This window comes from Mustela lutreola, chromosome 2 (genome assembly GCF_030435805.1).
Source record: "Mustela lutreola isolate mMusLut2 chromosome 2, mMusLut2.pri, whole genome shotgun sequence".
Classification (NCBI taxonomy): domain Eukaryota; kingdom Metazoa; phylum Chordata; class Mammalia; order Carnivora; family Mustelidae; genus Mustela; species Mustela lutreola.
In genome coordinates, this window is record NC_081291.1 from 66,059,486 (window position 1) to 66,177,562 (window position 118,077).

Below are 118,077 nucleotides of genomic sequence, written 5' to 3' on the forward strand. Positions count from 1 at the left end.
TTACTGTGGATTATTGTAAACCTAATGAGGAGGTGGTTTTAATGGCAATTGCTGTTTCACATATAGTAGCTTTACAGCACTAAATCAACACGGCCCTTGGCCCCCATATGTAGTTACTAACCTTGCAAATACTTTGTCCTCCATATCAATTTGTAAAGATTGCCAAAAAGCAATTTGCTTTCACCTGGTATGGCTAACAATACTATTGCACAGTTTTGCCACAGGGCTGATAAATTTGCCTGTTCTCTGCAATGATACAGTTTGCAGAAATCTTCATCATATTGACATTCTACACAATAGCATACTTCAGTCTTTTTATAAATATTTTCTTTATTTATTTGACAGAGACAGAGAGCACAAGCAGGCAGAGTGACAGGCAGAGAGAGAGGGAGAAGCAGGCTCTCCACTGAGCAGGGAGCCCAATGTGGGGCTTGACCCCAGGACCCTGGGATCATGACCTGAGCTAAATAAAGGCAGACGTTTAACAGACTGAGCCACCCAGGCACCCCAACATATTTCATTCTTGATATTATGCTGATTAGATCTGATCAGCTGGAGTCACCTTAGCAAGACAGATGTGAACCAGAGGATGCAAGATAAACTCCATTAAAAGGAAAGGACATATAACCTCAGTAAAAATTTCCAAAGGATCTGAAGCTGTTGAGATATTTCCTTCAAGGTGAAATATAAATTGAAATTTTAAAATAATTTACAATAGCACCAACATCAAATACTTGGTATAAATATCACAAAATAATGTGTACAGGAGATGTAAATTAAAAACTAAAAACACAATGTAAGAAATCAAAGAAGAAATAAATAAATATTCATGAATTGAATTGTTCATGAATTAAAAGACTCGGTATTTCTAAGATGTTAATTCTCCCCCAGACTGATCTGTAGATTCAGCACATTCTCAATCAACCTCAGCATAATTTTTTGTGAGAACGAACAAGCTTGTTCCAAAATTTATATGAGGCAAAGAAACTAGAATAACCAAAATACTTTTCAAGAAAAAAAAAAGAGGGACGCCTGGGTGGCTCAGTTGGTTAAGCAGCTGCCTTCGGCTCAGGTCATGATCACAGCGTCCTGGGATCGAGTCCCACATCGGGCTCCTTGCTCGGCAGGGAGCCTGCTTCTCCCTCTACCTCTGCCTGCCATTCCGTCTGCCTGTGCTCTCTCTCTCCCTCTCTCTCTCTCTGATGAATAAATAAAATCTTAAAAAAAAAAAAAAGAAAGAAAGAAAAAAAAAAGAAAAAGTTGGAAAGTTCTCATTACCAATTCATTTACTATAAATCATTAGTAATTAAAAAGTATAGTACTGATAACAGGAGACACGTGTGGATTAATGGAACAGAATAGAGAGCCCAAAAATAGATCCATAGCAATTCAATGAAGAAAGAATGGTTTTTTAAACAAACAGTGCTGGAACAATTGGACATTCATATGCAAAGAAAAAGAACCTCAATCCGTACTTTGCATCATATATGAAGATTAAGTCTAAGTGAACTATAAGCCCTACAAAATTCCTAGAAGAAAATCTAGAGGAAATATTTTTCAACCTCAGACTAGGCAAAGATTTCTTAGATACAACACAAAAAAGCATACACACATACATATACATATAGAGAGAGAGAAAGAGAGAGAGAAAATAAATAAATTATACATCATTAAAATGTAAAGTTTCTATACTGAAAAAGACATTTAAGAAAATGAAAGGACAATCCACCAGGAAGAAAATGTCTGCAAAGTAGAAAACTAATAAAGGACTCGGATCCAGAACATATTTTTTTAAATCTCAACATTAAATAATAAACAAATAGCAAACTAATACAAAAAATTGGCAAAAGAATTGAACAGACACTTCACCAAAAAAAAGGTTTAAGGATAGCAAGTAAGCACACAAAAGGATGCTCCACATCATTAGTCATTAGGGAAATACAAATTAAAACTACAATGGTATACCATACATACAGAGTTGAAATTTTAAAAAAAACTAACCAGACCACATGTTGGGAAGTATGTGGAAGAAGTGGAACTATCATACAGTGCTGGTGGGAAAGTAAAATGTACAACCACTTTAGAAAACTGTTTGATAATTTGTTAAAAACTTAAGTATACATCTACCATATGATCCAGCCATTTTACTCCTAGATATTTTTACTTAAGAAAAAAGCATATATTTATACAAAGACTTGTACCAAATGTTCATAGCAACTTTATGAAAGCTAAAAACCAGAGACAAACCAAATTGTCCATCAACAGGATAAACAGACCATAATACCACCATACAGTGGAATACTACTCAGCAATAAAAAGGAATGAGATATTGATATATAAAACAACATGGGTGGATTTCAAAATAATTGTGCTTACAGGAGCCAGACCCCCCCCCCAAAAAAAATAGTATGGCATGGACCTCTTTTTTTGAATAAACCTCTAGAAAAATGCAAATTAATCTACAGTGACAACAACAGATCAGTAGTTACCTGGTGATAGAGGTTGGGTGTAGAAAGGATCAGCAAGAAAGGATGGCAAAGGGCCACAAAGAAACTTTTAAAGGTAACGGATATGTTCACTATTTAACTGTGGCAGTACTTTCATGTATACACATGTAAAAATTAATTAAATTGTGCACTTTAAATTTTATTCTATGTAAATTGCATTCCAGTTTAGAAAAGAGAACTCATTACAAAATGTGATCCAAGGATCAACGTTTGAGTTATCTACTGATATGTAACTCCCTTGCCCAAAACATCATGGGCTTAAAACAATGACCATTTAATTTGCTCATAAGTTTGAGGATCGGGAATCTGGACAGGGCTTAGCTAGGTGGTTTGCAACATGTGCCAAGGGCTGGGGTCATTCGCCCAGCTACATTCAGCTGGTGGTCAGAGGAACTGCAAGACCCAAGAAGGCTTTATCCACATCATGGCATCTTGGTCCTCCTTCATGCAGACTGTATCTTACCACCTGGCAATCTTGGGCTTCCTCACAGCATGATAGTCAGACTTTTTCCATAGTGCTGATGTCCAAGAGAGGGTTCCAAAAGGAAGAAAACAGAAGCTCAGACCTCTTCAGGTGCAGCCCCTTGAAGTTACAAAGCATCACTTCTGCTACATTCTATTGGTCAAAGCAAGTCACAGGACAACCCAGACTTCAGAGGAAGGAAAGCATACTTATCCCTTGATGGGGTTGTGCAAAGAATCTGCAGCCATTTTAATCCACTATGACCAGGGAGCCACAGTGACTGCTACATGTTGCCTCTTCCTACCCACAAATCAAGTCACATGTCACTGGAATAATGACAGAGAAAAGCCCAACATCTCCTTGACCATGTAGTAACAACCAAAGCATTAGGAAGATGGTTTCTGCTATTCAAATTTCCTAGAGCACGTCTAAATTCAAATCCAGAGTTCAATCTGCAAAAGACTCTAGGAAATCTAGTTTCTGGCTTGGGTAGAGAAAGGTACACCAGGAGGAGGCTAACAAGGAAGCCAAGTGCCTGACCCACTACATCCATCACAGCAGGGATCAGATGGCATCAGGAACCACCAAAAGAATCTTTTTTGCTCCTCATTGTGGACCAACAGGTATGGACTGGGCACGTGAGCCAGGAGGCAGATGGAAAGCAGCTCCCTGCTCTCTACCCCCAGAGGCCTGGATACAACCATAGAAGGCATGCCTACTAGATGCTTATCTGCTGGGGAAGGGCTTCCCAGCTGGCAGCTCGGGCCTGGGTTTATAAATTGAAGAGATTCCTGCTGAGGTCTGGACCCTGGGGACATGTGAGAGCCATTCAATATGAAATTCTGAAAAGACAAAAGCCAAGTCAGTGTTCACCCTTCTCTTCCCCTCTGAAGGTCTGCTGATAGATGAGAGTGTGGCCCCTGTGTCAGCCCAGCCTGAAGCCAAGCCCCCTGGGAAGTGTGACTGATCTGGTCCCCAGCATTGCTCTCCTAGAATGGGGTGGCCATAGGGATCCTGTCTTTACAACCCTCAGAAATTACAAGGCTGCCTCCATCAGCAGATGAGTCCAGAGGAAGGTCACGCTCCTGCAATGCACATCTGGGGTACCACGTCCCGAAGCCCTCCCCCAGGAACCCCAGCAGTGGCCACAGCCCTTTACAGTCCCTTGTCAGATCACTGCTCGTCCTGGGCCTGGCTCCCACCACGAAAGGTGAGGGGCTGGAGTGCTCGCTGTCTCAGCCCTGGTAGCCAGGATGCTCTGAGCCTGTAAGAGTGGGAGGCAGCTCTTCTGCTCTCCTGTCAGCGCTCACTCGAGAAGCTTGCACTCCAGCCCCTGCCTCTTGATACGCTTACAGACAAGAGGCAGCTTTTGTACGTTGCTGCCAGTTATGAGCATTTTCTGGCTTGAAGCACTGACTTCCAGTGAAAAAACCAATTCTCCTACAAAGTCTTCTGAATTCTCTTGTCAGGTCTGGCACCTTTGTACATCCACTTCTCTTGAGAGCGTGAGGACGATGTGAGGTAGGCCTTATGCTGGCAAGGGCCACCCTGGACCCACACCACCCAGGGCAGAAATGAGGACAGAAGTCCCAGGCAGAGTCCCTCCTCGGTGCCTGCGGACCTAGGGTCTTTCTTCCTTCCCCAGGCTTTTCTCTTAGAGATAGGGAAAGTGAGGCCCAGAGGAGTCTGGCTGTTGTTCTGCACAGCACTAGGGATTGAATCCATTGGAGTGGCTGACCCCCCTCCGCATCCTGTCCTCTTCCTGTTAACACAACATTTTGTATTTTTAGGATGTTGTGGATGCTGGGGTAGAGCAGGTGCTAGGGAGGCTCAGAGGTTCCCTAAGTGCACTGGGGACTCACCTGCAGCCTCCCCCACCTCTTCTCTACCACTACAGAGAGGAAATATCTGACTAGAAAAACACCACCACCATAAAATGAAACGTGACCAAAAATAGAACCAAAAATAAACAAACAAAACAACAACCACACACACACACAAAAAAAACACGGTATTTTGCTTCAAAGTCCACGACCCCTGTTTCTGGGCAACCAGAGCCTCTAGTTCAAGCTCATATACAGGAGCAGTAAAGGTAGAATTCCTGAAGTCCTGCGCCTGCTCCAGCAATCTGGGGCTCAGAACAGTGGCTCTGACCACCGTCTCTTCAAAAATCACACATACCTGTTTCTCCTCCACTCACACACACTCACTCACGCATTCCTGAAGGAAGTACCACTTCTGTTCAAAACGGTAAGGATGTCTTCATTTTTATTTTTAAATTTTTAGTTTATTTATATTTTCATTTACACGCAGGCAAATTCATGCTTTTTGGTGTACTGCTCTGAGTGTTGACAAATGCGGAGTCACACCACGGTCAAAAGACAGAACATTCCATCATCCTGAAACCTTCTCTCCCTCATGCTATCTCTTTGTATGCAAGCCCACACTCCCTCCACACCCAGCCACCTAGCAGTCACTGTTCCTTTCATTTTTCCTTCTCCAGAATATCATATAAATGGAATCATAGAGTATATGTAACCTTTTGATGCTGGCTTCCTTCACCTAATATCACACATCTGAGATTCATCCATATTATGTATATCAATAAAAATGCTTCTTCAGCATATAAAAATAAGGTGTGATAGAGAATCAGTGGCCAAGCACAGTGCCCATCTGGTGATCCTGTCCAGCTCTGAGCATAGTTCACCAGGTCCTCTCTAACCAGCATCATACCCTGGGGTATGATTCCATCCCTGCCCCTGACCTGCTTGCTCATCACAGCCCACAGCCTGCCCAAGCCCAGATTTCCCAGCCATCCCGTCACCATCTACCTACTGCTGACCCTAGTTCATGTGACCATCCTGGGTGCTCCAGAGTCCTTGTGGGGCTGCTTGGCCCTCCTCCAGGAAAGAAAGCCTCAAATGCCCGCAGAGCCATGCAGGGAATGTTAATAAACCTAATACAACAAGAAATGGTGGGAACCAAAAAGAACTGGAGAGTGTATGTCCCAGCGAAAGACATTCACAGCAGTATAAACTGTTTCACACACTGTACCTGCCCCTTGAAAAGAAACTACATCTGTGGGCTGCATTCAGGGGCCAGGATCCTGTCAGCCACCTCTGAATCTCTCCTATGTTCCTCCACTCCACCACTGCACTGATGGGAACCATGACAGCACACAGGACAAACATGTCGCCGTTCTGAAGGAGGCAGAACTCAGAGGGACCACCATGTTCCCCACAGAATGTGATGGGACATGGGGGATCAGGTTGCCTTATGTGGACTTGGAATACTTCTCTGGGATATGCTTCATGCAGGTAAGGCTGTCAGAAAGACCAGCTGAGTGAAAGGGAGAGTGCCAAGGAGACCGTGCCCCAGCCACAGGAGCCTGGGTGTGTACCCATTGTGCAAAATCCGTCGCATCCGTCGCTGGCTCTTTCCTTACTCCTGCCATGTCATAGCCACCAAGAACAACACACTCCTGGACATATACAACCCAGGGTAGGGGAATGTGGCGAGCTCCACACAACCCCTCTTGGGTAGAGCTCCCATTGTCCCTCCAGCTGCCAGCAATGTGACTACTGAAAGCTCACAGCTGTGTCCTTTCCTGATGTCGCCCTTGCCTCAAGGGAGCTGCTTCACCCAAGGTTACAGAGGCTCGGCGGGAGCAACCCAACACCATGACTGGGTAAAGTATAGGCAGTGAAGCTTGCTCCCTCTCCTCTGGTCTCAATTTTTGGGAAGACTCCAAGAGGGTTATCCAGCTCCAGGGTCTCCTGTTGGCTTAGCTGAGACCATTGCCGGTAACTCCTCCCTCTGCCCAACCCTGCTTCCCTCACACCCTACAGATGTGGTTTCCGAGAGCATCCCTATAAGCCCCTTGAATGCAAGTCTCCACCTCAGAGTCTGTTCCTAGGGAACCCAACCTAAGGCAAAGGGCAAAAGGGCTTTCGTTAATACAAGTATCAATTTCACCCACAAAGCATTCCATTTCTCAAACAGTTTTCCAGATGTTATTTCACTTGATCCTATCAAAAACTCAATGAGGTGGGTAGGTATACAGTTACTCCATTTATATATGAGTAAAGTAAGGTCCAGAAAGGTTTTGTGTCTCATCCAAGGTCACATGGACAGTAATAATCTGTTTAAAATAAACTTCAGGCCCTCCAAGCCCGGCTCTCAAGATCCCTATAATGGCCAGAACTGCTGATGGGAGAGGGGCATCATTTTGCAGGGAGAAGGTGGGACAGGCAGTGGTAGGAGCAGGCTGCCCCATACACTTGGGCTTCATACTATCCTAGGGCGCGATGCACCTTGCTAGACATCAGATTTTTATCTATTTTCTCTCAACTCTCCAGCAGATGGCAGTCGCGTGACTTGAGGAAGGGGCAGCTCTTCCTCATTTCTAGACCCAGCATCATTTGGGCTAATGGGGAGTCTACAGCAGCAAGGGGTGCATACATGCTTGTGTGTGTGTGTGTGTGTGTGTGTGTGTGTGTGTGTGAGAGAGAGAGAGAGAGAGAGAGAGAGAGAGAGACAGATTAGAGCAGAGTGTACATGTGGGAGACAGTATATCCCACCTGGCAACTGTCCTTCAGATGAAAAAGGTAGCCTGTTCATCATTTAGGAATAGGAGGGATCAGGTCACCATCCCCATGGAAACATGTCCTTGACAATGAATACATTTCTCTTTTTCTCTGCCCCTCCTAAGATAGAAGGTCTCAACTGCTCGAGCTCCAGAATAAAGCAAAATCTCTTCTGAGGGGAGCCCCAGCAACACACAGGGGTAACCTGATCACTCCTTACAATCATCTGGGGTGGGAACTGAAATGGAAGACTGCCTTCAAAATACAGTGGAGTGAAATACCTCTTGCACTGTCATGAAAATGGCAACGCAATCATTTAAAAAGGCATAAACATCACAAAAACAAAAAAACGTGGAAGAGGAAGAAACAGTGGTGTCAACCAGGACTTCGTGGAAGTTGGAGCAGCAAATGACTTGGCAGCACTGGAAGGCTGAGCTCAAAGTGCTCACAGAGGGAGAGGTGCCAAAGGAAAACAAAGGACACTCTCGTTCCCCCTTGAAGTTCTAGCAAGTTTCTGGGACTCTGGCACAGGCCCGGGCACTGGGGATACCTTTGGAAATGAGGAGGAGGGGTGCAGCTAAAAACAAGGAGGCTGGGCAACAGCCTGTATTGAGAGCACCTGGGCTTCCAGATCCCTCCCCAGCAGACACAATCTGGTTCCAACTTCAAAGAGGCAGTCTCATTCAGTCACACGTAGAGTGGAAGAGAAGCATGAAGGTGCTGGCTTACAGTTGACTGTCCTTGGCGGCCAACATCTGCAAATCTCCTGGCCTTACCTCCATGTTTGTGCAATGATTATGTCATCTCCCTGCATGATGGTCTCGTTCAAGGCAGGAAGAAGGGGAAGAAAGCTCTTCTAGCTGCTCCTGTCCTTTTATCAAGAAAGCACATGCTCTCCCAGAAACCATCCCACCCCAGGCAAACTGTGCTTAGGACTCGTGGCCAATGTCCAGTCATGTGGCTGGCACTGGGCACAGGGGATATGAGAAGGCAGGTACTTAGCCCGTACAGCCTCCCTGAGAGAACCAGGCAAGGAAAAAGTGTGGGGATGAATGTGGAGCAAGCGGCACTCCTTGATAGGGAGGCTTTAGAGGGAGGACAGTTGGGTGCCCAGGATCCAAGGTCTTTTCTCTCAGCTGGTCATTTTCTCAGTGTGGAATTCCCCCATCCTTTGCCAGAGGTCCAGCATCTAGCAGGGATAGGGAACCAGGGTCCCACTAGATCCCACTACTCTCGATAAAGCCCCTCACTCCTACAAGATGCCCCTTCCCAGAGTCAGAGATAGTTAGCCACTGATGGGGGAGGGGGACCAGCACCTGGCTGGGAGGACAGGGAGACACCTTTCTGGGTCTTCCTGGCTTCTGTGTAAGCATTCCACCAGGCCTCCTGCTTTCAGCCTCCAACCTGTACTTCCGCCTTCCAAGATGCCTAGTCCTGAGCGTCCAAGCAAGCTGACCCCAGATCAGCTTGCTTCTTTACCTCCTGGGACCCCAGGCACGAGCAGAGCGAAAACAAGAGAAACACGAGCTAGTTACCGCTCTTTCCACCAATTAACATCTCCTACCCTACCTGTCGTCCCTCTCTAGGGGAACTGATAAATAAAGCGTGGTGGGTGCCTAACAGAGAACACGCGGCAGCTGTCAGAAGCGAAGAACTGACTGCCCACACCGAAATGTGGCTAGAGCTCCAAAGCAGAGTGTTAGGGGAGAAACACAAGAAAAAGAATGGAAGTTAGAACAATAGCCATTTATATAAATGAAAAGCACATATACACAAATGGCCAATAAACCATGAAAAAGTGCCCAATTTCATTAGTCATCAGGGAAATGCCAATTAAAACCACAATGTAAAACCTCTGCACACCCACTCCAGTGGCTAAAATGAAAAAGATAAAAATATCAAATACTGGAGGATGCTGGAGGATAAACCAGAACTCTCATACAGTCACAGCTGATGAAGTATATATTGGTAGAACCACTTTGAAAAACTCTTTGGCAGTGTCTACTAAAAGCAAAAACACTCTCCCCCAGCAACTCTCTCTCAGAAATGCATACATACACTCCCCAAAATTCATACACTAGAATGCTCATAGCAGTGGGAACCCCACATTAGAAACTACCGGACACCCATCTGCACTCGAATGGGGAAATAAATTGTGGTATATTCACACGATGAAATTCCGAAAAGCAATGAGAACAAATAGCAATATGGATGGGTCTCACAAACTTAAAGTTGTTCGAAAGAAGCCAGATACAAGAGTTTCTACTCAAAGATTCCATTTTTGAAAGTATCAAATCTAGGCAAAACTCGGGTGCCAGGGTGGCTCAGTTATGCGTCTGCCTTTGACTCAGGTCATGAATCCAGGGTCCTGAGATTGAGTCCCACCTTGGGTTCCCTGCTCACCGGGGAGTCTGCTTCTCCCTCTCCCTCTGCCCCTCCCCTGGTTCGTGCTCCCACTCTCTTAAATTAAATTAACTAGGCAAAACTAGCATGGGGAATTCAATGTACGCCAGTATAGTAGTTAACCCTGGGGGAGAAGCAGTTGTGACAGTTAGAAGTCACAGAGGAGGCTTCTGGGATGCTGGTGGTGCTTGGTGTCTTGATCTGTGTGCTGGCTATAGAGAGGTTTTCAACTAGTGATAACCCTTGAGCTGAACGCCTAGGGTCTGTGCTCTTTTCCATGTGAAAGTTATGATTCAGCAGAGAAAGAAAAGCCCAGGGCAATAAAAACAGAAAACACATAAGCGCGAACAACAATATTATACAATTTACAAAGATGTGTACGTATTTAAAGACCTGCTTTTTCTCCTAGAGAGGGAGCCTGTGTGGGCCAGAGAATGACAGTGAAGTGATGATGGTGACCAAGGGAGTAAAGAAAAGGAAGTAATGCAAGAGAGGAATTGGGAATGGATGTGCAAACACAATGTTCTCAACCCAGCTTTGAACTGGAAGTTGGGGGGGGGGGGGCAGATAAAGAAAAACCCCTCACTTAAACTTTGATTGTTCTGGACTGCTGACTGCATGTTCTTGCTTCAATTAAATGGGGTCTGGGGCCCTTTCCAGCCTTTTCCTGCCCCCTGCAGCCTCTCTCAGACCAGCAGATGGGTTAGCTGAATCTCCACGTGGTCAGAACTCTGACATCTCCTTCTCATGGGCTTCCCTCCCCTCGTTTCCATCTGGGGTGCCTGTAGAGTCACGCCTTAGCCTACCTACCCCTCTGGCAACATCCAAGTGTCCAACGCTAAGGAAGACAATGAGAACTCCAACTCTGCTGAAGCGAGGGTGCTCTCTAAAGATCCCTGCCCCCATGCCATGGACCCAGCTGCCTCCGTCCTAGCTTGGTTTTCTGCTTGGCACGATGTCCATTTGTAAGTTTTAATCTTCATTCCGGGGTCTAGAATCTGGTCGTGGAAAACCTCGGGAGGACCCCCTTCTACAGCCCTTTCCTCGCACCAAGGAGGTGTGAGCTCAGGGAAGGCGGTCCCGCGCGCCCGGGGGCGGGGGGGGGGGGGTGGGGCAGGGGGGGAGGGGGGTGCTGCCAAGTTGACACTGCCTGCACTTCCCGCTCTGGCCGCTAGTGGGAGATGCTGGCCAACCTGAGGCCCGTCAAGGGGCTAGAGGCCAGCGTGCTGTTTTTATGATTCATCTGTCTGGCCAGGAGCCATCCCACCCAATCCAGGGCCCGAAAGCGTCCTGTGTCTTAAGACTCTCCTGTAGACCGACTTTCTCACCGATTCCCCTACCCTGGACTGGCTGTCCTGAAAGCACGGGTAGCTCCTCAGTGTATGTGTAAGGCCCCCAGTGACACCTGGAACCCCACACCCAGATCCCAAAGGGACAATGGACTCATCGTTACCTCTCCAGAGTTCCAGTGGAGGGGCAGGTCACAGTCTCTGAGATCTCAAATCCAGCACCTTGGAGCTTTCTGAGATACCAGCCCCCATTTTGCCCTCCAAGAGCAATTCTTGTATCTTGGGGCTTTGAAAGTGTCAGAAAAGTAAAGACGGCTGTGGGCAGTGGCCACTGTGCAGGGCAAAGCATACCGTCCCTTCCAACTATGTTACTGGCCTGTGGGGAAAATCTGGTAGCCCATTTTGTTTTAAAAACTTGTGTTCCTGGACATGTTTCCCTATGGGTCAGCCTGGGTATGAGCGATAATTTGCCACTGGTCTATGTGTCCCTATGTGAGAGGCAGTGTCTGTCTCAGTATCCACATGTTTGAGCGTCTCTCTGTGTGTAAAGGTGTTGGTTGTATGTGTCCCAACAAGGTGTATGTATGTGAGCATGTGTGTGAGTCCATTTCAGGGTGGGTGTCTCTGTGTTTGTTGGTTGTGCCCTTATTTCTGGTCTGTGTGAGTGCGAGTGTCTACTATTGTGCAGAATTGTGTACTATCCGTGTTTCTCCAGCAGAATGTGGTCCCATGTAACTGTGTGCCTCTGTGTCAAGGGATACGAGTCTCTGAGTCATGTATCACTGAGTTTGTCAGAGTGTGTCTGCCTCAGTGTGTGTGTCAATGATGTGTCTGCCTATGTCCGTGTGGGTGTCTGTGTGTCAGCGCAGGTGTGCGTGTGTCAGCCTCAGGGAATGTCAGCATAGGTGTCTGTGTGAGCCCGCATCAGGGTCTGTCCGTGTCCAGGGGGCTGGTTCCCCAATGTAGGGTCCCCAGGTCAGGGAGGATGCCTGCGTGTATTCTCCCGTGTGTGCCGGGATGCGTGCCTGTCCGTGTCCGCGTGGGTGGCTATCTGTGGCGAAGCGTCCCTGGGTCGGTGAGTGTGTACCCCAGCGTGTGCCCGCGTCTGCGTGTGTCTGTCTGTGCCCGCGTGGGCGGCTGTCTTTGGCGGGGCGCCCCCGGGTCAGCTTGGGGGTGTGCGCCCCGGCGGGTGCCCAGGGCTTCACCCTCTGAGCGGGCGGAGCGCCACGTGCAGAGTCCGGGGCGCGTCGCTCTGGGGCGGAGCCAGCCGGGGGCCCCAAGCCCCAGGCCGAGCCCAGGCGGGGCCCGCCCCCGACCCCGCCCCCAGCCCGAGCCCGCGCCCGCCCGCCGAGCCCCGGAGCCCGAGCGGAGCGGCGGAGCCGAGACGGCGGCGGCGCCCGTAGGATGCGCGGATCGCGCCCCCGGGGCCGCTGAGCCTGCGCCCAGTGCCCCGAGCCCCGCTCCGAGCCGAGTCCGCGCGGAACCTCAGCCGCCCATCCCGGGGCCAGGGCCGGGGGACCAGCAGGTGAGCGAGCGCCCCTGCGCCTGGGAGCACCGGCCGGGCCGGAGCCCCCTCCGCCTGCCGCCGCCCAACTTTCCTCCCCGAGGGTAGGAGCCTCCGGCCCCTATCCACCCCCTCCCCTGCCCCGGGTGCGCCCGGCAGTTCCCTCCCCCATCGCTGCCCCCGAGGCGGGAGGGAGAGAAGAAAGGGTGCAGATCCTCCGGGCTGGAAGGGATTCCCCCGGGGGTGTGGGGGGGCGTCTGTAATCGCCGTGCGCCCCCTCCCCATTCCTTTCCTTCCGGGTTTCCCGGTGCGCTGTCGAGGGCCCGGGGAGGAGGAGCTGCGGCCCCGGCTTCCCGGCCGACCCTGGCGCAGGCTCGGGGAGGGTCTGGGATTGGGACCCGGATTCCCGAGGCCGGAGACCCCAAGGTCAGAGCGGCGACTAGGCGCGCAGTGAGTGTGGTTCCAGAAAGCCGAGGAGCCGACCGAGCAGGGCTGGGAATGGGGGAGGGAGCCAATCACCCCCTTTCTCTGGGCCGCACTGATTGGTCCTCTAGGGGTGTCTTCTTTGGGACCGGAAAGATCTGGGAAAGATCTCTGCGCCCTGAGGGAGCAGAGATCTAAATACGTGTCCTATCTCTGCGAGCTTCGAGCCCGAAGAGATCTCTGTGCCCTTTGACGCCCTAACGGGGCCGTATCTGGTCTCTAAGCGCCTTGAAGGAGGAGAGACTTCCTTGTGCTCTCAGCAAGGGAGATCTCTGTGCGCTGGGATTGGAGAGAGTTCTCTGCCCTGCTTGCTCTCGCTCTTACCCGGGCAGATCCACTTGCCTTGACGGGAGGGAGGTGGCTTTCATCCTCTGTGTTATTTGATCGTCTTTGGTGGCATGGGAAGGAACGGGAGGAACGGTTGTACCTAGCCTTGTGGAGGCTGGAGGTGCAGAAAGCCGTAATGGGGGAAATGCTGGGGACGAGGCCCTGGCCATAGGCCTGCCTTGCAAACACCTGTTGGAGGCCAGGGCACAGATGAATCAGCCAGGAAGCCATGGCTGACGTTGGGGCAGGAGTCAATCTTCTCTCCTTAGAGCATTGAGACCAGTCCTAGGAGGGCAGGGTGAGCCGCCTCTTAGGCTTTTTGGCTGGCATTTCGTCCCCCCTCCCACTGAGACCCTAGTCACCTTCCTCAGTGAGCCTGAACAGCGGGGTGGAGACAGACACACCACATGACCCCCACCATGCGGCAGCACCTCAGCCTTCTCGCAGATTCCCACCAAGCCCCTCATGATCTAGAGGGACTCAGAGTAGCAGAGGCCCAGGCCACTGGGAGCTCAGGCCCTTGTGGCTGTCCTCAACTCCATCTCCTCACCCTCAACTCCTCCCAGCTGGAATTGGGCAGGTGCACGTGAGTGGGTGGTAATGGAGCTGGAAGGCGGAAGGAGGGTGGCACAGGATGATAGCTCATACCATGCTGCTGTCACAGGAGTATCAGGAGGGGAGAGTCAGGGGACAGCCAGACCGTGGAACACAGATTTGATGCTAGAATGTCCCACCCTGTGCTGAAATGAGACCCACTGAACTTTTAATCGAATTCTGTCATTAGTGCCACATTGGACAGGAGAAAACCAAGGCCGGGAGTGGGTCAAGGACTTATCCAAGGTCATCTAGAGAGAGTCAGTAGATTTGGTGCACCACTCAGGATGAAGATTCCTTGAGAACTACTTCCTGGGGACCAAAATGAGCTAGGACTGACCAAAGAGGATCTGGGCAGAAAGGAAACAGGCTCTGGGATGCCGGCAAAAAGCCTTCAGCCCTGTGTGGCCTGGGCAGCTGCTGTGCCTCTGCGGTGCTTGGCCCATCCCTGGTTGGTGATCAAAGCTCTTCTGGAAAAGTTCCAGGATTGACTCACTCAGCATGAAAACCAAGCTCACAGGAGTGGTGGGAAGCACCAGAGACAGCTGGGAGTTGTGGAGAAGAAGAGGCTAGTGCCCAAGCCATTCCAGAAGGGAGTCGTGCAAACATCCTGGAGCAGTGGTCAATGGCAGTCTCTGTTCTGTTCACAGGAGGGTAGTTCCCACTGACTTTTGGGAAAGTTATTGGAAGGGTATCACTATCAGAAGTGTGACCCCATTGCCCCCCTGAAAGAGGAATGATTACTTTTGGCCAGAGGAGTCAAGAGTATCTCTCTAACAAAAATAACCTTCCTCATGGGTTTTGAAGGATGAATAGGAGTTTTCGAGATGGAGAAGTTGCAGTCTAGCCATCAGGACCGGCATGAGCCATGCAGATTTGTGAAAAACATCCTTGTTAGTTCAGCGACCCGTTGGGTCTCATGGTGCGAGGGAGGGAAGAGCAGAAGCTAAAGCCAAGGTCACAGTCACGGGGGCCCTTGTGAGCTCTATACTCAGGAATTGGGAATTTATCCTCAGTAATGGTACTAAAAATAGCTAACATTCACTGAGTGCTTTCTGTCAGCCAGGCATGGCACTAATCACTTTATAAGGCTCATCTCAGGAATCCTTACATCAGCCCGGGGGGTGGGACCTTACTGATGACAATACTGCAGGTGTCGAAACTGAAGGCCCAACAAGGTGAACTAACTCGCTCACTGTCACACATCTACTAAGTAGCAGGCCTTGGGTTTGAGCCAATGTGTCAGGTCTGCCCATACAGACCACGAGTGCCCTCAGAAGTCCTTCGGTTGAAGGAAAGGAAGAGTCAGGTCACCACAGGTGGTGGAACCTGTGGCATCCCAGCTTTCTTCTCTGTTCAGAGACGTGCCACTTCTTCCCTCCCTGACTTTGATTTCTCATTAAATGAGATTCTCCACCACCACCCCACCACACTGCAAGAGTGAAGTTTAGGTTGGTAAGTTTGATAAAGAACAAAGGAGAAGTGACAGATATTTCGGGGTACTGAGTGGAACCGTTACTACTTCCAGAGACAGATCCAAACATGCAGTGGTTAGTTGGAGGGGAGGGTCCAGTGTTTGGCAGGAGACCGGGGCTGGAGGTGGAAACTAGGAATCATCTGCAGATGCTGGCCACGGGAGTCATGGCAGTAAATTAGATTGTCCAGCAAGATTGCAGACCAGTGGTCCTCAAGCCTGGCCACATTAGCATCACTTGGACAGCTTTTAAAAATTGAAAAACATGGAGCGCCTAGGTGGCTCAGTGGAATAAAGCCTCTGCCTTCGGCTCAGGCCATGATCTCAGGGTCCTGGGATCGAGGCTCGCATCGGGCTCTCTGCTCAGTGGGGAGCCTGCTTCCCCCTCTCTCTCTGCCTGCCTTTCTGCCTACTTGTGATCTGTCTCTCTGTCAAATAAATAAATAAAATCTTTAAAAAATAAAATAAAAATTGAAAAACAAAACAAAACAAAAAAACCTATGCCCAGGCTCTACTCCCTCCCCTCAAGGTTCTAATTCATTTGACTCCAGGGTGAGGCCTGGGCATCAGAAATTTTCAAAGCACCCAGGTGAGCCTGATGTGGAGGAGAGAGTGCAAGAGAACAGCTTTGGTCCAGATCCCTGAGACACTCCAACAATTGAGGCCGGAGAAGTCTGCAAAGGAGGCTGAGAAGGAGCAGTCGGAGAGGTGGGAGGCAAGCCAGGAGTGGGAGGTGTCACAGAAAGCAAGGAGAGAGCATGTCCCAGAGGAAGGGGAGTCTTCTGTTTCTTTTCTTTCTGCTGAGCGTAAAGAAGATGGTTCTGAGAAGTTCAGGCATAGTTCAAGAAGAATGCCTACTTTTAAAAGGAGTGTCCATTAGATTGAGGAACAGTGTGGATGCTGGTGACAGTGAGCACCAGAAACTTCCTTAACACCTACAGAATGTGGTGCCCAACACAGATGGTTAGTTGTTGAATGAATGAATGAGTGAATGAATTGGTGAGAATAGGAGCCAGTTTGGAGTGGGTTCAGAAGTGAGCAGGAGGTGAGGACGTGGAGACAGCACGTGTAGACAGCTCTTTGCAAGAGTTTGATGGTTTAAGAGGGAGAAAAGAGATAGAAGGGAGCTGGCCAGGGGTGGAGTCAAGGGGGTATGTAGGGAGAGCCCAGAGTGGACTCTAGGCATGTGTGTCCATGCAGTGCACCCACGGGTGGTACTTTTAGGGCAAATACTTTTCCTGACAGTGAGGGGCCAGAGGTCTGAGTTGAAGTTGTGACTCAGAGGGGGATTTTGATGGCAGGAACTGTGATTCCTCCTGGGGGTGGGGGACAGGAAGGGGAGGGAGATCTTGCTCTGAGATGAGAAGTGTTCCAGAAAGCAGTGTTTGGAGACACATTGAGGTCCTCAAGAGCAGATAACCAGGAGTAGAGGGATAGGGTGGAAATCTTGTGGCAAACTCTATGAAGGAGGCAGAGAGCGAAGGGATGAAGCCAGGGGGCAGGCTGTGGACAGAGACTGGATGCTGCAGAGAGTAGACCAGGCATGGGGGGGCTACAGAGTAAGCCAGGACTGGATTCCCACTGCCTTCTGCCTCCCCAGGCTGACCTGAAGTGTTGGTCTGAGGCAGAGTTCAGCTTGGAGTGGTGGGGGAGGGCCCAGATAAGACATTCAGCATCTACTCGGTGCCACAGAAGATTCTAGAAGGTGTACAACTCAGATTCAGTAACTGCTCTCATGAAGTTCACATACTATCGGGGAAAGACAGACCAGATACCACTAAGCAAATAGATACTGAAGGTAATTTTAAATCATGACCAGGGCTATGAAGGAAGTAAAACAGGATGATGTGGTGGACAGACAGGAGTGATCCTAGACTGGCTGGTCAGGAAAGACCTCTTGAAGGAAGAGATTGAATTGAGACCTAAATAACAAGAAAGAAGCAGGGATGCTGGGTGGCTAAGTTGGTTAAGTGGGTGACTCATGATTTCCCATCATAATCTCATGGGTCATGAGATCAAGCCTGGCTCTACACTAGGTGGTGAATCTGCTTGAGATTCTCTCCTTCTGTGCTGCTGCCCATTCGTGGGGTCTCTCTCTCTCTCAGATAAATCTAAAACAAACAAATAACAACAAAACAAAACAAACAAACAAACAAAAAGGGAAAACCTATCCAGAGGAAATCTGGAGAAAGAATGTCTTAGAAAGAGGGAACTGCAGGTGCAAAGGCCCTAAGGCAGAGAAAAGCTCCTGAGGCATGGTTGGCTTCTGTGACCAGAGCAGAGAAAATGAGGTGGAGATGGAGAGGTTTCATGCCTCAGTTTCCAACTGCCACCCTTTCTGTCATCTGCCTCCTTTAGACTGCCCCTTTGTTATGCACAGCTTATATGACAGCCTGGGGCTGGCAGTGGTTCCTGGGGATGAAACTATTTTTAGACATAACTCTTCTCTCCGTGGGCCTAGAACATTCCGTGTCTTTTTAAGATGATCAATATGGAATGGGTGCTATTTATAGAGACCCCACATCAATTATTGGGGCCAGGGACCCTCAAATGGGAGAGGGAGTCCAGGAGTAGACTTTTCCGGGGCAAGTGCCATAGATGGCACAGCTTTGGCACCATGTGACTCGTGGGCTCTTTGAAACCTGTGTCACCTCCCCTGCCAGATCACCCTCATCCCGTTCCCAAAGAGTCACAGCCATGGGCTGGGGAGCCGGGTACCCACAGCTTTCCTACCTCCAACTTCATTTCCTGGACAAGGTTCTGGCATGCCCCAAGCCCCGCAGAAACTTTAGTGGTTATTGAAACTGGGGTCCAGTGGGACAGTTCTGTGACTCTCTTTGTCTATTCTTCACTCTGTTTACTACTCTGGTTAGGCAGAAAAGGAACCAAAGACCCTTGGGGCCTAGTAGGTTTATCCCTGGGGCCAGAGCGAAGGCTGCTCAGGACAGAGGAGATGGCTGGCAGGAGTTGGGAGCTCAGCATGCTTGCGTGCATGCACACACACACACACACACACCAGTGGAGGTCCCTGTAGCCCAGAGATGCCAGGGGAGGGTATCTGGAGGAGGTGGGATTAGAGCCCAGCCGTGGCAGATGCCCAGAATTGGGAGAGGGGAAAGAGATCAGACTGTGTGCGCGGGCCTGTTGTGGGAAGAGAGCATTTATGCTCAGCGGCTGGAGTTCAGTTCTTTCTTTCTCTTCTTCAGTTTCTTCTTCTGACTGAATCTCCAGGGAGGCAGTGGGAAGTTGTGCCCCCACAAGTGTGTTAAGCAAGCGAAAGGACGGAGCCGCTCTCGTGGCAGCTGTGTGGGCGCGGGAAGGTCCCTCACCCACTAGGAGATCCCTCCGTTGTCATCGCCAGGGTGTGTGCTCCCCTCCTTACAGCCCTGGAGGCCGGGGACCAGTGCTGGTCAGCCTCTAGGCTCAAGGTCACTCGGGTACGCGGGTGGTGCGAAGCCCGGGACCCGCGGTGCCCAGGCCCCCACCTTCTGACCACTGTGCCCAGGCAGTCCCCGTGCTTTCTGGGAATGGATTTTGAGCAGCAGAAAGGCTCTTCCTGGCATCAAGAGGGTGGTAAATGCCTTTCTGGCGGGTATTGATTCCTCGAAGTCCTGGGCAAAGGAAGGGCCTGGCTCCAGAGGCAGTGTTCAAAGGGATGGAGGGCAGGGAGAGGTTTGCCTGGAGCTGCTGATTTCAGTCCTCAGGTTTCATTAGCCGTCCCTCCAGCTGGCCTGGCTGGGTCATCTAAGATGCGGGGGAACATCAGACCATGGGAGGGATCAGCCCAGCCCCATCAATACTTCCTGTGTGGCCATCAAAGCCCCAGCCTCATCGATCTGGGCCAGTAGCAGGGAAGGGGTACAAAGGTCGCCTCTGAGCCAAAGTGCCTGTTCCTGCTGCCCAGCACTGCTGCCTGCCTTGGGGCCCACCCCTGGGAAGAATCCCAGCCCCTGAGTCTGTTCCCCCTGCCCCAGCCAGAGGACACCCAGCTGCGCATGCGGGTGCAGGCAGGCAGAGGGGGCCCGCCACAGCCGGACTTGAGGGAAAAGAAGGCACAGGGCAGGGGCCAGCCATTTGCAGCGCCAACCCCGCCGCCACCACCTCCACCCCCGTGGTGGTTGGATGCGGCACAGACTGCCAGTTAAATAAAGCGACAGCTAGTTGCTAACAAAAGTGGAAACCCAGGGAAAGCCCCCACTCACTTGCTGAGCTGGGTGCCGGTTAGATGTATAATTGCTGAGTTTCTGTTTCAGGAAATGTCTGAGGGAAGGAGAGAAAAATATTCCCTAAGGATCCCCCGGGGGCGGCTGTCCCCAGAGATAGCTGGACTTCGAGTCCCTCCCAGTCCTCGCCTTTTATGATCAGGCGAAGGACTTGTCCCCAGCTGGGTCCCGCGTGGTCACAGTGCATTGCAAAGGGAAGTCGGCAAATGCGGTGTAAAAGCCTCAGAAGCACTATGTCAAGCAGGAACATTTGATGCAAACAGCCCATACAGTGTGCTTCTATATATGCGAAGTTCTAGAACAGGTCAGACTCATCTATGATGATGGAAATCAGAAAAGCTGACCAGAAGGGGACACTAGGGAACTTTCTGGGGCGGTGGGAATGTTCACTAGCTTAACTGAGGTGGTAGTTACACGAATGTATGTATACATTTGTTAAAACTCATTCAACTAGGGGCGCCTGGGTGGCTCAGTGGATTAAGCCGCTGCCTTCGGCTCAGGTCATGATCTCAGTGTCCTGGGATCGAGCCCCGCATCGGGCTCTTTGCTCAGCGGGAGCCTGCTTCCTCCTCTCTCTCTGCCTGACTCTCCGCCTACTTGTGATCTTTCTCTCTGTCAAATAAATTAATAAAATCTTTAAAAAAAAAAAAAAAAACTCATTCAACTATACACTGAAAATCAGTGCATTTTCATATAGATAGATGTGCCCATTCTGTCTCATAAACAATTTTGTGGCATAGATCTTGTGTGTGGATGGATTGGCTTATCTTTCTCTGGGGGTTAAGGGACCCTAAGCGCCCCCAGGCTTCCCTAGGGTACTCCTGTCTCCCTAATGCACACAGTAGGTACTCCATAAATGCTTTGGTTGCCATGACCTCAGTGTATAGTTCCCCTGTGAAACCATTTTTTTTAGCCCAGGTGTTGAGAAAAATGAGTTGGAAGAAACGGGGCTAGAGACTTAGGATGCTGATTTCCAGCCATCTCGCAGGCACCTGTGTGCTGGTCGGGTGCTTCCTGGGCCACCTTTCTGGCCCAGTTGTGTGTGGTGTGTGGCTATAGACGGTACACAGTCTGGGCCAGCAGTGCCCTGGTTGACCGAGCCAGCTGTCTGACTTCTGAGTTCTTTTGGTCACATAGTGGATCCTCCAAGCCCCCACCCTGGAGCCCCTGGACCCCTAGGCAGCTCTGGGCTGTGAGTAACATCTCAGTGCCTGACATAACGTTCCAGACCCCTGTGCATGGAGAAATAATTGGGCTTACAAGACAGACTCAGGCCTGGAAGGAAGCAGATGCCAGGCGCCCTGTGCAGGGGGCCCTGAATGACCTGGGCTGTGTGTGTAGTTCCCCTGACCTGGCACCAGCAATACCAGGGAACTTGAGACGAGCAAGCCCTTTCCAGGCTCCCAAAGGGCCCTATCCTTACTGTGGGGAAGGTGGAGTTTGAAAAAACAGGAACTCTGGCTGAATCCAGGGCTCAAGCCAAAGGTGCCCCCACCCCATTCCAGCTCTCCCCTCAGCTCCCACTCCAGAGGGAAGGGTCTGGTCCCAGGGACCCCTTTTTATTCCGCCTGGGGAATCACTTAAGCAGAGCAAACGGGTGGGGTTTTCTTGTCAGCTGAATTAGCCTCGGCTTCAGCCAGTGTTGGAACAAATGAGATGCAAATGTATGTAAATGAGGGCATCCCCGGCTTCTGGGGTGGGCGTGTTCGCCTCCAGAAGGGATGGGGGTGGGGATTCTGCAGGACTTCCCCAGATTGCTGGGGGCTGGGATCAGGACTGGAGAAGGAAAGCCCCCTGGGGATCATCCTCCCCCAAAGCTCGGGCTCTGGGCTAGACAGAGTTAATGTCTATGCAGCCTCAGAGGAGCGGAGCCTACAGGGAGCCGGTTCGCTGAGGCCCTGCACAAGGACGTGCCAATGTGCCTTTGATCTGGGAGCAAGGACCTGAATGCACAGGCCACGAGAACCAGCTGGCACCCCCACTGAGCCTTTGTCCAAGCCGTTACCCTGGGAGAGCCAGGACTGTGCAGATAATTGCCTGGGCTGGAGGGATGCCGTTGACCCCTCCCACTTCCCCCTCTCCCCCACCCCCATCCCCACCTGTGGGTCCAGTCAGTACAACCACCCACAAGCCACTGCCCCAAACCGGGTGGCCACTTTCTGGGCTGCTGAAGACAACTCTCCTTCAACCCATCCCCGACCTGTCCTCCCCCTCTGCTTCTCTCCCCTCCCCCACCCCCAGGGCTAGCCTGAGGCCCAGCCCAAAGGCAGTGGAACTCTAAGTGTTTAGGGCCCAACAGCAGGGAGGGAATGCCATCTGGTAGAGAGGAACATGAACTACCCATGAGAGTCACATATGCAACTTAAAATTTTCTAGTAGCCACATTTTAAAAAGTCAAAAAAAAAAAAAAAAAAAAAACAAGTGAGATTAATTGTATCATTTCATTTAACCCCATACATCCAAAATGTTAACCAGCATAAATTGTAATCAGTGTTTAAAAGTTAATAATGAAATTTGTGGGGACTGTACCACTCTGGATGGCCACTGGGATAGCCACATTCCAAGTGGTCAGTAGCCATGTGGGCTGGGTGGCTACCCTTTTGGACAGGGCCGTTCAACAGGGCCAGAGCTGGAGATAAAAACTGCTGGGGAATCATTTCCAGCGGGGAAACTGCTGAGTCCCTGGCCATTGGCAGAAATCGGCCAGGTCTCCCTGGGAGCAGCCGCCCACGCGTGGGCACAGGCAGGTCGGCCAGCCAGGCTGCTGAGAGGGAGGAAGGACCAGCCTTGGCTGGACTCCTCATTTTGTAGGTGGGGGGGCGGTTCACAGACATGCCCCGCCCCTGTCGCAGATTGACCTTACCCCTTCCTCCCAGCCCTCTGTGCCAGCAGAAGTAGGAGGGAATGTAAGTGCCTTGGTGAGACCTGGCTTTCACCAGACAGACTGGGGCCTGCTTACTTAACCTCGAAGCATCAGATTTCCCTTTGTGTAAAACATATACTAACCTACCCTCTCCCTAGAATTGTTGCAAGAATGAAATAAGGTGATCACAGCAGCACTTCCGGCAGTCCCAGACACATCATGAGCCTACAACCTTGCTGGATTGGCCCACCCAGTTTGTGGCTGAGAAAAACAAGGCCCAGGAAAAGGGGGCTTTGTGTTGTTCATCTCCAAGCTCACAGGCTGGGCAATAGGAAGGTTAATCTGGCATTCATTCATTCATTCATTCACTCATTCATTCACCAGGCCTTTAGAGGCACCTCTACTGGGCCAGACTATGGTTCGAAAATTCAGGACACAGCCGAAGGGAGAGGGAGATGTGAAAGGAAGTCAGTTAACTGCATCCTGTGGTGAAGTGGGTATGGGGATGCAAGTGTGCTGAGAACACAGAAGGGAAGGCCAGCCAGGCAGGGAGGACTGGGAGTGGGAAGCAGAGGAGGCAGCAAGACAGGTCTTTCGAAGAGGGATCCTCTGAGTTGGATCTAGTAGGAAAAAAGTAGTGACCACAGCAACCACAATAAGAGCAACTGGCATTCTTAAGATACTTCCTGTGTGCCGAGCCTGTACAAGTATTAATAATCTAAGCCTCAGAACAGCCCTGTGCAGCAGGTACGATTATGACCCCCCATTTTACAGATGGGAAAACTGAGGCAGAAACACATCAGTTAATTTGCCCAAGGACACGTGGAAATAAGTGGACAGGACCAGATCCCACAGGCACTTGAATCATGTCCCTATCCCATTTAGAAACAATATCCTGCAGAGAAGGAGTGGGAAGGCCAAAGGCGGAAGCAGAACCGGGCACAGGTCTGGGTTCTCTGGCCCAGGGCGTTTCCTCATGGCCCATCTTGGCAAGGCTGAGTGGAAATGTCCTCACAAGCCACCACAGAGTCTCTTTGCTGATGGCTCATCTTCATCTCCCCATCATCACCTGTTGATTTAAGATCCATTACCTTGGGAAGAAAAGTGTTCTATGAAGTCATTTGTAAGACCGTGTACACAGCGGGTGCTGATTACTGAATCATTCGATTAATAAAATGAGTCTATGAGTTGAGGTGTTAATTAGTTTTAACTCATTCTCCTCAAGGAAGAAATGAATTCACTCCTCCTGCCCTCACTGACACCTGTGGGGAGTGAGCCCTGGCCTCATGGGCACCCACATGCTCTCCCTGAACCTCTTGCTGAAGGACTGAGGAGCCGTGGAAGGCAGGGCCATGGGGCAAGGGCACAGGTGAGCTGAGTCTCCAGAGCGGGAGGGAGGAGGGAGGAGCCAAGGAAGCCAGCAGAGATTTTCTAGGAAGCCTGGGAACCACTTCCACAGAGTGCCTTGCATAAATTTACATAGCAAAGAATATTCTTTGCATGCTGTGTTCCAGAGGCTGTGATTCCAAGGCGACCAAAATGCTAGAGGTGACTCAGGATTCCAGAGCGTGCCTGCCTTGGGATATGGGAGGGGAATGGGAAGGAAGGCTCCACAAGGAGGGACTAGGCTGGAGTCAGGCCCCTCTTCACCCCTCAGGTGACCAACCTTTCTGGTTTGTTTCCGACCAAAGGGTATCGCCTCTCAGGATGCAGGAATCTTAGTGCTGAAGCCAGAGAAATCCGGAGCGTCACTCCCTGGCCCTGGACCATACCCACAGCTACACTCTTTTCGTGTTCCACAACCTGGCAAGGTGACCACCACAGATTGAGCCCCAGCTATGTGCCCCGTACATTCAGGAAAGTCTTCCTTCAGGAAGGCCAGCTGAAGAGACAACACGGAGACAGGTCTAGAGGGCTCCGGTGTCTGGTGCGGACAGTCACTGCTCTCCCTCATGGTATCTCCACCTTGTTGTAATACCCATGTGTACAGCCAGCGACTCAGAGGTTTTTGGGCTATTTGGTGAAATCAGACTGCCTGAGAGGCGATACCCTTTGGTCCCAAACAAACCCAGGGACTGACTATCAGGGAACCTTTGTGGCCAGGAAGCAGGCAAGGGCTGGATGCCCAGAGGAGGGAGATCAGCGTGGATGGGCAAACATAGAAGGTGTCCTAGAGAAGGGGGTCGTGAGGAGAGCCTGAGGTGGCCCTGCCATCGCACAGGGCAGGGGCTGTGTTTGGGAAGGGCTGGGCCAGGGAGTGGTGGAACTGCAGAGTGGAGGGAAAGAGAGAGGGGGCCAGTGGCCATGAGGTCAGCATTGTCCCAGCTGGGGGAACAAGGTCTGCCCCTGCGCAGTAGCATCCAGATTGGAGGGTGTAATGTTTGGTGGGGGGGGGGGAGGGGGCCTTGTAGCCAGTGTCGCAGGAAAGGATCAGATTGAAAAGGAAGCTTCACAGATTGCTTCCCTGGGCTCAGGAGCCAGCAGAACTTTGACAGAGAAGCCCCCGGTAACCAGAAACTGATAAACTTGGGACAGGATTGGGTTGAGGTCCCCTGTAGCTTGAGTCAGGCCGACAGAACAGGAGCAACCAGGTTGGGCAGGGTGGTCAGCTGGAAGAAGACGTTCCAGCCCAGGGAGCATCTACAGGACTGATGGGGACAAAGAAGCTAGCCTGGACGAGGGAAGGGAGCCATGGGGTGCTGCTTCTAGAGGAACAGTCTCAGAATCAAATCAGGCCAGGCCTCTCCACACATTGGATCTGTGTAAGACTGAGACGTGTTCTTTCCCCAGATTGCTGGGGGCCTGACCTCCTAGGCCTGCAGGAGATGGCTGGGTCTGAGCCTGGAGTGTCCTCGGGCCCTCCAACCCCAGCCCCCCAACTCGGGCATCACTAGAAACCTTGCAGCCAGGGCTCATCCAGTCTCAGCCTCAGGCAGGGCGTGGGCCCTGAGCTGCTAAAGGAAGAGCAAGGCCAAAACCAGGTGCAGGCAGGGGGAGAACAGGAAGAAAAAGGATCTGTCCTGCCTGCAGGCCCAGAGACAAAGGACACGCTTGACTGGTTTACTTTGGAACCTGAGGCTGCCTGGCTGCTGGGAACCTCACCTGGTTTCAGGAACCACAGAGTCCCAAGGATTCAGGTGCTCTACTGGAGGCCACGGGGAACAAGACGTTCCTCAGATCTAGGCCCCATTGTCAGTGCTTCTTTATTAACATGTGAAATAATGAGATTTGGCAGCAGGTCTGATAAGCCTTTTAATTGTGTTCATGATATCTGAGATCCTGGGGGCACTGGTCACAGAACAGGAGAATGTCAGCAGGTTCTGTGGGTCCCAGCACCGTTAACACGATCACTTTGCTGCCTGTATTCGTGATTGAGGGAAGTGCTCAGTTGCATTTAAAAGTTAGTAAGAACAAGGAACATTTCCTCCTACGCTGAAATCTTTCCCACCCGTCCAAGAGGCTTTTAGGAACCCCTAAACTCCACAGACAAGGAAAGCTGTCCCTGCCATTAGCAGTCGGGAGCGTGGTCTCCCTTGGCCAGGGAGGTAGCTGGTGACTGGAGGGGAATCCAAGTGTGAGGGACAGGGGACAATTTTTTCCTTGACCTGGGTGCTCTTTCCAGCTGTGTTTAGTTTGAGAAAATTCATCCACCTGCACACTTAGAATATGTGCGCCAATCTACGTGAATCAATTGATTTTAATACACATTTTTTAACACCTTTACTGGAACAGACGGCTACGTAGGTGTGAGCTTGTATGTGCACGCACATTCTCTGTCTCTGTCTCTCTCTCCCTTACACACACACACACACACACACACTCCCCAGTATATACCGGTGAACCTCTGCAAGTCCATGGGCATACACGTGTCCCCAGAACCCTTGCAGGCATGGGACACAGATGGATACAATGAGACAGAGAACACTATTTTTAGGAAAAAATTCCAAGCCAAAGAGGAGGCTTCCTGATTTACTTAAATAGTGATTGCTGATGGTGGAGAGGATTGTCCTGGAAAGGGCCATTGTCATCCTGGCTGGCTTTTTTTCTTTTTTTCTTTTCTCAGTAAGGACTAAGGCCCTTGTTTTTGTAAAAATAATACAAGATCATCCTAAGTAATTCAAGCACTAAAGAAAAGTACAAAAGGGAAAGTGTACCATGACCCACATTTTTACCAGCAAAGGAAAAAAATTACCATTCATGGGGCACTTGGGTGGCTCTGTGGGTCAGGCATCTGCCTTCGGCTCAGGTCATGATCTCAGGGTCCTGGGATGGAGCCCCATATCGCCTAGGGCTTCCTGCTTGGTGGGGAGTCTTCTTCTCCCTCTGCCACTCCCCTTGCTTGTGCTCTCTCTGTCTCTCTCTCTCTCTCAAATGAATAAATAAAAATCTTTAGGGAAAAAAAATCGCCATTCACGTTCGGCAATGAGTGTCACAGACACCTTTCTTGTTCACTCAAAGATGGAAGCTGAACAGGGACACGCTTTTATAACAGGGGAACCTACTCCCTCACCTGCTATTATTATCAAAGGTGTTCCTTTAACTTGTCTTGAATGAAACAGAGGAACAAGACCCCGAAGGATGGAGTGGTTTTTAGAGTGCTAGGTCCTAGGACCTCTCCTCTGACCTCCCTTCACACCGGCCTCATTGCCCTTCCCTGGGGACCAGAGGTGCCCTTTGGAGGCCTGGCTGTGTTATGCTTGCTCACCGTTTACCTGTCAGCTGACCAGGTGCCTGCCTCCCAGCCATCCTGGGCCCGGAGCCTGGGACCTTTGCTGGCTATGTGCAAGGATTGATGCAGCGGATCGCCGGGGTCATTGGTGACGTATTTCATGGGAGTGAGATCAAGGCAAAGCCTGCCTTTGGTTGACGGAAAGGGATTCTGTCCTGGCAGAGATCTCCAACAGGTGTCCGCCCTGCCCCCTTGAGCTGGTGCCCAGCCATTCCTGGGTTTGATGTGGTAATTAGCGACACTGCCTCCCCCTTCCCGGTGGAGTCCCGGTCGGAGCTTCTGTGCCTACCACATCCTGTTTTGCTGGGACAGTCAAGAGTACATTCTTTGGTCTCCATGTCATAGGCAGAGCATGTTCACACCAGGTCCCAGATCGGTTGAGGCCACGGGGGCCCACATTCTCGCAGTCTGGCATGAGTCCCATGCGTGTGCTTCTCGGACACCCCTGTGGAGGGTGGTCCCTGTTTTCTGGTTCGGCCAGCACCAGGGGCAGCCCTCATTTGTTCGGATTTGGGAGGAGGGGAGCACATGGAGAGGTGTGAAGAGCCCAAGATGCTCCATTGGAGCTTCCTATCTTGGGAAGAATGCTCGCCCTGGGCATTTGGGCAGGGGGCCCTCCAGCAGGACATTGCTGCAGTTGTGTACATGGGGTGCTGACATCTGGATGACAGCTCTGAAGCTGTGCCCCTGCTGTTTCAAACCCCCTGGCATTTGCCTGGGTCTGATTCGGCAGACACAGGTGGTCCTTCAGGTGCCAGATGTTGGCACCTCCATGCCCCAGGGAAAGTCTAGGCACCCTTTGCCTGCAGGCACATGGTGCTGTGGGGAGATAGACAGAGTACCCCCCTCCCACCCTTTGGCCCCACTGCCTGGGCTGCCTCTGCCCAGAAAAGAAGCCTGGGCATTGGCCCAGGACGCCTCTGATCACCTTCCACAGGGCTCCAGGGTTTCCCATAGAAGGGACAAGCTTGAGAGGAGGGACGGCACTGGGTACCTTTCCACACCCTTCCCTCACCTGCACATTCTTCATCATTCCTTCCATCATTCATTTGTTCAGGACCAGCCTTGCCAAGGCCCTGGGACAAAAAGATGACAGGTCCCAGCCCTGCCCCAGCAAGTGTCCCTTCTTGTCCAGAGAGAGTCATCACCTTTGTAGGAAGTGTTTCATTCGGCTCGGTTCAGGAACCCACAAGGGCAAGTGTTCCCTTTTGTGTTGAGTGGGGCAGAACAAAGGACTTCAGTGACACAGCCACTCTTGACTAATTGCCATCAAATGTGCTCGCTAGGACGGGAAAGGGACCCTCCTGTGCATCCCCACACAGAGCCCGCAGCCTTGAGGACACTGGGTTTGCCCAGGCCAGCACCAGCGAGGTGTGCCTCTGGAGATGTTGGGGACTGTGGCCGGGACCCTCTCTGCAAACTTTGCGTCCTTCCCTCCACCTGCACAGCCCGTGTTCTCTGGCTTCCCCACAGGCCACGCGAGGACTGCCTGGGCCCCAGAAGCAGGATGAGAAGATGGCAGACTTCCTGTTACCTCGGGGCACCAGCAGCTTCCGCAGGTTTACCCGGGAGTCCCTGGCGGCCATCGAGAAACGCATGGCGGAGAAGCAAGCCCGAGGCTCGGCCGCCTCACAGGAGAGCCGAGAAGGGCTGCCAGAGGAGGAGCCTCCCCGGCCCCAGCTGGACCTGCAGGCCTCCAAAAAGCTGCCAGATCTCTATGGCAACCCGCCCCGAGAGCTCATCGGGGAGCCCCTGGAGGACCTGGACCCCTTCTATAGCACCCAAAAGGTGACTGCCGCCCACCTCCCTGCCCACGCCTTCCTGCAGCTCCCCTCTCAGTGCAGTAGACAGGGAGAGGGCCTCACCTCCATATGGGGCTGCGTTTGGGGCGGGCTCCCTGGGTTTGGGGGAGTGAGTCACTGGGGATCTATATTCTAATCATTTTCATTTTATTCCCGAATAAAAGCCAGAATCACGCAGCCTGATAATGTTTGGTGTTAGAAGAGAAGGAGCAGGCAGCCACAGTTGAAATCTTGCCTCCTTGGGGAGTGCCAGCTATGGGGGTCATCTGTAGTTAGACTTTCCCCTTGGGCAGACTCCAGCCATCCTGCAGGGTGTATGATTTGGAGCTGGACCCCAGAGCACAGCATGTGGTCCCAGGTATAGCCCAGGGGGTTCACTGGGCCTGACTGTGCCTAGGTAGCTCAGGCCGGCGGCCGCAGCAGCAGCTCCTGGGCCTTGCAGGCTGGCAATGGGGCAGTGAAGGCGAAAGGGAAATCTCAGAAGGGTGGGAAGAGAGCTTGTTCTGCTGTTGTCCTTCTGAGTATAGGGAGACCAAGTTGCTTTTGTCCACGAGGCAGGGTGACTCGGGCTCCCTCCCAGCAGGGATTTCCACCCAGGAGTTGGATTCCCCCATCTGGGTGCCCTGCCCCGGCCTCACCGCTCAAACCACAGGCACACGACGCTCCCACAGAGGCCTGGTCCCCAGCTGGTTGCCCACTCTTCCAGGCCTCGCTGCTGGAGGAAGGCGGGTTTGCATTTGAGGATGGAGTCAAGGGTGGGCTGGGTCAGGGACACTGTTTTCTATCCCTGTGATCAAGAATACTTGAACCATGGCCCAGGGCAGGTACAGAGGAAGAAGGTGGTTGCTCTCATTATTGGGAAAAAGCCAGAGGGCAGACAGAGTCAGTGCTCCCAGGGCAAGTGTGAGTCCTGTGGGTCTGTATCACTAGGTGCCTGAGTGTGTGTGTGACCGTGCATTTCAGAGACCAAGAGCCTGGGGACAGGTGTGGTTGTCTCCTGTGTGATGGGAGTGGGTGTGAGTGTGTGGGTAAAGGGAAAGCCCACCCAGTCTATATGCAGAGGTGGGAGAAGAGACCTTGAACCTGGTTCAAGTGATGCAAGTCGGGGTGGGGTCAGAGTTAGTCTGGAAGCTGGGATCCATCAGGGTAGGTGGGTCTAGGTCATGGTTGGTCACAGCTGGAAGTAACAATTAGGATCGAGGTGAAGGCCAAAGCCTGTCATTTTGAAACTGAACTAAGTCCCACCCAACCTGACATTCCCCTAAACTTGACCTTATCCCACTACAGCCACAGGCACTACAGCCACAGGCAACACCGTAAGGGGCCACTGACCTGCCCTCTCCATGCCCTCTGCCTTTCTCTGTCCCTCTCTTCCTCCCACTCCACCCTTAGGAAGGGTTCTAGGGTTCTGAGTCAACCACTGCCCCCCAGAATCCTCCTTGTACAGGGGCCTAGGGGCCACCACCCCAACTTAAAGCCGCTCTCTGTCCACAGACCTTCATCGTGCTGAATAAAGGCAAGACCATCTTCCGGTTCAGTGCCACCAATGCCTTGTATGTCCTCAGTCCCTTCCACCCTGTCCGGAGAGCTGCCGTGAAGATTCTGGTTCATTCATATCCTTTGCAGTGAGTCCCTGCTGGGTGTCTCCTCCGGGCCCTACACGGAGTGGGCAGGGTGTTTGGGGCTAAGAATGGTGCAGGTCTCTGAAGACCCAAGCATCACGGTCATAGCCTAGTGGCGGGTCGGAAATGTAGAGCCCTTGGACCCCACACCGGACCTGCCAAATAAGCGTCTGCATTTCAGCAACATCCCAGGGGATTCTTGGGCACGTGAAAGTTTGGGAAACCCAGCTTCAGTAGAGAAGCACTCTGGCAGCCAGGTTATTGAGGATCCCAGAAGACAAGAGTTCTGCCAATGTCCCCTGGCTCTGCTTTGGCTCCCAAGTCCCCTGCCACTGCCTCCCCATCCCCACGCAGGGACCTCAAACAGGGCATCAGGGCTGGGCTGAGGAGAAACCACTTTCCAGTAAAGAGACCTCTGTTTTTTTCACACGTGGGCACCCTTCTAGGGAGGCAACACTTGCTTTTTGATTAAGTGTTGACGAAATGTTTGCAGTTTCAGAGTTCTATCAAAGAACTCTGGTTAGCATTAAATTATATAAACCACAGCCTAAAAAAGCTGCCGGCTGCGGAGGAACGCTCTGGGAGTGCTGCAGTGTGACAAGGGACAGACTGGCCTTTGGGCCCGAAGGGGGCCTCATTCAGGCCGCGTGGGATGTGGGACAGGACCCCAGCACCCAATCACTGCTGTTCCGTGGACTTCAGAAAGGGGGCCCCACAGATGGGGAGGCAGCGGTGGGGAGGGTGGGGAGGCCGGTGTCCGGATGCAGTCAGAGGCATCTGTGTCTCGTGGTGCCGGCCTGGGCAGCCTTCCTTTGGCTGGCAGCTGGCTGGGCCATTAATCGAATCAGTGCTGCTGGGCTCTGCAGAGTGATTAGCCGTGGGCGCAGCAGGCTAGCCTGATAGAGCTCCCCAAGGCCCTCCCCTCCATCCCCTCTCTGGATGGACGTTTTCCGAGGCTGAGTCAAAGACCCATTAACCTCTGAGCAGGGCTGGAGGCTTCAGGAAAACAGCTGCCCCATGAGGAGCTAAGTCACCGAGACAGATGCTGACAGCTCAGGGGCTTTTCCTGGCCAGGCGGGGGTGAGGGATGCCCGTTCCAGGCTCCACTCACCTGTGCCCCAGTGCCCAATCCTCACCCCAGGGGTTAATTGGAAGAGCTCAGTGCCAAATCTGTTCTCTGCATGCAGACCCTCTCTCCCCGCCTCCGGCTCACTCCTGCCTTTCCCCCAGGGCTCGCTAGATGTGTGTGTCCAGGCAAAGTCCCACGTACAGCCACAGCCGTGGCAGCCTCGGAGAGGTCTCTAGAGTGGACAGACACTGAGGGGCGCGGTTCCGTTCAGGGAGCAGCCTGCCCTTCCTAGCTGTGTCTTCCTTTGTGAGGCAAGGGTAGTTCTGGATTTAATTTTGGGCCATTCTGCAACTGTTTCTAAACTCCTTGGAGACACCCAGCACTTTGCAGGGCACCCTGGGTGCATGGAGCTGAACAAGACCCTGTTTTTGCCCTCTTGGGAATTGTACCATCCCCTCAGACTGATAAGACAGCTACGAGAATAGTTGTCATTTCTGCCAGCGGGTAGGCGCCGGCTGGTGAGGACAGCGCAGAGGGAGAAGGCAAGGCCGGCCTCCGTTCCAGCTCAGAGCTGGTCTCCCCCTCACTCCAAGGGCGTGGCCTCCCTGAAAGCATGCTCCGGCTCCCACCTGGGGCTTCTCCTCCAGGTATCTAACCAACCCAACACTGTTTGGCAGCTGGGCGCCTCCAGGGATACAGCGGCAGCCCCAGGATTCCTGCAGGGCCCTGGGCTGGGCCCTGGGTGGGGGTGGCCAGATGAGGCCAGGGAGGTGGTTGGGAAGCACTGGTGCCCACAGCCTGGCCAGAGGGTCCGTTGAGCAGTGACTGAGGCTGTGCGATGCTGCTGGTGTCCCCCCTGCTTCCCCATCCCCGCCACCACCCCCACCCCCATTCAGGGCACGACCGACCCTGAGGCCTCAGAGCTGGCCTGTGTCCCCCAGGGCAGCTGCCCCAGGGAGGTGGCTTGCCATGGTTGAGGCCCTGAAGTGGGCTCCCAGGGGCTGCCTGGATCCTCCAGCTGCCAGGGATTGGAAGCACTCTGATGGCCCTCAATAGCGCCCCTTAGTGGGCTCGGGGGCAGTGGGGAGAGGAAGGGTCTAGATATATGAGGTTTGAGAGCTGCCCCTCTGTGCCCTTGAGCCTTGCCATTCAGAGTGTGGCACACAGACAAGTAGCAACAGCAGCCTGAGGATCTCGTAAGAATTGCCGAGTCTCAGGCCCCACCCCAGGACCTGCATTTTCTCGAGGGCCCGGCGATCCTCGCACACAGCTCCCTGGACAGGTGTTTCCAGGTGTGGGTCTCTGAGGGTCATCTACGGCTCACCTGGTAGTTTATTCAAAATGCGGATTCCTGGCCCTTTCCAGACCAGAAGCTCCAGTGTGAAGCCTAGGAATCCACAAACTCTTCGTGTATTTCTTTTTTTCTTAGTTGAAATGTAATCCACATACCATACAACATATTGTTTTGAGACGTCCAGCTGAGTGGATTTTAGTATATTCCTACGGTGGTACAACCATCCCCACTATCCAATTCCAGAGCATGTCATCACCTCAAAAAGGAGCCTCGTGCCCATCAGCAGTCACTGTGAATCTGCATACAGATTTCGTGTTCTGAGTAGTGAACTTGCACTCTGCTTACATTCTTTTCTGTTGTAGTGAGGAAAAAAAAAAAAAAAACCACAGAACATAAAATTCACTGTTGTGACCACGTTTAAGTGTAGGGTGCAGTGGTGTTTATGTGGATTTTATGTGCATATTGCCCTGCAGCAGAGATCTAGCATTTCTGCCAAACTGAAACTCTGTTCCATGCTTGGCTTATGTTTTCATATCCACCCAGATACCTCTGAGCCACCCATGGGTGCCCTTTGGGGCTCGGCCCTTTGGAAAGGGTCAGGGGGCAGAGATGAACAAAGCAAGGGGCAGGAGGGTGGCCCCTGCTCTCAAGGAAGAAAACCCACTCACTAGGAATGAGGCAGGCATTCCCAGCAATCTGCTAGCAAGTGCCCCGTAATTCCGCTCAGCTTTGCTCTGAGTGCCACGCTTGTTCAGCATCCCTGGGAAGTGGCCTAAAAAGTAAATATGGGTATGTAGAATTATTTTTTTTCCAATGTATTTTTGTTATAATCCTGCAGAATGTGTTCCTGCCAGGATTAAATAAAAGAAACCAACTGAATTCCCAATTCTGCTGCAGTCACATTCAGAGAGGCATCACGTTCACGCCGAGAAGCTTTCTGCCTTCCTGGGTACACAGGGTCTGTTCACAAAATCCTCCCACGTTTCTCTAGCAGATTCAAATGGGCAATCAAACCACATGTTTGTGTGTGTTTGTGTGCGTGTGTGTGCATGTTCACTGCATGACACACATAGATGAAAATGCCCCCCACAGCATCCCTTCTTTTCTCGAGGTTTTGTTGTTGTTGTTGTTGACTTCTCGGGATCCAAAGACAAGCAGTCTAGGCAGGCCAAGTTTAAGGCATTCCCCACCACCCATGCAGGCAGTCCTTGCTGGCATTTTAATCATGAGGCTGGGAGTGGGTGTTTGGGGACAATGACATGACAGGATTGAAGATGTTCAGCAGAGCTCAGACCTAGAGAGCTGGCCTTTGCCTCTGCCCACACATGGGGCCAGCTCAGTCATTGGCCTGAAACTGCCAGGCAGTGCAAACAGGTGTGCCCGGGGATGGAGTGCACTTGACTCATCTCTCCGGTATTGGCTGCCTGCCGGGCTCCATGGGGGACCCAGGGATGCTCTGAGCAGAGTCACGTGGACTGGAGGCACCTGTAGGCAGGAAGAGAACACACACACATAGTGATGGAGAATAATGGAAAGGTGGTCCTCAGGTTCGGAAGAGCCAGGCAGGGTTTCCAGTGGTCAAGCAGCTCCCAGTCTAGGGTTTGCTGCACCTCCCCCTAAGCCATTGCCTTTGGTCAAACAGCCAGAACCCAGGCAGGCAGCTCCTGTCATTCCCCACCATGGGACGCAGACCGTGGCTGGCAGCATTCCAAAGAGCGAGCCGTCTTCTCTGGCTCTTCCCTAAGTCTTGATGCCAGAGTTCAACTCACCTGAGCTCCAGCCGCGTCTGTTGGTCCAAGGCAGCCTGTCCACTGCTGCCAGGGGCCTTTTCTTCGCTCTAGTGAGAGCTGTTGAGAGGGGTCTCCCCAGGCAGCCCAGCTTGCTTCACCGTGACCAGCAGGCTGATGGATTGCTAAAGGAACCCTGTCCAGCCTTGGGTGCCTGTCTAAACACCTCCTCCAGGAAGCCTCCTGCCCAGCCCTAGGCAGGCCCGTTTTCTCACAATGTCCCATCTTGGAACTGTTTCCTCCCTCCCTGTCTCCCACCCAGGGCCGAGCACACATGCTCTTTAGGTCTGTTCTTAAAAATGACAGTTTCAGGGGCGCCTGGGTGGCTCAGTGGGTTAAGCCTCTGCCTTCGGCTCAGGTCATGATCCCAGGGTCCTGGGATCGAGCCCCGCATCGGGCTCTCTGCTCAGTGGGGAGTCTGCTTCCTCCTCTCTCTCTCTGCCTGCCTCTCTGCCTACTTGTAATCTCTGCCTGTCAAATAAATAAATAAAATCTTAAAAAAAAAAAATGACAGTTTCATCCCCTAACCCCCACCTCGGCAGGGTGGCAGTGTGCACACACTTTACAAAGCCTTTCACTCATTGGTTTTACTGCCCTGTGGGTAACAGAGACCACGTATGAGGCAGCAATACCCATGAGGCAGTGTGACTTGCCCCAGACCTTCTGTCTGGAGGCAGGTGTTCTCATGCAGAGACAGGGCTCAGAGTAGGGGGGCCTGCGCTGAGAGGCGGGGGCTCGGAGCAGGGCCAGGCCATTGACCGGCTTTGTACTGACAGTCTGTGGCCCCTTCAACAAATCACCACAAATATAGTGGTTTAAAACCACAAAATGTAGCATCATACACTTGTGGAGGTCAAGAGTCCAGGAGGGTCTCACTTGAGGGCGTTTAGGCGGGGCTGCGTTCCTCCCTGGAGGCACCAGGGGAGACTCTGGGCCTAGTCTTTTCCAGTTTCTAGAGGCTGTGTGGACTCCTTGGCTTAGGATAGCCCCGTGTGTGAAGTCAGCAACCGCTTGTGGGATTCTTCCCACAGACAAGGCTCCACTGCCAACCGTCCTGCCTACCTCCTTTGCTTAGAAGGAGCCTGTGCTGACACGGGGCCTGCCCAGACAATTCAAGGTGATATCCCATCTCAAGACCCGTCATTTAATCACATCCACAAATCCCTTTTGTCATATAAATTAACACTTGTGCTTGTCCAGGATTCGAATGCGGTTGTCTGCGGGGTGAGGAGAGAGGGCTCTTATTCTACCGGCTGTAGGAATCTCCGGCCTGACCTTGTGCCTCAGTCTCCTCAGGTCCAAAATGGAGACAAAGTCCCTCCCCTCCACTGACCCCACATAGGGTTGTTGGGAGAATTGAATTAGTTAATGGTTACAGAGAGCAGAGCCTGGCACCTAGGAAGGGCTCAATAAATATTTACTCTTAGGGTCATTACTTTCATATTTCAGGAATCACCTGGGATCCCCAGTAGTGGATCAGGTGGGAGATTAGTGAATAAAGCTGGTTGAGGGGCAAGTTAACTGTCTGCCCAATAAGGACAGCCTTGGCACAGAGTCTGGGTGTGAGGAACATGGGCCATGTGTGAGGGAGAAGGGAGTAGGGTTAGCCAGGGAGACCTGCCCACAGGCAGAGGGATAGGCAGCTCTCCAGCGGAGGGACCCCCCCCCCCACAGGCTCCCTCCACCCCCCCACCCCCAGCCACACCCCATGCCTCGAGAGGTGTCCTCCCACCAGGAATCAGGGCTTCCTGGAGCCATCTGCTTTAACTGAGGGAGGTTCCCAAAGCCTGATCCTCTTTCATCTCAGGTGAGAAATTGGAGAATTCATTATAAACTGGGGGTGGGGCTTGGCAGGCTATTTCTTAATTCCCTCAGTTCCCTAGAAGGGGGACTAGAAGTGTGGAGGTCTCATGCCTGCATTCTTTGAGAGGCCTCACTCACCTCTCCTCCCTCCCCAGCCGGAGCAGCCCCACACTCTCCCAGAAGTCTGCACCCCGGCTTGGCTGACTGCACTCAGACCTGAGGCGGGGCCAGGCCTTAGAAATCGGAGGAGCTCTGCTAGGGAGGAAAGAGGCAGGCCCCTAGGGCTCAATTACTTCAGCTCCCTGGCAGCCAGAGGGAATCTCAGGTGGGCGGCCGCTTTGCACAGGTCTGGGGCCGGGGACCACGTCGCCATGAGCCTGGGGGCAGCCGCAAGGGGCAGGAAGCCCAGCTTCTCTTCTTGGGCTGGGGAGGGAATTTGAGAGAGCAGCCGAGTGTTTCCCGTTCTGACTCAGGCCCCTTAGGGGTCCCCTGCCCTAGTCCCTCCATGGCTCCAGGGTCTGCCCCCTTGCTCCCTGTAGGTCTTGTGGTGGTGAGAGAGGCCAGGAGGTCAGTCAGGGCTTCATTTGCAGCAGAGAAGGTAGCCAGAAAGTTAGGGATAAACCAAGGCCTGGGGCAGTTCAGTTCAAGGTCAGGGGCCCAGAAGGATGCCCAAGACCCAACATCTGAAGAGCTCCCCTTCTGATGGAGAACAGATGGGCATTACCGCTTAGGGGGCAAGGGCAGGTGCCCCTGCTCAGAGGCGGTGCACCTGCTAAGGAGTTTCTTGAAGGATGGGGAGGAGAGCACTAGGTGGGGCATGTGCAAAGGGCAGGTAGCAGTATGAGGAGCCGTCGCCTGCATCCTCAGGGTTGTTGGGACAGCAGAACCCTTCAGAGAGGTCCTAGATCAAAGGTAAGGAGCCTTCCGGGGGAAGTAGGGGAAAGAACTGGGAGCCCCACTGCCAGGGCTTTCCTCTCCCTGCAAGCAAGTGGCCCCTGAGGAGCAGTTTCCAAATCCCATCTCCCTCCCACGAGGTTGTGGGTCAAAACTGCTCTACTCTGGGGGTCTTCCTCCCTGCCCTCCAGGACGGACCCTACGTGGAACTCTGCAAATGGTGCCATGTCAGCTCTCTGGTCCCTGAAGGGACTTCAGAGCAGGGCAGGGCTCCTGCTGCAAGTGCCGAGGAGGGGAGAGGTGGGCAGGGCCTGGGCCCTGGAGCCCCCACCTCGTGGGGGGGGTCACCCAGTGACCACCATATGCCCATGTACATGAAGGCGGTGGCATGGCAGTGACAATCGCAAGGGCAGGACCCTCAGGCGCCAGTGGCCCGCCGGCCCACTGCACGCAGCTTTCCTTGACCTCTGCGCCACGTTGTTCAGTATGCTTATCATGTGTACCATCCTGACCAACTGCGTGTTCATGGCCCAGCACGACCCTCCACCCTGGACCAAGTACGTCGAGTGAGTATCTTCAGGGCCTCTGTGGCTGGCCTCTCCCTCCCTCCCTTTCCGTCCCATACCGTGGCCCCGAAAGTCACCCCAGAAGTCACCGGCAGGACTCACCCACCTGGAGGGTCCTTGGCTTGGCCCCTTCCCTCTCTGGCCACTCTTGGCCCCACCGGCTCCTTACCTTGAGCGATGTCCTCAAGGGAGGAAGCTCTCCAGGTTGGCCAAGTGGGAGATTCCTTCCTGACCCACCCTAAAGAGCACTGAGCTGGCTGAGGAAGGCTCTGACTTACCGAGCACTTAGTGTCTGCCGGGCGCTGCCGTGGAATAGTAAACCACATCTCCTCTGACCCTCCGGGCGGCACCATAGGATGGGGACAACCACTGTCCCCCTTTGGGGGACAACCACTGTCCCCCTTTGAGGGACAGGAAGCTGGAAATTGGAGGCATATCTTGTCCAGTAGGGCATGGTCCAGGGGTGTCCCCACTTCACTACTCCCTCTGCTGCCTCCTGGGACCATTTGCTCAATTTCAGAAAACAGCTTCCAGTCCATCCTTCTCAAATGAGAGTACGGTACCCTTAAGTTTCAAACAGACCCGATAGCCCCTTGGGGCGCTTGGTGCCTGTTTTCAGGGAACTGGCGGAATGTCAGGGACAGCCTCTCTTACCAAAGTGGCTTGCCTTGTGGGTCTCTGCGTTCGCCCAGGACTGCGGGGATGAAGGAAGCAGCTCAGGGTCCCGGCATCTAGGCATCACGATTCTTCACCCCACCCAGCCTCAGGCATTAGAACCTCAGCCCCCTTCCCCAGTGCACTGGAGACAGCTGTACCCACCCACCTGTAGGTAGTTGAGAATACACCATGCTCTTGTCACTAGTTGCTGAGGAACCACCAGCAAGGATGAGGGAGTGACATGATCTGAGCATCCTTACACGGTAGACCCAGTGACCACCATATGCCCATGTACATGGCCCCCAGGGCTGGAGTGAGGAGAGAAGTCGAGGGTCTTCTTACACCAAGACAAGAGGGAACATGGAAAGGTCAGAGGGGCACATGGTGGGCGCTCAGCAATGCTGAGTCATCATGTTACGGCATCGACTTACAGCAAAGGTGCTGTAATTAGTCCCACATTTGGACCAAGCCTCCAGCTAGGCCAGGGGGGATGGCCAAGGGTCTGGCCTGAGGGCTACTTAAGAGCAGAGCTATCTAGGGCTCAGGCACGCACATGAGGAACCTGGCCAACCTGGCCTGCGGGCTGCAGCCTCCCTGAAAAGCCCTGCGGGTCTCTCTTCCCAGGTACACCTTCACTGCCATTTACACCTTTGAGTCTCTTGTCAAGATTCTGGCCCGGGGCTTCTGCCTGCATGCTTTCACCTTCCTCCGGGACCCGTGGAACTGGCTAGACTTCAGTGTGATCGTCATGGCGTGAGTACCTTGCTCTCTGCGCCGTACTGTGTCTCGCCAGGCCGCAGTCAGGGACGTGGGCGTCCTCCCTGGCCCTGCGCCACCAGGCCTTCTCACCCCCTCACTGCGGGCTGCATATGGCTGGGGAGCAGCCGCCTCACTGCTATGGCAAGAGGAAGACAGGATGGAGGCCCCCAGCCCTCCTGGTGGGCCATGGCAGTCAAGCCCGCTCGCTCAGCGGTGGCCCAGTGCAGCCCTGGGCTCAGAATCCATTAAGATTCTGGCATAGCATCCTCTACCCCTTCCACGGTGGGAAACCAGTGTTACAGCCCCAGATCTCTGGAGCACTGTGATCAATGACCTAGATTCTAAGGTGATTAAGAATGAGTCAGCAGGAAAGACAAGGAGCCTGGAGAAGTGACTGGGCATCCCCAGGAGCCCACGCCGGGCACACCAGCACCTCTGCTCTCTCCACTCACGCACTCCATATTTTGGCACATTCTAAGGCACCTGGTCACTGGCATGATCCAGTGAGGTATCCTGGATGGAGAGCCCTTGTCCCCATTTTACAGATGACAAAACAGATGCCAAAGACCCACAAGGAGCCTGCCAGAGAGTGAATGGGAATATCCCCGGCCTGCTGCCATGCAGTGTCCTTGTCTGGAAAGAGATCCTCGCTGAGACTGGGTTGAGGCATTCCCCTCGGGATGTGTCCACAACAGAAGCTGCATTCTGGAGGCAACGACTGATCAGGGTGGGCCTCCCGAGTGGGAGCTGTGGCCTGGGCTCAGCCATCAAACCCTTTCTGGAAGCCTGATGTGTGTGCGGGCCTGGGCACCACACCCTGGCAGGGAGCGGAGCTGGTGGGCCCAGTACTTTGCCCAGTATCCTTCCCTGACTCATGGAAGGATAGTGCTGGCCTCGGTGGTGTTGGAGGTTCAGTTCAGCGCCTGCTTTGTAGGATTCTCGGATTCACTAAATGTACCTATTCATGCCGGACAAGGTCTGCCTCACCCAGGACATGAGCAGCCCTGGCTATGAGCTCAGCCATGCTGTGGGGAAGAGAAGGGAGAGCGGGCAGCCAGACCCTGCTGATGGGGTGCTTTCCGGTGAGAGGGAGAGTCCACTGGTTAGAAAATGCATCAGGACATCTGCTTCTCGGTACTCTGCTTGTGAGCTGACACCAACCCACCGGGAAAACTGAGGCTCCGAGAGACACTGCCACTTGCCCAAAGCCGTTGTAGACTTAGGCCTGGGCAGAGCCAAGTGAGCAAGGGAGAGTGTAGCCAGAGAGAAGGCAGGGTGGTGGGGGACAGCCCTATGGCCTTGAGGGCCATGAAGAGAGCCATCAGGGGTTGAAAGGCAGGGAGTGATGAGACCTGAGCTATGTATCATAAGTTTGCCCAGTAGCTGAGGGGCTATTTTCCTAGCCAGGAGAGAGATGGTGGTAGGGACTGGGGTTTAAGTAGAGAAGCTGAGGGACATGGTCAGATTCTGAATGTACTTTAAGGGTAGGGCTGACGGGAGACCCCAAGGTGGGTTTGGCTTAAGCAGTTGGGTGAACAGAGTTCCCGTTTGTTAACATGGAGGCTGACAGGAGGAGCTGGCCGAGGGAGGAAGGGACTCGAGCAACTAGATTGGAATGCATTAAGTCTGAAAGCATCCAGGGTGAGATGTGGAATAGGCAACTGGATATTCCAATCTGGAATTCAGGAAAGAGGTCCGAGGTAGGGATATATATTTAGAAACCATCAGGGTGCAGATGAGACTGGCAGCCAGGAGACCAGATGAATGAATCATCTAGAGTGAGCGTGGCCAGAGAAGGGACGGCGCCTGGGGACTGTACCTCGGATGCTCCAACATCTCGAGGTCGGAGAAGAAGGGGTGAGCCGAGAAGTCCGGAGGGCACCGCTATGGAAGGTGGAGAAAAGCCTGGACTGGGGACTGGTTGAGTGTGGCTACCCTTGAAAGATGCCCTGAAAAGGCTGAAGAAATCCAAGGCATAGACCATGGCAGTCCGAGACGTGACACCGCCTATGACCTTGATGCCACTGAGATGACCGTGACCCCGCTGATTGCCTTGACCCGACATGGGGGTACAGACACCTAATTAGACAGGGCTCAAGAGACTGGGGCAAGTATAGACATGCACTTTGTGGGGTTAGCTGTAAACAGGACTGAAACAAGGATGCCGGGGGTGGGGAAGACGGCAGAGCACCACTAGAGGGGTCTTTGTAAAGGAGATGCGGTGCAGGGGAGAGGAAGGCCTGATGGTGGAGGAGGGTGAGTAGCAGGAGCAAAGCCCTTGAGCTGGCCTGAGGGCCAGGAATCTAGGGCCCACATGGAACTCTGGCCGTCAGAGCAGGGAAGGCAGAATTTCAGGTGGGTTGGGAGAGTCGGTGATGAAAGAAGAGAATTTCTGTTCTGATCACTCGTATTTTCTTCATGGTAAGAAGTGGGTTCATCAGCTGAGAACACGGAGTAGGGAAGCTCCTACTCTTGAGGAGAGAAGGAAACCTCTCCACACAGAGGAAGGACATTGCACTGACTTTGGAAGGGGGCAGGAGTGTTACGCCAGGCCCAGGCTCTGGAGTGCCTACAGGAGGGGAGAAGTGCTCTTTGAGCCACTGGGGGCCTGGTGTCACAGGAAGGGGGCTATGGCAGAACAGGACACAGCATCTGCCTGTGTCTTTCCTACTTCCCATCCTGGAGCCCGAGCAGGACTGTGTCCACCGCAGGGATGCTCCCAGACCCTGGGTCCCTTACCTAACTGTAGGTCTTTGGAAGATGATCTGAATGACCTCAGGCCCTTAGTGAGTCCTGCTGTCTTATCCCATGAGAGAGTCTCTGTCTCAGTCCCCATGGGAATCCACAGGGAACTGCTTCTTCCGCTTGGAATCACAAAGCAGGTGTGCTTTCCTCACCAAGGCCTGCCTGCCTGCCTTTGCTCTGGACCAGAACCAGGTGTGACAAAGCAGAACAGAGCCTTAGAGGCCAGCAGACCATTTCCAAGTTCCTGAGCATCTCCGGGAAACGGCACTTGCTTCCCCTGGGGCGCAGGGACCCACTGGAATGTCAGGGATCTGCTGTGTGCTGGACTGGCCTGGCAGCTCTGATTTGAGGTGTCCCTGCCTTCGGAGAACAGTGGTGCCCTCGTAGTGCAGTGAAATGCATCCTCCTATGGTCAAATGACTCCTTAAGGTGTTGGGGCGGGGGCTTCTAAAATAATTGAGGGAGCCTTGGGTGGCAGAAGTGGTTGATTCAATGAAACTCCCCCTCCCCCATTTTACAGATGGGGAACTGAGGCTCCGAGAGAGCCTGCCTCTTGCCCAAATTTGTGCAATGAATCAGCAGCCCTGCTGAAACTAAAACAGGTCCCCTTGCTCAAGAGGCACGCCAGGTCTAAGGTTCCCACCTGATCCCCCCTCCCACTCAACATAGAGACTGTAGGAGGGTCTGGGTTGCCAGGAGGCCTGCCAGGCAACCCTCCAGCCAGAGTTCTTCCCAGGGCCCCTCCCTAGCTGGGCATTACCTGCCCATTAGCACAGCCTCCCACCTCTTGGGGTTGTTATGGAAACTGAACCTGGAGGGGAAAGGAGGGAGGGCAGAGAGGAGAGGGTGGGCTGTACCTCTATGCCCAGCAGCCTGGGAGGCTCCGGCTGCATTGAATAGGAGGGCTGCACAGGAAGATGGGGGTGGAGGAGGAGGGGGTCTGCCCTTCCTCCAGATTCCTCTGGCTTCCAGAAGGGCTTCCCCTGCCCTGGGGCTGGTGTGCAGAAGTACAATGGCCTGGAGGAACGTTTTGCCAGCCTCACAGGGGCAGAGCTCTCTCTACCCCCAACCCAGCCAGTCCCAAACCTGGCCCTTTGCCAAATACAGGGTCTCTCCGGCCACACATCCTGGAGCCCCAGGAGAGGCCTCACTGGGGTGTCTAGGGCCCCCATGTGGGAAGCAGCCAGGCCAAAGACTCCGAATCAGCTAAAAGGGCAGGAGCCTCCATGTCACAGACACGCCATGGTCACGGACACGCCAACCCTTCACCCAGCCCTGTATCTTACCTTTGAGACTTCCTTCTCCTCAACATTGCTCTCCCACATGTGTCCTGACTTCATGGGTGACCACCAGCCCTGCTCCTGTTCTCAGCCACTCAGCTGGCCTTGCAAGCCTGCTAGGAGCACACACCCTGGGATCTTGGCTCCTCTGTGCTCAGTACCAGCTGCTGAGGAGGCGGACCATGAATGGAGGGCAAGCCTGAGGATGTAGGAAGGCGAGTTCTGCCCTGGGACAGGCAGAGACAGGCAGAGTCCAAGCTTCAGACAGGCAGGGCTTCCCTGGAGATGCGAGGGGACAGACAGGGTCTGCAAGGGACAAGAAGGGAAAAGCAAGGACCGTTGGTTCCCTCTGATGTGCACAGTGCTCTACTCACTCCCTGGGACCAGAAGAGACACTCTTGGAACCAGTGTCCTGAGTAGAAAGACTGCTGTCCCAGGCCACACTTACTGGTCCATCAGCAGGAAATGGGGCCCAGGGACACTGCAGGCTGGACCCATGGCTTTGTGTCTCATGGCAACATGAGCAACGTTCGGAGATAAACCTGAAAGTCTTGTGGCAACCCCATATCCAGATGGAAAGTAAAGCCTGAAAGAAGAATGTGGGACAGACGTTTGAGAATCTGAGTCATCACAGAGGATGGAATAACCAACAAAAGCAGAGAGGGAGCTTGAACCAAATTAATAGTTGTATATGGGCCAGAATAAGGGAGGTGACATCTACTCCCCATCGGAAGTTTACAAGCTGAAGTGAGTCCAGGGGAAGGAACGGAAGCCACACCACAAAAAGGATCTGGTGTAGCCAGAAGAAAAGCTCTGAGAATGTGTCTGCTGACTTCTCATCTCTGCAGGTGTGTGGTGAGTAAGGAGGGAGCAGGCATGGTCCACAGGGCCCCATGAGGAGACACAGAGGAATCTGGTGTCAACCCAGTCAGAGAGCTGGACAAGGTAGGACCCGGCTGACTCCAGGATACTGAGTCCCTTGACATAGCCTACCAAGTCCTTCCCTGCAAATACCCACAGCTTGAAAGCAGATTCAGAAACTCTACGCGGAATGGAAGGTCCTGGAGGTCCAGACTGACTAGCAGTGAGTGCCCCCAGTGCACACTTGGCACTTGTCCAGCTTCATCGGTCTGCAATCCTGGGTCTGATGTCACTCAGATACCAGGTCCGACACACTTGGTTAAAAACCAGACATCCTGAGTCCACTGTCCTTTATTAAACATCAGACGCCTTCGCTTAAATGTCATGTACCCTGGATGTGAAATCTTTGGTTAAATATCACCAGTCACTTGCCACTGTCCCGATGGTCCTGGTCACACACTGTCCACCCAGCTCTTAGACATCCTGGTCATGTGGCCCATCCACACACACCCTCACACTTGCTTGGGCAGCTCCCTTCTCCCCAGGGACCAACTCCTTCCTCCCGTGCCTGTGAAGACTACAGATGGGTGACTGTCCCAGTTGTAGGTTGGAACGTCTCAACCACTTACTCTGCCAAGGGTCGCTTGAACCCAAGCAGACCTAGAGGGCTGCTCACTCTTGAGGTCCCTCCTCCTGTGAAGAACTAGGACCATCCTTGGAGGTCTCCGGAGGTCTTAGAATGAGACTGAGTTGGGGGACTCAGCCTTCAGAGACCTTACTACACCTGTGTGAGGCTCTCAACCAGATACTGGGGCAACCAGGCACGAGTTGATCACAGATGACAGAAGATGCAGAGCAAAGCTGGGACCAGAATGCCCCTTGGCTCCTCTGCCACCCGGCCATCAGGAGCACCTCACTGAGAGAGCCGCCTCCCGTGTGGGGGCTTCCTGTGTGGACATCCTTAGGTCATCTCACTGAGGGCCCGATGTCAGGAAGGTAGAGAGGAGGAAGAGAGCCGGAGGGAGCCCTGGGCTGTCGGCAGCCCTCCCTGTGGGAGGGGGAGAGGGACTGGGCGGGTCGGGGAGGGCAGGCTGAGGTGCTGCCTTGTAATTCCCAATAACTGTGGTTTAATTCTGCAGGTATGTATCAGAAAATATAAAACTAGGCAATTTGTCGGCTCTTCGAACTTTCAGAGTCCTGAGAGCTCTAAAAACTATTTCAGTTATCCCAGGTAAGATGCCCAGATTTGCCTCTCAGATCTCAGCTACAAGTGACTCTCTCTCTGTCTCCCCTCACCCCTTCCCCCATCGTGTGTCTTCTACTGGCGTGTTGTCACTGTCTCGTGTGTGACTTTCCCTTGTTACAGATACACAACTGAATTTGTGGACCTGGGCAATGTCTCAGCTTTACGTACCTTCCGAGTCCTCCGGGCCCTGAAAACTATATCAGTCATTTCAGGTGAAAAATCAGGTTAAACGCCAAGGCCGGAGGGACACGCTCAGGCCTTCCCAGCCAGCTGGGCCCAAGGCGGCCCTTGGGAAGGCACCTCCAAAGGTGCCTGTCACCAGAATACGTTTCCCAGAGCTCGGCTGTGGGGGCTGTCGGCGGCGGACATGGCTATCCCCTCAAAGCCTCACGAGGGGCTTCGGGCTGTCCTCCCCATCAAAGCCCACCCTCACAGATGCTGGGGGGCACACAGCTCCCACAGCATGTCCTGGATTGAACCCCAATTCTTCCCAAGATGGTGAAGTCCTTCCCAAACTGAACTCAGGGCTTTGAAGAGCTAAAAGCTTATATGTGAATTGCTTTGGCCAGAAGCATCACGCTCTGATAAGGAAACCAAAGAACTGAGTTTGAGGGAAATCACAGGCCCACGGGGCGGAGGGCCCAGTCCCTGCATTGGGCCCCCTGTGGTGACAAGGGCACAGCTGCCGCCACAGCCCCATTTTGTAAAACAGTGTACTCTGCGGACAGGCGTCATCAGGCCTTGGCGTCTACCAGCCCTCGCTGCATGGCGCGGTGGAGGTGTAGTGGACCGTGCATGGTAGCCTCGGGAAGCAATTCTCCTTGACAGATGTTGACAATTGCACCCGGGAAATCCAAGCTCGGGCAGCCTCTCTAGAAAACCGGCCTACCCCAGCCATCCAGGAACGCTCTCAAAAGGCTTATGATTTCACAGCCCACAGAGCAGTGCCCCGAGGTTCCTTCCAGAGCCTTTTCTGAATGCAGCCACACTCAGAACCGGAAAAGGCCCTTCTTTGAAGAAGGCAGCTGGAGACAGGTTGTATATACCACCGATCTGGGGAGGTGTCAGAGCCGAGGGAAGATTTAAATGAAGCTGATGGCTGCATCCACTCCTGATGTGGAAAGCCGTGGGCCCTGCTCTGGAGGAGTTCAGTCTCTCCCCTGATGGGGTTATTATCTTAGAAGAGGACCCCCATCCACTTATGCTGTGTTCAAACCGAGCCTCAGAACGTTCCTCCTAGCCTCTGAACCCCGTAGGATGTGCTCCCTGCCAGTGCCCCAGACCCCTCCTAAGAGTGAGTAGCAAGTGGGACAGTCTGCCCCCAGTGCACACAGTCACCTCCTTTGAGACAGGTTTTGTCATTGGCCTGGATGCACACAGACATGCTTAGAAGCTCTCAAGGTCTATCCTCTAAGGTCCCAGGGACAACCTCACATCATCTGCTCACAAGATTAGAGAAGCACACTGACCACAGCAGTTGAGAAAAGGCAAGTTTCAGTCTGTTTTATAAGAAAGGCTAGCAAAGGAAAATATTTCTTAGAGTGAAGGAGGAAGCCTGCCAGCCTCAACCCAGGCCTTCTTCAAAGCTGCCAGCAACCCAGTGAGGAAGCAGACAGCAGACCCTGAAAGTGGTCGTTAGAAAAATGTTGTGGTCAGCATTATGGAAGTCTCCCCAGAGGAAGTGTCCCTTGACCTGGGGCTTAAAGAGCCTTGGCCTTCTCCAGACCTCGGTCTTCTCTCCCACAAAATGGGAAGGAAATCAGAATGGTTGCTTCCCAAGGGCTCTTCACCCAGCCTGTTAGAATTTCAGTGGCTGGAGTGTTTCCCAGTTGATGCCCAGGAGCCTTCCCTTCTTGGGTCTTTCCTGAAAAAATCCTGTTACTTCATTGGACTCATTCTTGCCAGAAGTGAGCTCTCTCATCAGTATGAGAAATGTTTAAAGAACTGGATCTGTGCTCACCAACTGATTGTCCCTGTGGACACGATGTCCACAGGCCAGGAAGGGCTTCACAGGGGCCTAGAACTGGATGCTAGTTGAGGCAGAGCTGGCCGCCCACCACCTCTTGCCCTGTGCTCCCTGCCGCATACAGTACGGGCCAGGTCTCCAGGCCCGGTGAGCAGAACCAGAGTGTGCTCACTGATGGGGTCCTCGAACCTCTGCTAGAGATGGGGTATGCCGAGCTACAGAATAAGGATCCTACCGCCACCACCTCTCCAGGCCCAGACCCCTGCAGGGTTCACACCTGCCCAGGGCAGTTACCAACATCTGCCAGGACAATTTCTACCGAGTACACTGAGTGCCTCTGAGCTGTGGGCAGGCAGCAGTGCTGGGGCACAGTGGGAGGACTTCCTCCCCAATCCCGTGGTTGCCCATTGCTGCCTCCCTGTCTCGAGGTCATGGGCACAGCAGCTGTGGGCACGGCCACCACAGGTGCTCCTAACACATTAACCAGCTGAATGATGGATGGATGGATGGAGCTTAATCTGAGATCTGGCCGCTTGGTTGGGGGGTGGGGCGTGGGGGCAGGAGGCAGGCCTCTGCTGCTGGCAGAGAAGCCCTCTTCCTCCCAATGCTCTGCTCAGACTTGTCATAGGACAATAGCTCAGTGTCAGACCAAAGGCGTCTACACGTGCTTTTCTATCACTTCGCTGTGTGGTGCTGGCTTCTGCAGGGAGCTGGGCCATGCAACTAACACACCATGGCCTTGGCTTTTGGGAATGGGTTGGAAGGGGATGGGTCCCGGACAGACAGGGCAGGGGAGGAAAATGCAAAACAGGTCAACCCCTTCCCTGCCTTTGAAGCTTTTCCAAAAGGAGGCAAGAGCAGTCGCTTTAGAACATTACCCACCATACCCTTGCCAGATCTCCTGATTTCCACCCCCACTGTCCTCCAAGAACACACCACATTCCTCTACCAGGAATGGCTTGTCTCTCCCTGTTTCAAGGATCAAGGGAGATTCCATTGCCTGAGAATGGGCCTGGAACTCAGTGTCCCTCCCACAGATTACATTTAAAGGTCTACCTTGGGACCAGCCAGACGGGGACAGGCTTTGAGCATTTTCTTCCTCAGGAAAACAGTATTTCCCATTTCCTATGTGATTAGTGGAGAGCAAAGAGGCCTGGGCCCTTCTGACTGCCCCTGGGAGAATCAGGACGCAATCTCAGTGATAGAGGAAATGGGGGCTTTGGTCTGGAAAACCTGAGAGAGGCCTCCTTCACCTGCCCCCACCTCACGATTGCCCACCTCTCCCAACACCCCCTCAGGCCCGGCCCCCACCCAGTAGAGCAGGGAGCACGGGGCCTGTGGTTACCCCCCTGCTCATTCTTGCCTTCCCCAGGTCTGAAGACCATCGTGGGGGCCCTGATCCAGTCTGTGAAGAAGCTGGCCGATGTGATGGTCCTCACAGTCTTCTGCCTCAGTGTCTTCGCTCTCATCGGCCTGCAGCTCTTCATGGGCAACCTGAGGCACAAGTGTGTCCGCAACTTCACGACGCTCAACGACACCAATGGCTCTGTGGAGGCTGATGGCCTAGTCTGGGAGTCACTGGACCTCTACCTCAACAACCCAGGTGTAGGCTCACTCTGTGGCCTGGGCAGGGCTTTATAAGGCCACACGGGCCTCACTAGAGGTCAGACCTCCTCCCAGTGGCCATTCAAGCCCTATCTGAGCCCCTGGAGACCCAGAGGTTTGCTCAGGGATTCCAGCCCCTACCCTTTGGAGCTCTAAGAGAGGACAGAAGGGGAGCAGACTTTGGGCCTGCCCTCAAGAGTTCTGAGGCTAGATGGCTGGACACTTGAGGAGAAGGAAGGATGGAGTTAGCTGGAGAGGCAGACGAGGGATGGCAGCTGCCGTGGCTAGAGGCGGGGATGGACGCTAGAGAATCAGGCATGGGGAGAAGACCAGCTTACCTGCCTGGGAAGGAGTGCTGGCGGGCATGGGACATGGCGCTGGGGTAATCTGTGAGGCTGCAGAGAGCAGGTCCCACCTGTGGGGCACGGGATGGTGCATTCAGCTTCTGTGTTCCCTGCCAGAATGTTAATCCCATGCACATGCCCCCCAGAACCCCAAGAGAGAGTCAGAGCAAGCTCAGTGATTGTACAAAATCACATGAGCTGCTCCTGTCATTTCACTGATATGTGGTTTTCTGCTTTCCAGGCTGATGGCCAGCACCTCTCTTAAGTAATGCCATCAGTCTGATTCAAAGGTAGATAGTGGTGTAAGGCCAGATTCCAGGCCAGGGACATTCTGAAGTTAGGGCTTCTTCCCTACAACAGTAGTCCACGCTGGAAAAAGAAACAGACCACAACTCATGGATTCCATTTGCTTATGGTTCAACTGTGGCCAAAGAGCAGTGGTTCCAGAACTTCCGCATGTACCTGGAATGTACCACATGTCACCTGGAGGGCTCCAGAAAGCACTGCTGGGCTGCACCACCCGGGTTCCTGAGTCAGTAGCTTTGGGGCAGCATTCGGGAAGTTACTTTTCTCAGCAGGTCCCCATTGATTTCCTGCTGCCGCTGGGCTAGGGACCACAGTTTGAGAACTGTTGCCTTAAACTAAGGCCAGTAGTGGTGGGTGATGACCAGAGGGTAAGGGACAGGACTGGGTGCTCCATCTGTCACCGAGTCCAGCCCCAGCCCTGTCTGAGCAGGCCACAGTATCACCACGGTGACCATAGTTTGTACCTCTTGCAAGAAGAAGTGGACCCTGACAGAGCTGGGCAGTAGCCTGCCAAGACCATGCTAGGACTCAGTAGCCAAGATGCCTAGACCCTTGCCTCCCGGTTCAGAGCCTCTCTTGGCCCTGGGTGTCCTCCTGAGTGGCTCAGGGCAGGGTACAGAAGCTCCCTGTGGGGACTTCCTGAGTCTTGTGGGAGCTGGGGGGATGCTGGCAGCTGAATGTCTGAGGGGGAGCAGAAGGCAGGCCGGGGAAGCAGCTGGAATTGCATCAGGCCTGGCCAGGCAGTGGGTAGGGGTCAGGACAGGGGCAGAGAAGAGACCACCAGTGGCATCTCTGCCTCCCCAGAGGCCTGGGCACAGCGCGGAAACTCCGGGAGTCTGGGCCACACATGTCCTTCACCACCGGTTGTTCCTCTTTCAGGAAATTACTTGCTGAAGAATGGCACCTCTGACGTGTTACTGTGTGGGAACAGCTCTGATGCCGGGTATGTGGCACCCGCCCCCCAGGGCCACCTCACCCAGCAAGGGTGAGGTGAGGTGAGGGCGGCAGGCGAGGGCCCCCGCTCCTCGGTGCTTTCTCAGCTGACTGTGCTTTCGGTTTATGCCCTTGACCGCAGGCCTTCCCCTGCCTCTGTTCCCTGCTGGGGCCTGGCATCTTGTCACCCCACCCCCACCACAGGGGGGGCTCAGATCTGCAGGGAGGGGGACAGAGCCCAGGGCCTCCTGCCAGCCCAATCCTGGCTTTTTTCCCTCATGGAAGCCCCCCAGGGCTGCCCCCTTCCACTCCAGTCGTCTCTCCTTCCCTATGCATCTGTCCTCTGGGTCAGGAGTAAGTGTGGCTTTCCCCAGCAGCCTAAATTCTCCTCAAGGCCAGCAGAGCTCACACCTGCAGCCTTAGTGGGGTGCCCAGAGATGCCCCGTAATCATGGGCAGCTCCCAGGGCTCTGTACAGATGGGGTCTGAATCAGTGTGACTGTGACACTGTTTGGGGAAGGGCGGGACCCTCCCTCCCCAGACCCCAGGTGAGTCTGGGGAGGGAGGGGCTCTGTGGGGCTGCAGTCCCACATATCTCGGTAGGAAGTTTCAGCCCTTCTTGTAGCTGAAGAGATTGTCTGGAGGGTCTTAGGACATGAGCAAGGCACAGAGGCTGTTTCCTCCCGCTTGCCAAGTCCCCTTCCGCAAACCTTCTGTCTCTCACACTCGTGAGTCCAGCCCAGTGGTCCATCTTTGGGAGAGAGGCTGTCCCATCTGGCTCTGTGAAACATCAGTCCGCCTCACTCCGCCTGTGTGCACCGTCGTGCAAATGGGCACATTCTCCAGACATGGCCAGGCCCCAGCCCATCCACCCCTGCATCATCCTTCAAGCCCGTGGCCTGGCATTTGCCCTGGTCTCCATGCTCTTCAGCTCTGTACTGTTCCCCCAAGCCTCACCGTCCTATCTGCACCACATACCAGCTCTGTGTTCATCTCCCTGTGGGGTAAACAGCCAGAGGAAAAGACCATGAGCCAGGCCCTTGGCACTTCCTCCGTGAGGGAAGAGGTCATTCACATAAGCCGCAGGGATGGGTATCGTGTGGGCAGAAGGGAGATGGATTAAGGCCAAGATGAATACAGATGGGTAGAGAAAAGATGGAAATGGTGTCCCAAGGGGGAGGCACGGCAGGAAAAGTCATGGCAGCAGGACAAGCAGTATGGGACTAATTTTGTGGAACTCAGCCCAGGCATGTGCTGGGCTGCCCAGGGATAAGAGTCAGGCCCAGGGGGCATCTTGGTGGGGGGTGGGGCTCTCACAGCATGGAACAGAGTCTGTGTGTCTGACTACAGGACATGTCCTGAGGGTTACCGGTGCCTAAAGGCAGGGGACAACCCTGACCATGGTTACACCAGCTTTGACTCCTTCGCCTGGGCGTTCCTTGCACTCTTCCGCCTAATGACTCAGGACTGCTGGGAGCGCCTCTACCAACAGGTACATGGGTGCCCGGGCAGCAGAAACACCAGGAACAGGCTGGGGACCCACATCAGGGACCAGGATGCACAGGTGATTAGCCAGAAGTGGCCCCAGCAGCTTCTCCACTGGCAAGAGCTGGGGGAGACTAAAGGAGAAAGAGACAGGGACCTTGTGTCTAAGGGATGGGACACAGCAAAGAAACTTTGCTGGTAAACAAGTATTCATCCTTCTTTGTGGGACACTGTGCTCTGGGAGTGCAACATTTCACCCTATGTGATGGCATAGTCCCCTCTATGCATGCAACATTTCTTCTATTGATTGGAACACTCTGCCTCCCTCTGTGGGTGTGACACTATCCCCTGTGTGTAGGTCCTTCTGCTCTATAGGTTAGGACACTTACCTCTAGAGATAGGATATGCTCTACTCCCTCCCCAGGCTGTGGCCATTTGAACCCTTGGCACAGGCAGACTGAACAACTTGAAATTCCATGACCATGACCTAGAAGGGGTCCCAGTGAAAATAACCTTTATCGCCTTACTCCCCCAGACCCTGAGGTCTGCAGGGAAGATCTACATGATCTTCTTCATGCTTGTCATCTTCCTGGGCTCCTTCTACCTGGTGAACCTGATCCTGGCTGTGGTTGCCATGGCCTACGAGGAGCAAAACCAAGCCACCATCGCTGAGACCGAGGAGAAAGAAAAGCGCTTCCAGGAGGCCATGGAGATGCTCAAGAAAGAGCATGAGGTGGGTGAGCACCAGCCAAGGAGCCTCTAAGCCAAGCCCTTTCCTAACTGTGGGTGCCTATAAACCTGCTGGGCAAAACTGGTGCTTATAAACCTGGTGCATGCTGGGTAAAGCTGGTGCCTGCTGGGTAAAGCTGATACCTGTAAACGTGGCATCTGCTAGATAAAAGGCAGGTCCTGCTGGATAAAGCCAGTGCTTATAACCCTGCTGCCTACAGGGCAGAGCTGGTACCTGTAAGCATAGTGTGTGCTGGGTAAAGTTGGTGTCTGCGAGTGTGATGCATGCTGGGTAAAGCTGGTGTCTGTGGATGTGAGGCATGCTGGGTAAAGCTGGTACCTCTTTAAGTATGGCATCTGCTAGATGAAAGGCAGTTCCTGCTGGAAGCTGGCATCCGCTGGGTGAAGATATTTCATGTGACGATGGTGTCTTCCAGGTAAAAATTTGGTACCTGGGTAAAGACAGTGCCTGTTCATGAGGTGCCTGATAGGTGAAAATGGTCCACACTGGGTACAGGTGGGCACTGTGAGTGTGAGGCCTGCTGAGGGAAGGGTTCCCTCTGACCATGGTGTCTTCTGAGAGAAAATGGTGCCCTCTGGGTAGAGGTGGTAGCTCCTGCTAAAGGAGCCTAGTGCATGCTGAATAAAAGAGAACCACCTGTCCATGCCTGAGTTTATCCTAGTCAAGGGATGCCTTCTGGTAGCTTGATGAGGAAGGTCAAGTTTGGAGGCCTGAGCCATCTCAGAAAGTAAGCATGGCAGCACTGGTTACCCATAGCCCCACACACAGGTGCTGCAGGCTAACTACTGAGCCAGCTGTTAGACATCCACTTTCTTCTCACTGCCCCAGGCCACCACCCTCAGCACCAGTCTGGGCCAGCGGAAGCTTCTAGAAGATCTCCTGCCCTCCAGTTCTATCACTTCCTCTGCTTATCAACTCTCCCCCTTCAACTGTCCTTCACACTTCCCTCTTCCAAGAGCTACCCACCTCAGCCACTTATTTCCTCTTCCCTGGACTTTGATTTTTGTCAGAATATCCTGGGTCTGTTTGAGCTCATGTCTCCATGATACCCTTGTCGGCAGTTAAGTGTGCAAGTCTACTTCCTGATGGGGAAAGTGAGATACTGAGAGATGTCTGGCCTGCCGTAGCCTGAGGCTGCACAGAGTCTCAATGACCAAAGTCATCCCTCTTCCACCTTTTCCAGGCCCTCACCATCAGGGGTGTGGACACCGTGTCCCGCAGCTCCTTGGAGATGTCCCCTTTAGCCCCAGTAAGCACCCATGAGAGAAGAAGCAAGAGGAGAAAAAGACTGTCTTCAGGGACAGAGGAGTGTGGGGATGACAGGTTCCCCAAGTCCGACTCAGAAGATGGTCCCAAAGCAATGGTAATCCCCAGCGCTGGCTCTGGCCCTTTCGGGGGGGGGGGGGGGAGGTTGGCATCAAAAGCCCATTATGTTGGACCCCTGGTGCCATCAGCGGCCCCCATGGTTGCTCCTCAGGGAAAGTCTCCTTAAACCCACTCCAGACCATTCCTGTTTTCCATGACCGTTCTTGGAGTGGAGGAGGTCTAGGCAGAGAGACGAGCTAGGTTTGGGCGTTGTGAAGTCCCCAGCACTGGGACTGGGGTTGGGACTGGGGGACACCTTGTGGATTGGGTGTGGATTGGGTGCCCAAGGACATGGCCATATGAGTCAGGTGCATGGCTGATGGCCCCCAGTCCTGCTCAGGCCAGACCTGTTTGTACCACCAAGAGCTTTCCTGCCTCCTTCTCCCTCTGCCCAGCCATAGGCACATCTTCAGGCACAGGCAAGCTTGAGTCTCAAAGCCCAAGAGGCACAAGCTTTAAGGGAGCAGAAGTCCTAGATGAGGCAGGATTGTCTCTACCCCCTCCTCTGAACACAGCTTAACTCAGCAATTCCCCCACACACACCCCGCCGCCAACCCCAGTTCCTGAGTGGCCAACAAAAGCCCTCAATGCTTGGGGCACCTGGGTGGCTCAGTCAGTTAAGCATCTGACTCTTGATCACAGCTCAGGTCTAGATCTCAGACTCATGAGTTCAAGCCCTACTGGGCATGGAGCCTACTTCAAAAAAACAAAAAACAAAAAACCCAACTCTCATTGCTATGAGAGAACTTCTCGGTCTCGGTCTCAAAGAACACCACAGGGGAGAGGCTGCGAGCACGTGAAGAGCTGGCTTGGTCATGTGCCTTCTCCCTGTGCCCCCAGAATCGTCTGAGCAGCGCACATGGCCTCAGCAGGACATCCATGAAGCCGCGCTCCAGCCGCGGGAGCATTTTCACCTTTCGCAGGCGAGACCTGGGCTCAGAGACAGATTTTGCAGATGATGAAAACAGTACAGCGGGGGACAGCGAGAGCCACCGCACGTCACTGCTGGTGCCCTGGCCTCTGCGCCGGCCTAGTGCCCAGGGACAGCTCAGTCCGGGGACTTCGGCTCTCAGTCACGCCCTCAATGGTAAAAGGAACAGCACGGTGGACTGCAACGGGGTGGTCTCCTTGCTGGGGGCAGGTGACCCTGAGGCTACCTCCCCAGGGAGCCACCTCCTCCGCCCTGTGATCCTGGATCCCCCCCCAGACACGGTGAGCCAGCCCCACAATGCAGCCCCAGGCCAGATCTGGTCTCTGAAACTGGTCACCAGTGACAGGTCCAAAAGTCTCACCTAATATTTACTGAGCACCTATTGTATGCCGGGCTCTGGGGGTGAAGAGCGGAAAAAAAAAAAAAAAAAAAAAAAGGCCAAAAAAATTCTCTGCCCTCGTAGAACTTTCTTGATAATGGAGGCAGATGGGCAAACATCAAAGAAGAAAAATAGGTATATATATCTATACAGTGTATAATGTTGATAAACAGGGAAGAGAGTTAAATATTTAGCAACTGGTAAGGCCCAGGCACTGAGATGCCACCGTGGCACAGAACTGGTATCCTGAAGGCTGTGTGTGTGCCAGGGGTTAGCCCGTGGAGTTACTGGATCTTGAACAATGCGGAGGCTTCTAGGAAAGAGGCCAGAATGGCCAGGGGATACTTACGGCATTCTGGACAACAGTTATTTATCAAGCCTAAATATTTCAGTACTTTGCAAAATGGTAAACATTAGCACAAGTAATGAGTGCTGTGGGAGGGCACGAGTAAGGGTGGGGGAGCAGGAACCCTTACCCATTAGGAAGCATTTAAACAAAGACCTAAAGGAGGCAAGGGTGGGAGCCCAGGCTGCTTTCTGAAACTGGGCGTAGGGGGTGATACAGCACCCAGATTCTAGACACAAGCTGGGTTTTAATTCCAGCTCATAGTTTACCAGCTGGATGGCCGTAGGCAAGTTGCTTTCTTTCTCTGTGTGTCTGTCATCTGTAAAATGAATTAAAAACACCCATCTCAGATTGCTATCTCCTATGGGTACAGCAATCAGGACATCATGAGTATGTTGATGCTGTGATAATGTTATAATTATACACCATCATTGTATCATCTGAGGGAAGCATGTTCCAGGCCTCAAGAGCACCCAGTGCAAAGGCACTGAGGCCTTGAGAGTGCCCAGCCTATTGAAGGAAATTCCATGAGGTCAGAATGGCTGGAACCCACGGAACAAAGGCGAAAGCTGTTGGAGTTATCATCAAAAAGGCAGCAGAGCGACAGGGCAGAGCATGAAAGGCCAGCCAGAGCTCAGATCAGTCAGTCAGCCCTGGAGTGTCCTTGCTGACCCCTGCCCCCAACACAGTGCCCAGAGCAGCCCACCCAGGGAAAGGGCACATGTGTGGTTTATACCCAAGGCCTGCAGGAGACAGAGGAGAAGAGACTTCCTGAGGAAGCTAGAATAAGACAGGGAGCCTTGGTTGGGAAGGTGGGGCTGAAGAGAGAGGGCTCACAGCCAAATGGGCTGTTTTGCTCCAGCTCAGACGGACTCTGGCTGCGGGACTTGGCACAGGTTAATGAATCGCTCTGTGCCTCAATTTCTTCATTGGTTAAGTGGAAATGAAATTAATATCCACGTCAACAGTTTGTGGTGAGGACTAAAAGGGTTAAGACCTGTCTGGTGATTAGACTGGTACTTGCCTCATGTTCAAGTCATTGCTGTTATTATCTGTTACCCTTTATTACTGAGGAGGAAGGAGTAAAGACTCCTGGGCAGTCACAGTCCTCTAGAGCATGGAGTCAGAGAGAGGGTCCTGAGAGAGCACTGGAGGCAGACCACCCCTTCCAGGTGCGCCTGGAGGGCCCTGGCAGTCACCTGGAGGGTGGGACTTCTGGCCTGGCCTTTCAGGAACACTAAATCCCAGTGGCCTAGGCCCTCCTGCAGGTCTCAGCGCATGTGTGGAATCAGGTCAGCAGCCCAGAACACTAATAGAATTTCCTAATCTCATTAGGGAGAAAATCATCTCATTGTGCTGCACATGTCAGAAGGAATCCAAGTTCAAACACTTCATTACCGGACACTCTGACTTCACCCTTTCTCACTTCTGCAGGGCCCATTTGTAACCTCAAAGGGATTAGCGGACGAAGGGGCTTATTTGCAAAGTTAAAGGAATTATCAGACCAAGACGGAAACATTGTAAAGTTAAAGAGATTAGGGGGTTGTAGGCCAGGGGGAATGCCTTCTCTGCCTCCACCGGGTCCCCAGTGAGGCCTGTCTGCCCAGTTCTAAAACTGAAGACAGAGCATTGTGTGGGACACATAGTGGGCACTCAACCAAGATAAGAGGGGGGGGAAGAAGGGCCAGCCCACCAGACAGCTCATGTTTAATTTATCCCAGTCAAGGGGGTAGAGGGTGAAACTTTCCTTTGTCTACAGGAGAGCATGTGGCCCAGAAGGCCAGATAGGGGTGGGGAGCAACAGTCTTCTCCCTCCCCCCCACCCCGTACCCTCATCTAGCTAGTTAGAGGCAGGGCTAGAGCTTAATCTAAGCCTTCTGATTCTCAAGTAATTATCCATGCAGCCAACATTTGTCCAATGCCAGCCTGCCACATTGAATTGGAGGCTGCAGGGATATTGTGAACAGAACAGATGAGCGCCAACATCGTGGAGTTTACTTTGTAGTCAGGAAGACAGATGGCAAACCGGTCAGCATTTCCAGGTTAGCAGTAAGGGTCATGGGACAGACAGTTGCTGGGGGTGGGGGGTTGGGGATGGCTCTTAGAATCCTCGGGAAGTCCTTCCTGAGGAGGTGACATTAAAATTGGCAGGCAAATGATTTGAGAGAGCCAGCTACAAAGATGTGGAAGAACCATGTTGAAGGCAGAGGGAACAGCAAGTACGAAAGCCCTGAAGGAGAGGAGGCTTGGCGTGTTGGAGGCATGAGAGAGCCAGGCAGAGTCAGGTGTGATGGAAACAGCTAGGAGGGATACAGAAACACTTTTGGTGAGTTAGGATTTGGACTCTACAGTGCCTCGTAGGTAATAAAAGGTTTGAATTTACTCTGAGTTAGATGGAAAGCATGGGGAGAGGGGAGGCACGGATTATAGTGGCCTGATTTCCTTTTTAAGGGAATCCCTTTCTGCTGTGTCGGGAAAATGGAAGAGATGATAGCATGCACTAGTGCAGTGTAACAGCTAGCTCCTGCTCCATAATGCTGTGTAACGAACCACGCCCAAAGTCAGTGGCTAAACATAAGCCTTTATTCTCACACTGACTTACCTGCCACTTACCTGTGTTTTGGCTGGTCTAGGTCGGGCTTGGCTGGGCAGCTCTGCTTCTGGCTGCACATTGGCTTGGCTCCTCACCATGGGTCAGGCTGAGGGCTGCTCTAAATGCCTCAGTGCTGAGGTTCAGGTCAAACGTGTGGCAGCTACCTGGGGAAACTGTTTTCATAAATGATTACTGGAGCCAAAGCCAGTGTGTCATTAGTGAGACAGGGAAGGGTGCTTCCCCACAGTGGGAGAGCAATGAGGAAATATTTACTAAATAATAACTCAGACTATCACTGTCGAGGAGGAGGTAGAATGCTTGAATACTTCCATGACCAGAAGCTCACTCCCTCACTAGGCACATTTCAGGGCAGTCCCACCAATGGCAAAAATTGACTTTAACTGGAGTGCAGATCAATTTGGTGACCACCCCAAGTCCTGACTCTGCCTCCCGGGTAACCTAGGCCCCTCTTCCTTCTGACCTACAGAGATCATAGGGCCTCACACTTGCACACTGAACAGCCCCATGCCTTCTGCAGCCCCAGCTCAGGCTCTTGCACTGTGGTCATAGAGGGCCACGCTGATGGGAAGGCTTCATGCCCCGCCCTTCCCCCTGTACTGGGAGGCAGGGCTCTGAGTAAGCCTAGAGAGTTCCTGCCACCACCTCCTTCTATCAGACACACCACATCTGTCCGCAGATCTGGCTCTTTTGCTTACAGAAATGATGCCAGCACAAGGACAACGAATCCCACAGTGCAGAAGCGTATGAGCACAGGAAGACTTCTCCCTCTCCTTTGCTCCTCCACCCCGCCACAATCCCATTACCCAGATATCCTCACCTTGACAGTTCCGTGTGTATCTTTCAGGGCTTCTGCTTGTTTTTTCATCAAACTGTTTGTCTCAGAGGTGCTCCCATGGGAACACACATGGGACTGCCTCCTCTCTTTGTGTCTGTATCAGGGTCCAGAGTCAGACTGTATCCATAATTGATTTTAATATTCTTTCTATTGATTGGTTTTGTTTTTACGGGAGGAAGAACAATGCTGCAATGAACATCATTGCATATATATTTTGGGTGCACGTGTATAATTATTTATGAAGTTAGATGGCTAGATGAGGAATTGCCGAGCCAATTTAAAATTTTCTTGGTAGGTAGAGCCAAACTGCCTCCACAGCTGCTCCCACCAGCTATGTCTAAGCATTGTGCTTTATGCTTCTATTAATGTCACCTCAGAGCAGGGTTTTTTTTTTTTGTTTTGTTTTGTTTTCCCCTTTACGTTTCTTTATGCTCTTGACTCCAGAGAGCTTGTGGTCAATTAAGACTCCCAGACTGTTTTTGCATGTACTAATGTACAATGACAGCATCTGGTTAATAGAACTTGGTACATGTAGTTTCCTGTCCACACTCAAGAATTACCACTGATGAGAGACAGTGAAGAAAGGAGGATGGAGATGATGATTGGCAAGAGAGATGGGGGAAGTTATGAACAGGGAAGGAGTTGGGAGCAGAGAAACCCAGCATCCGTGTCCCATTAAGACCCCCATCCTGTCTCCCCATGACCCCCCCACCCCAATCCTGAGTCCGGGACCACTGTTCCAGGCCCAGCAGCTGCCCCAGGTTCAGGAGGACCCCCCCTTCCCGGGCTGATGCATATCTCCTGGTTGCTCCCAGACCACCCCGTCGGAGGAGCCGGGCCGGCCCCAGATGCTGAACCGCCAGGCTCCGTGCATGGATGGCTTCGAGGAGCCGGGAGAGCGGCAGCGGGCCCTCAGCGCAGTCAGTGTCCTCACCAGCGCCCTGGAAGGTCAGCTTCCCCTGATGTCATCCAAATGCTCCCACTCCTGCCCCCTCCCACTTAACCTGACCTGAGCCAAGCATCCCCCAGCTTCTAGGTTTGCCTCAGACATACCCACAGTGGGCCCAGACTTTCCAGTCTCTGTTGCCTGTTCATCCTCCCGAGCCATGTCTGTGTTTCTTCCAAACATTCCCACAGCTGTCCTGGACTGTCCTGGGTGCTTCCCAGTCTCACCCTGTCCTTTCCCAAGCATCCTCATGCCTTCCCGAAACAATCCTGGCCCAGGCATGCCAGCCCTAGCCTATTCCCACCCATTCCATGCCCACCCCAGGCTATTCCAGCTGGGATAGGAAGCTATCCCAGCTGGAATAGCCTATGCCCTATTGTAGCAGGCACCCCACATCTGTCCCAGCCAGTACCCCCCAGGAAGCCCCCAGGCATTCCAGTCTGAACTTGGCACCACCACCCCCATCTTGTTTCCTCTTGTCCCATATGTGTTCACATCTTCTCTGGCCTGTTCCAGGCACCTGCCATCTGTCCTAACATGTCCTAGATGCCAACGTCTGTTCTTCTTGTTTTGGGTGTCCTTAGATCCAAACTTGCCTGTCTCAGATGTTGTCTTGTCCTTTTCAGCTTGTCCTCCCCAGGTGTCCCCATGTCTGTGTGAGACTGTTGTCTCAAGAGAGCCCCTATCTGTCATAATCTGTCTTGCCCGAGTTGTCCTCACATCCATCCTGACCTCCTGCCCCTGTGGCCCTCCCCTATCCTATTTCCAGAGTAAGGGGCCAGGTCATAAGCCACATTTTCCCTTAGCCTTCCCTGTCCCTTTCACGGTCCCCCTGTCACGAAGGAGCCCTGCCATCTCCCCAGCTAAGTCATACATCTTTTCTGGGATACCAAATTATCTGTGAGTCAATCCACAAAAATCAAACCAGCTCATTGGCTGCCCCTGCCCCTAGAGCTGGAAGAGTCTCACCGCAAGTGTCCACCATGCTGGCATCGCTTTGCCCAGCGCTACCTGATCTGGGAGTGCTGCCCACTGTGGCTGTCCATCAAGCAGAAAGTGAAGTTCATGGTCATGGACCCATTTGCTGACCTCACCATCACCATGTGCATCGTGCTTAACACACTCTTCATGGCTCTGGAGCACTACAACATGACAACCGAATTCGAGGAGATGCTGCAGGTTGGAAACCTGGTAAGGGCTGCCAGCAGTTCACTCTCAGATGGGCATCCTGGTGTGAGGAACTCTCGGCTAGCTGGCACAGCCTTCATGGGTAGTGATGGGGGGTGATGCAGAGCACGAAAGGATCTTCTGAAGGTGGGAGTCACCGTGGAAGAATCTTGGAACAGGAAGGGTCAGGATCAGGTTTTAAAGAGATGAGAGCTATAGCTGGGAGTGAGTTGGGGATAAAGATGCCCCAGGGCTGGAAAACAAAAGTGAGTTGAGGGTAAACTTGAAATGTACAGGGATGTGAGATATGGCAATTAGTACTGGGAGAGGAGAGTGTATGCAATAAGAGGCAGTTCTCTCAGGGGAAGGATGGATGGACGAGAGAGGATGGATGGATGGACGGATAGTTGGGTGTAGTTGAGCCAATCAGGCAAAGCCAGATTTGAATTCTGAGTCAGCTCTTACTAACTATGTAACCTCAAGCAAATTAGTTACTCTCAGTCATTGGCACAATAAGTATTTGTTTAATTTAATAAATGTAAAATTAGTATGACAATTGCAAACTCATAGGAAGCTAATGAGAATTGAATAAGATAATGTGTATAATGGGCTTGGCTCAGAGTTTGATAAACAGTAAGCACTCAAGATAAATGATAGCTGTGGTCTGTGGCTATCATCACTGTTGCTGTTATTAAAGAGGCTGCCCCTGGAAGTCAGAACGTCTGGGTTCTGATTCTGATTTTTTTTTCCTTGAGATCAAATCAGGTCCTACCTCTTTATTCTAAAGATGGGAAACTGAGGCTCAAGAAGTGACATAGTGGTGACAGAGCTGGGCATGTGACTACTGTCTCCTGAGTCTAAGAGACAGGGCCCCACTGGCTCTGCCCAGTTAAACACAGACAGCCATTCTCTAGGGGATCCCGGGTCAAGCCTGGCAGAGAGCCTGGTGGCTTCTGAAAGGAGCTTCCGGCACCATCACTGAGGTTGGGTGGAAGAGAAGTCTATTGCTAAGAGAAGCAGAAGTCCAAGCTTCCTCTTACTGCAGAGCCAGCCCTATCTTGGTCCCTATGGCGCAGGTGACCCCCCCAGGCAGGCAGGTCTCCTATGCTGCAGAGTGTGAGGATTTTTTTCCTTTATTACTTTCCATATCTAGACCTCTAGATCGTTTTCTTGGGGTCTTCAATTCTTCAATTCTTTTTCACAAACCAGAGTCCATTTTGCTATAAATCTACTTTCTTTCCTTCTATATGCAAACAGAATGGAAAGCTCTATTACAGTCTACAGGTGTCTCATGGCGCAATTGTGCCAGCCTTGTGTGGGCTGGTCCTCAGGTGGCGGCTATGTAGGTTTGCAGTTAAATGTGGTTTTATAGGAATGTGACCATTGGGTGGCATTGAGCTCAAGTCAAAGTGATAAAGATCTCTGGTGGCTTCCCTGGATCACTGAGCTGTGACTGAATTGAAGTTGTATTAAACTTGGGGTTCTATTCCAAGGTCATGTCCTTGGAATATAGCTTTGTTTTATTTCATCTGGATAGCTTTATTGCTACTGTGTAAGGTTTTGATTGTCTTGAAGTTAATATATTCTCCATGGTTTAAATGTTACATGTAAAGAAACAAAACCACAACAATAAGCATGGGAAAATAATCTTGGTAGGGGAAAAAAACCTTTCTAAGCATGTCATTAAAGACCACTTCCATAAAAGAGAAGATCAGTAAATTTGAACTTTAGCCCATCATCTGAAGAACAAATGCAACTTCTATTCCTAACATTGTGGGCCAACTAAAAATACAGCAAATGTTCTTTGAAATGCATATCAAAGCTCATGAGAAAGTAACAAAAATCCCGTAGTGCCAGAAACAAAGAGGAACTTAAAAACCATAGCAGTAATCATGTGAAACGGTTCTGTAGTTGCCCTGGTGGGAGCCAAGAGCAGGTAATATTGCTGATTTGGGTAATCTGGGGACATGGATTTTAGTGTAACTATAGAGACAAGGCAGGTCTTTAGACAATGTGAGTAAGGGTTGGAACTGAGTAGCCCCATAAGAATATAACCCTATTTTCAGTAGAATGGTTAACCAGAAAAAAACTCCTGACACTGAAATTGGGAAATGATAAAGGAAGCTTGTCATTCTCAGCCAGGGCTGAAGAAGAGGGGAAAAGTAACCTCTGGAAGCTTGTGACTGTGAATTTGGCCTTATATAGATTTGGAGTTCAAATTTATAGCTCAGTGTTTCTGGGACCAGTGCCTAAAAATTTAACAGATAAAATGGATCCTATGATATCTTGGGGTCCCTGCAAGAAGTAATCACAAAACTTCTCTGGAAAGACATACTTTTAACCCAGGTCAAGCATATTCTCCAAATTACAAAACACACAAGGAAATAAACCACAATGAGGAAGAGTCAGCAGACAGATGGACATAGACACACACACACACACACACACACACACACACGCTTATCTTCTTAAGAACGTCACATAATATAACTGTCTAATACAGATTATAAAATAAGAATGTTCATAATAACTAAAGACATAGAAGAAGGAATTAAACATTAAAGAATAATATAGCTTTGGAAAAGAACCAAATCAAATTTCTAGAAATGGAAAATATAGCCACTGAGATTAAAATCTCAATGTATAAATCAAATAGCACATTCATATAGCTAGGGAGAGAATAAAATTAATATAATTTTAGATCTAAGGATGTTTCCCAGAATGTAGAGAGATGAAGAGAGAGAAAATATGAAATCAAGGTTCAGAGACATGGAGTCAGAATGAGGTCAAGCACACAGCTGATTGGGGTTCCAAAGGAAAAGGTAGGACAATGAGGGCAAAAGAGTGTTCAAGAAAAGAATAGGTGAGAACTGATCAAAGAAATGAACCCTTAGATTCAGGAATTACATCACATCCTCACAGGATAAATAAAATATCTAGACACCATGAATGTAAAAAGCAAAGACATCATACAGCAACCAAAACAAGAAAGATAGCTTACTAAGGAACAACAGTTAGATAGATGGCAAACTCTACAGTAGCTTCAACAAAATTCAGAAGACAGTGGAATAATCATTCCGAAGTTCTGGGAGAAAACAGTGGACACCTTGGAATTTTGTATCCATTGTCCTGCCATTTTCGAAAGACACTGATTACTGAGAGTCTACACACACACAAAGTACACAAAAATCTGTATGTCAGAAAGAAGTAAAATGATTGCAGAAACAGGATTTGAGAAGAACCTGAAAGGATTAGTAAGAATGTGGGTAAAGCTAAGCAAGCATTGACTGTAAACACAAGAATAAGAAGAGTGCTGATTGCAGGGTATAAAAAGTAGGAACTAAAACATTGGAACTAAAATGTCCCCCACTTCCTGGGAAGCCACCATCAGCACTGCTCAGTGGCCCTCCCTCCAGGAGTAGCATATAAAATAGGCATGGAGCAGGGATTGGAGGTAAGAGGGGCTGAAGTTCATGTACACTCTGAAATAGTACCTTAGACACTCTTAACTCAAGCCTGATTGTTAAAACTTTTAGAGTATTCTAAGAGGATAGGGATGGGAAGTCTTAATTGCCAAGCCAGAAGAAAGGAAAATGGAGAAATTTTACAACTTAATCTAATAGAAGAAAACAAAGAGGAAAAAAATACAAGATACAATAAAATAAAAACAGAAGTCCAAATATACCAGGAATCATAATAAATAAAGGTAGGGACCACAGACACCAGTTAAATGACAGATTGTTGGTTTGGTAAAGAAATCAAATGAAGTTATATGTTTTTTACAGAAGGTACCTGAGTATATTTTGGGATCCAGAGTCCTAAAAGGGATTAAATAAAAAGAGATGGGGAAAAAAATAGAACAGGCAAATACTTTAAAGAAAATTGATGGAGTTATATTAATATAAAACAAAATAAACTTTAAAGAAAAAGTATTATTAAAGGATAAAGAGATATAAAACATAAAGATGAAAAGAACAACTCACCAGGAACATATCATTCTACCTGAATGCGCTAAATTACATAGCTTCCAAATATATAAAGCAGACAGAAAGATCTATTTAACAAGACCACAATCTTAGTGGGAGACTACCCTTCATAACTCACGGGTCAAGCTTACAAAAGATCACCAAGGATCTAGAGGACTTAGATAACAGAAATGAAAAGCTTGACTTAATGAATGTACAGAGCACAACACCCAGTAGTTAAAGAAATCATACATGGAACGTTTACAAAATGACCACATTTTATGCCTCAAAGCAAGTCGCAGCAAAGATAGGCTATTGTGCAACCTTCAATCTCCAGGCATTGCCCAATTAAAATGTATGTGTCAGAATCTCTAAAAATGCTCATTGACTATGCAATTCCATTTCCAGAAATTTATCCTAAGAAAAGAATTGGGCAAGATGTTTTAAAACAAGTATGTGGAAGGATATTTATTATGGTAATGTTTCTAATAGAGACAAAAGGCCCATCACAGGGAAATACTATGGCACATCTGTGCAGTGGAATATTCCACAACTATTCAGGAAGGAAGGAAGGAAGGAGGGAGGGAAGGAGGGAGGAAGGGCAGAAGGAAGAAAGGAAGGAATGATGGATGGAAGGGAGGAAGGAAGGGAGGGTAGAAGGAAGGAGGGGAAGGAAGGAGAAAAGAGATGCTGTAGATCATTTTTCATTGACATTGAAGGATGTTCCCAGGAATTAAGTTGCGAAAGCAAGTTTACATAAAAGATATTAAAGAAATATGGTCAAGGAGAATTCAAAGTTTCCCAAAAGTACCCCCACTTCCTGGGAAGCTACCATCAGCGCTGCTCAGTGGCCCTCTTGCCCAGAGTCAGGGGAAGTGGGTCCCCACCCTCCAGTCTCTGACTGCCAGATCCCAGTGAGCCTATAAAACATGCAGAGTTGTTTGAAGGCAGCCCCTGCCTGGGCCTGGCACTCTTGGCTTCTCACATCAGTTATAATAAATAATGCCATGGTAACAATAATGGGCCTGTGGTGGGGAGCATCTGCTCTGCATCCATTAGCTCTAACTCTTAGTAACTTCCTATGGAGCTGTCCTTATCCCCATTTTACATATGAGGACACTCAAGGCTCTGGGAGATGAGGAAACTGGCCTGAGATCACACAGCAGCAGACCCAGCTTTGGAAACTGAGTCTGGCCGCCATTCTCTACATGTCTTTAAACCAACAGGCTTTGATCACATGGCCTTAGAAAGCCTGGGCTGGTCCTTTGGAAGGAGGAGTCTGGCACCAAAATTTATGCCCTTATAAATCAGTGGTTCTCAAGCTTAGCTGCATACTAGCATCACCTAGGAAATTAAGAACAAAAAACACTTAACTCCTGGGCTGTCCTCCAGTCCAATTTAACTAGAATTTCTGGGAGTGGGACCCAAGCATCTGTATTTTTAAAGCTCCCTAGGTGATTCCAAAGTGCCCCACATTTGAGAACCAGTGGCCTTTCTCAAACTTAGAATCTGGGTATCTAGTCAGAATACAGGTTCTGCTCGAGCAGGGTCAGGGGTCTTCAAGATTCAAGCATCCAGGTGATGTTGTTGGTTCCTTATCACTTCCCCCAAGAGGCATTCCCCAAGAGCTTCTGCTATCTTGCTCTTCTGACTTCCAATGCCAACTAATATGTGCTCTCTTACTGCCAAGACAGATTTGCACTTGGGCAAAGGGAGGCAGGATCTCTCCTGAGTACTCACACTCATTCCTGTCCCTGAAATGAATGTGAGCACTCTTGGGTCTGGTGAACTGGCCTTAAGAACACACCCACCCTGGGGTCCTCAGAAAGGTGATAAGGGAGACCAGAGGGCCGGCAGGGGTGAGGGGAAGGGGCTTCGCAGGCCCCACCCTTAGGGATTCTCAGGGAGACCCAGGGCAGGGAGTGTGGCTGACAGGACACAGGGCACGCAGGAGCTGAAGGTCGGAGGCCCAGCTATTTGTATGTTTATATTCAACAAATATTGGGTGGTTGCCTACTGGCTGGGCACCATTCTTGTAACGTAAGACAGAAAAGGTCCCTCCTGTGGAGCTTACAGTCTAGCCAAATCTGTAGCTACATATACAGTTTGTTACATGGTAGAAAGTGAGGGAAAGAAAAATAAAGCAGAGAAGAGGGAGGAGGAGTTTGGTGGGAGGGGGCCATGATTTCAAGCATCAGGAAGCCTCATCCATTAGGTGGCTTTTAAGCCCAAACTTGAAGGGAGTGAGCCCTGTGAATGGGGAGAGCAGAGGTGGTGCAAGGGAAAGGGAGCAGCAGGTACAAAGGCCCTGAGGAAGGAACAGTGAGGAGTCAGGCTGGAAGAGCAGTAGGAGATGGAGTCAGAGGGATGGAAAAATTATGGGTATAGAACCCCGAGACAGGCTGGGGTGCTGAGGAAATGGGAGAAGAACCCCAGCCTCCCCACACAGGAGGGAGCCCAGGCATTGAAGCTGAGGCCAAGAGATGTCACAGGCCCTCCTTTCCGTAAGACCCCAGCTGGTGGGAGAACAGTTCTCTCTGGGTACAAGCCCTGAGCGGATCCCTGAATTCACGAGGGCTGGCTGACCGGTGATGCCGTGGTAGCCCCCCGCCAGCCGTCCTGGTGCCCTGCCCCAAGGCCCATAGCAATCCCTGCCCCCTAGCCCACCGCCACAGGGCCTTATATGAGCAGAGGAGGAAAGGGCTAATGCAGGCATCCCTGCATTGCCTAGGAATTACCTTTGCCTCCCTTCAGCACAGAGCCCAGGACAGGGGTTGCCGAGGCCTGGGTGATCACCCCTGTTTGCCGACCCCAACAAGCTACTCAGTCTCGCTGTCTCTGACCTCTCCTCCCTCACAGGCCTGGTGCTATCTCTAGGGATGGTCTGGCCCTCCGACCTCAGCCCTCACCCACAGAAGACCTCAATGACTCCTCCCCACCCTCACAACAACCCCCTGAGATCCAAGAAGGCCTCGGAAGCAGGTCCAACTTCCTGCCAGCCACACCCTCCTAGGGCGTCCCCTCCTCCAGAAACCATGGGCCCCTCCAGGCTATTGGCCCACTGAGGAGCGGTTGGAAATGGTCACAGCTGCATAACCCACCACATGATGGGCTTCTTGACCACAGGACTCTGCTGGCCCAGGCTGAGGAGCTCCAAACTGTGTCTAACAAATGGAGGGAAACCCAGCCTTTGTCTACCTTAGGAATATTTCCAGAAGGAAAGAGGGGGTTGCTCTAAATCTTGAAGGACAACCCTAAGTTCATTTCCTGGTTCTCAGATGTACCGGCTACGTGACTTCAGGCAAATTATTAACCTCTCAGTGTCTCAGTTTCCTTCCCTGTAGAATGGGGATGATGATACTTTCTTTGTGGGTTGTTGGGCATATGCACTGCATTCTAGCCCAGGACTGGCATGTGGTCATGCCCTCAAGAAGAGTTGGGTGATTGTTATTACAGAGATAATAAAGCAGATAATAAACCACCCCAGTGTGTGGACAAGATGGAGCAGGAAGAGCATGGGCAGAGGCCCTGAGACACGGAAGCCGTGAGTGTTCATGGGAATGCGTGTATTTGGCACATGAGGAGTAAGAGTGCTTCCTGTGGAGACAGGGACTGGAGGGTGTCAGGCTGGGTTGTGATACCCCCCACCTCAGCCTCCCCTGCCCCCAGGTGCTTCCTAGAGCTATCATTCTCTTCAGGGCCTGAGATGGGCCTGGCTGTTTCTGAGGACCATGCTGGCAGATCATGGGTGGCGAGCTGAAGAGGGAGTGGGGACATCAGGCTGCATATGTCCCCGGGGGCCTGGTCCATGGCTGAGCAAGCACCCACTGGGAGCCAGGTGCAGTCAGAGCTGGCAGCCCAGGAGGGGGTTCCTGCAGGAGCAAGAGTCAAAAAGCGGGGCACCCCTCCTGGCCCGATGGTCTTTCCAGCCCAAACACTGGGAACCCCGGTCTCTCTGTTCCACCCCAGGTCTTCACGGGGATCTTCACCGCAGAGATGACCTTCAAGATCATCGCTCTGGACCCCTACTACTACTTCCAGCAGGGCTGGAACATCTTTGACAGCATCATTGTCATCCTGAGCCTCATGGAGCTGGGCCTGTCCCGCATGGGCAACCTGTCAGTGCTGCGTTCCTTCCGCCTGGTACCTAGCTGGGCCCTCTGCAGGAGGGAGGGGAGGGGGCCTAGGGCACTGAGGCAACGCCCTCTGAGGTCACCACTCAGTCACCCCTACTGTGATCCATCATGCCTTCTCCCAACAGCTATTTGCTGGGTACCCCAATGCTGGTGATGCGGGTGGTTGGGGGAGGGCAAGAAAGGAGATATCCTTCTGGGAAGCTATGGGGATGGCCATCCTGATGACTTGCAAAGCCCTTTATGGCTCACCATGCCCCCTTTAGCCCTCGTAGTATCCCAGGAGAGGAACTAGTATTACTACATACCCATTCCACAGATGAGGAGACTAAACGCCAGGTGAAATGAATTTCCCAAAAGCCACATGGCAAATAACAGGTGGAGCCAGGCCTGCCAATAGCTCTCCTGGGGTTCTGCCTGCTGGTTTCAGAGTCAGCACTTTGGAAACTCTAACGTGCCCGCAAATCATCTGGTGATCTTGTTAAACTGCAGTGCCTAATTTAGTAGGTCTCGAGTGAGGCCAAAGCTGCTGGTCTTTGGACCACTCTTGGAATGCAGAAAGCCTGAGAGGTCCACACATGGGGCTGGAGGTAGGTCAGGGAAGGCTTCCTGGAGGAAGTCTGGGCAGTGTTGTTAGGTTCACTGGAGGCTTGGAAGGCAGGATGGTAGAGGCAGTAGAGAAAGCCCAAGCTATAGGTTCTAACCCTGACTCCACTGCCATGAACTAATGGACTCAGATAAGTTACTCCACCAGAAGGGCTGGCTTCTTCATCTGCCAAAGGAGGCAATAACTGTGCCTACCCCATGTGGTTGTCGGAAGCTCTGAATGACGTGAGTATCCTAAGCACAGGCCTGGCACAGCAGGTATTCAATAAATGCTAAGCATCTGGCCCCCTTTTCTGTGATAACTGAGCAGAGAGAAGGTTGGAGGGAATGGGGCAAGTCAGAGATGGATTGACCTGATGAAGATGAGTCTGGAAGAAGAAGAACACTCCATGCTGGAGAAGTCTATGGGAAGTTCCTGGCAGTGAGCCTGGGGTGGGTAGGAAGCTGGTATGGGGATGAAGAGCAAGGCTGAGTTGGGGAGATGAAGCTGGAGATGTTGACCTGACTCAGAGCTGAGCTCAGCGGAGCTGCCCTCAGGCTGTAGAGAGAAAGAGCAGTGTGTGCTTCTGGAGAAACACGTGTCCAAGGGCCCCCTGGGGTTTCAGGTAGGAGCTAGCAGGGGGTGAGGGTATCCATGGGCGGCGGGAACTAGAGCCCCTCACAAGGACACCTCCCTCCCCAGCTACGGGTCTTCAAGCTGGCCAAATCATGGCCCACCCTGAACACCCTCATCAAGATCATCGGAAACTCGGTGGGGGCACTGGGGAACCTGACGCTGGTGCTGGCCATCATCGTGTTCATCTTCGCTGTGGTGGGCATGCAGCTCTTTGGCAAAAACTACTCTGAGAAGAGGTACCGCATCAGTGACTCAGGCCTGCTGCCCCGCTGGCACATGATGGACTTCTTCCACGCCTTTCTCATCATCTTCCGCATCCTCTGTGGGGAGTGGATCGAGACCATGTGGGACTGCATGGAGGTGTCTGGGCAGTCACTGTGCCTGCTCGTCTTCTTGCTTGTTATGGTCATTGGCAACCTCGTGGTAAGTTGGCCAGTGGCCCCATATACACCAGCCCACCGGTCATCCCTCTGCCCATTCCCTTAACTTCCTTCCATCCACCCACTCATTCACTCAGTGAGCTATCGAACTGTCCATTTATCCATCAATCTCATCATCCATCCATTTACCCATCTGTCCACCTATTCATCATCGATCCTTCCGTCTATCTACTCATCCATTCATTCGTCCACCCACTTATGCACCCATTTACTCATCCATCTGTGCACTTATCACCATTCCATCATCCACTGATTCTTCCATCTCTCTACTCATCCATGCATCTTCCTATCCAGCCATCGATCTACTCATCAGTCACCCACCCGCCAATTCACCCATCCTTCTGTCCACCTCTCCATCAATCTGTCTACTCAGTTACCAGTCCTCCTCTTTATTCACTCACTCACTCACCCAGCCATCCAATCATTAACTCCCCACTTACTCATTCTCATATCCATCCGCCCATTCATTCACCCATCATCTATCTGCCCATCAACCACCCATCCGTCAGCCGCTCTTCATTCATAAACACACACACACACACACACACACACACACACACACACATACACCCTACCTATTCATCCACCCATTCACTCATCCACCCAACCATCTATCCATTCATTCATCACCCATATTTTTATTCTCTTATCTTTCCCTCCACTCACTAATCCAGCCCCACATCCATCCGTCAACCCACAGTCCATTCACTCATTCACCAGTCTTCTTCATCTACCTATTCATCCATCCAGCTCTCTACTCACTCACTCATTGACCCATCCATCCATTTCCATCACTCCTCATTTACTCCTTCATTCATTCACCCACCTAGGTACCTGTTTTTTCATTATATACTCATTTAATATCCATTAACTTACTTATTTACTCATCTGCCAACTACTTCATTAGTCACTTGCTGTTCAATGATTTATCACACAGGTTTTCAGTTCAGCTTAACAAACACTTCCTGTGCCCCTGTTGCATGCAAAATATTATGGCAGGAACTGCTGGGAATACAGAATTGAATGTGGCCCTGCCGTGGCTTACCAACTGGAGAGTGGGGAGATGGAGAGCTCAAACAGGCCTGAAATAACTCTTAAGTTGGTCAGAATGATCAGAAGCATTAAGGAGTATCCCTTGGGTGCTGATCCCCACCATAGGGGAAATCAAGGAAGGCTTCCTACACGAAGGTTTGGGGTAGATGTGATTGGTGATACTAGAGTGGGAAGGAACAAAGGGAGCAAAGCACAGGTGCAGTAGATGTTGGTCCAGATAAGGCAGGATCCATGGGAACTTGTATGTCACCCTGGGTAGTCGTGGGGGAGTCCGAGCTACCCTGTCACAAGGGACCCAGCCTTGCTTCCCTGGCCATCTGTGCATCCTAGGACAGGTGCCTCTTGCCTTGTACCTTACAATGTGGGGAATTCTGCAGTTGAGAGAGATCAAAAACCCCAATGTCAGAGAAGGAGCTTTGGAAAGCTCCTTCTTTGGAAAGCTTCAGGTGGAGGCAAGTGAGTGATTCAGGAAGAAGTCAGTGTCCACTGTGGATGTGGAGCTACTTGTCTGGGTACACAGGTGGTCCACACATGCTCAGACCTCACATCTGCTTGATTTGACTCTTGCCAGTGTGGACAGCATAGACTCCCATCACCTCATAGAGGCCTCAAGTACCAGGGGCTGCAGTTTCCAGACAGATCCCTTCCCCAAACCTCCCTGGTTCTCCTCCAGATGTGCCCTAACCATGCAAGGGTGGGCCCAGGCCAAGTTGGTGGTCAGGCTGTCTCTAGCCCCACTTGTTGGGGCCCAGAGAGGTGGCAGGGCATCGGTGCACACTGCCAACAGAATCCAGCTCTTGGGCTGCACCCTCTTCCTCATCTTCAACTGGCTGCCCCTTGGGCTGGAGCCTCATTCAGCCCTGGCCCTGCTCCAGGGGCCAAGACTATGTATTCTAAGGAAGCTTATGAGTATGCCAGGCTCTCAGACCAGGGCCAGGCCCGCTGCCCTCATGCACACAGCCCTGCCATTTCCTAGCGGATCTGCCTGGGGATGAGAAGATTAGAGGCTGCTGGAGGAGGGAAGCTAACACAGCCCATGCTGCCCCCTCCCTGGTCGCCTCAGGAATTGGGCTGCTGTTGGGCGTGGGTGGAAGCAAGATTGCCATTGAAATGGGAAGTCATGATCAGGCAAAGGCTGGGGAGCAGCAGCCCGATTGAAGGGGAAAGCACTGGAAGAAGCCAAACCTGGGCACCAGGCCACAAGGGAGGAGCTGGTGTTCTTGTGGGGGCGGACAGGGCTGCCCCCGCACCACTCCCCTCCACCTTATCCCCTAGCCTGGGCTCCAGATACCTGGACGTGAGGCATAGGTGAGGGCGGAGGAAGCAAGGTGGGCAACTGGGAGCCGAAGCAGGCCAGGCCCAGGCCAGCGTGGCCGAGGCTGGGGACTCAGCCAGAGGTCAGTGTAGACAGCAACCCTGAATCATGTCACGTGCCCTGCCAACCAAAGATGACATTTTGACTTTTGACAGGTGTCAAAAGTGATCCTCTCCCCATACAGAATGCCAGATCCTGCCTCTTCCCCTTGCCATTCTGTCCTCCTGAATGTATATTGCTTCTTAAACCAAAGGCATGTTTCTGACTCCTGGAGCTCCAACCTTACCACTGCTTTCCTCAGAATTCTCATCCCTAGCTCTTTGAGAGGCAGGAGGTGTGTCTTCGGGGCTCCTGAGGAGCCAAAGAGGGGCCCATAGTGGGTTTCCAGTGAGAACCGCACACCTACTCTCACATATCTCCCTGCCATAGGGGTCCCCCTTCAAGGGAACTCTCTGCGGGGGCTGGCTGGGTGAAGGAGGCGCCAAGCCCAAGGTGGGGAGGGAGTGTCTCTGGCCTGTCAGCTCCAGAGCCCATCTGACCCATGTGAAGGAACAAGCCTACTGTCATTTTCATTTACCCTCCACGAGGCTGGGAAGTGGACCCACGGCCACCCTCTTGTCACTCCATGAAAGTGCTCTTTCTTTTTTTTTTTTTAATTTTTTTTAAAGATTTTATTTATTTATTTGACAGACAGAGATCACAAGTAGGCAGAGAGGCAGGCAGAGAGAGAGGAGGAGGCAGGCTCCCTGCTGAGCAGAGAGCCTGATGCAGGGCTAGATCCCAGGACCCTGGGATCATGACCTGAGCCGAAGGCAGAGGCTTTAACCCACTGAGCCACCCAGGCGCCCGAAAGTGCTCTTTCTTAACAAAAGCTAAAGCTTTGCCCTTCCAAGATGCTTTAACAATAGCAGTAGTCCAGAATTCTGCAGAGAGAGATGAATTTTGCACACCTCGCTTAAAGAGTCTCAGATCCCTAGCTCCTGATAAATAGCTTAAGTACTGCCCTTCTGGCACTTGGCAACCCCAGCCCCTCCCCTGACTCCTGGCAGCTCCGACACAGGTCCCTGCACCTCCTCCCCAGTTGTCTGGTCCTGTACCCAGCGCCCATCCCAGCATCCCTCACTGCCTAGACAGCCACCTCTCCATGTTCTGACCCCGCAATTAGTCCCAGAGGCCCGAGGATTGCCCTTGCCCCTTCTCTGCTCCATCCCTCACGTCCCTCACCTGGAAAGCAGAGTCAGACCTGGGGACACATGTAGAAGGTGCTAGATTTTCAAATGTTGAGACAGCTCAGAGGCCCATCACAATCCCTTCTTTCACCAATAGACATAGAGGCACCTTCCCAGGAAAGTCCTCAAGAGCTCTGCATTGCTTCTGGGTGGGATTCTGCCTTGTCCCTGGTGATCTCAGTTTGGAGCCCACTTCCCAGGGAGAAACTCCATGCTCATTCTAACCCCGCTGTCTGCCATTACTCCCAGGCAGCAAGACCCCATCTGCAGGCTTCATCCCTGGATGAACCCATGCTTCTCCCTTAGACCCCGGGCCAAGACCCGAGATCTGGGGCCGAATGCCCTCAACCCAGACTGCATTTGAGCAATTGGGAAAAGGGATGAGAATTGGTCTTTCATTTTATAGCCAAATTCACTATATTCAAGAGAACTGTGGGGTTAGGATGAGGGCCAGAGCTGCTGGCCATCAGCAATCCTTAAGGTCCCTGGGCCTCAATTTCCCCATAATGGCCCCGAGGCTAGCTGCCCCTATGGTGCCTGCCTTGATGAGCCTGATCCCTGGCCTCCACAGGTCCTGAACCTCTTCCTGGCTCTGCTGCTCAGCTCCTTCAGTGCAGACAACCTCACAGCCCCTGACGATGACGGGGAAATGAACAACCTCCAGTTAGCCCTGGCACGTATCCAGCGAGGCCTGCGCTTCCTCAAGCGGACCACCTGGGACTTCTGCTGCGGGATCCTCCAGCGGCGTCCCCAGAAGCCTGCAGCCCTCGCCAGCCACGGCCAGCTGCCCAGCTGCATGGCCACCTCCAGCACCCCACCACCCCCGGAGTCAGAGAAGGCGCCTCCGGCCCGCAAGGAGACGCGGTTTGAGGAAGACGAGCGGCCGAGCCAGGGACCCCCCGGGGATGCAGAACCTGTGTGTGTGCCCATTGCTGTGGCTGAGTCAGACACGGATGACCAAGAGGACGATGAGGAGAACAGCCTGGGCACGGAGGAGGAGTCCACTAAGCAGGTGACTGCCCCACCCCCCGCATATATGCAGCACCTACCTGTACAGGGCCCGGGTCTGTGCTTGCCAGGGCTCCCAGCCTTGCTTCACGCAGCTGACCCTGCCACCCTCAAGAGGCAGCGTCACAGTGGGGTGCTGAGGCCAGCTGTCAGCCCTCTCTTCCCAACCCAGCCCTGAGGGGACCTTGGAAGGGGCTATTGTCCATTGTTTGCCTGATACTAGCCAGGAGCAGCGAACTGTACAGAAAGGGGAACTGAGGCATGGCAAGAGAGAGACTTGCTAGGAGTGCCTCGCACACCTACGACAGAGTCAGCACTCCTGCCCACCCCTTTTCCCCCAACCATCGTCCCCCTCCAGTACTAATATGGCGGAATGTCTTAGGGAGGGAGGAGTGCAGTCTCCTGACCTCCTGACTGCCCTTTCCCCTCCTCCCAGGCCCAGGACTAACTTGGAGATTTAAAAATAAGCATCCCTAAGATGGCAGGTGTCAGAGACAGCACTATCTTATCTCCCAACCTGTTATTTTTAACACTTAGGACCAGAGTCTGGACAAAAGAGACAGTGCCCCCAATCCCCTCAGTTCTCCCGTGGCCTGAGCCAAGCACAGATGGCTTCTTCTTAGGTCTTTAGGTCAAGCAGTGAGTGGTTCTCTGTCTGACTGGGCCCGTCCTCACTGCTTGCTGTGGGCCTGCGCCGGTTGGGTCTGCTGTGAAAGGACACTGCTCCCCACGTGGGGAGTTGCTTCCACATCGTTCTGCCTCCCAGTGGTCCCAGAGGCCAGCTTCTACCCCTTCGGTCAGGCTGTGGGACAGGGACAGTGTAAGCTGGGGAAGGGCAGTGCTAGCAGTTCCCAGACCACGGCTACCAGTTATCTCCAGGATGCTCCCTTTCCTGCTCCTCTCCTTCTCTTGAGGCTGTTGGCTCTGGCTCCCCGGGGCCAGTGTGCGTGCATGTGTGTGTGTGCGTGCACACGTGTGTGGAAGGTGCCATGCAGAGTGCCGTGGGAACTCATGGGGGAGGTCTGTATGTCCCTCCTAAGTGGAGTTGCCAGCATTTGGGAACTGGGCAGTGCACCCCAGCCACACCCTTCCGGGGAGTGGGAGGAGGGGAGACTTAGGCCAGACTGACCAGGATCCTCCCAGAGGGAGAGACCTTCGGTGACCTGAGGCCCCATGAAGAGGGCAGGAGGCAGTGCTCCAGTTGCTTATGTGGGGCCCTGGGACACTCGGCCAGGGAGCTCATGGGCTGGGGGTCTCTTCGGCAGGAATCCCAGCCTGTTTCCGGCAGCCCAGAGGCCCTCCCAGAGCCCAGGGCCTGGAGCCAGGTGTCAGAGACCCCCTCCTCCGAGGCCAGTGTGGCTCAGGCAGACTGGCAGCAGCGGCGGAAAGTGGAGTCCCCGGCCCCAGGGTGCAGTGAGGTAACACACACCTTTGTCCCTGAAGCCAGCGGGGTGCCGCACTTGGATCGGAGCCAGTCTGAGGGGTTCTCGCACACACCTGCATTTCCTGGTGGGAGCCATAGCCACGGTCACAGGCAGTGTGGGAGACCTGTCCGCAGAGGGGGGCACGGGCAGCCCTGCCCTGACAGGGGAGGGGTGGCATGGGGCCCAGAGCTTCTGGAAGGTTCTGGAAGCTGCCAGCCTCCGTGTGCTCCGTGTGCTAACCCTACCCCCCCCCCCCGTGTGCTCATCCCTCCTCACTCAGTTCCCATGCTTTGGTCCTCTTTGGCAAATGTTTGTCCTGTGAATTACCCCATTCCAGGGGACTTTGGGGGCCCCTGAGAACAAGTTCTTGAAGCACTGGCCACCAGCAGCTTCTCTCCTGGACTAAGGCCGAGGCCGCAAACGGGAGGCCTAATCTAGGGTTTTGTTCTGGCTACAGAAGGATTTTAATTTGAATATGCTACGAACATTTAAAACTTGGTAGCTTTTATGTAAAAAAACAAAAAACAAGAAAACAAACAAAAATTCTGCATTGAAATGCAGAAAAAAAGTAGGAAAAATGAAAAAAAAAATTGGAAGAAGAACCACCCCGCCGGAGACAAGTGATGACCACCTCCATGACACTGACTAGAACTCCCTGGTTTGCCACATACCCACATGCTTAACTTCATTCCACAACTTGCAAGCATTCCACACCTGTAAGCATTTGAGTCTGCAGCCCCTGAGCTAAAGGACTGCGGCGTTGGTCATGCTCCCTGACCCCACACAGCCACCCCCCGTGCATGCCAAGCATGGTGGAAGGTAGAGGGCAGGTGTTCAGAGGCAGAGCAGCCTGACCCTAACCCTTGGTCCAGCAACTGTGACTTGCTTCAACGGAATGTTGTACCTTTTGTGCAATGGGTTTATAGGAGACTTTGTGATCATGATCAGCTCTGGAGCACGAGCACCTGCTGGAATCTTCATCCTGACAATACAGGTCACTCTTCTGCCCTGGAGGTTCTGACACAGAGGCATGTGGGAGCAGGAAGATGCAGGAGGGGTCCAAAGTCATGGAGAGGGAGGGTTTTCATACTGGAATGATGACACTTCTTCGTCTCCTCAAATCAGTTCATGGTAGGACCCATCAAAGGAAGAGAGAGGTGGGCTGGGTGTTCCTGGACAAGGACCCCTCATCCCACCTGCAGCGGGTTCCTGAGAACCTATCTCCCAGCCAATGCCCCCTGGTACTTTGTGCAGCTCCAGCGTCTGAAAAACAAAGTAGTGCGGAGATCTCCTCTGGCTTGTGCCTTTCCCAGTTCAACTGCGCAACGAAGTGGGGGGCAGAAGGATGAGCCCTCAAAGCCACGGGGACCCCAGAAGGGCCAAGGCTCCACCCTGCACCCAGAAGCCCTCTTGACTTTCCCATCAGCATCCAACCCTTCCCCATCACAAACGCCAAAACTGAAGAGGACTTTGAGAAAGCAGCAGAGGGAGTCACGGAAAGAAGGGAAAAGAAGACGGCTTTAGGAGCAGAGGCAGGCCAAGGACTCCAGCCAGCTCATCTCCAAGTGGAGCATAAGGCTGAGCTACCCAGGCATGCCCACTTGGCTGGCACCATAGACAGGATCCAAGGCCACCAAAGGCTTCCCTTCCCTCTCAGAAGCCTCTTGCCCCTGCCACGCCTTCTGTAGGGTAGGCTCCTAGGAGCAGAGCCTGAGACGGGCGTCCTGAGCCCCCAGAGGGAGTGCCCCCAGATAAGCTGATAGGGAAGAGCGAGAAGAAGGATGAAACCAATGAAAAAGCTCCGAAAGTCTCGGTCCTGGATTCAGGCCTCAGCCTGGTCCAGTGGGGAGTCCTGGGGCACACACTGCACATGGCATTGTCCCACTACCCCCTCCCCAGGCAAGGGGCTGGCCTCATGTCTTCCGACATCTGTGCAACAGTGGGTGTCAGCCACCTGTGGCTTGGGTTGAAACCCACAAGCTATTACGGGGCATGGCCACTCCCTGGCTATAGACCGTGTTCGGAAGAAGGGGCCAGCTCCACATCAGTGTTCATGGTGCAGTGGACCTACCAGAGGGAACTGGGCCGAGCACTGGCAGTGACCACTACTGCCTCCCCCAGTGACCGCATCCACATGGGACCGACGGACACTCGCAACGCCGCATGCCCACGGTTCTCTGTAATCAGATTATTCAAGGGCTGGCTGGCAGAGCCCTGTGTGGCCAGGCAGGGCAGTCTCCAGGCCCTTCTTGCTTTGACTCCGGGCTCTGCTCATCACCCCAGCACTCATGAACTGGCAAGAAGCGTCGGTTGGGTGGCTGGCCCGTGCTCTCTGTGTCTGACCCCATACCGGTGTGTGCCTTTGGCCTGGTTCGGACTCTGTTCTGGGTGTGGGGGGCATGCCTGTTTCCACTGCATGTGCCAAGCTGCCACTGTGTGTCCTTGTCCGAGTGTGTGCCCGTGTTGCCACCCATGTCTGTCTCTTCCCAGCTGGACACATTCCCCAACCCCAGTGCTTTCCAGTACCCCCTGCACCTGACCCTAGACCCCAGCAGACTAGAGCCACAGACTCAGGAGCCTCTGAAGTCCAACCTCAGTTCAACCTGGGGCAGGTTACCACCCACCCACCCTGGGCTCAGATTTCCAGGTTATGCAGTGGGAAGAAGTCTGGGCACCTCCCCTCAGGGAGCCCCTGGCTGCCCCAGACTCGGGGCTCAAGGCTGGAGCTTCTACGTGACCCTCATTCACCCCATCCCACACCCCTGTCCACAGACTCACGAGGACAGCTACTCAGAGGGAAGCACAGCAGACATGACCAACACTGCTGACCTCCTGGAGCAGATCCCTGACCTGGGTGAGGATGTCAAGGATCCGGAAGACTGTTTCACTGAAGGTACTGCCCTGAGTGGCCCTTTGCCAGAGCCTCAGCCCCACCGGGGCAGGGGGGGCGGTGTGTGGGCAGAACAGCTAGCAGCTCCTTGGGGCCCAGGGCCATGTTGCACCTCACCCTGACCCCAATGCTTGCTCTCCCTCCACATCCCTCATGACCTGGGGGGCCCCCTCCTTCTACCCAGGACCTGATGACACCCTTGCCCGTGGACTGCTGGGCTGGGCAGCTGTGGGTCAGCTGCACGGAAGACCCATGACTGCATTGGTAGAATGACAACACGAGTGTGTGACCCCCAGCAGCAGGGGCTCCATCCTCTTCCCCATGCCTCTAGCACACGGTGCCTGGCTCGTTGCAGGCCTTCTGTAAATACTCACCGGTGGTGACATGTGCCCGTCATCAGCATCTGTGGCTTTTATGAATTGGTGGTGAATATTCAGAAGGCAACTGGGGATAAAATGAGAGTTTCCCCTCCACATGGCATGTCCTCTGGGGCTATCAGTGAGGGCTTTGCCCTTGCCATGGCTCCAAAACTGCAAACGTGGAAAAGACCCAGGGACCGAGTACTCCAGGAGTTCTGGAATATCCCCCCAGGGGGAGAATTTCCCAGGTGAGCAGAGGAGAAACTGGTGCTCAGCCCAGCCCAGCCTTCCCTCTGCTCAGATCTGCCAGGCCCTTTACCCACTCACTGGATGCCTAGTCCATCCGGCCTTTCCACAGAGCTCTTGCTGAGCATGGGCCCCTGAGGACAGCACTGCAGTGCTCCCTGCTGTCCCATCACACCTGCCTATCACGTCACCCTGTTCACTACTCCACGTGATAACCTCGTTCTCTCAGTCACCCCTTCCGAGGGGTGGGCATCTGCAGGCCCCGGATTGGGCCTGACCCTTCCTTCCCTCCCCTCCACAGGCTGCGTCAGGCGCTGTCCTTGCTGCACCGTGGACACCACGCAGGGCCCCGGGAAGGTCTGGTGGCGACTGCGCAAGACCTGCTACCGCATCGTGGAGCACAGCTGGTTTGAGACGTTCATCATCTTCATGATCCTGCTCAGCAGCGGAGCCCTGGTACCCTCCTGGGGCTGCAGGGTTGTGCAGAGAGGGATGGTGGAGCGGGGAGGGCAGGACGGGTAGTCTGCCACTGGGAGCTAGGCCAGAAACTGGGGCAGAACCTCTGCTGTAGATGGGCTTCCCCCGGCCCCTGGCACGGGAGTCAGCTCACAAATTCCCATCGCCACAGCAGGAACGGAAGTCAGAGCCAGAAGGGCTCACGGAGGTCATCTGGCCAGAACCCTGGGTCCTGCCAGAGGGGAATGATTGGCCCCATTTCACAGCTGGCATAGGTCATAGGTCACAGGTCACCAGCCTCCCTCCGCCAAGTGCTGGGGACACACCCACCTGCACCTTGCACCGTTAGGCCATTTCAGTGCAGTTAACGATGCTGCCTGAGATTCCACTGGTAGCTCCCTTCATTCCAGCTGTTCCAGGGTTAGAGGCAGGGCTGTGTAGTTCACACATTGTCACATTTGATCCCAACAACAACCCTTTGCAGAAACATTACATAACCTGCCTAAGGTCCCACCACTTGCAAGCAGCGGATGTGGCAGTCAGATTCAGGAGTCCTTTGTCTTGACCTTCCACTTGTTCAATAGGTCTCTTCTAAGTTTTCCTTCTATCTAGTCCTTTGAGCCGTGGGGAGCAACAACAGGAGGAAGAGACACCAGCCCCGGCCTCACTGGCTGAGAGTCTAGCTGGGGAAACCAGATTCAGTAGGTTTGAGGTAGTCAGAGATCAGCTCATGAGAAAACATTGAAAAAGAATAAATGACTGGGAGGTCAGGGGAACTGGAGCAATCAGGAAGACTTTCTGGAGATAGCAGGTGAAGCTGGGCTATGCAGGACAAGGAGGTTTGCTGAGACCAAGAGTAGCAGGGAGGCCCTCCTGGAATGCCCTATGTGGTTCCCAAGCACCCTATTCTGATCTCTCAGAGTCCATTTAGGAGGAGATGGGATGGCACTGGAGAGGGTTCTAGAAGATGCTGGTGAACGGGGAGATGGGTAGTCAAGAAGACAGAGGAGATAATCACTTTCCTGACCCAGGGGAGCAAGCACTTGATATCGTTGGGGAGGTGAGAACCCCATGTTTGAGCAATTGACAGGAAATGCTTTGAACCCCAGAGCAAGAGCGAAGGGCACTTTGACCCAAGGCTATGTGCCTCCACTCTGTGCCACCTCCTGAGCTTAGGTCATGGGGAAGTGCCATGGCAGTCACCCCTGTATCTCTGGGCCTCTCGTCCCATCCTGTACTCCCCTCCCCTGTTCCAGAGTGGGCCTAGAGACCTGACTTACAGGCCGCATGTTTTACCATTGGCAGCTAGAGCCAAATCTCTGTAGGCTTCAGAGAAGGATGATTTGACAATATGTTAACGAGTTTTGTTTTTAAACAGCCACAAACAAGGGCAGCCAGAGCCATGTAGTCTGGGCTGTGGAGGAAAAACTCAGCCTGGCATAAGTGAGGAGGAGTTTTGGCAAGCAAATGGTGAATCTAATCAGGGTAGACAGCCAAGCACGGCTTTAAAAAAAAACACGTCGATGATATATTGAGAAAAAGAAGTCTGAGTGTGTTATTTAAAGTTATAAACTCGGTTAACAGAAAGCAAACTATATATCCCTTCCAAATTGTTGAAGGGAATTTTCTTTTAAAGAAAACAGAGCTCTTACAGCAGAAGATAGGAGAAAAAAGAAGGAACAAGGCGACATTAAACCAGGAAACAAAAAATATGGTGGCAGAGGGAAAAGCAAATACGTTTTAATAATAATGATAATTGGATAAAATTCATCTTTTAAAAAAGGAAAGGAATCTGAATGGATTTAAAAAACAAAAACAAAGACTTCACCTATGTACTCTTAAATGACAAACCAAAACACTGTCACTCAGAAATAGTAAAAGTAAAATAATAAGATTTATCAGGCAAATGCAATCATGACAAAAATCAGAGTGTTTGTGTCTGTTAATACTAAGCAAGGTTGAATTCAATGTAAAAAATGTGAGATAAAACAAAGCAGGTCACAGCTATAACAAAAATAAAACTACTGGGGCACCTACGTCGCTCAGCAGAGGAGTCTGCTTCTCCCTCTCCTTCTCCCTCTGTGCTCTTGCTCACTCTCTCAAATAAATAAATTTTTAAAAGTAAATAAACTATTATGAATATATTTTTGCTTGGGATTGCATAACACTTATATCAAACAAGAACTATTAGAAAAAAAAAGAAAAAGAAAAAAGTGGCAGTGATGCAATAATACAGGGAGATTTAACCACACTTTTACTAGTTCCTGACAAATCACATAAAAAGAACAAGACTATGAGAGAACTAAATTATGTATATATATGTAGTTAACAAGGTTGATCTAGGGGCGCCTGGGTGGCTCAGTGGGTTAAGCCGCTGCCTTCGGCTCGGGTCATGATCTCAGGGTCCTGGGATCGAGTCCCGCATCGGGCTCTCTGCTCAGCAGGGAGCCTGCTTCCTTCTCTCTCTCTCTGCCTGCCTCTCAGTGTACTTGTAATTTCTCTCTGTCAAATAAATAAATAAAATCTTTAAAAAAAAAAAAAAAAACAAGGTTGATCTAGCCTAATAATAAAAACAATAACATTTAAATAGCACCCACTATGTGCCAGACCCTGTCATAAGCATTTTACAAAGATTAATCCATTTGATTCTCATAATAACTCTAAGAAATGAGTCTGTTATTAAGTCTGTCTTACAGATAAGGAAACTGCTAGATGTAGCAAAAATAGAAAGACTAAAAAACAACAACAAAAACAATCCTTAGAATTGTAAAAGTCATTCTTAAACTGTGGATCAAACAGAAAATAGTTGGATGGTACATTCATGGGTGCTCGTTATATTAAAAAGTAAGCAAATAAATAAAATACAAAGGCTACTCATGGGCCAAAGATGACAGTGTTTGTAAGTCAAAGATTATGATTCAACCAATTCTGTCCACTTAAGATCTAGAAAAATAAGAAAGGAAAATTAGAAGTAGAGAAAAAAAAACTGGCTGGGGAATAAAAAACTAGAAAATAATAATATTGAAAGCACCGCTTGTAGAATGCAGCCAAAGCTGTAATAAGGGGAAAATACATAGGGGCGCCTGGGTGGCTCAGTCAGTTAAACATCCCATTCTTGATCTCAACTCAAGTCTTGATCTCAGGGTCATGAGTTCAGGTGCCATGTTGGGTTCCACACTGGATATGGAGCCTACCTGGGGGGGACAGGGGGAAGGAGGAGAATTCATAGACTTAAACACTTTTATTAATAAATAGAAAGAATGCAAATTAATTATTTAACTCAAGAAATTACAGATGTAGCAACAAAATATTCTTAAGGACAATAAGAAAATAATAAAATTTAAAAAACAAGTTAATCAATTAAAAATAAATAATAAAACTGATATGAAATTCCAAAGCTGATGCCTTGAAAAGTTAATAAAATAGATACACCAGTAGCTAATTCTGATCTCTCACATCTCCAAGGATGGGTTCTTTTGCATTCCCAAGGAAGAAAATAATTCCAGTCCTGTTTAAAATGTTGTAGTGTATGAGGAAAGATGGAAAGTCTGCACATCCTTTTTATACAAGCTAAATAATGCTGATTTTTAAAACCTCAGGTATAACAACGGGAAAACCATGGATTAGTTTTCATACACCATACTTATGAATAGTGTTGCAAATATCTGAAATACATGCAGATAAGAACCAGCAATATACTTTAAAAATTAAATAAGTCATACCAGGTATATTCTAAAATGGGAGAATAGTGCCATACTAGGATATCTATGTATATGAATAGGACAGAGATTTAAAAATATAATTATCTCAATGCATACCTGATTTTTAAAACTCCAGTAAGAGTAGAAATTAAATATATTTCCTTAGTGAAAAATTTGTTCAAATTAACTTCTATTATATCATTAGTAGTAAAGCACTTGAAACATTTTTATGAAAGTCATGAGTAAGAAAAGGTTGCTTTAACTACATTTTAGCTGTAGTTCCATTATTGAATAATAATCTTGAAGTACTAGCCAGTGCAATTGTAAGCACAAAATAACAAGGAATAAATATGACATGAGATGTTGTAAGAGGTACATGCAGAAAACTCTAAAACTTTGCTAAGCACTGTAAAAGAAGACAGACCAATAAGTATACTATAAATACACTCTGGTCTTGGGTATGGGAACTCCATATTAGGTCCTAATGCAGTTAATAATTTCAGTGCAATAACAATAAAATTGCAACATTTTTAAAGGGAATTTGACAAAACATTGCTAATTTTATCTTGAAAATTACTAAAAACGGCCAGGAGAATTCATACTAATTCAGGAACAGACAGAGAGCAATAAAAGCACACAGAGAGGTCCAGTGGGCTTAAGTAAGTATAAAAATGTATTTTATATGGTAAAGTTGACTTCTAATCCATTAATAAAGTGTTGTAATGGTGAAAGCTACTCTGAAAAAAAAATAAAATGGATATTTGCTATTCACCAAAATATATCGGATTTTTAAAACTGTGATATAAAATAATGAAAGTTCAAAAGGCTAAAAAGAAGAAAAGAAGCGTCATTTTTTCCCTCTAGCCTTAGACTAGGTAAGGGCTTTCTTAACATGACACTGAAAGTTTTACTAGGTGAAAATGATAATAAATGATGTAATTCTATTAAATGATATAATAACAAATGAAAATAAAGTGTGAACATCCAGTATGGTAAACAAAAGTAAACAAGATTTTTTTTAATAGGTTGAATTTATTTAATTTGTTTTCTTTTCCAATTTTTTATTTTATTTTAAGATTTTATTTATTTATTTGACAGAGAGAGATCACAAGTAGGCAGAGAGGCAGGCAGAGAGAGGGGGGAACCAGGCTCCCCACTGAGCAGAGAGCCTGATGTGGGGCTTTATTCCAGGACCCTGAGATCATGACCTGAGCCGAAGGCAGAGCTTAACCCACTGAGCCACCCAGGTGCCCCTCAAGTTTTTGTTTAAATTCCAGTTAGTTAATACACACTGTAATATTAGTTTCCAGAGTAGACGTTAGTGATTCATCGCTTACATACAACACCCAGTGCTTGACACACCCCCACCTTCATACCCATTCACCTATTAAGCCCATCCCCTGCCCACCTCCCTCCATCAACCCTCAGTTAGTTCTCTATCATAAAGAGCCCATTTCCTGGTTTACCTCTCCCCCCCCCCCATGTTTATCTGTTTTGTTTCTTAAATTCCACAAATGAGTGAAATTTTATGGTATTTATCTTTCTCTGACTGACATTTCACTTAGCATAATACTCTCTAGCTCTGTCCACATCGTGGCAAATGGCAAGATTTTGTTCTTTTTGATGACTGAGTAATACTCCATTGCACATACATCCCACATCTTCTTTGTCCATTCATCAATCGGTGGGAAAAGTAAACTAGATTTAAAGGCACACAACTGGGATGGAGTGTATAAAACTGTTAACATTTCTGATTAAACCAGATACTCATGTAAAAAAAAAAAATTAGATGAAGAGACACAGGCAGTTTGCAAAAGGGATACTGCAGATATCCAAAGCAATGATGTCAGCATTACTAGCAATAAAATAATTAAAATGTAAGAAAATACAACTTTCATTCTTTAGCCTGAGAAGAGTGACAAAGGAGAAACCCCACCACAGTCAGGGGAGTGGTGAGGAAAGAGCCAACTTGGTGCACTCTGGAGGGAGTGTCTGTCGGTGTCCCCAGCCGGAAATCCTATTCCCAATCTGTACCCAAACTACACCCTTGACCCAGCATCACAGTTCTAGAAATTTATCCTGAACAGATAATCAGACACACTGCTCACTGCAGTGTTGTTTCTTTCTTTTTTTTTTTTTTTTAATTTATTTATTTGTCAGAGAGCGAGCGAGCCAGGGCGAGCACAGGCAGATAGAGTGGAAGGCAGAGTCAGAGGGAGAAGCAGGCTCCCTGCGGAGCAAGGAGCCCGATGCGGGACTCGATCCCAGGACGCTGGGATCATGACCTGAGCCCAAGGCAGCTGCTTAACCAACTGAGCCACCCAGGCGTCCCTGCAGTGTTGTTTCTACTAGTGAGAAATCGGAAACAAATGAAATGTTCGTTAATAGGAGTTTGGGCTAAAAACCCAAGGGTATATGCAAATAAAATATTAGGCAGCCTTTTAAAAGAATACTACATATCACATGTGTTCACATTAGAGACTAAATAAACACTCAAAAGATTGTTTAATGGAAAAAAAGCTTTAAAGCAAAATAGTTTATCTTAGGAAACTGTGTCCTTGTATATACACATAGTGTCAGAAAGAGTTTTGCCCTAACTATTAGCAGTGGTTACTATAATGTCATGAAATCAGAGCTGCACTCTGTTCTTTTTTATAATGTCTATATTTAATTTTTTGTGCACTCATTTTTATAAGGAGGAAAAAAAAACCCACCTACTTTTTGTCTTGAACAACTCCCAGAGTCCATTTTAGGAATCTGAATTATCCTGCCATGCTGTCTACACTGACTGATTAGCCACACATATCCCTGGGTAGTGCACGTCAGGGCTGACGGCATGGACCACCTGGGCCACTGGCTCATGCGGGCCCTGCAGGCTGGCAGGGAGGCCCATAGTGACAAGCAGAGGTGACTCCCCTGGGCCCCTGGTGACGTGTTCAGTTACCTAGCCAGGGAGTCTCCAAGCACACTGTGTGGGGGGAGAGGTGGCTTGAGAGGCCCAGGTACAGATCAGGATAGGAGGTACCAGAGGGCACTTGGGAACCGGCAAAGTTCCTCCGTTGGCTCAGGAATTCAGGTTGAGGCAGAAACGAGGTGGAGAAAGACACCTGCCAGCATCTTAGAAACTCTTGACTCCTGGATTCTGAGGGTTGCAGGAGCTTTGGGCTCCCCAGGATACCTGGTCTTGTTCTTAGTAATGCTAGTAAGACAAACTGTCTTTGCTAGCATTTACTGGAGATTTTGCTTTCGATTAGCTCTCCCTGGTTTTTGTGTGTTTCCATAAACACATTGTAAAGGGGACTTTTAATGATTGTTATCACTGGACACCAATTTTGTGTCCTATGAAAAGTAGGTAGCTGCATCAAGCACATAGCAAAATGGCAACAAAAGGAGGGTTGGTGGGGTTTGCAGCAGGAAGCCCTGAGCTGCTCCTACACACAGCCTCCGTGTTAACCCAGGAGATCAGCACGTTTTCGAGAGATGCACTAGCTCAGAACTGAGCCTCACTCTCCAGCATGAAGCGTTCTCACCACACACTGTGCTTTGTTGTCCTCATACCGTGTGAGATCATTTCATGAGCCAGGAGAGCAATGCTGTTCTAGTCCAGTGTGACCTCTAAGGGGCCCCTCCACAAGGGGGTCTGCTCCTGCCCTCCTGGGCAGCACCTCCTGTTAGAGATGAAGTCTCTGAAGGGTGGGATGGGTGGTGGTTGGAACGTCATGTCCCCCTTGTCTGGCCTGATCTGTAGGCCTTTGAGGACATCTACCTGGAGGAGCGGAAGACCATCAAGGTTCTGCTCGAGTATGCCGACAAGATGTTCACCTACGTCTTTGTGCTGGAGATGCTGCTCAAGTGGGTGGCCTATGGCTTTAAGAAGTACTTCACCAACGCCTGGTGCTGGCTGGACTTCCTCATTGTGGATGTGAGTGCGGCCCAGAAACGGGGAGGGGTGGGGAGACCGGCTGCCAGGGCAGGAAGGAGCTGAAGCAGAGGGACGGGAGGACGGGAGGACGGAGGGACAGGGCAGGTGGGAGTCAGCAGGCTGACGTGAGGCACTCAGCTGGGCCACAGAGCATGCAGAGGGGAGGGAGGCTGCCATCTGAGGTCACAGGAGAGCCCCAGGACCTGCCCATAAGGTTCCCCGGCTGGGAGGGATAGGAACCTGGGTGTGGCCATCAGAACCCCAAATTGGAGAGACAGAGGAGCAGGGGGAGACCTAGGCTTCTGGGGAGACGTGACTCACTACAGGGGAAAGTGAGGAGCAGTCCAAGCAGGAGTGTTCCCCTCCCCCGCCACACACACCGCCCCCTCAGGATGGCCAGAAGTCAGGGAGCAGACTAGCCTGTATCCCAGCACTGCCCATGTGTGTCATGAAGTGTCTATCAGGCCCCCTAGACAGGTGGCCAGTTAAGAACCTCTGTGTCCCCACATGGTAGGAGACTGTCTGTGCAGAGGAGAGAGGGAGCCAAAGGCCAGAGGGGACAAGGCTGGTGAAGGGATTCTGGGCAGGGAGGGGCAGGATCTTCTGGGCTCAGGGAGAAGGTACCGCTGGGGGAAGGTGAGAGAAGGGTGTGGTCACCTGTGACTAAGGGGCTCTGGACTGCTGCCCTGGACAACTGGGTAGCTGGCACAGCTTTTCTGCCTGTCCAGGGAGGGTCTAGGACAGGAGGTGGCATTTCCTCTGAGCACCCAGTTGGCAGATAGAATGGGAGGCCTCTGCCCCACAGCCACCCAGGCCCCAGGACACTGCTGGGTACCAAGCAGGGTGAGCGCAGGGCCCCACGGGGCTCCTGAGCACAGGTGAGTGGGAGAATAACCGGAGGGGAAAATGAGACCCGAGTGTGGAGTGGCCTGAGGGCAGAGGGAACAGGCAGAGATGGAGGGCTCTGGTGAGGCTCACCGTCTGGTGGTGGAGGGTCCTGTGGAATGGAACGTGGGTCAGCATCTGCAGACCCAGAAGGCTTTCCAGAGGGCACACGGGCTTGGCCTCAGGCTCTGCCCACCAGCAGGGGCTGTCCTTCCCATGGTTGCACAAGAGGCCCAAGCGTCTGTTCAGCCCCCACATCCCACTCAGAGGCTAAAGGGAGGAGGGGTTCATCCCAGGTGGGAGGTCAGCCCATGGGTGGCCATAGCAGGAGAGGCTCCTTGGGCTAGTGTGTAGAGACACAGATCCAGATCCTTGGGCTTCTGGTTCAAGCCTCTTTCTATCACCCCAGTGACTGAGAGGATGTTAATGTTGGGGGGAGGGGTTCTAGGAGGACAGAGAGAGCAGGAGGGAAGTCTAGCTGCCCTTCTAGCCTGGGGTCCTCAGAGCCTCCCTGAGAGGAAGGAGAGGACCCAGAAGCCTCCTGCCCTGGGGCTGTAAGAGGGCCCGGGATCCTGGCAGCTCTGCCCTGAGGCTCCTCACCCAGCAGCTTCTTGGGAAGTGGGGCCTGCTGAACGACTCTCCTCAGGGAAGGCAGGGGACAGTTTGCAAGGACTCTGGGAAAGCCCCCCAAGACACCCCCTTGAGGAACTCAGGACTGAGGCTGGGCAAAAGGGATTGTCCAGTGCTTCCCGTCCAGTCCCAGAACTGGAGAGTGAGCTGTGGACAAGGAAACTGAAGCTCTCAGCAGAGAGGGGCCTTGCCCAAGGTCGAGGAGAAGGAAGTGGAGGCTGGAATCCAGCTTTCCTGATGAGGGCCGTGCTGCCCCCTCACTTCACGGGAAATGCCATCTTCAGGCCCCAGGGTCTGGAAAAGGCTATTTCCAGAATCAATCCCTGCTTTTTTTTTTTTTCAATAAATATTATTGGGTATCTACTATCGTAAGTGCTGGGGATCTCGGGGACCAAAATAGACTAAAACCTCTGCTTACATAGAGGAAGGCAACCACAAACAATAAACGTACCCAGTAAGCCAGCTTTACACTCAGAAGCTGACGTGTACCAGGGAGAAATAAGATGCGGAGAACGAAAGGGGATTAAGAGGGCCAGGACGCCAGCAAGGGGAGGGTATAGATGACAACTTTAAATAGGCTGACCAGGTTGGGTTCACTGAGATGACACTGGAGCAAATGTGAAGGAAGCTGGGGTTAGCCAGGCAGAACCTTCCACACAGAGATTGGAACAGCAGTGCAAAGGTCCTGTGGTGGGGCATGCCTGGCATACTTGAGGAACTGCAAGGAGGCCAAGTGGCTGGAGCAGAGTCAGTGGGGAAAGGAAGAGCAGCAGATGAGGTGGAATGGCAAGGGGCAGAGCAGGGCGCCACCATAGAAAACCATGGGCTTTTATTTAGAATGAAGTGGGAAGGCACTGCGACACTCCAAGCATGAGAGTGGCATGAAGTGACTCCTCTTACTGGAGGAGTCCAGGGGGTGGGGGTGGGGCACCCACAGTGGCAGGCATAAGAGTCAGGAGGCCGTGGCGGCTGTCCAGGGGAGAGAGGACAGTGGCCTGGCCAGGATGGTGGCAGTGGCAGTGCTGAGAAGTATTTGGACTTCTGATGTATTTTGAAGGCAGAGCCAACAGGAAATCCTGCCGGGGTGGGCGGAGGGTGTGAGAGACAGAGAGGAGGCAGGGATAACGCCAAGGCTTGTGGCCGGAGCAGCTGGAAGGATGGAGTGGCCCTCAGCTGAGACGGAAGGGCTCTGTGTGGGGCAGGTGCACAAGCTTCAGGGGCACAGACAATGGGGGCAAACTGCTGGGAACGAGGGGACAGACTGGCCAGAGCTGGTCGCTGGGCCGCAGAGTCCCTGCTCGCGTGTCCCACCTTCCAAGATGTCTGATGTTGCAAAGTCCGGCTTTGGGGGAGAGCCCCAGGATTGTCTGTCCACTCACAGTCAGCCGAGGCCCATCCTTCCTTACCAAGAAGAGACTTCTTTGGGGAAAGGCTGGGGAGGCCCAAGAATCTGACTCGAAGGAGGGTCGGTGGGGACCAAAAGCCCAGGCTTTGTGTGCCAGCTCCTCCGTGCAGTGGCTGGCTTGGGAATTCAGGTTTCTATCCATAGAACAGGAAGAATGCATCCCAAGTCCACGGGTTAGTGAGTGCACAGAGCAAGCTCGCTCTCAGCAAAGATCTGAAAGCTGGGACACACTAGTCTCACCCCCAGGCTCCTTGGCCCAGGAAGGCCAGCCCAGTGCGTGGCGGCCACAAAGATGATGCCACTGGAAATAGCACAGACTAGACATGGGGAAAGCCTGCTGGCTCTTCACACTGGCCTTGCTTTAGGTGGGCTGGGAGACCCACCACCCGTCTCTAGAGCTGTCCCCACGGCATTCATGCCCACCTTACCTCCCACAGGTCTCCCTGATCAGCCTGGTAGCCAACACCCTGGGCTTTGCCGAGATGGGCCCCATCAAATCGCTGCGGACCTTGCGTGCGCTCCGACCCCTGCGAGCCCTGTCACGGTTTGAGGGCATGAGGGTAAGGGAGGGTGACTGCCTTCCTGCCAGGGCAGTGGGAGGTGACTCCACTGAGACAACCCAGGTCCACTGGCTGACTGAGAAGCCCAGCCCAAAGCTGGGACTGTGGCCCCCCAGCCTGTAGGGGCAGGGTGCCAAATCTCTAGGAGGAGTGCTGCTGGGCTCACAGGCACCCAAAGGGTGGAGAGCGGTGAGACCCCTCCCCCTAGGCCTGCCACCTCCTGCTTCCGCTCTGGGGCGGGGGGCCATCTGTGTGTGTGCTCTGCCTCCACGGGCCCGCCTGTGTGCCCTCCTCCTGGCAGACACAGGCTGTCTTCTTGGTCTGCCATGGGCAGCACGGCTGTGCCAGTCAAGGTGAAGGAAACAAGGAGGGAGCAGCTCTACCCTCACCATCACACAGCGGTTGGCATTTACTTAGCAAACTCTTTCACACTGATCTCTAAGTGCAGAGCCCTATGCATTTTTTAAGTCATCAAATTTCACCAAAGAATATGTGCATATAAGACAACTTTAAAGGCCCCACCAAGGCGCCTGGGTGGCTCAGTTGGTTAAACCTCTGCCTTCAGCTCAGGTCATGATCCCAGGGTCCTGGGATCAAGCCCCACATAGGCACCCTGCTCAGCAGAGAGCCTGCCTCGCCCTCACCCTCTCCCACTCCCCCTTGCTGTGCTCTCTCTCTCTCTCTCTGTGTCAAGTAAATAAATAAAATCTTTTAAAAATAAAATTAAATAAAAACCTCACCAAGAAAAAACATTACCCCATAATACATAGCAAGAAAACAAACATGTGTGTGCATTTGTGTGCACATGTGTTTTTTGTTTTTTTACAAAACCTGCGCAGTTCTGCTGCGGCTTCATCAGCCACACCTCTGTGTCTCTTGCTGACCCAGCAGGCTCCATCCCACAGCCCCCATTTTGTTGATGGTTTCAAACTTTGCCCACACCCCTATGAGGGAAACAGGTCACTTATTCCTGGTGCGAAAGCATTCACAAGTGAATCATCCCACCCCAAGTTCAATGTCTCTTGGGATTAAGGGCATTTGATTCCCAAGGGCTGTGGAGGAGATGGGAGTAGCCTTGAGTGCCTCTGCTGGGGCTGTCGGCCATGAGCCACCTCCATGGTTTCCACCCTGTTCATCATGCCTGCTGGGGACAAGGGAACCCTCCTCACCTGCACGTGTCCGCATCACCCGTCCCAGCCCCATGCTCACCATATGGCCCCACACCAGCGTCACTTCCAGTCAAACACCTTCCTGGCTCCAGGATGGTTGGACACTCGGCCCTCAGGGGAGCAGAGCCCACTGTATGCCTTTGCCAAGGAAGCCTCCCTGGGTTGCTCTGAATTTCGATGACAAGACCAACACCAGGGCTCCACGGGGTCAGAGAGCTGCTCACGGGAAGGCAGAGGCCCAGGGAGGGCCCACACCAGACCACCACCACCTCCGCCCTCTCAGCTGGGCTCTCACCACAGTGTTGGAGAACTGCCAATGCCCCCACCAGACATGCCTCACAGAGGTCCCCGGGGCATCCTTTAGGGAGAACACCCATCCTTCCTAGTAACAGCAACCTTAAAATGAACCAGAAACTTAGCTCAAAGTTGTGTCTCTGGAGGCCCTTTCCCATCAGACTGCTGGCATACTTAACTAGAGAGACCCTGTTGAAAATTCAGTGTGAAGGTCATGAATTCAGGGCAGGAGGACCAGAAGGGAAAGGCAGAGTTTCCGGAGTTGCAGCAGACATTAGTGTGCAAAAACAACAAAAAGTGTGTGTGTGTTCTCTACCCCCCCCCCACCAACCCCCCATCATCTCTCCTTTTATTCCCCATCAGGGCTTCCACGCAGGGTGGAGTTAAGTAGGGGAAGTAGGGGCATGGGTAGGCGCATCTTGAAAAGGGCATATGCTCTGGGCACTCCCAGGAACAGAGCCTCTTCTCTGTCCACTTGAGGTCGTGGTCAATGCCCTGGTGGGCGCCATCCCATCCATCATGAATGTCCTCCTCGTCTGCCTCATCTTCTGGCTCATCTTCAGCATCATGGGCGTGAACCTCTTCGCGGGGAAGTTTGGGAGATGCATCAACCAGACTGAGGGAGACCTACCTTTGAACTACACCATTGTGAACAACAAGAGCGACTGTGAGTCTTTCAACGTGACTGGTGAACTGTACTGGACCAAGGTGAAAGTCAACTTTGACAACGTGGGGGCCGGGTACCTGGCCCTTCTGCAGGTGGTAAGTCCTGGAGGGGAGAGACTTCCTTCCTCCCACTGGCTGTCCAGCAACAGGCTCCTTCACCCACAGTGTGGGCAGGAGGGGGACAGTGGGTCCCCTCTGGGTCCTCACAATAGGGTCACTCTGCCCAAAGGAAGCTAAGGAAACTCTAGGACTTTTTGGCTCCTTGGCAAGTCCCTGGATTTTCCATTCTAGAACAGGTGCCACATTCTCTAAGAAGCATGGCATGGGGGTTCAGCACTGAGGCAGACCCAGCTCCCCAGCCAGTGGCCAAGTTGACAGCCTCATGCTACCAATTTGGCAGTGTGATGACACAGGTTAAAAATCAAAGACCAGAGACACACAGAGACTGAACTATTAGCCACACAGTGACTCCAGCCTTCTGTTACGAGATGACAAGCATCTCGTCACCTTGGGTGCTCTCCAGCAGCTGGTTTCCAGAGCATACCCAGCCCTCTCTGCACCAGACAGGGCTTCCTGGCACGGGGAGCTGAAGTAGCTTGCCTGCTCTGGGGCAGCCTCAGTTTCCCCATCTGCCCTGCCTGTGTCCAAAGAACTCTCAGACATGAAAGTTTGTATGGGCAGTTGTACCCATACAACTCTGTCAAGACTCTGTAGCCTTGACAGCAGACAGAGTCTTAACACAGAGAACCATAACTTGCTTCACTTGCTACCCCAGTCTTAAGCCCAGAGACCTGTTTCTAGTCCCCAAAGCAGAGGAGCACTCAGTGGGCTCTCATCTGAAAATTTAATGCACATCTACTCGCTCCTCCAGCTCTCCCTTCAATCCCAGGGGTAGCTTTTTCCAAAGACTCCCTGAAATACCTCCTAGAGGGCAAGATTAGAGCCAAATCCAGAGAGCCTTCTGTCCCAGAGACTTCCCTCTAAAGGTCAGCACTTGGAAGGAAAGGCCATTCCAACAGAACGACATAGTGGCCAGAAAAGCAGTCACAAGCATCTCGTCACCTTGGGTGCTCTCCAGCAGCTGGTTTCCAGAGCATACCCAGCCCTCTCTGCACCAGACAGGGCTTCCTGGCACGGGGAGCTGAAGTAGCTTGCCTGCTCTGGGGCAGCCTCAGTTTCCCCATCTGCCCTGCCTGTGTCCAAAGAACTCTCAGACATGAAAGTTTGTATGGACAGTTGTACCCTGAAAGGAGGCTTGGGGCAGGATTGGCTTTTGCCGAGGACAAAGGTGAGACCCCCTGGATAGTCAGCCTCACCACCAAGCATGTCTCTCAAGTTCTTCCACAATCTTCATAGCAACCCAGGCTGGGGCGGATGGCGCAGCCAACACCAGAACCCTGTGGCATCTGGCCGCCTCCTCTGCTGCCTTGGGGCAGCAGTCTTGTGTGGGCTCATGGGAGCTGATTGTTGCATTTTCAGATATTTTGCAAGCCATGGTTAAAAATCAGATGTTATAAACTTATAATTCATTAAGTGATATTAAAACAAAATCACAGGGTGGCTGGCCAGCTCAGTCAGAGGAACATGCCACTATTGACCTCAGGATGGTAGGTTCAAGCCCCATGTTGGGTGTAGAGATTACTTTAAAAAATAAAATTTAAAACAAAATTCACTATTACCACCTATTATCATGTATGCCCCTGAGGTTGATCATATGTGCTGTAACCATACAGTGGAGACTACAAAGCCCCACTCCTATGTGTCTCTTCCCACATCTGTGTTCAGTAACAGCCTGTTGGTAACTTGAAACTGACCATGGCGGAAGTGTTTACCCAGAAAAACTGGCAAACACAACAATCAGGGCTTTGTTCTCTTCTGGAAAACCATTTGTTAGCCACTTACCAACACACCACTGGCAAAAGGACCCCCCTTAAGTATGAGGGGAGGTGGGCATGCTTCAGGGCCATCCTGAGAGGCCACAGAGCAGAAGCCACAGGCTGCTCTGAGGTGCACGACAGAGGGGACCAGGTCGGGACAGGGATCTACCGCTCTGTCGCTGACATCTGCTGTAGGACTGCATCGTTTTAGAATCTGGAATGAAGGTAGATCTGATAGGCAGACCTCCTTCAGGCCTTCTCAATCTCCTAGCCAACTTCAAGAAACTTCTTAACCCACTCCACAGCCTCCTTACAGTATGAGCTCAGCCAGCCTCCCCTCCGCCTCCAGCCCTGAACAAGGCCTTTTCCTGACCACATAGCCATGTGTGGACCTGGCCAAAGGGCCAGGGCACGATGCTTGCTTCTCGTAGGAAGCTGTTGCCTGACCTCATCTGTCCGGACAAGAGCCCCTCATAGCTCAATAGATGCAAGTTCACTGATTCTTACTCTTGTCTTTTCCTTCCAGGCAACATTTAAAGGCTGGATGGACATTATGTATGCAGCTGTGGACTCCAGAGGGGTAGGTAACCATGCTGGCCTCTCCCACCAAGTCAGGCAACTGAGGCTCCAGAACGCTTGGCCTCTAGCGCCTCAGTGCCCACACCCAACAGCCCACCCCATAAGGACCAGTGTCTTGTGTCAACCTGCAGTTGAGAAGGCCCTGGAAGGCCCAGGCCAGGCCCTGGGGCAAAGTTGCATGATCTCCCAAGGAACCCCAAATCCTCAAATATCTTTCCAATTAACTTCACTGTAATTTACGTGAATCTTGGTCTTACCCAAGAAGAGACCGGGTGGAAGAAATAAAGACGCAGATCAAGTTTCTTCTGTGTCCTTATACCCTAGCCCATCACAGTGTCAGCCCCCAGCCATCACTCTTCTGAACTCCGGCCCTGCCCGCCCTGGCCCGCTCTGCATACACAGACACAGACACGCAGCCCTGGGCTGGTGCCCTCGCTCCGGACACACCCTCTCTCCCAGGCAGCCCTGCCCCATTCCTGCCAGCCTGACTCCTGTGTCTGGCTTCTCCCCCTCAGTATGAAGAGCAGCCGCAGTGGGAATACAACCTCTACATGTACATCTACTTCGTCATCTTCATTATCTTCGGGTCTTTCTTCACCCTGAACCTTTTCATCGGTGTCATCATCGACAACTTCAACCAACAGAAGAAAAAGATACGTAGAGCACCTGCTCCCCGTGGGCCAGCAGGGGAGGGCTGGGTACCAGGGGACTGAGGAGCCATTCTGGCCCTGGCCCCATTCTGCCTTCCTGCTGGGGACAACCGGTCTTCCTCCTATGCTGCTGGAGTGGGTGGGAGAGGGCTGTGTCCTTGACATAACAGCCCCCCAACCCGTAAGAGTGAAAGGAGGGATGCCATGCCTGCCCTAGCCTACCTGACCCGGGAGGCTCCTGAGAGGAGCTGGGCTGAGGGATGGGACTACTCACCCAGTCCAAAATTGAAACAGTGGCCTGGGGTCTCTTCAGCGCTACCAGCTAGGCAGAGAGAACGTCCAGGGTGGCTGAGCTGAACAGAGGAGAGGGTGGGGGATGGGGACTGGATTTGCACCTCCCAAAGCCAGAGAGGCCTCAGAGTAAAGGGAGACAGGGACCCTGCAAAAGCAGATTTGGGGAGGACTCTCTGGTGCAGGATAGGGACATACTCCTTTCCACCAGGAGAAGAAGTGAGGAGGAGGCTGGCCAAGGCACCCAAATCAAGGAGGCAAGATCCCTATATGCCCCATGCCAGAGCCCCTCAGAACCCCAAAATGAGTCTGGTGCTGTCTCTCTGCACTTAGGGGGCCAGGACATCTTCATGACCGAGGAGCAGAAGAAGTACTACAACGCCATGAAGAAGCTGGGCTCCAAGAAACCCCAGAAGCCCATTCCGAGGCCCCTGGTGAGCCAGCTTCTGATTCAGCAAGAGTGGAGAGTTGGGCTGGGGGGGCCTGGGAAACCCCAAACCCCGGGACTACTGAATTTTCCAATGAAAGCCTAAGTGAGCTTGCCCAAACTGTCCACTCAGATTTGTGTATTTCCTTAATAGTAAAAATTCTTAAATATGTACCTTTCAAATTCATTAATCAATAGAGTTTTTATAGGATGATATCACTGGAAGCAGTTTTACACTACAGAAAATGGAAATCTGAAAAGTTTGGGAAAGTTGCTCCAAGAATGTATTAAGGAAAATAACACAGGATTTGACATCTTGTTTAATCCTTTCTCTATAGTACCACAAACAGTTTGCCGATGTCAGGAGTGGGGTTTGGACCCAAAAGGCTAGAAAAAGTGCCAGGAAGACCACAAAGAAGACTTATCATGCATTTGATCTATTCAGAGACTGAGGAAGTGTTGAAAACAGGGCTGTGAAAAATCAATACTCTTTAAAATATGATATGTGATATTTTAATATGAACATTTTTATTTGGGCATTTTTAATCTGATGGTATTTAATGTAAAAGAATGAAAGAACATGAAACTGCTTCAAAATTTAATCCCCCCCAAAAAAAAATCAACCAGGGCCATCGGTCAGTGGGTCAGTGCAGGGACGGAGGGGCTCTGTCAGGCATCTCAGATTCCTGAAGGAAGTGAGGAAGGCATGGGCAGCTGTTCCAACCAGGAGGGCCCTCTCCCGTGGGAGTCCTTCTCCTCTGAGTGCGCCCTCTTCCCCTGCCAGAGTGTGAGAGCAAGGCAGCCTCTGTCTACCCACCCCCATTCACAGCCTCTTCCTTCAGGAGACGAACTCAGCCTGAGTCCCCTGGCAGGTGGTGCCAGGAGGGACACTCAGTCCCCTGTGAGACTGACTCCCTTGCCTGACCAAGCCATTCTTCAAAAAAGTGGGGGGGAGGGGATCAGTACTCAAAGTAATTAGGTGACATAACCCAAATCACTAGCTAGGAAGTGACTGTACCAGGTTTTTAATCCAGTTCATCAATTTTATCTAATTCCTAGCTTTTCACCATGCTTTGGTTTATGTTAGTTGTGTGTGTGTGTGTGTGTGTGTGTGTGTGTGTGTTATAGTTTTCTCTCTTTCCCCAGATAATCTGAGGTGGCTAACGATTAAAGACACTTAAATATAGTTAATTGAATAAACAGAATCAATTTCATAAAGGATGGAGAAAATTTGTTAACCTGAGGACCAATTACTAGGCTTGAACTTTAAATTTGACCTTGAGCCATCAGACAGTGGGTGCGTGGGTGCAAAAAAGAGAAGCACAGTGAACGATGATGTGTTAGGGAAGGTCCCGATAGGAGAAATCTTTCCTGAAGGTTCAGAAAAGACTTCAGGGAAGAGAGAGCCCGAGAGCTGGGCCTAGAAGCAGGAGAGCCAGGCTGTTTCAGCCTCGTGACCTCCTCTCACCCTAACGGTCTCACCAGAGGGTGGAGAGGCAGAGTGGATGGTCTGGGCTGAGGGGCATCAATAGGCCTATCTGAGGTCCCAGCTGAACCCATCCTTTGCCCCTCCTTCCAGAACAAGTACCAGGGCTTCCTGTTCGACATTGTGACTAAGCAGGCCTTCGATGTCACCATCATGTTTCTCATCTGCTTGAACATGGTGACCATGATGGTGGAGACAGATGACCAGAGCCCCGAGAAAGTCAACATCTTAGCCAAGATCAACCTGCTCTTTGTAGCCATCTTCACAGGCGAGTGTATCATCAAGATGGCTGCCCTCCGTCACTATTACTTCACCAACAGCTGGAACATCTTTGACTTCGTGGTTGTCATCCTCTCCATAGTGGGTGGGTATGCAGGCCTTTCCTCCTGTGCTGTGTCTGTACTTAATGCCAAGTGTACTAGACTCCTTTGTTGTTTCCGATGCATTCCACACCTCTCCCTGTCACACACACACACACGCACACTCACCTCCACAGAGAACTTGTCTGGGAAGGCCCACTCAGGCCAGGGGGGCCATCCTGGCAGAGCAGCCCCATGGGATGCTATGTGAGAGCTTCAAGGATGAATCTCGGAAAGGTAGTTGGAGCTGGACAGGCTTCCCAGCCCTCCCAAGGGAAAGGTGAAAGGAAGAAGAGACTTTCCTAGGGTGAGATGAGTCTCCAGGGATGGGAACAGGTAGCACTCTAGGGTAGAACTGATGCCTGGAAATGGAAAATTCTAGAGTTTAGCCACGAAGATGTGTGCCAGACTCTTTCAGACATCACCCACCTTGTGCAATTGAACTTACAAAGTCTACCTTGAGGCAAGGAGATCATCCAACTAGGAACAGAAGAGATAGGATTCACATTCCATCTGTTCAGGCTGCTATAACCAAACACCAGACTGGGTAACTCATAAACACCAGAAATTCCTTTCTCACAGTTCTGGGTGCTGAAGGTCCAAGATTAAGGCACCAGTGTGGTCATGTCTCCTTGTGAGTGTCCTTCCCCTGGTTCATAACCAGCATCCTCTTGACTATGTCCTCACAAAGTAGAAGGGGCAAGGGAGCTCTCTGGGGTCTCTTTTATAAGGCACTGATCCCACTCATGAGGGCCCCAACCTCATTACCACAGCACCTCCCAAAGGTCTCACCTCCTAATACCATCATCTTTGGGAGTTGGAATTTCAACATACGAATTTGGTAGGAGAGTCAACCATTCAAACCATAACACACGTCCATGTCTGTTGACCTCAGGGTTCAAATCCTCTTTTATTTTTGTTATTTATGTATTTATTTATTGAGTGAATGAGAGAGCAGGGAGGTGGGAGGGGCAGAGAGAGGGGAGAGAGAATCTGAAACAGACTCACCACTCAGCGCAGAGCCCAACACGAGGTTCCATCTCACCACTCTGAGACTGTGACCTGAGCCAAAATCAAGAGTCGGACGCTTAGCCAACTGAGCCATTCAAGTGCCCCCCCTTTTTAAATAGTAACTTTATTGAAATACAGTTCACATACCTTAAGATTTACCTTTTTAAGTTTATGATTTAGTAGTTGTTAGTATACTCACAGAGTTGTGTGACCATCACCGCTACATCTCATCTTAGAATATTTCCCTTGCCTCCAACAGAGACTCTGCACCCTTTTAGCAGTCACTTCCCATTTTCCCTCTCCCCAGCCCCTGAAACCACTCATCTAAGATTTTGAAGGACTGCCAAACTGTTTTCAAAAGCAGGTGCCCCGCTCTACATTCCCACCCTCAATGTAGAAGAGTTCCAGTGACTCCACATCCCCACCAACACTTGTTACTGTCTATAATTTCTTACCACAGCCACGCTGGCAGATATGACATGATCATCTCATTGAGGTTTTGGTGTGCATTTCCTTAATGACTAACGATACTGAGCATCTTTTCATGTGCTGATTGATGACTTCCTGTGGTGTGTCTTGGTCTATAACAGAAGAAATGTTTTAGAGACAGGTCTATTCAAATCCTTTGCTTATTTTTTTAATCAGCTTACTTACATTTTTATTGTTGAATTGTAAGAGTTCTTTATATATTCTGGACACCAGTCCCTTATCTAATACACAATTTGCAAATATTCTTTCCCATTCTGTGGGTTGTCATGTCACTTTCTTGGTGGTGGTTTCTTGAAGCACAGAATTTTTGTTTTGATTAAGTCCCAGTTCATCAAGGTTATTTTTCCTTTTTGTTGCCTGTGCTCAGAGCCCAAACTCTTGACTCCTCCGCCATGAAACTCTGCCATGGAGTGGCTGACTTTTCCTCTTTCTGCCGCCCATGTACATACAGCCCATGCCTTTGGTGACCTCAGAGGAAAACACGGGGGCTGAGGCAGGGGCTAGCTGTGGTGACAGAGAGATGTTAGAAGCTGGATGCAGGGTCAGGAAATGCTCTGGGAGGTCCCAGACAGGGGTGAGGGTGAGCATGCCGGGTGGGACTGGAGAGAAGCTTTAGAGAATGCAGGATGTCAGCAGCTGCAAGGGCCAATGAGGGGTGGTTGTGGGGAGCTTTGGGAGAAAGTGTGTCATGTACCTCAGAAGCACCTACGGGTCCTGGTGCCTGGCCGTACTGGAAGGACTTGGCTAACAGTTCCACTTGGAGCCACAGGGTCTGAGTCGAATCCCAGCATCTCACTGACGAGGTGACAGCTTAGGTCAGTTACTTCACTTCTCAGTTCCCACTTCTGGAAAATGAGGACGATGGTATCCTCTTACCTCCTCGGGTGACCGGAAGGGCTAAATGGATGGATATAAAATGCTCAGGCCAGTGGCTTATTGACAGTAAACATGACACATGACAGCTGGTGACATGCTTACATGAGGAATCTAGAAAGGTCACTTGGGCCAATACAAAGAGTTTTTTTCACTCTTTCTCCTATAACTTATATGCCTGCTTCTTGAAACTCCAAACCCAGAGTTGTCAATAGAGACCAAGGGGAAGCCCCAGAAGCTAGCAGGGCTGGGAGGATGACAGTAACGATGGCAGAAACGCTGAGTTGCGACAGGCACGGCGTAGTGGAGAACACAGACTTGTAGGCCGGTGCTTTTTGCCCTTCCATGAGCACATGAATCATCTGAGCTTATTAAAATGCAGTGAGACTACGGGTGAAACTGAGAATCCACAGTTCTGATAATCAGCCCAGGAGATCCGAGGGCTACTGGTCCTCGGACCACACTTTGAGTAATGAAGAGCTGAAAAGCCCGAGTTCTGATCCAAGCTAGGCCACCTTGAGGCCTCAGAACCCAGGATCTAGAAGATGGGCCCAGTATGTCTTTACTGTGCAGGTGTTCTCAGAAGGCTAAGGGACAAGAGATCTGGGAAGGCACTTTGGAAAATGTGTGGGTACTGTGCATCTCACTTTCTGGATCATAAATGAGAAATGGAGCCCCAGAGAGATGGGAGGATGCTGGGTCCTTGCACGCCCCCATTAACTTGGTCCTCCTGAAGGGGCCTCCTCCCCTTAGCTCCTTGCCATACTGAGACCCATCCAATGACACAGGGCGAGAGGGAGGACAGAGGTGCACAGGTGGCCATGGTCTCTGTTGTTTCCCACAGGTACTGTGCTCTCAGACATCATCCAGAAGTACTTCTTCTCCCCAACACTCTTCCGAGTCATCCGCCTGGCCCGAATCGGTCGCATCCTCAGGCTGATCCGAGGGGCCAAGGGGATCCGCACGCTGCTCTTTGCCCTCATGATGTCCCTGCCTGCCCTCTTCAACATAGGGCTGCTGCTCTTCCTCGTCATGTTCATCTACTCCATCTTCGGCATGGCCAACTTTGCTTATGTCAAATGGGAGGCTGGCATTGACGACATGTTCAACTTCCAGACCTTTGCCAACAGCATGCTGTGCCTCTTCCAGATCACCACGTCAGCCGGCTGGGATGGCCTCCTCAGCCCTATCCTCAACACAGGACCCCCTTACTGTGACCCCAATCTGCCCAACAGTAATGGCTCCCGGGGCAACTGTGGGAGTCCGGCCGTAGGCATCCTCTTCTTTACCACATACATCATCATCTCCTTCCTCATTGTGGTCAACATGTACATCGCTATCATCCTAGAGAACTTCAGCGTGGCCACGGAGGAGAGCACCGAGCCTCTGAGTGAGGATGACTTTGACATGTTCTATGAGATCTGGGAGAAGTTCGACCCAGAGGCCACCCAGTTCATCGAGTATTCGGCCCTGTCTGACTTTGCCGATGCCCTGTCTGAGCCGCTGCGCATCGCCAAGCCCAACCAGATAAACCTCATCAATATGGATCTGCCCATGGTGAGCGGGGACCGGATCCACTGCATGGACATCCTCTTTGCCTTCACCAAGAGGGTCCTGGGTGAGTCTGGGGAGATGGATGCCCTGAAGATCCAGATGGAGGAGAAGTTCATGGCGGCTAACCCGTCCAAGATCTCCTACGAGCCCATCACCACCACACTCCGGCGCAAGCACGAAGAGGTGTCAGCCACAATCATCCAGCGGGCCTTCCGGAGGCATCTGCTGCAGCGCTCCATGAAGCACGCCTCCTTCCTCTTCCGCCAGCAGACGGGCAGCAGCGGCCTCTCTGATGAGGATGCCCCTGAGCAAGAGGGCCTCATTGCCTACATGATGAACAAGAACTTCTCCCAGCGCTTCGGCCCACCCTCCAGCTCCTCCATCTCCTCCACATCCTTCCCGCCCTCCTATGACAGCGTCACCAGGGCCACCAGTGATAACCCCCAGGTGCGGGTGTCTGACTACAGCCGCAGCGAGGATCTCGCGGACTTCCCCCCGTCCCCAGACAGGGACCGCGAGTCCATCGTGTGAGTGGCAACCCGGCGGTCCAGGATGCACCGGGGGCGCAGCCTGTTGCTTCGCAGCTCACGTGACTGCGACCACAAGCCAGCATCTGCTGGGCCTTCCTTGCTTCGGGCTCGGGGTGTGAGCAATGAGCCTCGGCCCCACGGCTCGACAAGGCAGAGTTCGGTGGCGCCCACGCTGACAGCCAGAAGCAAGTGGCCAAGCTGACCATTCAGGGTGGCCTGACACTGGAGGCCCTGCCCACGCCGGTGGCCGGGGCCAGTCAGGCCACATCCTGGGGCTCTGAAAAGCTCTACCATCTCAGTTGCTGAGAAGAAACACAAAACTGAGACTGTAGATGTTGTGAATGGGCTTTCATAAATTTATTATATTTGATATTTTTTTACTTGAGCGAAGAACTAATGTTTTTTCCATGGACATCGGCAGCAGTTCACACTGCCTTTTCTTAACTCCCAACGAGAGTGTCTGTGAAGCTGCCGGAACTTTCTTCTCAATGCAAAAGTACAACCCAGTGTGGCTCCCACAGGCCCTCACAGCCCCGGGGCCGGAAGGGGTTCCCCTGCTGCGTGGGCTGTGGCACCGGAGGCGCTGAACCCCACTCCTCCCCCAGTGTCTGCACAGAGTCCAAACAGAGGCCAGACACCGACCACACGCAGCCCAAGCTCCCCTCACCCGAGCCTCAGGCAGAAGGGTTCTTGTCAGTGGGGGCTCACTCTGGCCTTCCCTTGTCCCCAGGGTCCTGTTTGCCCCCTGTGTTTTTATGCAGGCCATACTGGGGTCATTTCTACAAAAATACAAAGCTTCCAGAAGAGAGTAACCGGAGTCCCAGGGCTGGTCCTAGGCGCTGACGTTGCCTTTTCTTCCCAGGAGAACCTGGCCTTCTGTGTGAGTATTAACATTAAAGGGAAGGGCACGAGGAAACCAGCCCCAAGCTTGGCCTGGCCCCCAGCTTGTCCTTGCTCCTGAACCTGGCAGACCCCGCCGCACAGGCCAGGGAGAGAAGTCTGAGCCCCGTGCCACGAGGGCTAAGAAGCTGAACAGCCCTCCACCGTGGGACCCCAGCGCATCTGAAGAATGGAATCTGTTGTCATGACCGGAGCTCTCTTTCCAGACCTTTCTGCCTCTCACCATGTGTGTGGGGGGGTGAGGGGGAGTGGAGGGGAGGACTCCTGTGTGGTGCCCAGCAACTCTCCAGACAGAGTGGGGAGGGCAGCGTGGGCCCTGTACCGGGAAGGAGCCTTGGGAGGGTCAGACACTTCCCTGCCCTGGGAGGGGAATGGACTGTGGGCAACCTTGGGAAAGGGAGCCATGTGGCCCCGGAGCAGCCCCTCTGGGCTCAGCCTGGGGTCCCGGAGGCACCAGCCACAGGCAACCTGGGGCAGGGTCCAGGCCCTCCACAGGTCTCGGGAGAAGGCCTTTTCAGGGAAAAATACTTTTTCTAGTCCAGTTACCCCCAGGGCTTCTTGAGCTGCTGACAATCCTATTTAGCATATGCAAATCTTTAAATGCAGAGACCTGTCTCCCTGAGAGTGACAGTGTTGGCTGGTGGAGACTGAGCAGGCAGGGGCTCAGCTGCTCGCCCATCCCAGCTCTCCAGCAGAGCCGACACCCACCTCTGGGCAGCCCCGGAAGCTGGAAACGCTGCTCCTCACCTACCTCGCCGAGCTGTCAGAGGGCTGGACGTTCATGAGCTCGTGGCAGTGCCGAGGGGGCATTGCTGGCGAGTCAAGTATTACGTTTCTTTCTGTTGCCCCGAGTTCCCTTGGTGGCTACCCTAGCCCCCGTCCCCCCACCCACCCCAGTGATCTCTCTTCTCCCGTGTTTCCCCTGAGTCCAGTGCGGGATGTGGTTTTGACCATACCAGACACACTTCTCCGAGTGGAAATCTTATTTTTGTAGCTCTTTGTGCTTTGCTCTCAAGGCTCGGAGCGGTGTGTGCCCCTCCCTGGCACTCGGCGCCCACTGCAGGGGCGGGAACACGGTTTGGGAGTGCAGGCCTGCTGGCTGCCCAGGTGGCCGGAAGGGGGCTGTGGCTTCGAGTGTGTGTGGGTGTGTGTGTGTGTAAGGCCTGGGAGCCCTGACACAGGTGCCCAGGGCTGTGGCTGAGGCTGGATAAGCTAGGCCTGACTCCTTAGCTTTTAGCGTGGCTCTCATTTTCTTTTTCCCAGAATGGCACGATGACCAGTAAGAGGGAAGAGGGTAGAAAAAGGAGGGAGCATCAAGTGCCAGCTGTTGTCTGAGCTAACTGAGCACTTCTCACCAAACTCTGTGTATAAATAAGATACATATTTTTAAAACAAACCAATAAATGGCTTACATGACCTGGCCTGGGCTCTGTTCTTGTGATTTGACAAGGGCGGCGGCAGAGGCCCACCGAGCCTAAGAGGAGATCTCCCCCTGAAACCAGCCAGGGAGACGGTGGTGGTGCGGGGACAGGGGCAGGATAAGACCCCGAGAACCACGTGGGACTTCCCCTCATTTTCCAAGGAGAACAGATGGGAGCGTGGCTGGTCTAGGAAAAGTGGGGATACCTGAGGCCTGCCTTCCAGGAACCCTCATCTGGAGCACTGTGGAGGGCGAGGGCTGCCATTTGAGGCTTCCATAATGGAGAAGGTTGGGAAGAGTGAGGCCACAGAGAACAGCCAGATGGTCTGTGAGTTAACACAGGTGGACCTGTGGCGCCTTCCTCTGGCTCCTCACTGCTGCCCCAGTGCCCCAGCGCCCCACCAAAAGTGCTCCACAGCCAGCAGAGGCCTCCTTCTGGCTGGCTCTCTGTCCTATCTCATGGGTCCACTCCATGGCCTCTGACTCAGCAGACATCTGCCCCCTCTGGGGGTGTTGTCCAGGCTTTCTTCCAGGCTCTGGCATTGCCTCCTTCAGGGGACACATCCTCTGGGATCTGACTGATCTTGGGCCCTGCTTCCAGGAAGAGAGAGCAGGAAACACCCTCTGCCCCTCCCCACTACACCCCCCTCCTGCAGCCACGCTTAGAGTGGAGCCTTGATATGGAGCCCAGTTGCTACCACTGCACCCCAGCCTGGCACGTCCAGCTGCTTCCTGGGACACCAGCATGGCTTTCAAGCCCAGCCACCCAACACTGGCCTGGTCTGTCTCAGCCTGAGTCCCACAGTGGCCATCTTCAACTGCAGAATCCTCCTCACTGCCTGGCCAGCCCAGGCCCTACTGGCCTGCCTTGTCTGCATCTTTCACTCCTGCTGTAAGGGACTCAGAGGCTTTCCTTCTTTCCTTTCCTTTCCCCTCAGCTACCAGAGTGATTTCATCCAAGATGGCTGCCTCCTGGATGAAACCCTTTGCTGGCTTCCTATTGCCTTGGGATCCAGGCAAGCGGTACCTGGGCCTCCAGCCCCACCAGCCTCCGTGACCATCTCTTTCTCCAACCCTCAGGGACCCAGGCTCTTCCTCAAGACCCTACCAGCGGCTGTTCCCTGCACTAGGAACACACTGGCCTCCTCTCCACTCAACCCAGGGGCCTCATCTTAACGTCACCTCCTCTGGGAGCCTTCCCTGACCACCCAGCTCCCTTCCCCATCACCTGCCCCCACTCTAGGTACTGCCCTTGTCACAGCACTGAATACCACTATTGCAAACACCTGCAAAGCCCATTTTATTCCATTTTATTCAGCAGACACAATCTTGCCCTGACCCTGGATGAAAACAGGGCTGACCCTGAGGCCAATTCCATGGCCATTCAGTTCCGTCTTGGACAAAAGAGCAGCCTGCAGCCACGCTGTAAATATGATCTTAGCCAGGGCCCAAAACTGCCCATCCCATGGACAGAGACAGGGTGGCTGTGCTGCTCCTCCTCCCCACCAGCAAAGGTACTCCTTGCTGAGCCTTCTCCCTACGGTTTCCTCAGCCCAGGTGTGCTCTCTTCCAGGGACCCCTGAGACCCCTTCCTTTGCCCATCATGGGCACCCTTGAGTCCAGCCACAGTCTCTTCCTCCACGCCCTGTGACAGCCCCCCCACCCCAGGCGGCTCTCCTGTGGTGGCACACAACGGTCCCTCTCAGCCACCTGCCACCTCTGGTCCAGGAGAAGCACTCAGAGTATCTGCCCCCAGACACACATACACACACATGCTGGGGTGCGACCATGCCCAACCATAGCCTGTTTCACAGCCGCCACCAGAGCAGGGGGCCCACAGCTCCCCTCTACATCCCATGCAGTCAGGTCTCATCACCTGTCCACCTGAGCTTCCCGAGACCCAGTGAGGCCCCATCCTCCTTGTCTCCAACATGTCAAAGCTCTCCAAGAAGGACCCCGTGGACCTGGGGAAGAGCTTCGCATACCCGACATGGGCCCACACCAATGGAAAGCCACACGGGGTCCTGGAAAAAACAAGTGATAGTTCTTCCCAAAGAAACCCTCCCACAGCTCCCCTCAGCCCTCCACTTTCTTGGGCCCCTTTTTATATTCTTGATGTGACTGTGAGGTCCCAACATGCAGTACCACTTCCCTTGAAAACCATCTGCATATGAGAGACATGGGGTTTGGGACCCTGAAAGCCTTGGTGTTGGTCCCTTGGTCAAAAGTGGGGCAGAAGCAGGCCACCCTCACCTCTGTTTAAACATCTTTCCCCAACCAGACAGAGGTTTTTCAGAGGGCAGGCCATACCCCAGTGTTGTGGGCTATCAGCAACTGTTGTAAAAAATGTCAGAATTTGAAACAGCAGCATATCCTATGCAGTAAGGGTGAATGTTGTCATGTGAAACCACTGTTTCAGAGAGATATATATTTTGGGTGGGCACCCACATGAACAGAGGGAGTGATGGAAATGTGCTTCCCATCACAAGAAAGCAGCCTGAAGACTGGGTTCATGGCTGGTCTCGTCACCCTGCACGCGGGACCTAGCTCGGGAGCGGGCATGGCAGGAGCCCCGCACGTGTTGATGGAGGGAGAAAGGTCGGGCCCCCCACCCTAAGCTGGGAAGGGTCAACCTCCTCTCTGGCAAGCTCTAGGACACGATGGCTCGGTCTGGGCCCAGGCTGCGGCTTCCCCATCATTCTCGAAGCCCAGGCTTGGCATCTGGGGTTCCTGATCTCCTTATGCAGGGTCTGCCCCAGCTGCCTGAAGTGGACCTTCGCTTGGCATTGCACAGGGCAGGCTCCTCTGGAGGGAGGCCCAAGTGGGGCCACAGCTGTCATCAGGCCGCCGTAGTGTAAGGCTGGGGTCCAGGCAACGAGTGGCTCTGAGGGACGGATGCCGGCTCCTGTGTCAGAGGGAAGGCATGTGGCCCAGAGAGCTCAACCCTTGGCAGGGAGAGAAATGCTCCTGGTTGGACGTCAGCTCTCACCCTGGGGCCATGGCTTTGGCAGCCACCCTGCCCCGTGCCAATGGCTCCCCCGCCCTCGGCCCCAGCAGCCACGAGACTCGAGCCCTGGTGTCCGGAGGCTAGGAGGGCGGGAGGCATGGAGACGGAACTGGGACAGAGCTGGCACAGCAGCCGCTGGCTCAGGGAGGCCGCAGCATTGTGTCCCTGGGCAAGCACCGTGTCCCTGCAGCGGAGGCTGCTGGCACCTGGCCCTGAGTGCCCCTGGAGCAGGTTAGTGGGACCCTTTGCTGAATTCACCTGTTCCTCTCCTGTGCTTGATTCCTTCATGGCCTCTGCATTCCCTGCCCCTTTCTCATAGGCAGTCCCACCTGCCGCTCTGGGTTCCCCTGGCAGGTCAGGCATGGGGCTGTCTGACATCCTCACCTACATGGAGACACGGGCAGATTCACACACACACGTGCATACTTGCGGCGCTGTAAGCTGGGTCTCCACTCTGGGGCCAGCGGTGTGACATCAGGAAGATGCCTGAAATGCCAGGGATGAACCTTAGGCTTCCTGTCCCAACATCCCCTGGACCAGGGACCTCAGGACATTCCCAGGACAGAGATAGGCAGACAGGCCAGAGAGGGTGGCCAAGGGACTTTGTTTCAAAACTATGCTCAAAGGTGGCTGACACGGCCAAGTTCTGTCTGGGGACCCCAGGAGGACCACAGTGGCCCTGCCAGAAGCACCACTCTCTTGCAGGTGTGCCAAGTCAGCCTGAACATCAGGGGTGGGGGCTGGGCCAGTTGGAGCCCAGCACGTATAATGACCACCCTGACAAGCACTTCCTCCTATGCCAGCTCACGGGGCTGGCATCCCCGGGCAGCTGCCAGGCACCTGCTACCGGAGAGAAAATCCCCATCATCCCAGCCCTTGTGGAGAGACGAACTGGCTCAGATTCCAGAAAGACATGCAAGTGAAACAGAGCCCTCCTCCCCGGATGTGGGCTGGCCGCAGGCGGTATGTCCTGTCCTCCATCCCTGCTCCGTGCCCAGCCTCTGTGGGCAGAGCCTCGGGGAGCAGGATTTTAGGTGCAGCCAGCCAGGGCTCTGAGCTTGCCTCCAGCATTTGTTCTTGGAGGAGCCGTATCTCCTGGGGGACCATCTGTCTGCCACTCACCCTCTCAGCTGTACCCCCTCTTCCCAGAAAGCCAGGCATGGGGCTGTGGGAAGGGCTGCGGGCCAGCTGAGGGCTGGGAGGGTTGACCAATATATGAGGCTGGCTTCACTGAGATAATTGGGCCTCCTGTATCCTGTATCAATCCATCACATTTATAGTCTTCTCTCCAGACAGGAGGCAATGAGGAAATGACAGAAGCCAATAAGGCTAATAAATAGAGAGTAATAGAATAACCGGTATGTACAGCCTATCCCCTTAACCCCAGAGCCAGGAGCAGGGCTAAGCCCCTCCCCTCCCTCTCTGTCTTGACTTCAGCCACAGGACGAAGTTCACAGTTGAAACCACTCCCTAGGGGGTGGGGGATGAGGCAGGGGAACAGCTGGATTTCCTGCTGCTCAGGCCAAAATCTTGGTGTCATCCCTGCCTCTTCTCTCAGTCTCTCTCTCTCTCACACACACACACACACACACACACACACACACACATCCAACTTCCAATCCAGTAGGAAATCCTGTTGGCTCTACCTGTAAAATATATCCCAATCCAACCACTTCTCAGCTTCCACGGCCACCCCTGGGCTGAGCACTGTCCCCTCTTGCCTGGATTCTTACAAGTGCCTCCCAGCTGGTCCCCGCTGCAGACCATCAGGGCAGCCGGTCGGACCCCATGAATGCTCAGCACAGAGGCCCCCAGGGCCCCCCTTGCACTCAGACAACAGCCTGAGCCCCCCACAGCCCTGTTTTAGCCATCCCCGCTCCCTGCTGCTTCATCTCGGGCTGAGCACTCTTCACCGTGGGACCTCGGCACTGGCTGTCCTCTGCTAGTCACCCTCTTCCCCTAGAGACTAGCGCAGCTCCCCCTTTCTTCAGATTTCTTCTGTCACTTTTATATCGAAGCTGCCAAGATCATCCTATTGTCTACCCTCTGCAGCCCACTGCTTCTACATTTGAATCAGGGTTCAGCAAGGTATCATTTCCATACCACGAAATTCATTCACCTCTTTACAAACGTGGCTTGATGTGTTTGACAAATGCACAAGCAGTAGAGCCACCACCAACATCAATATATTAGACATTCCCATCACACCAGGGAGGTCCCCCACCCTCGCGTCTGGCAACGGCTGAGCCTTTTCCTGTGCCTGTGGATCCACTTTTTCCAGCAAGGTCATATGAAAGGAGTAATACTGTACGTATCCTGTCCCGTCTGGCCGTCGCTCAGCATAATACATTTGAGCCTCAGCTGTGCCTTAGCTGGAGTGTTAGTTTCTTGCCGCTGAATATATTGCATTACAGTTCATTGTGCGTGCAGTGGCTGATGGACATTTGGGATGCTCACAGCGTCTTGTTATCATGAATGAGGTTGCTAAGAATGTCTGTATACAGGTGCTCGTGTGGACCCATTTTTTTTTTTTATCTCTTGGGTAAATACCTAGAAATTGAATGTCAGGGTCCTACGATTAGTGCACATTTAACTCTACAAGTTAGCAAATGTTTCCCAACATGTCTGCTCGGTGCTCATCCCCACCAGCAAGGAGAGCTCTGGTACCTCTATCTCCATGCCAGCATTTGGAACTCTTTTTATTTTTTTCTTCAACTGTGGCCAGTGGAGTGGGTGTACCCATAATTTTAATTTGCATGTCCCTGTTGACTGATGATATCGAGCCTCTTTTCATGCGCTTCTTGGCCCCTGTTCTCTTCTTTGGTGGAATGTCTGCCATTGTGGGGAAGGAGCTCTCAACCACTGCTTTATATGCTGACGTCGCCATCTGAAGGAGCAAAGAGCCCGCGCAGGGTGATCACATCTCCGTGCTCTGCGTGGGCCTGCTGTGTGGTCTGGAGTCTGGTCTCCCTTTCCCCATCGGTGAGACAGGTGTAACAGGAACGCGAAGGATGGGGTAAATTAAGACATGGGAAGAGTTTACAGCAATCCCCAGTACACAGTAAGCACTTCGTAAATGTCCAGTGTGGCGAAGACGAGTGTTGTCACTAACCCCTGGGTGACTTGCTCCTGTCGATCCCATTCCCCTCCTCACAGCCCTGCGTTTTCTTTTCTTTTCTTTTCTTTTTTTTTTTTTAGATTTTATTTATTTACTTGAGAGAGAGACAGTGAGAGAGAGCATGAACGAGGAGGTCAGAGGGAGAAGCAGACTCCCCGTGGAGCTGGGAGCCTGATGCGGGACTCGATCCCGGGACTCCAGGATCATGACCTGAGCCGAAGGCAGTCGTCCAACCAACTGAGCCACCCAGGCGTCCCAGCCCTGCGTTTTCTAAGTGGTTGGCCCCACCTTCTGCAGTAACGTCCTCTGGTTTCGTGAGTTGTTCCATTTACTGACCCACCTCTCTCAGGCCCCTTCCTCCACCCAGGGGTACCCCTGACAGCACGCAGCCCTGGGACCCTCATCGCACACACAACACTGCACCATGCCCTAGGGCCAGCTCCTCGGCCACACAGTGAGAGGGACCATGAGAAACAGGAAGGAGTCTGAAGAGTAGTTGGAAGGCAGATGACACCAGACAGGACCAAGAGAACCTGAGTGTCCGGAGAAAGTGGTGTGGCCTTGCCGGGACACCACCCATACCCCACAGTGGCTCACATGCTCCCCCTGCACCCCCGCTTCCCGCCCCTGCCCTCTCCCGAGCTCAGTACCATAGGTGGGCTGCCAGGCCTTTCTGAGCCCCACTCTGGTCCCAAGTGACCTCTGGAGGAGAACTGGGCCCCCTCCTGAGGGAGGGAGTGGGGAAGGGGAGGGAGTAGGGGGAAGGCAGCCTGCACAGGTCTGGGGCCGGAGCCAGGGCGCCATGGGGAGTGAGGAGGAGGTGGTGAGAGGACAGCCCAGCAGGCCCAGGGACTGCCTGCCAGGGTGGTGACTGGGGAAGCTGCAAGGGCTTAGGGGCTGCAAGCTGGGGGTTCTGGAGGCCAGAGCGGGGGAGGATAGGAAGCTCTACCCCCCTCCCCACACACCCACTCCCACACCACCCCAGTCCTTCACTTCCACTAGGCAAGCTCTTCACGCTCATTGTCGCCTCAGTCGTAGGCAGTCCCACCCAGCCTCCCCAGCCACCGGCCACCGCCAAGACTGCTCTGGCCCGCCCGTGCCCTCCTCTCCCCGGGGTGAGTCACCACCTCAGAGTCTCCCTCACGACACGCCTGCTGTCAGGCCCCAGCACATGTCCCCATTCCCACCCCCAATCTCATTTCTCTGCTCCCAGGTAGCAGCCGAAAATCACTCAGCCCAAGGACAGCCTCGCCAGGAAGCCCCATGCCAGCTCCACCTGGGACATGGCCAAGCCGCCCCCACTTTCTCCTGTGGAGACCACCGTGTTTGTAGGATAAACAAAAACTGAGCAGCGGCCAAGGCCCTGCCAGCAAGGCCGATGCCAGTGATTCACACCAGGAGAAAGTGGCAGGAGGCCTCCGAGCCAAGGGGGTCCCCTTCCTCACTCACTCCCACTGAATGATGTCAGCCCACACAGAGGACCAGCTGGGGAAATGGTGGCATCTGTCCATCCTTCCTTCAGCAAACACGTACCACGCATCTTCCAGCTTCTGGAGTTCTAATAATGGGCAAAAGCAGACAAGGCCCCTGCCTGTGTGCAACTCACAGTCATGCTGGCAAGGCAGATGTTTACCTTAAGATCTACAAACAAGGGCTGCTTCTAGCCCCCCCAAACGGGACAGGGGATTGGGGGCAGCAGTGGGGAGCACCAAGGGCTATGAGCAAGAATGTCCAGGTGGTGGAGTCCAGGGGAATAAGGATCTCCTGAAGACACGGCATTTTTGTTTTCCTGAGACGGATGCTTCCAAGCAGAGAGAAGAGCAAAGGTGAAGGTCTTGATGTAGAAGGAAGGGGCCCACTGCAGAAGGAAAGTTGGCGCCTGGGGTTGGATCCAGGGAGCCCTTCCTGGGGAAGGATCCAACATGAGCCTGGGGCCCTGCGGGACTGTAGACTGGGTTTACTATCTGTCCTTTGTGCTGTTTAGGCAAGGACAGGGTTGCTGAATGGGTTGGATGTTGGTAAGACTCTGCCTCCTGCTCTGAGGACAAGATTTGTGGGAGACAAGAATGAACAGGGAAAATAGGTCAGGGGGCCTCTGTCAGGAGAGGTGATAGTGACTTGAACCAGAATGGGGACTGTGGAGAGTGAGAAACGTGGGAGCTATTTCGGATGCAAAATTGGAAGACTGAGCACCCAAGAGTAGGTGAGGAGGCTCCTCTGGGCTCTGGCTAGGACAGTGGGGAAGGAGCCACAAGGGGTCTCCTTGGGTCCCCTCCTAGGCTGCCACTCAGTCCTCTTCCTTCTGCCCCATTGATGGGTGATTTGTTGGGGGCTTATTGTATTTAGGAAATAATTCTAGGCCTTATCCTTCTTAATCCTGTCCTGTGTCTACCATAAGCAGCATGAGCTCAAAAAGACCACAAGTTCCTGGTACCTGCTTGAGGCAATCATGCATTGCCGGTGACAGGACAATGTCTGCTTCTCTGGTCACTGTGAACACACCTGTATGAACAGCCCCCTGTGCGTGAACTGCCCCACAGCACAGAGCACAAAGGTGGCCTCGGGCTGCTTTGAATTTTTCCCATTAACCAATTAAGAATTTACATGACATACCCCCTCTTGAGGGGACTTTGCCTTCAGCTTGAATTTCTTAAAAACAAAACAGTATTTGGGGTCTACCACCACATCACTGTTGAGGACACCCAGACACCTCGCGGGGTCCAGCCCAGGCTACCAGAAGACAGTACCATTCTTCAAAGTCAAGGGCAGCCTGGTGGGAGCCCCTACTTTGACTCCTCTCTAGGTGATGGTCCTGCGGATAAAAAACTCCAGGCCCCAGCCAAGAGCACCAGCAAACTCTCAGCATGGTGAAGCCTTTAGAACTCCCCACAGCCGCTTGCCTGCATGCTGAAGTCAGCCCTACCCCATGACACAGAGGCAGGCCCTTGCTGGAAACCTCAGCCACCACCCCACCACCCCGGACTTCTGTTTCTCTTGGGCTAATTTCACTGTAGAAGGCTGTGGCCCAAGGCCCTTATGGTTGCGTCCCCCACTCTACCCCAACAGATCTCCTCCTTCCCTTGCCATCTCAAGAAGTAGCAGCTGGGTATTTTCTTCCCTTCTTGAAGCTTGGGCCCCTTCTGTAAATTGATGCACTTCCTCCAGGGACCAGCTTTGCATACCAGGGATCTCAGGGAGGAGAAGACTTGGATCTAATTTCAAAATAGTTAACTAACTCTAAGTGGGGCACCAAGGCTACCTACTCACCCTACATTTGCATGACTGAGAAAGCCAATCAAGTGGACTCCAGGCATTTTCCTTTAAACTCTAACTGTACCTGCTACCTGCAGACAGAGCAAGTAGGCTGTACTGGGCTGTTAATCTTCCCTGCAGGCCCCAGAACCTTGAGGAGGCTTATTTAAAGAGCAGATCTCCAACAGTGCTCCAACCCAACCTCAGCACAGGCTTGGGTCTAAGTGCTTTTCATGCAGGAAAAAGGAAAGTTTCCAGGTGGAAATCTTCCAAATGTGTCTTCCCCAATCACCTTGTCACCAGACTGTTCTAAGCAAAAACTTTCTCATAAATTATCTTTGCCTTAGGCTGTTCACACACAAAGGTCACATAGTTGTCTGCCTCTTATATCACACACGTAGCTGGGGAAACAGTTTCAGAGGTTCCCACAGCTGGAATCTCCAGAGGAATTCTGACCAGGAAAGGGCAGATGAGGTCATGATGAAGAGGGAAAGAAGGAAAGAGAAGGCAGACAAGACCCAGAGAGCTAGACAGGGAGAGAGGACTCTCTCCGGGTTATGTCGCCCCTTTCCCCCTTCCATCTCTAACCTGCAGCTTCCTCAGCACTCCCCCCACCATCCCATCCAATAATAATACACTGGGTCAATGAGCACACGCAGCACCCAAATCTTGGTTTATAAATACCATTCTCAATTAAAAGGAAACAGACTCCTTGGTGAGGTGGCTGATTCATTGCTAGAGGAGAGAAAATACGAGAAGAACACAGAGTATGTAGCGCCAGAAAGGAAGAGACTGCTCAAAGACTGGCAGGCACCAAGAGACATGGGAGCCAGTGTGACTGGGCCAATTGATGGAGCTTTAATGGAATGATGAAGTCAAAAACCCACCAATGGGTGAAGACCAGTGGGGAAAAGTGTCCCTCACAGTGGGAGACTGGATATTGGGAGCCTCCCCATGTGATACTCAGAGGAAGACACAGCATCACTCTTCGTGTGATCTTGCCAAAAATGATCACCTGAAACTGGCAAGAAGGCAACAACAGAACAGAATTTGAGCCACATCATTCCACAAAATAACTGGCCAAGACTTGTCAAAAATGCCAAGTTCAAGAAACACAAAGAGAGGATGAGGAATTTACCCCGATTAACATGACAGCTAAATGCAGTGGGTGACCCTGGAAGAAGAAAAAAAAGAGACAAAAAGGAGATGTGATTGAGACAACTGATCCAATGTGAATATGGACTGTGAATTAGTAACAGTATTATATCAGTATTAAATTTTCTGCTTTCGATAACTGGGCTGTTGTTTTGTAAAATTCTTGTCCTTACCGATGCACACTGAACTATTTAGGGATAAAAAGGCATGGTGTCTTCAACTTACTCTCAAGTGATTCGGAAAAAAAAAAAAGGTGCGTGTGTATGTGTATATGTGATATATAGCATATATACGATACTGAACATAGAATACATTATATATACAC

The 118,077-nt window shown here is 52.2% G+C and overlaps 1 protein-coding gene across 5 annotated transcripts; it reads left to right on the forward strand.

The window, feature by feature from the left end:
* Positions 1 to 12,609: 12,609 nt before the first annotated feature.
* Positions 12,610 to 107,216, forward strand: SCN5A (sodium voltage-gated channel alpha subunit 5). Of its 5 annotated transcripts, XR_009350841.1 has the most exons (29): positions 12,610 to 12,773; positions 28,919 to 29,233; positions 30,742 to 30,859; positions 38,192 to 38,282; positions 39,564 to 39,692; positions 45,951 to 46,042; positions 49,169 to 49,399; positions 50,931 to 50,994; positions 52,334 to 52,475; positions 53,004 to 53,201; positions 54,403 to 54,582; positions 55,425 to 55,796; positions 60,505 to 60,637; positions 61,588 to 61,826; positions 69,737 to 69,910; positions 71,189 to 71,545; positions 75,731 to 76,171; positions 77,433 to 77,585; positions 80,364 to 80,484; positions 81,388 to 81,542; positions 88,992 to 89,165; positions 92,523 to 92,645; positions 94,589 to 94,870; positions 97,178 to 97,231; positions 97,746 to 97,887; positions 98,505 to 98,605; positions 100,178 to 100,448; positions 103,661 to 105,780; positions 105,871 to 107,216. XR_009350841.1 is itself a non-coding variant. In XM_059162056.1 (28 exons), exons 2-28 carry the CDS (start codon positions 28,961 to 28,963, stop codon positions 104,899 to 104,901), a joined length of 6,051 nt encoding a protein of 2,016 aa, XP_059018039.1. In that variant the 5' UTR covers positions 12,610 to 12,773; positions 28,919 to 28,960; the 3' UTR covers positions 104,902 to 107,216. The 5 variants fall into 5 exon arrangements, 4 of the variants coding, with proteins under 4 accessions (XP_059018039.1, XP_059018038.1, XP_059018041.1 ...); XM_059162056.1 differs by lacking the exon at positions 45,951 to 46,042 and adding an exon at positions 45,724 to 45,815 and having other exon boundaries at positions 103,661 to 107,216; XM_059162055.1 differs by having other exon boundaries at positions 103,661 to 107,216.
* The last annotated feature ends 10,861 nt before the right edge of the window (positions 107,217 to 118,077 follow it).

Bases quoted from the DNA above. Each gene is read 5' to 3' on its own strand.
- SCN5A (XM_059162056.1), top strand. From the start codon at position 28,961: ATGGCAGACTTCCTGTTACCTCGGGGCACCAGCAGCTTCCGCAGGTTT. The intron at 60,638-61,587 runs GTCAGCTTCCCC...CCCTGCCCCTAG, and splicing joins CCTCACCAGCGCCCTGGAAG to AGCTGGAAGAGTCTCACCGC. The intron at 69,911-71,188 runs GTACCTAGCTGG...CTCCCTCCCCAG, and splicing joins TGCTGCGTTCCTTCCGCCTG to CTACGGGTCTTCAAGCTGGC.